Consider the following 137,002-nt stretch of genomic DNA (forward strand, 5'->3'; position numbering starts at 1 on the left):
TAGGACTAGGTAAAATTGCATCCGGGTGTATTGTCAGCCCCACGAAGTCGACCAGACCAGGAAATCAGCTCCACAGGAAGGCGAAAACTATTTGTTATTGAGATGGGCTATAATGACAGAACCTTGCAAGTCTGGTTGTGCTGAGCCTTTTCCTCCTTCTTATACTCCAATGAATCAGGGGGGTGTCTGCCTGAGCCACTTCCTAATATTATCTCATTTCTCAGGACTTAAAAAATGTTTCAGCCCCCTTTGTCTAGGTAATGGTTCCTGCATATCTCCATCAAAGTCATCTTCCTCATTCTCTATAGGTACTGAAGGAGCTATCTGATGGTCTGTCTCACCTTTGAGAAATCCTGGATAATATTTGAAGTGCCAGATGAATGGAGGAGAGCACCTGTCTGGATCTTCAGAAAAGGGAAGAAGTGGGATATAAGGATCTACAGAGCTATCTGACATTGATAACTAAGAAGACTCTAGGGAAATCACAAATAAATCTGCCTGTAAGCAACCTGAAAGCAAGAGGGCAATTACCAGACATCTCCATGAGTTTATCATCAAAGACTCCTCTTGACAGAACAACTCTATCTCATCCTTTCATTAAGCAACTTCCTAAGTAGATTGTGGGAATGCTGTATGCATAATATATCTTGATTTCAGCAAAGCATTTGACAAAATACCCCATGGCATTCTGATTAGCTAGTTAATTAAATGTGGGCTGGAAGACCTAACGATTAAATGACTACATAACTGACTTGAAAGTTGTACTGAAAGAGTGCTTAGTAATGGTTTTTCATCAAACTGGAATGAAGTGTTGAGTAGGAGCCATCATGTTCAATCCTGGGTCCTCTGCCCATCAACATTTTTGTTATTTATTTGGATGAAGAAGTGGATGGATGCTTATCAAATCTATGATGACATAGAAGTGAGACAGTTAATACCTAGGAGACAGAAATAAAATCCAAACTTATCTTTAATAATAATTTAATAAATTATCCTCATCTTCTTGAATAGTGAGAGGAATGTGCTGAAAATGAATTTAACAAAGACAAAGGCAAAATTCTTCACATAGGAAACCATTATCAAATATACAAGTATAGGATGAAGGGTATTTTGCTTGGTAACAATATCTGTGAAAAAGATTTGGAGATTACAGTGGACTACAAGCTGAATGTATCGCCCATGTGATGTGGCACTAAAACCGCAGGAGCAATTTTAAGCCGCATCAACAGAAATGAAGCTTTCAAATCACGGAACGTAATCTTCCCATTTTGTTCTACATGGGTCAGACCCCACCATGAGTCCCCAGATGTGGGCCTCAGACGTTAAGAAGGATTCAGAGAAATGGAAAGAGGTTCAGAGAAGAGCAATGAGGACGATCAGGGCCTGGAAACCAAGTTCTTTGTAGAGGCGCTGAAGGAGCTGGAGATGTTCAGCCTTGGAAGAGAAGGTGGAGAAGAGATTTGGACACTCTCCTCAAACAGAAGGCCACGGAGAAGATCAACACTTGGTATTTCTCACTCCAAACCTGAAGATGCAGAATAATGGGTGGAAGTTACTGGAACACAGATTCCCGCTGAATGTTTAGGAAACATTTTCTAACAATAAGGATAATATGACAGCGCAACCAATTATTCTGAGAACTGTGGATGTGCTCAAGCAGAGCTAGACATTTGTCTGTCTGCTGGAAAGACTTTAATTTGGATTCTTGCAGTGAATGGATGTTAGCCTCATTAGCCTCATTATCTTACTATGATTCTGTGATTCATTCTCTATGAATAGCTGACACTGTCCATGAGAATGTGATCTACACCTTTCTGTACCATTTTTGAGATGTGTTTATGTCCCTTGAAACAACAGTCCTTTCAAGTTAATTGGTCAACTGACTAAAAGTCACAGAATTAATCTACAATATGCACTCAGATTTCAGCTGAGTAATCATCTGAATTTCAGCTCCACTTATTATTTATTTGTATATTTATTTATGTTTCAAATTTAGTCACCACCCATCTCGCTCAGAGCGCGACTCTGGGCGGTTGACAATAAAACAAGAATAAAATACCAGTTAAACTACAGTAAAACAATAAAACAATGCAATAAAAACAATCATTTCCATAGTGATGCTGTTTCCATAGTGGCGCTGCGGGTTAAACCGTTGAGCTGCTGAGCTTGCCGATCGGAAGGTCGGCGGTTCGAATCCAGGTGACGGGGTGAGCTCCCGTTGCTAGTCCCAGCTCCTGCCAACCTAGCAGTTCAAAAACATGCCAATGTGAGTAGATTAATAGGTACCGCTTCGGCGGGCAGGTAACGGCATTCCATGTAGTCATGCCGGCCACATGACCACGGAAGTGTCTACGGACAAACGCCGGCTCTTCGGCTTTGAAACCGAGATGAGCACCGCCCCCTAGAGTCGGACACGACTGGACTTAATGTCAAGGGAAACCTTTACCTTTATCTTTATGGTGTCCTCTGACTGCCAGTTGGTGTTCGTGGATGCGCTCTGCTGGTCTTCTGCCTGCCTGTCCTACATAGTGGCTGTTACAGTCTTTGCACTGTATGTTGTAAATAACTCCTGTTTTTTCTTCTTGGGCTATTGGGTCTTTTGGGTTAATATATTTTGAAGAGTTTTAGTTGGTTTATGTGCTACAGTGACGCTGTGCGGTTGTGACAGTCTGTAGGTGGTTTCTGAGATGTTTCTGATGGGTGGCAGTGTTATCCTTCTCATGGCTGGTGTTGGTTGGGTTGTAGTGGGTTGGGTGGTGAGGCACTTTGTGATGCAATCTTATTGTATAAAGAAGCTCCCCCGACTTAGTACCCCTCCCGGAAGAGCAGAGATCAATGGAAGTTATACTGTTTCACAACCTCAGCAAGTTTAGGATGTGTGGGTTTCAACTCCCAGAATGTTATTATTGAGTGCAGTTCTCTTGGTTAGTAATATTTTTCATTTCTGATTTATTTATTTATTCAAATATTTGCCACCGCCCATCTCCCCCCAGAAGAGGGACTCTGGGTGATTTACAATAAAAATTCATTTCTGATACTCTGAATACTAACGTTATTATTAATAATAATCTCTTCCTCCTGTGATTTTTGTAATTAATTTCCATTTCACTCCTGTTTCGTAAAAAGGGGGACAGGCCTACATCTTAGTAACATAATTTCTCTTTTTCTTTTTTTTTAAACCATGGTTCTTTCCATACATAAATGTATTCTGATATAAACTGAACTATCAGTTTAAGATTTCTTCCATTGTTAGTCATGACGTTTGCTAATATTTCACATCTTGTTTAAGTTTGCTGTTGTTTCCTCTTCACTTTGTTATCTTACCTTGAGCCAAGAAAACAGAAATTAGCTATCATTCATGGACCCCCACAGTTGGTCAAAAAAGTCAAGATGGCAGCTGGAATGGTGCAGCATAAAGCCATGCAAGTTAAAAGGGGGTGGGGCTTTGTGCAGTTCTGACTACCATCTTGACTTTTTTGACCTTGCAGATGCCCCAGTTACAATTCTTCATCCTTTGTCTTGACTTTACTGTGCAAGCTGGTTAACATACAGGTAGTCCTCACTTAATGACCACAAATGGGACCAGAATTTTGGTTGCCTAGCAAAGCGGTCATTAAAAGAATCTGACCTGGTTTTATGACCTCTTTGTGGTGGTTGTTAAGTGAATCACCCTGGTTGTTAAGCAAACCACATGGTTCCCTGTTGGTTTTGCTTGCCAGAAGCTGTCCTGGAAGGTTGAAAATGGTGATCAGGTGACTGCAGGGAACACTGGGAAGGTTGTAAATGTGAGGACCGGTTGTAAGTTGTTTTTTTCAGCACTGTCCTAAGTCTGAACCATCACTAAACAAATGGTTGTTAAGCAAGGACTACCGGTACTTCTGTTTGACATTAAGCCACATTTTTCACTTTTGCTTTGGACTTTCCCAGTGAGCTTTTATTCCAATGGGTCTTCACTTTGGGCTCAGAAAGTGAAGTTTTCTGCCCAGTCCGATCGCGTCTTCTAACCTTGCCACTTTTACGATGTATTTGCGCTGTAAGTGAAATCAGTCTCTGCCCTTGGGTTTCGCAGCATTCCTTCCCCGCTGTTCAGACTAATCACTTAATACGAAATGTCAGGCAAGGGAGGCTCCCACGGTGGGAACTCCAGCCATCATCACCGTCAGAGTAACAACGCCTTAAACTTTTCCCCAGCCGGCCTTTTGGCTGCCCGGCGACCCGGCGTCGCCCCTTCCCCTCCTCGCTCGCCTCCCGCCCCTCCCCTGCGGGGGGGCAGAGAGCCCCCCGCCTCCCGTGCAAAATGCATATTTAAAGGAGGGGGCGGGGAAGCCATGCAGGACGTGCCCGGCAGCCAATGGGAGAGGCGGGGCGAGTGGCCGAGGAGGCGGGCCCTGCCGCGGTGCTCGGGTGGGCATAGGTAAGAGCCCGCCGGCCCGCCGCTCTCTCCCTCGCTGCCGTCTCGCCCGACCGGCGGCTGTTGCGACCGGAGGGGCGCGCGCCCGCCCGCCCGCGGGAGCGGAGGACGGCGCCGGGCTGGCCGGTTCGCTGCGCGCGGGGACGGCGGGCTCGGAGGAGGAAGACGGAGCTGAGCCGGAGCCGGTGAGTCGCGGGCGCGCCGCGTGGTGGTGCCCGGTTCGCCCGCCCGCCCGCTGCCCTCCGCCGCGGAGTTTCGGGCGAGGGGCGGGCGGGACCGGCCGGGCGGTCGCTCCGTCCCGCGGCGAAGGGGAGAGCCGGCTGCTCGCGCCCCGCCAGGTCGAGATGCTCGGCGGCCGCCGCCTCGCCCAGCCGCGCGGGGGGCGCGCCTGCCTGCCTGCCTTCCTTCCTTCCTTTCGCGGGCAGCGCCGCAGCCGCGATCCTCCGAGGAGGCGGACCCGTCCCCGTCCCCCTTCGCGCTCCATCCCGCGGAACAATGCGCGCCGCCCGCCCCGATCGGCGCGCCGGGTCGTCCCTGCCCTGCCCTGCCCTGCCCTGCCGCGCCGGGTCCGTCCATTCATTCGGCGACCCGCTAACAAAGGCGCTCCGCCGGCCCCGCCGCCGCCGCCGCCCTGCCCAGCCCGAGGCGAGGCTTATCGGCTTGGGGGCTGGGCAGGAAAGCTCGGAGCCTCGGCCCTCGTGCCCTGCCTGCCCTGCCCCCCGTTGGGCAGCTGCCTCTTGAAGGCCCACCCGAAAGAAGCTCAGGGAGGCTCCAGGCGTTTTAGCTCTACAACAACCCTGTTAGGTAGGTTGGACCCAGAGAAAGAGAGAGAGCGCCTGGCCCAAAGTCACCCAGTGAGTTCTCTGCTGGGGTGTGTGTGTGACTTTCCTCTCCCCAGCCCAGCGATCACTTCCACCGACTCCATTCACACGACCCATTTAACCAGCTCAGTTAGAAGCCCAGGGGCTGCACTAACAAAGCACAAGGAGCTCCGTTCGTTTAACCATGGTTCATATTTGTGGTTGGCCTGGGCTTTTCCCTAAACCCAGCCTGCTTGGCTAGCCTATGCAGCAAAAGATTGTGTAATCCCCCCAGGTGGAAAAAAAGCTGCCCTAAAATCTTAATTTCCTTGTCTTTGGCTGCATTGAGTTGTGTTGCAAAGCAGAAAGATAGATAAAACTTTTATTGTCATTTCACTATACACCAAGTGTACATTAAAATGAAATTTCGTTGCATTGGCTCAAGCAATAAAATAAGAATATTATAATTGCTACAATATGTAATACCCATTCTTTACCCATTCCACTCCTTTAATCTTTATCCCTAATAAATATCAGTCCTACACCCAGCATGTGCACCCATGGAGTGAGAAGGGATTATTAGGAGTTCAGGAGTCTAATAGCCCAGGGGACAAAACTAATCTAGCCGTTCTACATCGGATGCAGCAGAACTTTTTCCCAGAGGGCAACAAGGAAAACAAGCCATAATGGGGGTGGAAGGGGTCACTAACAATATTTTGGGCTCTGGACAGACAGCGTGTATGCGCTGTGTCCTGAATGAGAAGAAGTGAGATCCCAATAATCTTCTCTGCTGCCCTCAACCACCCACTGCACAGAATTCTTACCCGAGGCACTGCAGCCTCCAAACCAGACAGAAGTACAGCTGGTCAATACACTCCCTATTGCAGGTGTGTCCAGCCCACGGGCCGCACGCGGCCCTGAACAGCTAGTAATGCGGCCCCAGGGATGAAGCGCTCGAAGAGTAAAATTAGAATTAAAATTTCTGACTGAGAACTCACTGAGAATTGCAACCACTTTCATGGATGCACTAGTTTCACAAAAACAAGGTCAAATATCCCACTAGTTTTATGTTGCCCTCTTTTTAAAAATTTCATAATAAAAATATAAAAAAAATAAATGAAGTTTTATTACTTATATGCTTTAACTATATTATATATTTTATGTGTGGCCCGAGGCAATTCTTCTTCGCTCAGTGTGGCCCAGGGAAGCCAAAAGGTTGGACACCCATGCTCTATTGGGTTCAAAAAAAAAGGGTTGTGAGTTTTGGGTTGGGGTTAAAGCTTTTTTGTACTGTGAGGACCAGAATGAGACAAAAAGTTCTTCAGGTAAGCCCATCTGGTCATCAGCCATAATAAAGGCATTGATTAGTTGATTGCTTGATTGCTAAGTTTTCTCTGCGTGCGTGTGGCTGGGATTGTACATCATAGTAATCTGGTTTGATAAATCATGGCTTAGGGTTAGACTGAGCCACCTGCAAGGCATTCACCACAAAATTCACCAGGGTTTACAAGCCACAGTGCTGAATTTAATAGTACCCCCCCCCCAATAATCTCTCTAAGAGTTTTGCCTGGTGTGTAAAATAGTGTATTTCTTGAGCTAATCCTGATTCTGAAGAACTGCATTCCATAAATGCAGCTTTGTGCTTTTCTAACACTTTGTTTTTGTTTGGGGAATTTAAATTTATATTCAGAATGCTGTAGCGGGAGCTGATGATGGCTAAACAGTCCTTTAACCATTCAGTTGAAGGTTGGATTGTAGTGGGTTGGGTGGTGAGGCACTTTGTGATGCAATCTTATTGTATAAAGAAGGTCCCCCGACTTAGTACCCCTCCCAGAAGAGCAGAGATCAATGGAAGTTATTGTATTTCTCAACTTCAGTAAGTTTAAGATGTGTGGACTTCAACTCCCAGAATTCCCCAGCCAACATGGCTGGGAGGGAGGGCGGGGAATTAATAATGGTTGGAAAGAGAAACAGTAGAAGGATCAGCTGTGGGACAGTAATCTTTCTACCAACTCGGGCATGGATGGAGGGCTCTTCCCGAGGGTGTGTGTCCAAAAAATCAAGATGGCAGCCACAATTGTGAGGTCGTGGCTACCATTTTGAATTCTTCAGCCCCAACCCCCAGAGATGCCTCTCTCTGTTCCTGCCTCCTGTGGTGGGCTGTGAGAATAACCTTGAGGAATGGGAGGAAGAGCGACAACTGGTCAGATAAATGAAACTTGAGTCCAAAGCAGAAATGTAATTGGAGAATGCGTCTCCAATTAGACCCTCCCTAGTTCTCAGGAACCTAAAGGCAGGGGAGGAGGGTGGTGCATTCAGATACTTGCAAGCTTCTGTTACTCTAACTCTGCAGTAAAGGTGGTGTTAGTATTCATAACTTTGGCTTCCTTGTCTGGCCTACCTCGAAGGGCTGACACCGCCCAGGGATGTACCACTTTATGGGGACCAAATTATCGAAATAGCACAGGGTGTAATTAAAGGCGAGTGAGGCAGGCAGAAGAAGCGAGGAACTGGGAAAGGTTGGCATTTCCACCGGGGCAAAGGGGATGTGGATCGTGGATCGCCTTCTCTAAGGTGTGACCCATTGAGGGGCATGTGTCAATTGTAGGCGGGGTTAAGCAAAGTAGTAGGTGGGGACAGCCAAAGACCAATCTGCCCACCCTTCCTCTTTCTGGCACCCTTTTTTCTCTTCCCCCGTCCCTGTGCAACAGGTGAGCACAGATGTCCCTTGACCCTGAGCCGCTTCCTAGTGCAGAACATCTGAGTTAAACTGAGGGCTGGATGTGGCCCAAGGGCTGCCAGTTGCCCACTGTGACCAGAGAAGAAGTCACATGACCACGTGGGAGAATCTTGACTTTTTATATAGGATGTTAATTGTGCAGTCCCAGATGCCTTCTGATAGAAGAATCCACTTAATTCGGGAAAGGCTTCCATAAGGTAGATTCCAGATCTTTCTAGACAGTAGCTCCCATCAGCCACGGCCAGCCTGGGAATTCTGACAGGCGACAGGTTCTGCCCGCAGAAGATGGCTGCTTTGCAACGCAAACCCCACTTTGTGTGCGTCTGTGCTGATGTTGGACACACGTAATGCATGGGGTTGCCTCGTTTGATCCCTTTGCCACCACTCCTGACATCAGTGCCATGTCTGGATCCAAGACTCTGACCATGTGTGATTTCCCAGAGCCCTCGGTGGGAGCGCAGGAAACGAATTCATCGTGGTTAGTGGCCTCCCCTGTGAGCCGGGCATAGGATCCACAGGCTGGGTAATCCTTGGGCAAGGTGACAAGGGGGATTGTTTTAAAAAAGCAGAGCTCAGCTTTTTTTTAATGCTTAGTTGAAGAAAGCCTTTTTGGACCAGCATTTGTTTTTCTCCCCGTTTAAGTCCTAGAAGTAACGTGGGTGGCTTGCAATCATAAGTTGGCAGCAGTGTCTCCCATCTTCCAGATGTGTGGACTTCAACTCCCAGAATTCTTGGCAGCCTCCGTGCTGTTTCTGTGGGAAGATGGTGGCGTGAATTGCTGAGATGTGGTTTGCCACTGCCTGTTTTTAGGCTTCTTTCCCAGGCTAGCCTTCGGTCTGGATTTCCTGGTGGTCTCCCATCCAAATACCAACCAAGACTGGCCCTGCTTAGCTTTAATCAAATCAGCCAAAGTCAGCTAGGTAGTGCCAAAACCCTTTCCTCCAAATTTCTCTGCAAATCCAAGGAAGATCTAGCAAATCTCATCCACTGAGAAGTTTCCCTACTCAAAACATTGTTTATAATTCACTGAGATTTATTTGTTGGATTGATACGAAAAAGCCCTCCAAATCTTTTCCATCAGTATGGTTTCATATACCTCAACAGTGTGGAAGATGGTTTGGAGTTTGGAAGGTACGCTCGCAGGTTCACACAACACACCAATCCTGGGTTAACAAAAGATAATTGCTTTGCTTACATATTATGATGCTCAAACAAATACAGGTAGTCCTCGACTTATGACTATTCATTTAGTGACCGTTCAGAGTTATGATGGCACTGAAAAAAGTGATGTATGACCGGTCCTCGCACTTAACGCCTGTCGCATCATCCCTGCAGTCACGTGATCAAGTCAGGTGCTTGGCCACCGGCTCGCACTTAACGACGGTTGCAGCATTTCGGGGTTGTGTGATCGCCACTTGCAACCTTCCCAGCCGGCTTCCAACAAGCAAAGTCAGTTGGTGAAGTCGGATTTGCTTAATGGCCACAGTGATTTGCTTATCAACTGTGATGATTTGTTTATCAACCATGGCGAAAAGGTTCATAAAATTGGGCATGGTTCACTTAACAACCAGTCCCAATTGTGGTTGTAAGTTGAGGACTGCCTGTAATCTATGTTATGGCATAATTTGATGGCCTGGTTCTCACTGCATGCTGAATTGCAAACTACGTAACGCATCTGGGCTGAGTTCAGCTGGCTGAGTTAATCCACCCAGTCAGCGGAGGGCGCTTGCTTTCAGATCTTGCCAATGTTTTGCGTGGAGCGATGTCCGTGGGAAATTTACCCACTTCTTTGAAGTCTTCCAGCCTTGTGGACATTGGTACGTCTTCTGGTGTTCAAATCTCGCATTCCCTCCAGAGGTTTTCTGGCTCTCAACCTTGCAACAATTTTCTGAATGAATTGTGGCGTTCTTGCCGCAATTTGGAAGCTCCGTCGATCTTGGTGGGTGGCTGGTGGCTCTGTGGGATGCAGAGATCCTGGCAGGCGATGCTCTGGGTTTCCATTGAAGCTTCTTAACAAGAGCCATGTGTGATCTTCCAAGCAAGCAAGCAAGCTGCGCCCGTTCCTTTCTCTTCCCCTCTGCTCCCCTCCCCACTTCCTGCACAGGCCTCCCTGCCCATTTCCACAAACCGGTTTTTCCATCGAAGGAGGACCGGAATGCTGAAATTTTGGATTTCGTGCTCGTGAGCCAAGAAGCAGCTAACCAGTTGCTTGAATTTTATTAATAAGCCCCCTCTCAGGCCTTTGGAATACGTTTCCTGAAACTGTGCTGATCAAGACTTCTGGTTGGTGTGTGTTTTCACCCAGGGAGCAGCGCTCTGCATATGAACAGGAACCCACTTTATGGGGGCTCCATCCTGAAAGAGGTGCATGTTGGGGTCAGTGCCTGCTCTCCCCTCTCTGCATGCAGATATATTGAACATGCCAAGACTGGGAATGTTTCTGTAAGTGCTGGGAAGTAGAAATTTGGAAAAAAAACCCCAAACTCTATACGTATTCATGTTTTTAATTGTTTTAAGGTAGTGTTATATTTTGTAAGCTGCCCAGAGTCCACTGGAGCGGGTGGCTAGATTTCATAATAATAATAATAATAATTTAAAAACACCTTCAACCAATTGCTTTTAAAGCTGAAGCAAGGTGGAAAATAGGGGCCCAGCTCTGGAGTGAGATGTGTGAAGCTCCTGGAGGAAAAAGGGGGCAGATTTCTTGTAGCTTCCTCTGCACTGTGTGCTTGTCCCTTACGATTCTGTTGCAAAAGATGATTGCTCAAAGTGTGCGAATTGCTGCCGCCGTCCTGGCTGCAAGGCAAGCTTGGTGCTTCACACAATTGTTGCTGTTTGTAACTTTCCTTTTCATCACTGTGTAGCACAGTGTTTCTCAATCTTGGCAGCTTTTAAGATGTGTAGACTTCAGCTCCCAGAATCCCCCAGCCATAAAATGTGTGGACTTCAACTCCTAGAATTCCCCCATGTTGGCTGGGGAATTCTGGGAGTTGAAGTCCACACATTTTAAAGTTGCCAAGGTTGAGAAACTCTGGTGAAGCACCGCCTTCTCCAGTTTTTGCCCAACGGTAGGGCCAGCCCTATTATGGGAATGCACCCCTTAAGTTTATAATGGGGCTGGCCCTACTGTTGTGTGAGGTGCAGGTAACAGGCTAAGCTGCTGAAATAAATAAGAAGGAATAACTAAGGTGAACGAGGTGTTTGCTTGGGAGGCAAATCCAATCGGGGTATCTTTCACTGAGCCATGAAGTCTGTAGCGTGAACGCAGCCAGCCAGCCTTGACCCTTATTCCCTGGTTCCTCAGCTCCAAAGCCTCACAGGGTAAAGTTTTGCTTCACTGGGATGAATTTTCCAGCATCTGCTTGCCCATTTCTGTAATCTTTGGGGTCTCCTTGGCAGGGGAGGAAACAGAACCGTTTTCAAGACATAAAAATCTGTCTCCCTGAAAGAGGATTGGGAGATGAGGGTGGGTGCAATTTTATACACAAAGAGTCATCAAGCTTTTAAAATCTTTGCTAAAACAGATTCATCCCAAGGTGCATATGAAATTCTCTTTTTAGCAGAGCAGTCCTGGTCATCTCTTGATTGGGAGGTTTTTTTCCTTCCTTCCTTCCCTCCCTCCCTCCCTTTCAGAAGGAAATAATTTTACATATTATATGATCTGGAAAACGATACGACAAGGCTGTCTTTGTGGGTGGAAATGCTTGTTTCCTTTCCAGACCAGGACACAGTTTTAATTCTTGGGGGCTGTTTGAATTTCCTGCCGCTCGCGGTATCCCCCATAATGAACCGCTGACGCCAAGCGGGTTTAGGTTGGCAGGTCTGTTAAACCATGTGGCTTGCTGAGCTGAGTTCGTTTTCCTAGTTTACTAATTTAATGTCATGGATCAAAGTCAACACAATCCAGGAGCAGGAGAAAGAAAGTAGGAAGGAAGGAAGGACTCGCTCTTCTTTTTTGCACTAAAAAGGAGCTAAAATAATTGCTTCAGAAATGCTGCGCTAGCAGTTCAGACAATAAGGGGCCCATTGATGGAAAGCTGGATTTTCTTCTTTCTCATCCCCTCTGTTAATTAATTTTCTGCTTATTTGAGAATGCAACCATGATATTAGGTTGAATCTAGCAACTTGGGGCAGCTGGCATTAGATGGGTTCAAGCAGAAGGGAGAGAACCATGTGTCTGGGATGCTTTCATTTGCATTCCGGCACTGAGAAGGGGGCTGGACTGGATGGCCTCAAGGGATATTGATTCTATTATGGTTGACCCCGTTGCAAGGATCCCGCAGCCAGCAAATGCCTTGAAAACTTATCTAGACATGGGCTAGTGGCTTGACTGGTGAACTGCAGTCTTATTTTTGCCTACTTCTACTCTGGCACTAAGAAAATGATTTGTTTGGGAATTTTATAAAAATTTATACAGGCAATACACTGCATGAGCAATGCACTGTATTGCCTGTATAAATTTAGGCTGACTGATTTTGTGTGTGTGTGTGGTTTAAAAAAATATGCAGTGCTTTTGCATTTCAAGAACTACGTCAGCTTTAGAAAAAGAAGTCGAGGGAGGAGGCAAAAGAAGGAAGACTTGTCTGTACTGGTCACCGTATACTTGGAGTGACCCGATCGTGGGCATCTGCAGGGTGTGTGTGCAAGGGGGTGAGTGATGTCACCCAGGCATGACATGGTCTGCATACTTCGTAATTATGCAGTTGCATTGGTCAAAGCTTGCTGCAAAGAAGAGACAAACCAGTGTTTGTAAAAAGTCCTGCATTTGGAAATAGCTATTCCAGCTGTAAAGGCAGAACTATTTCTATCCTATGTGAGATACCAGGATCCCTTTGCCAGGGGAAAACCAGGCAAATAAACCAGACCACCATTGCATAAATAAAGCTGGATATAATTAGAACTGTTGGTCTGTTTCCCCTTTCTCCTGTTTAATAAGGAAGTGTGTTTCTATATTACTGTTTTTGGATTTGCACACCATATTAAGTCAAAATGTGGTTTTGAAAATCATTGCTCATGGCTTACTGTGATACATGACCCTGGGCGGGGGAAGTATGTGGCTAGATCCAGGTTAGCGAAACGCAACTTCCTGTGCCCAAGAAAATGAACAATATTTTAGCTTAATGTGAATTCTGGTTCACACATGCAGTGCATTGCTCATGAAAATATTTGGTTGAGGAAATATGGCACATTTGTTGGATGGAAACTCAACTGAGTTCAGTGAAACCTCCTTTTATGTTGAGGATCAGCTGATTTACTGCCTATCCTGTTTCTAATGAGCCCCAGGGTAGAGTTAATTCCAAAAATGCAGTTGAATTAGCAAGTAGAAAAGACTAACACTTGATAATGCTCGAAGTCGCCTGTATCTGGTAATTCCCCATCAGGGGAAAAAAAGCTAGCTAAAAGCTAGGTTAAAACAGATTTCCCTGATCACCTAGATCTCTACTTGGCAGGATCTTTTACACAAGAGAATATCCAAAAGTAATTTTCCTCTCCTTTAGCCAGAAATGGCAAATACCACTCAACTATTATCCAGCATTCAATATTTGTTACTGTATTCTCTTATCTCAATAACAGTCACAGAAATAAAATGGAGCAACTGCAGAGATGCTTCCCTGAATATCTAAGATAGGTGACAAGACAGGATAAATAAACTACAATTGGCAACGATGATTCAAAAGTTATAAATGAAAAGAAATCACAATCAAGTCATCTAGATATAATTTAGCCCTGAGTCAGGACTTTAAAAATAGCATCAGGGCTGAGGTTCTATGCCAACTGTGTAACAGCTCATTGTGTTCATTAAATCTGAATCTTCGAATATTTATCTATCTATCTATCTATCTATCTATCTATCTATCTATCTATCTATCTATCTATCTATCTATTTCACAGCAACAAACACTGAGCTGCAGCCTTGCCCCAAAACTTTTGTAGAATCATGGAATTTTTGAAAGTTGAGAGGAACTCAGCTGAATGGGGGCAATCGCAGCCTGGCAAAATTTATATTGCTACTGTATTAAGAAGTTTCTCCAACCTTTAGGGTTTGGAAAGTCTTCTGATATTTAGAGAAAACTTTGTTTAGTCAAAACCTTCTTCCCTGTAGTTCTGACCCACAGATCCCCATTGGAGCATCAGTGAGGAGATTAATTTTTCTTTTTTTGCTAGAGAGAATTTCAGAAGGCCGAAGACAGCTATCATGTCTTCTCTTTAATCTTCTCAAGATTAAATCTACTCAGCTCTGCCAGTTGGAAATGTACCCCCTTGGCCTAGGTCCGCACAACTCATCAGCCTAAGCCAGTGTTTCTCAACCCTGGCCACTTTAAGATGGGTGGACTTCAACTCCCAGAATTCCCCAGCCAGCCATGCTGGCTGGGGAATTCTGGGAGGCGAAGTCCACTCATCTTATAAAGTTGCCAAGTTTGAAAAACACTGATTTAGAGCAAACAGCTGTTTATTTGTTACTGTTTTACTTATTTAATGCATTCCTGTCCTCATTCTCCAGGCTCCGGATGCTTTATAGTCTGTAAAACCAGACAGAAAAACAAGCACAATTAATCTCCTTATGCAAGATTCTAATTAAAAAAAGCAAAACTATAGGTAATAAAAACGGTTAACAGTTTAAAAAATGCACCAAACGTCAAGCAAAAGGCAGCCCAGTGCAACAAACACCCGCTTAAGCCTGCAATTTTTGGCAAAAGAAATCCATCTTCACCCCTTTCTTAAAAGGATGAAAAAGTCCTTTGTGAGTGTCTGGGGATCAGTTGTTCTGTAATGATGGGGTACTGCTGAGAAGGCCTTTGCTCTCATCTTTTGGGGGGACCCAAAGCCCCCTCTTGTGTATTGAATGTCTGGAATGGGCCAATTCTGCTTGGACCACAGAATCTGCAGAGCAGTAGAAAACCAATCCAGGCTCCGTCAAGTTAAAATCAGCAGTTTGCTTTATATTTGGAATCGGTCGAGATTTGAGCTAAGTTCAGATCTCACTTTAGCCGTGCAGTAAACCTGGGTAACCTCTTCCACCGGCCCTTCACCCTAGGCGTCATCACATGTGATGAAACACATATTTGTGTTGCGAATGCCAGCCCTTCGTGCATGAGCGTGGTGCAAGTATGAAAGGGCAGGCCCTGGACTGTGACGTCACTGCACCAGTTTCGCCACCTTGGCATCCTTGTGGACACCTGTGCCCACTGTGCACCAACCAGAACATCTTGGAGGAAAGGCAGAGAAAGACACATTAAAAATGAAAACAAAAAACAAAAAACACCACTACCCGGCCCTTTTAGTAATTGAGTGCAGGTGATGACACTGAAGTTCTAAATATATAATTGGAATAAAGTTTTGCAGTGCTGTGGGTGGTGAAGTTGGTGCTGGGTCGGTTTTGAAGAAGATTAGCCTTTAATTCAACGCTTGGTGGTGAATAAAACTCGTCCAATGTGCCCGTTTAATTGACCTCTGGGTGGGCAGAATTGGGGATGTTAGGCTCTAAATTGTCGGATCAATGCTGTGTTTTCATCTCCCCCATTCAGTTCTTGCACTCTTTTTTTTAGGGTTGAGCTTCATGGTGTATTGGTTTTAAGCCCTGCCATGCTGATAGGTTATATGTGTAATGTTTGCACTTAAGCTTGGGTTTATTATAAACGCCGGGGGGAACTTCCAGATGCCTGATCTGCAGGGAGGATGTTTCAGCTGGCAGAACTGAATCTCTGCACAATCAAAGTTGCTTTTCCTTCTGTTTTTTTTTTTTGCTGGTTTGATTAATCCATCCGTTATGAACCACATAACTCTCTTCAAAAACAGCCGAGGAAAAGGGAGGCTGTGCTGTTTATCTGCAACAGGCTGGCAAGTTATTCTGGAATCTCTCCTGGGGCTGAGCAAGCTTGATCCTTGAACTTGAGTACCCTGAAATTTCCTGTTGTGATCAACCTGTTAAATAAGCCAATACAGTATAATAAATAAATAATAAATAAACAAGGTGGGATAGAAAATAAACAAATAACAAACAAATAAATAAATAATAAAATACATGCAAAACCATTACTTAAATGGTTATCTGACTTCCATGGAGTCAACTCAACCAATAGATGGCAGCAGAGAGTTAGTTTGAGGTGTTGTCTCTTTGCTGCCATCTTATGGTCAACCTCAGTTCTCGCAGCTCTTATATGGCAACCGGAACTATGGTGGACGTTGCCTTTCTTGGCTGTCTCAATTCATTGCCCTCAGCCATACTCTGGCTTATTTGATTCTGGTTTAGCCTGTTTTATGAACTCAGCCATTCTGGTTCTTAAACCATGGTTTATGATTTAGTGCCCTGTGCATTGAGTGTCACTGCTGATAATTACATGGACACATCCCAGCACCATAATGTGGTAGTGGTTCACCATTCCAGAATTTTTTCTTTTTTCCTTTTTTTGGCTTCCAGTCTAGGTTCCAGCATTGGGATTTCCTTGTGGTCTCCCATCCAAGTATTTCCCAAGTCTGGTTTTGCTTAACTTTTTTTTTAGATCAGATCAGATAATGCAGGTGCTGCAACTAATTTAAGAAGAATTATGGGTTGGGGGTTGTATTAATCCCACCCTTATGTTGATTATTCAGCTACTGTGCAGAAAATGTTGCCTTTTTCCTGAGGCTTGTGAGGAAATACCTGAACTAAAGCAAAAATCTGTTGGTATCTGCAAGTTAGTATTTACTCTGATGATCAGATAATTTTCGAAGAGTCTAACATAAGTTCTTTCCGATATTTAAATTATATTTAAATTGTCAACTAAATTCTATTAAACATGGCAAGGAACCCCTCTCCCCACCCCTACCCTTATTTAATTTGCCCACAGGATTATTCTTAAATTATTAATTGCTTATCTCTGTTTCATTGTTTTTTCCAAGCAGCATTTTTTCAGCTGCAGAACTTGTGAAACACGTGAAGAGTGAAGAAGCTATTTTCCAGTCCTCTGTTTAAAAATTCATACTGTTTAAAAGCAAATGTGCCTTAAAGGGAGGCAAGTGATGTGACGCACATCATGGTGTCATTGTGCACATGACACAAATCACCTAATGCACACAGGCGTCCTGCAGAACCCCAATGATGTCATGCATACTATGACATCTTCCTGCAGTGCAGTGACGTCATGGCATGTGTGATGACATCGTAGCTTCTCCCAGACACCCGTGAGACTTTGGCTAACTGTTGCACCTTTGGTTCAGCCCCATCTGTCTTCTTAGATTGAAACGTTCAGCCATCACCAAGGACATCCCGGCTGCATTCACGTAATCTGATTAACCTCGTTATTGAAAGGAGCCGTTTCTGGATTCGTGCAATACATTCAGCCATAAACTAAATAGACAGGATGGGTTTGTATCACTGGCTAAGCCAGCAGAACTGGGCCAAACCAACTAACCAAGTTTAAAACTAACCCGGCTTAAGTTATACAACCTCTCACTCTTAACAGATCTGGCAATGCCGATTGTGTGGACACGTAGAGAAGGGATTCCACGTGACATGTTTGTCTGAAAAAATGAAGCTTTTAAAAAGATTGCGATGAAAAGGCATTCTTCCCATTTACTTGGAGCACTTTCGACTTGATTAAAATCTTACCTTTCTAGATCTCGAGGGACAGAGATGTGATTCCAGGCTTCAAAACAAGCTAAAACGTTCAGGATTGTTTTCTGATCTAGTTTTCATATGGGACAGTTTTATTTTTTAAATGGGCTCGTGTGGTTTTCCTTCACCAACCTTCAACACAGCTGTAATATTAGAAGGCTTGGCTTAGGGCTGTGCTTTTATTTATACAGTGACCTGATAGCTCTTAAAAATAGCCTTGAATAAAGTATCCTGTCCTTATTGGGATGGCCAATTTCCTGATTTTAAAACCCCCCACTCCCCAAAATATTATTGGTACTCAAAAGTAAGAAACTGAATTTTGATAGGGGAGGTCTAAGAAGATAGGAGTCTGTAAATGGATAAAAAGGGATCTGTGGTGCCTGATTTTTGCTATGGCATTGGAGGATATTCTGGAGAACCTGCTGTAATATTTATTACAGGAGGTTTCCTTGAGGTCAGCTGCTGACATTAAACTGGAAGGTTGGGTCAATATTGCTCCCCAGGGTCGTCATCTATGAATTGAAGTCGATCTAAAGTTATCTTGATGGCCATCCCAAAGCAAAGATTTATTGGCCGGGTATTATTGGAAACATCCCTTAATTGCACCAAAAAAAAAAAAAAATCCATGGGGCTGGCAGTTTAGAAATTGCCTAGTCAGCCCAAAGGAAATGGAGATAGCACATTTTCCCCAATAGATAACTCATAACATTTTTTTGGGGGGGGGGTTGAATCTGCAACTTTTAGCCCCTTTCTCCTGGCCTGTGTCTCACCCTTGCTGAAAAGTAGCAATGCAACTGCACCATTTTAAGGGGGGAGTATGCAGAAGTATGTAGTGTATAAGCATAAAAATTGGTGGTACATTTTAAAAAAATAAGAGCTAAACTTTCCAAGGAAAACAAAGAAACTTAGTTTCAGCACTGGGTCCTATCAATTTCCTTTCCTTCTTTCCCCTCACAGGTCCCAAAAATACTGCCTCTCATCTCACCTGTGCTTGAGAGGGGAGGCTAATCTGGCCTTTCAAATTATTATTATTATTATTATTATTATTATTATTATTATTCCTTCAAAATTATTTGTTATTGGAGCTGGGATCTGTGAACAGAAGCGCCTGATGTATGCCCCGGCCTTGTAAAATCTCCGTGGTGCTTTCCAGCTCCTTGGCCTATTTGCTGAGCTGTAAGCAGGGACGTCTGCAGGAGAGGTCAAAAAAGTCAAAGGCTTGCTTCTAAGCCAAGCTTGTAAAAGAAGGGGCGGGGCTTCAACCACGGGGGTATCCACCATCTTGACTTTTTTGACCCCCCTGTTCAGTGCCTTGGCTGTGAAACTGGGCTAACATCTGGAATCTCCTTCAATGAGGACCAGATGTATGGCAAAATCAGCTCCCCGCTGGACTAATACTTGCAAAAAGTTTTTTAATGCAATCGCCCCACTCCACCACGAAGCAGGTAATATTTGGGGTTGAGACCAATCATGGGAGTTTGCTTTGGGCCAACCTTTGGGCTCTGTGTGCAGAATGATACAGTATGTTTACTTTTAAGAATGATTTATTTGAACAAGCTAGGATCAGTCAACATGCTAAGTCCAGTTTTTTTTTTTAATTTGAATCTCGGCTTTATCTTTCTGGCTTAAAAGGTATAATGGGAATCCAGTGGTGGCTATTTGTATACCATGGCTTAGGTTTTGCTTTATGAATGAAGTCAATTCCTGTTTATTCAATAATCCTGGCTTAGCATGCAGTTGCTTTGTGCATTGTTGAATGTAGGGAGAACCTAGTTTGTTTAGCTTGGCTTACTGAACTACGTGACTCAGCTTGTGAAAGCAAACCTGTCTTTTAGTGTGATGTATGATCCCATGCAGTGTTTCTCAACTTTGGCAGCTTTAAGCTGTGTGGACTTCAACTCCCAGAATTCTGGGAGTTGAAGTCCACACAGCTTAAAGTTGCCAAGGTTGAGAAACACTGATCCCGTGGTTTGTCCAATAAACTACAGTGAAAACACAGCATCACTGAGCATGTGTGCAGTCCCAACTTTTTGTTTGTGTAAATATCTTTAGGATTAAATGTATGGTTTCCAGCATCTGATTAGTCTCAGTCCTGTGTGTTTAAAGGCAACCTGGGACCAGTTGAAACTCAGCGATCCAGATTCTGCCAAATTTCCCAACACTCATGAATTATGCAAGGTAACTCATTCTGCAGAGGTCGACTTATTTTGCATAATTGATTGTGTTTCTGCTATTGGCAAGGAAGACCACTTTATTAAATATCTGAGTGTTTTTCTTCACAGAAATCCTGATCGCTCCACCTTTTGTGTCCAGGTCAGCAAAGATTTTTTTCTCTTTCAAGGGAACTTGGTAGTCATGAGAACTAGAATCTTGGGCTTTTAAAATTGGGACTGGGTGCCTTAGAGCACTAGGGTCCTGGCTGATGCCAAAATCATTACTTGAGGAGTAGCGTCTGAAGTCTTTGGTTATGCCATGACTGTACATAGAACATAAAGTGTCTTTCTTTCTTCCTTCCTTCCTTCCTTCCTTCCTTCCTTCCTTCCTTCCTTCCTTCCTTCCTTCCTTCCTTTCTTTCTTTCTTTCTTTCTTTCTTTCTTTCAAATTTTGTCACCGCCCATCTCGCACGAAGCGAGATAAACAGAAAAAGTAGATGTAAGCCTTATCTTGAGACTTCAAGTCCCAGAATTCCCCGGAGGTTGTGGGTTCTCCATTTTTGGAAGTTTGTAAGAAGAGGTTGGACAGCTATCTCCAAGGTTGCCTTAATGCTTGAGAAACATTGCATTCATTCCCCGTGCTGGCTGGGGAATTCTGGGAGTTGAAGTCCATGCGTCTTAAAGTTGCCAAGGTTGAGAAACAGTGCATTAATTAGTTTTACTGCACACTCAGAGGAATGGACCGGACCAGGGGTTTGCAAACTATGTGAGATCTTGATGGGGTTCCATGTGAAACTAAAGGCCAAAAAAAAAAAAAGTTCACTCAAATGCAGCTAATTTTCTACCACTAGAACTGTGGATCAGGAGTTCCAGAATTTTTTTTTTAAGTAACAGGTTCTGCGTCCTGAAAATTTTTGAAAAGTATTGCTGTAGCAGAGCCCTTTCAACTGTACCGCAGTGGTTTAATTGGATGTATTTTGCACCAGCGGTGACTTTCCACCTCCTTTTTCTTTTAATCCCTGGAGATGTGGAATTGCTGGCAGCTACTGCTACCCTCCAGTCACTTTGGCTGGCATTGTCCAAAGGCATTCAAGCATATCTTTGTGGTGGGAGGGGCTAGAAACTTGATTTTCTGCTGAATGGGTGATTTTGGGGAGGCAAGGTGGAGGAAAAAAGGGGGTAGATTTTCTGCCCAGCTCCACATTCTTTCTGTGCTCTTTGGAATATTGGCACATGCCTGCTTCCAACCAGTTGGAACCATAGCGGGAATGAGAGAAATTCAGATACTGCAAATAAATCTTTGAAACAGCAAAAAGGATGGCGACTGGAAAACATGGCAAGAGCACAATACTGATCTTTTAGTTTACATGTTTGTATTTTGTTGATTAGTTTAGCCTAATAATAACAACCATTTTTATTGCTGTTTTAAAAAATAGTGGGAGAATCACTTACCATGCCAATTCGGACAAGGAGCTTTATTAGATGTGTAAATTAAATTCCAGTAATGGAAAACCTCCTAACTTTTTCTTCAAATACACTGTAAGTCCTACCCAGCAGAGAATGGTCACGTAGCAGCTTCCTTCTGTGCTGTAAATCTTATTTTTAATATCTTAGATTGTGGAGTTCTTGGTGAGCTCTGAGCTTGGTTGTTGACTTGCAAACGTTTCGTTAGCCAACTAGGTAGCATCATCAGTACACAGTTACCTAATTGGGTGATGAAATGTCTGCAAGCCAACAGGCAGGCTCAGAGAGCACCAAGGACCCTACAGTTCAGCCCTGAGCTACAGAGATTCTCTTCTCTTGGATATCTTGTTATAGATGTATGGATTTTTAAAGATTTCTCTTCCATTGATTTTTTTTGATGGCAGACAAGGGAATATGCTATATCGTAGTTGAGATTTGGCTCTGCAAAAGAGCTATCCCGCATGGTAGCTCTGCATTTGTCAGTGAGTCTGCTTATTTGTATGATTTAAAAAAAAAATCTGTTTCTCCTCTGATTTTTTTAAATAGCTCTTGCTGGGGCACTTTTAACCCAGCCTGGCAGGATATTGATAGTGAAAATATTTCTTTGGTATAAATGTTGTCTCCAGGCAAAAATGGGTATGATCAAAAACAAAGATGGCAAGGACCTAACAGAAGAAGAAGAGATCAAGAAGAGGTGGCAAGAATATACAGAAGACCTGTATACGACGGATAACAATATCGGGGATAACTTTGATGGTGTGGTCAGTGAGCTAGAGCCAGACATCCTGAAGAGTGAGGTTGAATGGACCTTAAGAAGCATTGCTAATAACAAGGCAGCAGGAGATGACGGCATCCCAGCTGAACTGTTCAAAATCTTGCGAGATGATGCTGTCAAGGTAATGCGTGGTATATGCCAGCAAATTTGGAAAACACAAGAATGGCCATCAGATTGGAAAAAATCAACTTATATCCCCATACCAAAAAAGGGAAACACTAAAGAATGTTCAAACTATCGAACAGTGGCACTCATTTCACATGCCAGTAAGGCAATGCTCAAGATCCTGCAAGGTAGACTTCAGCAATTCATGGAGCGAGAATTGCCAGATGGACAAGCTGGGTTTAGAAAAGGCAGAAGAACTAGGGACCAAATTGCCAATATCTGCTGGATAATGGAAAAAGCCAGGGAGTTTCAGAAAAACATCTATTTCTGTTTTATTGACTATTCTAAAGCCTTTGACTGTGTGGACCATAACAAATTGTGGCAAGTTCTTAGTGGTATGGGGATACCAAGTCATCTTGTCTGCCTCCTGAAGAATCTGTATAACGACCAAGTAGCAACAGTAAGAACAGACCACGGAACAACAGACTGGTTTAAGATTGGTAAAGGAGTACGGCAAGGCTGTATACTCTCACCCTACCTATTCAACTTGTACGCAGAACACATCATGCGACATGCTGGGCTTGAGGAATCCAAGGCTGGAGTTAAAATCGCTGGAAGAAACATTAACAATCTCAGATATGCAGATGATACCACTTTGATGGCTGAAAGCAAAGAGGAACTGAGGAGCCTTATGATGAAGGTGAAAGAAGAAAGTGCAAAAGCTGGCTTGCAGCTAAACCTCAAAAAAACCAAGATTATGGCAACCAGCTTGATTGATAACTGGCAAATAGAGGGAGAAAATGTAGAAGCAGTGAAAGACTTTGTATTTCTAGGCGCGAAGATTACTGCAGATGCTGACTGCAGTCAGGAAATCAGAAGACACTTAATCCTTGGGAGAAGAGCAATGACAAATCTCGATAAAATAGTTAGGAGCAGAGACCTCACACTGACAACAAAGGTCCGCATAGTTAAAGCAATGGTGTTCCCCATAGTAACATATGGCTGCGAGAGCTGGACCATAAGGAAGGCTGAGAGAAGGAAGATCGATGCTTTTGAACTGTGGTGTTGGAGGAAAATCCTGAGAGTGCCTTGGACTGCAAGAAGGTCAAACCAGTCCCTACTCCAGGAAATAAAGCCAGACTGCTCACTTGAGGGAATGATATGAAAGGCAAAACTGAAATACTTTGGCCACATAATGAGAAGACAGGACACCCTGGAGAAGATGCTGATGCTGGGGAGAGCGGAGGGCAAAAGGAAGAGGGGCCGACCAAGGGCAAGGTGGATGGATGACATTCTAGAGGTGACGGACTCATTCCTGGGGGAGCTGGGGGTGTTGATGACCGACAGGAAGCTCTGGAGTGGGCAGGTCCATGAAGTCATGAAGAGTCGGAAGCGACTAAACGAATAAACAACAAATAAATGTTGTCAAATGGGAATTTGGCAATTCCCTCCCTCCCTTTTTTTGGGGTGGTGGTAGGCTCCATCATTTTACAACATAGCTTCTTGGGGCACTGACTCAACTGGATCCTTTCTGGATTCCCCCAAATTTTCAGCATTTCTGACCTTTCATTGTCTCTCCCTTCCCCTCCTGTTAGAGATTGTTATGGAAAGATGTGTCCCTTAGAATAGACTTGGGGTTCCTCTATAATGCCTGTAAGTATCAATGGGTCTGCAGACCCATCTCTTAGTGCCCAGTAGTTTATACCCCTGGGATTTCCTGGTGGTCTCCCATCCAAATATTAACTAGTTCCAATCCTGTGTAGCTTTTTCTGCAGTCAACCAAGGTCAGCTAGATTCGGATACCCGATACCGGTGATTTTTTTTAGCCAAAGCAGCCACTCCTGCCACATTTTGCCTCAGAGGATGAGATCCTCTGGTGGATCCCTTTCCTCTCCCTCTGAAATTTAGTAATAATCGCTATTTACATGGAAAGGGCCTCCCCTTGAAATCTTAAACTTCAATTATTTGTTTGAAAGATCTCAGAGATAAGGACACTTGTGTAGCCTCCTAAGATTAGCATCAGGATGGAGTGGTTAAATGTGCAGTTTCCCCTCTTTCCTATTTCGGTTTGGATCAGGGGTGCAAGTGTGTTAACTCCCAAATCTTCAGAGGACTGCCAAAGGTGATATTGGTCTGGAACCAGATGTGTGGCCATCTCTGGAGGGCTTCATACAGGTAGTCCTTGCTTAACACCCATTCGTTTAGTGACAGTTCAGACTAACAACGGTGCTGGGAAAAATGACTTGCAACTAGTCCTCACACTTACGACCGTCACAGCATCCCTGTAGTCATGTGATCCTGATTTGGGTGCTTGGCAGCTGGTTTGAGTTTATGACTGTCGCAGCATCCCATTGTTACAGGACTGCCATTTTCGACCTTCCCAGCTGGCTTCTGGCAAGCGAAATCAGTGGGGAGCCACGTGATTTGTTTAATGACCACATGGCTTGCTTAAAGCCTGTGGTGATTTGCTTAACAACTGCCACAAAAAACGTTGTAAAATTGGGTTGGATTTGCTTAATGACCCCTTTGCTTAGCAACCAAAATTCCGGCCCCAGTTGTGGTTGTTAAGCGAGGACTACCTGTACTGAGGAAGAGGGTTGTAAGATCCAGGATTCCCGAGATGTAATTCAGTGTTTCTCAAACTTGGCCACTTCTAAGATGTGTGGATTTCAACTGGGAGTTCTGGGAGTTGAAGTCCACATATCTCAAAGTGACCAAGTTTGAGAAACAATGGAGTAGAGGCTCAGCTGCCACCTGCCCTCGCTCCTAACTGGCTTAATCCCTATTCACAGTTCCTTCCAGCCAGCTACCGATCCCAAATCTCAGTTTTTCTATTTCCTTTTTTCAGCAGCTACTTTACATTCTGCTGGCTGGGAATTCTGGCAGTTGAAGTCCACACATCTTGAAGTGGCCAAGATTGAGAAACATTGATGTAATCAAAGCCACCGTTTCAAAGACCCTCTTCCATTTAGGAATCCACATTAAGGCATTGCCAAAAAACACAGGTTGCAGTGGGCAGCTGGGTCTGTGTGAACAAAATCCCACCTTTTTTATGTGCAGTGCATGGACCTGGCTGCCATCTTGACTTTTTTGACCCCCATTAGTGCCTGTGAAGAAATATAACAACTCATACTGGTATTATAGTAGGTGCAAAATCTTGTCCCTAATTCACTTGTTGTTCTGCTGTTTTGTTTGTGTATGTATTTATTTCATCCTGGAGAAGGTCTATTTATGTGGTTGCTAAGAATTGATACCAACCTGATATAATCCATTTTTTTTATTAGTGAAGTGTAACAAGTAAACAGTAAATCACTGAAACCACAGCAAAAGAATGTGTACATCAGTGCAGTTAAAATAATCTCAAGCTTGAAGGAAAAAAAAACAAAGGATCTATCTAATATTCATATCAAATCCATTCAGTTCCTAAATTTATTATTAAATCTAGATTGTATAGAAATGCGTTGCTTCAGCCTCTCATTTTGAGCCTAGTAAGACCTTCCAAAAATTGATGAAGAATGAGTATTGTGCACCCGTTCTTTAACACCAGGAGTTTAAATGTCTTTCCATCTACATAATATTTTGCTCTTTGCTTGAATGTTTTGATGTTGTAAGTCACCCAGGCCTTTTGGAGTGGGTGGCTGTAATTTTTTAAAAAATAATTAATTAATTAATTTTCTATCCCACCTTTATTAGTTTCATAAATAACTCAAGGCAGCGAACACACCTATTACTCCTTCCTCCTCCTCTTTTCCCCAGAACAACAACCCTGTGAGGTGGGTTGGGCTGAGAGAGAGGGACTGGCCCAAGATCACCCAGCTGGCTTTCGTGCCTCAGGTGGGACTCGAACTCACAGCCTCCTGGTTTCTAGGCCGTTGCCTTAGCCACTAGACCAAACTGGCTCTCTTAATTAATGTAATAATAATAATTTAATAAAAGAGTAGATCAGAATTGTCATCAGGTCGGTTGGAATAGGCTTGTCTGAAACACAGATAAAAGGAAATATGGGATTGTCTGTTAATTGATCAACTGGCAGGTGGGATCTAAGTTATGGAAAAAAACCAAGTATATATAAATAGATGATGCGTTATTTGCTGCTGTCAGACATTGCAATAAAAATAGTTGATTACGATTTGGGAAAGCGGCCATCGTTGGCCTTTCCAGTATCAGTGGAATATGCATTTTAGAATGAGCCTTAATGAGCTTAGTGTAGATCATAGTTTTTGACACTTGGCAACTTTAAGATGCGTGGACTTCAACACCCAGAATTCCCCAGCCAGCATGCGTTGGGGGATGAAGTCCACGCATCTTAAAGTTGCCAAGTTTCAAAAACACTGGTATAGATTAATTCTTTAACTTTCATGCCTGCTTCTAATTAAGTGCCCTGGAGGTTGCAGAATATAATGAAGAAAAAGCATTGTGTGTTCACTGCTGAACATATCCAAAAGGTAACAAAAACAACCACTATACAGGTGGTCCTTGCTTAACAACCACAATTGGGACTGGGATTTTGGTTGCTAAGCAAAGTGGTCATTAAGGGAATCTGACCCAATTTTGCGACCTTTTTTGTGGCGGTCGTTAAGCGAAACACTGGGTGTTAAGCAAACCACGTGGTTGTTAAGCGAATCACACGGTTCCCCATTGATTTTGCTTACCAGAAGCCGGCCAGAAAGGTCGAAAATGGCAATCAGCGTGACCACAAGATGCTGTGACGGTCATAAATGGGAACCAGTTGCCAAGCGCCCAAATTGTGATCACGTGACCATGGTGACAGTTGTAAGTGTGAGTTCTGCTCATAAGTCAGTTTTTTTCAGCATGATTGTAAGTCTGAACCATCACTAAACAAATGGTTGTTAAGTGAGGACTACCTGTACTTTGGTGTTGCAAACCAATACTGAACCGGGTTACATACAGTAATATTGTAAAGCCGCATCACTCCCCTAAAATGCAACTTTTCATGGTGAGTGAAGATCAAAAGTGGAAGGAGGGATTCCATAGAGAACCAGTCTGGTCTGGTGGTGAAAGCATAGGACTGAAAGTGGGGAGTCCCTGGTTCTGGTCCCCCCCTAGCCATGAAGCTCCCCCTGGGGAGACTTTGGGAGGAGGGAGGGCTGAAAGAAAGGTGAGATATAAATTTAAGAAATAAGAAACCCGGTGGGGTATAGTGGTGAAGGTGTTGGACTAGGAGTGTCAGGACCCAGGTTCTAGTCCTACCCTTACCTAGAAGTTGAAATATGTAACTTTGGGCCCTTCTCTGTCTCTCAGCCTACCTTGCAGGGCTGTTGTTCTATACCTGGTAGGTAAAGGTAAAGGTTTCCCTTGACGTAAAGTCCAGTCGAGTCCGACTCTAGGGGGCGGTGCTCATCTCCGTTTCTAAGCCTTGGAGCCGGCGTTGTCCATAGGACACTTCCGGGTCATGTGGCCAGCATGACTCACGGAACGCCGTTACCTTCCCGCCGAAGCGGTACCAATTAATCTACTCACATTTGCATGTTTTCGAACTGCTAGGTAAGCAGGAGCTGGGATTAACAACGGGAGCTCACCCCGCCGCGCGGTTTCGAACTGCTGACCTTCCGATCGACAGCTCAGCGGTTTAACCCGCAGCGCCACCGCGTCCCTTGCCTATACCTGGTACTCTGCCTCAAATTCCTGAATTTATGTAAATCTAATAAAGAAGCAAGAGAGCCAGTTTGGTGTTGTGGTTAAGGTATCAGGCTAGAAACCAGGAGACCATGAGTTCTAGTCCTGCCTTGGGCACCAAGCCAGCTGGGTGACCTTGGGCCTGTCACTGCTTCTCAGCCCTAGGAAGGAGGCAATGGCAAACCAATTCTGAAAAACCTTGCCAAGAAAACTGCAGGGCAGGCAGTCTCTGAGAATCAGACACGATTGAATGGATAAGAAGAAAATAAATTGAGCTGTTCTTAGGGGCTAGATGCTTGATGTTTTAAAGATCGACAATGGTGAAGGGGAAGGGCGTTGTCAAGTTTGAACTCTGCAGCTGGTGCTGGTCTGACGGGGAGGGTGTGCACAGTCTGGGTAATGACTTCGTGTGTCTGAATATGTAAAACAAACACAAAGGACGCAAAATGGACCATCTTTTTGCCGTTCTTTAATTTTTAATCACAGGCGATGCATTGCCGCTTCCCGTAAACATTTTAATATGCCTGGCAAAAGTGATCTAATAGAACTTTTCATAATGGGGGGTCCATTTGCTGGGACACCCATTATTTTATCTTTGCTGCAAGGCAGCTAATGAACTGCCTTTTAAATCGCATAAATGCATCCTGGATAATGCTGTCCCAACAGCTGGATGGGAGGCACTTTAGTCTATTTCTGCATCTCCTGCAAAAAAATTGTTAAACTGGATGCAAGCTGGGTTTCATTCAGTTCGTGAATAAAACCTTATTCTGCATTAAAAAGATGCTGCTGTGGTTTTTGTGTTTTGTTTTAGTGACAAATCTGGCCTCTGTCATCTGGGCAGCTTCCAGATGGGTGGACTTCAAATCCCAGAATGCCCCAGCAGTGAATTGTAGTTTTGGAACATCTTCATTTCTTTTCTTCAGCTTATATTCAAGTCTAGAAGAACCTTTTGTATTTCTGGAGAAATTGCAGTGCTTTTTGATCAACTCAAAGGAGAATCACTTAAAATCAGAAGCTGCCCCATTCTGCCTTTTTGGATTTATTTTTGCCTATTCTGTTTCCCAGTTTGGGGAAAAATAGGCAAAGATGACAATCCTAAAGTGGCCTATTCAGTACAGGTAGTCCTTGCTTAATGACCACAATTGGGACTAGAATTTCAGTTGCTAAGCGAAGTGGTTATTAAGCGAATCACACGGTTCCCCATTGATTTTGCTTGCCAGAATCTGGCCAGGAAGGTTGAAAATGATGATCACGTGACCCTGTGATGGTCATAAATGCAAATCGGTTGCCAAGTGCCCAAATCGTGCTCATGTGACCATGGGGATGTGAGGATGGTCGTAAGTGTGAGAACCAGTCGTAAGTTGGTTTTTTTTCCAGTACCGTTTTAAGTCCAAACCATCACTAAATGAATGGTTGTTAAGCGAGGACTACCTGTGATTCCAACATGAAAGGAACTATTACTCGGTTTAATTTTAAGTAATTTTGTAATCTGCCCAGAGTTCTTCACTTATTGGGCAGATTAAAAGTTTGATAAATAACAATAATTATTGTCCCCTTTTGACCTCCTGCTCTGAAATGCCCAGATTCCTCAAAATGAATCGGCACAGGATAATCATGGGTTTGGGAAGTTACCATCCAGAAACCTGAATACAGTAATCACTTTTATTGTATTATTATTATATTGTGTTGGTTTTTTCCCACTCTGGTTGTTAGAGTTGTCAGAGAAGAAGAATGAGCCATAAATGTTTAAATAAATAAATAGACAGATACATAGATAAATAAAGTTTCTATAAATAAATAAGGTGCTGCTTTGTAGGCAGATGATTTACTGGATCAAGATTCTGTGGCAAAAGGATGGATGGACAATTGTTTCAGGGTTTGGAAATACAGAATGTTTTAGTTTTGATAGGTGATGAGGGGGGTCCCTGTTTTCTAAATGAGCTGAGCTGTGGAAAATAATAGGAATATCATCATCATCCAGGTAGTCCTTACTTAACAACCATTCATTTAGCAATGGTTCGGACTTATAACAGTGCTGGAAAAACTGGCTTACAACCAGTCCTTGCACTTATGACCGTCACAGCCTCCCCATGGCCATGTAGTCACGATTCGGGTACTTGGCAACCAGTTCGCATTTACGACCATCGCAGTGTCCTGTGGTTACCTGATCACCATTTTCAACCTTCCTAGCTGGCTTCCGGCAGGCAAAATCAATGGGGAACAATGCAATCCGCCTCATGGCTGCCTGGTTCTCTTAATGACTGCAGTGGTCCGCTTAAGGACTGCCGCAAAAGAGGTCATGAAATCAGGTCGGATTTGTTTAATGGCCGCTTTGCTTAGCAACTGAAATTCTGGTCCCAATTGTGGTCATTAAGCAAGGACTACCTATATATAGTCAACTCAAGGTGGTGAACTTGTTAATAAATAAAATAAAGAAAATCTAAACAGGAAAGAGTTTTTTGTTTGAAGCAGGATTTTTATAGCCCTTTTTATTGCATGAAGCAAAACCATTGCCTCTTCGAAGATCAAAAGGCAGTGTGGATGTTAAAGGGGCTCTAACAATTAAGGAAATTAGTTCATTAATTTGTCAGCCATTAGAAAAAGCATACTCCAAGCCAACTGACATTGTTAGCTTCCCCTGGAGTATCTATTGAACAGTTTGTTTTTTCCCCCTCTTTATCTTAATGAAAAAGCCAAAGTGAAATTGTCCGGCTGTTGGGTCATCTCCATCCTGCTTTGCGAAATATATCCTAACATAGCAAAGATTGTGTGGTGGTGCATTAAATTACACGTCAAAAGAGAGGTGTAAACAGGGCAGCAGCTGGGAAAGGTTGTTGTGGGGCTTGGAATTGGACGATTGGGCCTGGTTGGTGTTTTGATGGGAGACCACCAGGAGATCCCAGGGCTGGGCACTAGACTGGAAGCTGAGATAATATCCTTGGAAGAAGGCACTGATGAACTTCTTCCGTACTGTTGCCAAGACGACTGCATGGAGTTGTGCTTGACTTCAAGGAAGGCTACCTTTTTAAAATTCCCACGCTGGCTGGGGAATTCTGGGAGTTGAAGTCCATACATCTTAAAGTGGCCAAGGTTGAAAAGCACTGGTTTAGAGTGAAAAATAAGGCCAGTTGCTTGGACATTTGGATCTCTCTCAGGCTCAGAGAGATTGGGGTCCTTCGCCAGACAATTGTGTGTGGGAGGGGGAACTCCCAGTTTCTGAGCTGGGAATGCAAGAAGGGAAAGGAACTGATTCCTGCCCCCCCTCAATAAAATGGCAAGAACCACTTAGCTAATCTCCAGAGCATCTGCCCAGAGGAGGGTCAGCAAAGTCTAGATGGCAGCTGCCCCGGCATGACAACCCCCCCTCCCCTTTTTTACATGCAGTGCAGCGGCTGACATCTTGTAGATGCCCCGACTCCTTTCTTACCAGCATCATCCTCCTTTTCCCCCATGTGAAATTTATACTGGCTAATCCTGCAAAGATCTGCTTCCAAGCTTGCATGAATAATAAATGTTTGGCTTTTACGAGCTCTTCTGGGTAATGCTGATAATTGGAAGGCAGTGGCTGGTCCTTAGTGCTTGCCAAAGCATTTCTTTCCTACCTTGTTCAGTTTCACGAAAGCCCGTCTGCTTTTATGGTTTTTTCCCCCGCCAAAGGAAAAGGAGAATTTTGGTGAAATTTTTATGGGTGGAGCGTGTAGCGTTATTGCCCCCCCTTTTTTTTAGTAACGAACATGGTGTGTGCATTTGTGTGAGTGTGAGAAAGTCCTGCATTTTAGTACCAGCAATCTGCAGCCTCTCTGGTTACTCTTTATTTTCTTAACTCCAAGGGAAATTGGAGGTAATTTGAAGAAAAAAGAATAGAGCAGTTCAAGGGAGTTCCAAAAAGTATGTGTGATTGATTGATTAAAAAAAAACCCAGCATCATCAACTTTCCTTATTAATTTGTTAAATTCTTATCCCCATCTTTTGTTCAGGAAATCCAGGTGATTGAAGTCTGTAGCATCCCATCTTCTCTTTTTCCCCAGAACAACAATCCTGTAAGGTAGGCTGGGCTGAGAGAGAGCGGCTGGCTTGAAGTGCCCCAGGGAGCTTCCGTGGCTGAGGGGGAACTCGAACCCGGGTCTCCCTGGTGCCAGCTCAATACCTTCCCCGCTCTACTGTGTTAATAGTAGGAACCGTGGATGATGGGAAGCTTTTCTTTTTTAAATTACTTTTTAATCCACCCACAAAATGGCAGTAACTAAAAATACAGATTTTTTTTTAACAATATATGATATCAAGGGAAAACGAGAAACTTGGGTGTCTGGATAAGGGCAATTTTTAAAATAAACCAACAAAACAGAGCCATGACTAAAAATAGATAGCTGAAAAGAGAAAAGAAAAGAAAGGAAGAAAGAGAAGTGAAAACAGCAAAGGAAAAGAAATTTAGAAGTACGTAGGACAGTTTGGTATTTCTATTGCAAAAGGCTTTTGCAGAGAAAATCAGTTAGGAGAGATTTCGTAAATATAGTGACGAAATGCTGACCGCAATTGAATAAAGCCACCCAGAGCCCCCCCGTTGGGGAGAGATGGGCGGTGAATAAAGTTATTAAATAAATAAAAATAAATAAATAAAATAAACCTATCCTTAATGGTAGAGTTCTCCTTTATTCTTGCAGTAAAGTTTCAAACAGGCCATGAGAACTTTTAAGATGGACAGAGAATTTGTAACCATGAGCAAAGAGGACAAAGCTACTGGATATTCCTAATGCCGCTAATCTACATAATTGTTTTTGAGTCTTCGAGGGATGTCTTATGAGTGATCTGAGCAGAAATTGCAAAGGCTCTTCAAAACACTCCATTATTGGTGGCATTTTCTTGTCTCTGTTGATGACATCGATTCCTGAACTTTTCACTTCCAAGGCTGCTTTTGAAAAATGCAGTTCTGCAAAAATGTTGGAATTGACACCCGTTTTCCAAAAGGCCTGTCCTTTGGGAATGTCTGATGCAAGACTGGGTGCTGAAACTTAAGTGTAACATCTTCAGGTCTCTGGAAAAAACCAGTCCTAATTTCCAACGAAAAAGGAACTTACTCAGCATCTCTTCTTAGTGGCATGTACATAGACTCTTCCCCTCTGCCACTGAAAGGCAGGGTGGAAAAAAAGAAGAAAAAAACTTAGAATTTTGCTTTGATTTATGCAGTTAAGGCCAGTCAAGATAACATGGTTTGTTGCATGTCACCTCCCAAAATTCAACATTTTGCCAGTAGTTCTGGGTGCAAACTAAATTGAAATAGATGAACTACTGGTAGTCCTCGCTTAATGACCACAATTGGGACCGGAATTTTGGTTGCTAAGCAAGGCAGTCAGTAAGCAAATCCGTTCCAATTTTATGACATCTTTTGCAGCAGTTGTTAAGCAAATCACTTTGGGCATTAAGCAAACTATGGGGTTGTTAAGTGAATCATGCGGTTCCCCATTGAGTTTGCTTGCCAGAAGCCAGCTAGGAAGGTCAAAAATGGCAATCATGTGACTCCAGGATGCTGCGATGGTCATAAATGTGAACCGGTTGTCAAGCACCCAAATCAGGATCATGTGACCGCGGGGACGCTGCGATGGTCCTAAGTGTGAGAACCAGTTGTAAGTCATTTTTTCAACACCGTTGTAAGTATGAACATCACTAAACGAGTAGTTGTTAAGTGAGGACTACCTGTAAAAGGCACTGGCAACTGAGAGCAGGGTTAAGTGAACACCTGCTACCTGCGGTTGCTTTTGAACTGTGGTGTTGGAGGAAAATCCTGAGAGTGCCTTGGACTGCAAGAAGATCAAACCAGTCCATCCTCCAGGAAATCAAGCCAGACTGCTCACTTGAGGGAATGATATTAAAGGCCAAACTGAAATACTTTGGCCACATAATGAGAAGACAGGACACCCTGGAGAAGATGCTGATGCTGGGGAGAGTGGAGGGCAAAAGGAAGAGGGGCCGACCAAGGGCAAGATGGATGGATGATATTCTAGAGGTGACGGACTTGTCCCTGGGGGAGCTGGGGGTGTTGACGACCAACAGGAAGCTCTGGCGTGGGCTGGTCCATGAAGCCACAAAGAGTCGGAAGCGACTGAACGAATAAACAACAAACTACCTGCGGTGGCATTTTGTACTTGGAGATCATATTGTGGGCACCTTCATAAAATGGCCGCCAAGATAGATGGGCCAGTCACAAAGCTCCTACTTATATCAAAAGACAGTCTTGTAAGGTTGACCCTGTGACTCCTTGGGCCCCAAACAACAACAGCCTGCTTTCAACTCCCCGGCGTTTTAGGATACAGCCAAAGAGAGATCCTGAGGAACTTGATATGGCTCTTGCATTTCTTTTTTGCACCGCAAGTTCCGTTTCCCTCCGTGCTGGCATTTCACAACTAACTGCAGTGTATTTTGTGAAGCGATTTCATCCTGTCATCCCAAAGGCCTGTGGCTTTTTCTGCAATCTCCCCAACCATCAGGGTTTCCCCTCCAAACCTATAATATTAATGGGGAATGTCTGAAGAAGATCAAGGGCTGGGGAATGAATTAAAGTCAGTGCTAGAAACATTCCACATCTCCAGACAAAATTTTGTCCAGATTTTGAAAATGGCTCCTCCTAATGTGAATTGTCGTCCCAATTTCCTGTGTGGTAAGAATCAATTGCAGTGCCACTTACTGGAATGCCTTCTGACTGTGCTGGTGGAATCACTAATGATGCCATGTGCGCCATGACATCATCAAAAAAACGATGCGGTCTGCACAGTGACATCGTGACTTGCATGTCATCACTTCTCCCCCGTGTCTTGCCCTCTCTGGCAGACAAAAAGGAAATGCAGAATGGAAGGAATCTCGATGCTCTGCTCTCATTTTTTAATTTAAAAAAATGCTTCTGGTCCTTAAAATTGCTAATGTGATGTGCTCTTTAAGGGTGGTGAACTAGGATCCAAATTCAAGTTCCTGGTTGCAGTCTGCTAGCTTGGCTTTCCTTGCAGGGTCATTGTGCAGATAACATGGGAGGAAGGGAATGTGGTGGTCCGCCCCAGTTCTTTGAAAGAATTGAAATGTGAACCAGTAGACCAGTATTTCTCAACCTTGGCAACTTTCAGATGTGTGGACTTCAACTCCCAGAATTCCCCAGCCAGCATGGCTAGACAGCTATCTCTTGAGGGCGCTTTGATTAGGAACTCTGCACTGGGCAAGATTTTGCAGAGGAATTAATTAAAGCATTTCTTTCCTACTAATTTCCATCAAATGGGAGCACCTGCTATGCAGGTTTGCTGAATAATGTTATATCCCATAAGACACGTAAACACAACAGTTCAGATCCCTTTAGTAAAGCTAGATTGACTAGCAGTAAAACATGCGCTGTGATCCTATGTGCTCAGCTTGACCATGATAATAAATAGGAATGTGTAGTGCTTCTGTTCCAAAGCTGAAAAGATGCTTTGAGGGGCATGGATGCGCCTGTTGGCACCTACTTAAGAAAGGCGCTTCTTTTCCTGGACTTGTACAGCACCCGTGTGTTCTCAAGAAATTACAATTAGTCCTCGCTTAACGACCACAATTGGGACTGACATTTTGGTTGCTAAGCAAAGCGGTCATTAAGCGAATCCAACCCGATTTTATGACCTTTTTAATGTTGGTTGTTAAGTGAATCACTGTGGGTGAATAAATTATTCACACGGTCGTTAAGCAAATCACATGGTTCCCCATTGATTTTGCTTGCCAGAAGCTGGCTGGGAAGGTAGAAAATGGTGATCGCACAATCATGGGATGCTGTGATGGTCATAAATGCCAACTGGTTGCCAAGTGCCCAGATTGTGACCAGGGGGACATGGTGACAGTTGTAAATGTGAGGACTGATTGTAAGTTGGGTTTTCAGCGCCGTCATAGGTCTGAACCATCACTAAACAAATGGTTGTTAAGTGAGGATTACCTGTAAGCTTTTGAGTTAAGGAAATGTGCACAGCACTCTAATGGCACTGTTGGGGCTTCCTTAACTGAAATGTGTTTTTTTCTGGGCTCATGCTTTGCACCCAAAGTAGGTCCCATTTCCTTTCTCTTTCTTTCCTCCCTCCCTCCCTCCCTCCCTCCCTCCCTCGGAAAGCCTTTGTATGGTTGCCCAAGTCAAACAATATGACTCTGAGCAGCATAAACCAATAAGCAAAGATGTCAAAAACAGAATAAATAATAGCATACAAAAAACAGACGTAAACCACCAGCAATCCATTTGTTCCTCTGCTACAAATAGCCTCAACCAGGGATGGATGTATTAGCCGGATAATGCCTGCATCACCTCCTTCAGATCAGGGGAGACAAATCCTGATTGAGTCTTAAAGAGGCGCTTATATAGTCAAGAAAAGCCCATCCAAAATCCATTGACTGGACAATGTGCTTTCAGAGAACATGCTGGTAAAGGTATTTCTGCACAGGGTCCCTTTCCCTTGGTCACACGGGTCCATGTGGAGCAATGCTTCGGGGCACTTCTAAAAATAATCACAGTTACGTTTAGCATGGAATGTACCTAAGAAAAATAATAGCTTTTTCTGGTGAACAGGGTCTTTGAAACAGCATCTTCCACAAAAACATAGGGATGTGGGCTCCGAGGGCCGGGCGTGTTAAGGTCTGTGCCTCTTCCCTATCAGGTCTGTGGGCAGCCAACCTTAAGGTCCGCCTGAAACTGAACTTTTCCAGAGCCCTAAATTTAAACCAAAATACCCCAAGGGGAACAGAGAAAAGGGATGTAGGTAAAATCAGAAAGAATGAAAGGCCACAGCCTTGAACAGGATGCGAGGGAAGGAACCAATCACCATGACAGTAAAAGAGAAACTGAGGCACAGGGGCACCTAATGGCCCTGGCAGGGCAAGCATTGCAAACAGCAGCCAGATACGAAACAGGGCTGTGGGGCTGATCTTCACCTGGAGAGGCTGAAATCAAAGCAGGTAAACCGAGACAGTGATGCTTATCGGAAATCTTGCAGCTCTGCCAGCCAACCATGCGTAATGTTGGCACATGGGCAAGGATGGCATCGCACCAATGCCACTACCATTAATAGTTGCATTCAGAGCTGGATTTAGACATGGGGAGGCCCTAAGCCAAGGAAATAAATACAGGAGGGCTTAATTTATGGAGACTTCCATATATGGCATTATCATAAAACTATAACGAATGAAAACAAATCTGAAATTGTGGACTGTTTGCTTGGCTTATGCCTAAATCTGGCTCTCTCTGCATCTTGGTATCTGATGCAAATATGCAAATGGGGGCATTGCTTGATGATGTGACCATGCTTGTGGCTTCATTGTCCCCCCCCCCCGGCCCCCGCTTCCTGGGAGGTGCATGTGTAAATCTCATTCCTACATCAGGGGATTCAAAGATTCTGTTGTTTTTCCCAGCAGGTGTTTTTCAAAGGCAACAGGAGCCTGGCGGTGATTAGGTTTCCACCAGAGCTGTCTGCCTGGGGGTCTGAAAAGTCAAAATGGCAGCCACAACCATGCCATCAAAGCTTCACCCCCTTCAATGTGCAATGTACCTAATGCAATGCAATGCACGCAAAAAAAGGGGGAGGCTTGAATCACATGGTTCTGGCTGCCATCTTGATCTTTTTTTACCCTTTTCTGGTGGACACTCCTGTGAGAAAACCATAATGCAACTTGTTGTAAATGTTACCTGGGCCCTGCAATGGGTGGGAGAGTATCCTGTTCTCTTGTATCTGTTGGGATAAAAAATGAGCAGCTGAAACCACTGGAAAGAAACTAGCAAAAATGTAACCTGTTTCTTTTTATGCGGCAGGGGGTCTCTTGCTTTCTGAGTTGCTGATCAGTGAAAATTAGGCAGCAGATTTTTTTTCCTATCATTACTAGACTTGAGAAAGCTTTAAATTATAGATTACCCCTGCCTGTGGATTTCCTGGATCCTGCTTAGCTTTTTGAGATCAGCTAAACCGCTGAGCTGCTGAGCTTGCCGATTGGAAGGTCGGCGGTTCGAATCTGCATGATGGGGTGAGTTCCCATTGCTAGTCCCAGCTCCTGCCAACCTAGCAGTTCAAAAACATGCAAATGTGAGTAGATTAATAGGTACCGCTTCGGCGGGCAGGTAACAGCGTTCCGTTCAGTCATGCCGGCCACATGACCACAGAGGAAGTGTCTACGGACAAACGCCGGCTCTTCGGCTTTGAAACGGAGATGAGCACCACCCCTTAGAGTTGGACATGACTGGACTTAATGTCAAGGGAAACCTTTACCTTTACCTAAGGTCAGCTAATAGAGCCACCTTGGTGTTGTGATGAAGGCACCAGCTAGAAACCAGGAGACTGTGAGTTCTAGTCCCACCTTAGGCACAAAGCCAGCTGCGTGACCTTGGGCCAGTCCCTCCCTCTCAGCCCTAGGAAGGAGGCAATGGCAAACCACTTCTGAAAAACCTGGCCAAGAAAACTGCAGGGACTTGTCCAGGCAGTCTCTGAGAATCAGACACGATTGAATGGATTAAAAAAAAAATACAGGAGTGCACCAAGATTTGGGTCCCCCCAAGGGAAATGATGGAACTGGGGCTATGCTTTAAAAAGGGATATCCTTTCCCTTGATACGAGATAGGTGCCCTCACCAAGTTGGGGAAAGAGGCATTCAAATATTTTTTAAAAATACATCGCTGTTTGTAGGGTGCGAGAGTGGCTGATATATCCTCAAACTTGCCTGATTTCTCTGTGGGTTGGAAGCCCAGTGGTTGCCTGGCTCTGTCCTGATTTTGTGCCCATTCTCCTCTCCTTGGTCCTAGCTGTAGCTGCTGCTGAAGATGTCCAACAGTGGCCACGATCCAGAAGATAAGCCCCCTGCGCCTCCAATGCGGAATACGAGCACCATGATTTGTTCCGGCAGCAAAGATGCGGGGACGCTCAACCACGGCTCGAAACCCCTGCCCCCTAATCCAGAAGAAAAGAAAAGAAGAGATCGTTTTTATCGCTCCATCCTGCCAGGAGACAAAAGTAATGTGATTTCTTTGTTTTTTAAATTTCTTTTTACAGCAGACATTTGTTGGGCTAGATCAGTGTTTCTCAATCTCGGTGACTTTAAGACCTGTGGATTTCAACTCCCAGAATTCCCCAGCCAGCCATAGCTGGCTGGGGAATTCTGGGAGTTGAAATCCACAGGTCTTAAAGTCACCGAGATTGAGAAACACTGGGCTAGACCTTCGAAGGATCTTTCATTGGAAGGCATTGTAGATGAGGGTGTCAGGACTGTACCGCTTGAAGGCTGAAATTGTACAGACTTCCCATCTCTCAGAGACAAGGAGGTCATTATTATTTGGTGGTAGAGTCAGCTGGGAATGTAGGAATTTCAAAATTCAATCCCCAGTTTTTCCAGTTCAAAACCTCACTGGTTGCAAGGATGAAAAGATTTTCTGGGCTAAATGAGATGAATGAACTATGCTAGGACAAGCAGTTTCCAGAATTCCTATTTGGGATGATTTAACCTATCTTTACCCTGACATGCTAGTTTCTATATGCAGGATTCCCCCCGCCTTTTTTTTTTAAATAAAGAAACATCTGAATATATGGATTGATTTGAAAGCAAGATGAAATCAACTCAGAGCAGTTTGTTAGAGTTTTCTATAAAGGAGTGTTTTTATATCCTGCTCCTAGCTACCAGTCTTAAAAATACCATCAACAGTTTCTCAGCCCCTTTGTCCAGAGTCAAAGTTCAGCTCTCTTCCTCTTCATGGGCAGCACAAAAATTATTTCTGTTTTTGGTTGTGCAACCTGAAAAGGGAACTGCCATGTCCAGATTGCATCAGATTGTTGAGCAATCACTGGAGTGGGGGTTTAACTTTTTCAGCTGGGGCTGGGAAATGCTTTACCTGCTAAATGGCTGCCTGCGCTGATGCCCTTGTGAAGGCAGGCCTGCCCATCTGACTTTTGCCCGTTAAGTGGGGCAGGCATCTCCTTACTTTCAGTAGAAGGAGAAAGATCTCCGATCCAATGTATTGCAAGTTTTGCATTCTAATAAGGGCCACCTGACTGAACTGCATACATCCAGACAGTAACTAGAAAGCAGCAAAGTGTTAGGAGGTTTTGTGTCTCTCTGATGCCATCTAGCGGTTCTCTGCATCTTTGCAGCCCAGATCATTTAACATTAATATATACCAGAGTTACTTGTGCTTTACAGTTACGTGTCCTCAGCAAACATTGTTGGGTCCCAATCTTATTACAGATAACAAGTTTACATCTGAGCAAATATATTTTGAACCAGAGATTTATTCAGGAGCAGGGAATAATTTTGAGAAACTTGGCAGCCCAGGATTAGTTTCTAAATCTGAGTTTAAAAAGATGCACCAATTTTCAGAAAAATTGAATCCAGTTAGCCATTTATTTTAGGATTTACTTAAACCCTATTTCCCCTCTTAAGCCCAACATGTTCCTAGTGCAGCAGTAAATTGAAGACATTCAGGTAGTCCTCGCTTAACAACCACAGTTGGGATCAGAATTTTGGTTGCTAAGTGAAGCGGTCATTAAGTGAATCCAACCCAATGTTATGACCTTTTTGTGGCAGTAATTAAGTGAATCACCACAGTCGTTAAGCAAACCACATGGTCATTAAATGAATCACATGGTTCTCCATTGATTTTGCTTGCCAGTAGCTGGCCAGGAAAGTCAAAAATGGCAGTCACAGGACACTGTGATGGTCACAAATGTGAACTAGTTGCCAAGTGCCCAAATTGTGATCACGTGACTGCAAGGATGCTGTGACAGTCGTAAGTGTGAGGACAGGCCGCAAGCCGTTTTTTTTCAGCACTGTCATAAGTCTGAACTGTCACTAAATGAATGGTCATTAAATGGGGACTAGCTGTATTGTAAAAGGTAAGGGAAAAGGGGGGAGATGAATAAAAGCAATCTCAGTTGTACCAGACCTTCAGAATACAGTGGGCTAATAACACTTTTCGCATATAATGAAAGTATATGCTCTGCTGAAATTTAAAAAAGAATCCTAAGGAAAAATATTTTCCTCTTAAATTGGAGCTGTGTCTGCTAGCTCACTGCATTGCATTTCCTTCTCCCCATTCGCACCAGTCTGAATTTTCAGGTCCCTAAAAATAATTTTTAAAAAGAACCAAACTACTGTGAAACGGTCATGTCTTGAGACCTGGCAACAAACTTGCCCCTGAGGTCACACAGGTTCTCACGTGAGTGCTGAAATCCCAGCATTTCAGTGTTCTTCTCTGACTTCAGCTGTCTCTTGCAAGAACACTGACATTTTGCAAAACGGGGGGTTCTTGTGAGACTCCTTTTTTTGATATAATGTTTATTGAAGAGATTTTTAACAAGATAAAAACAAGACAAATATTAGAAAAGAAACAAAGAAAATAAGGAAGAATGGTGAATAAGTAAGAAAGAAAATGGAAAAAGAAAAGAAGAAAAGAAAAAAGATGATAAAGAAGCAGCTTCTGATCTTTTTGACAGCAATTATATATGGATTTATATTTTACTCACTCTCTCTCAAAGGATACAAGACTTCACCCATTTTTAATTAAAAATAATTATGTTCATATTTTAGTGTGTTGACAGCCCCTTTTGTTCCCGTAGGAATGTGCACGTACGGTTCTTGCCAGTTAATGTCTGTTATGGGGAAGCTGCTGCAAAGCTATAAATGGAGGTGCTGAGAGAGCTTGGGAATAGAGAGGGATTGATAGGGTGGAGAACTTACAACCATTGTGAGTGGATTTCTTGTTTAAGATAGTTGTAGATTTGGCCCTTTCTGATACAGATAGTCCTCCATTTGACCATTTGTTCAGCGACGGTTCAGACTTACGATGGCGCTAAAACCCAACTTACAACTGGTCCTTGCATTTATGACCATTGCAGTGTCCCTGGGGTCATGTAATCATGCTTCGGATGCTTGGCAACCAGTTCGCATTTATGACTGTTGCAGCGTCCCACAGTCAAGTGATCACCGTTTTCAACCTTCTCAGCCGGCTTCTGGCAAGCAAAATCAATGGGGAACCGCGTGATTTGCTTAATGACCGTGTGATTCTCTTAATGACTGCTGCAAAAATGGTTGTAAAATAGTGTCAGATTCGCTTAACGGCCACACTGCTTAGTGACCAAAATTCCTGTCCCAATTGGGGTTGTTAAGTGAGATTACCTGTACTCTGAAATAAGCCATTGATCTAGGAAGTGATCTCCTGTCCAATTTCTCCTTCTGAGATCCAGAGGTTCACACTTGGTGGGTGACATCTAGCTTTAGAAAGCCAGAATGGGCCAGGAGTTCACGAGCAACTGGCTGTGTGTGTATGTCAGTTTTTAAAAGTATTGGGGTCTTTAGTGCAATGGGAATAGATGTTGCTTTGTATTTCTGCAAAGTATAACACCTGCATTGGTTGATTATGGTGATAAATTATTATCGGATATTGGCAATGCGCTGTCACTGAGCATTGATAGTTGGGATGGGCTACTGCTGGAAATATCTCTGTGCCTCCAGTGTGGTGTGTAATTATTGCATGCATCTTCTTCTGAACATCCCTCAAAGTGTTTGTGTTCACTAAGTTCAGCATTTTTATCCTTTTTATTTCATCAAGGTTTTATCATTGTTTGATTTGATCTTAAGATTTCATTCGAAAAAGGAAATGGCGTTGTTATTCTTTCAACAACCCAGTCCCCAGTGAAATAATTCATTTTCTTCTTGGTGAGGAGAGTCACACAAACTTCAGGCTCCCGGGATTGCAGAGTTTGAGAACTTTGGGTTCATTTCGGGCTGGGAAGACACGAGTTCAAATCCTCACTTGGCTGTCACATGTTGGATGAATCTGGGGAACTTGTTCTCTCTTGGCCTAGCCTACATTTCGCAAGATTATCCATGTGCAGTTACCTATTCTTAGGCGAGGAAGGGTGAAATAAATATAGAACAAAATCTGCAATTTATGAACTCTTCCCCAAGCCTCTAGCCCAGTGTTTCTCAACCGTGGCAACTTTAAGATGTGTGGACTTCAACTCCCAGAATTCCCCAGCCAGCAGTGAGAAACACTGCTCTAACATGATGCAAAAGGGCTATTGTTTAAAAAATCTGATCTATTTTGTGTCCCATGAATGACTGTGCTGAAATATCCACAGAGAACAGATTATATTGGGAATAAGTTAAGAATTCTAGGGGCCAAAATACACCACCAAAATTGGGTTGGGCTTATCCGCGAGTATATAAGGTAATACTTTTTCAAAGTACCCACATGTCCTGTCTATACTTGCAGATAAGCCCATCCGTGGATAAGCAGATTTTTAACCAAAATACCATGAAAAATGCATCACCCGCAGATAAGCCAATGTGAAAACTAAAGCACACGAAAATTTCGAGGGCCCGCTTATCTGCGGATGGGCTTATCTACGGGTATATACGGTAACATCTAGTTCAGCAGACAAGGAGATCACTAATTCTTATAAATGCTGCAAGATACGTTGTTTTGAGCAGGAGGAAGGGATGAGAACGGTTAATATTCTAATATGTTCAGGCTCAGCCCTTGTTCAGAGTAACCCATTTGCTTCTTCTGCACTTTTATAACCCTTCCTAAGCTAGGAATTTAAATGTCAGTTTACTTAATAGATTTGCAAGCCAATTAATTAAATTCTTAATCCTCACTGCCGTGTGCATTTTTAAGCTGCTTATTATCAGATACAGAAAACAGCTTCCAGAGACGGCTCGGCTTTCCTTAAGTTGGTGACCTCTCAATGTGTAGGGATCTGCATCCCTCTGCATCCTTAAAGGAATAATATTGCATATACTATAACAAAGATTTACTTGCTTTTTTAAAAAAAACTTTTCCTTGAGTTTAAAAGACGCAGTAATCAAAGCCAGATGTAAAATGTTGAGGAGCAGATTATCTTTAAAATTAAGGAGCAGAAACAGGATTGATATCTAACTTTCCCCAGGTGGCAATTGCAGGATCCATCCATTGCTCTAAACTGTGTTTCTCAACTGTGGCAACTTGGAGATGTGTGGACTTCAGCTCCCAGAATTCCCTGGGAGGAAGTGGCTAGTCAGTTCTGGGAGTTGAAGTCCATACATCTTCAAGTTGCCACAGTTGAGAAACACTGCTCTAAGCTGTGATGTGATTTATTTGTAAAGCATGGGTTATGTTAATCATGGATTATAGCTTAGTCTGTTGCTGGAAGCCAGCCAATTATGATCTGTTTAATAAACTATGGTTGAGCAAGCAGTGGCTTAGTCCCATATTCAGATCAAGCCTGTGTCAAGCTCTTGCTGATCCAGTAGGAGTCAACCCAAGATGTCCTAGTAGATCCTGGAATTTTCTGCCACCCCTGCATCAACCAATGGGAAATCAGGGTGGGACTTTCAGTGGATAAAGGTGGATTCTGTGGCTGTAATTTGTACAGGTAGTCCTCCCTTAACAACCATTCATTTAGTTATAGTTTGGACTTACAGCGGTGCTGAAAAAACTGACTTATGACCAGTCCTCACACTTACAGCAGTCACATCATCCTCATGATCTGGGCGCTTGGCAACTGGTTCGCATTTATGACCTTCGCAACATCCCATGGTCACATAATCGACATTTTTTACCTTCCCGGCCGGCTCCTGGCAAGCAAAATAAATGGGGAACTGTGGGATTTGCTTAACAACCATGTGGTTCGCTTAACACTTGCAGTGATTTGCTTAATGACCGCCACAGAAAAGTTCATAAAATTGGGTCAGATTTGCTTAATGACTGCTTTGCTTAGCAACTGAAGTGCCAGTCCCAATTGTGGTCATTAAGCGAGGATGACCTGTACCTGCATATTTTGCAGTAGGGACTGCCTAAATTCCTACAACCTTAAAACTGGTAACACGGAGCATCCTTGTGCTTTGCACGGTCCTTGGATAGTAAGACCCTTGGAGATGGAGGCCTCGTATTTGTTGTAAATACTACAACAGCTGAAGAGTTGCTGGGAGTCAGGTGGTATATAAATATTATAATAATTAAAATAATAATTCTCCTGATTTTTTAATGTTTAATTTGGTTTCCTTTTCACAACAGCCAACAAGAAGAAGGAAAAAGAACGGCCTGAGATCTCCCTTCCATCAGACTTTGAACACACGATCCATGTTGGATTTGATGCGGTCACGGGAGAATTTACAGTAAGAACAGGGAAGGCGGGAGAAGCATCTATTATGGGCCATGATGGTGCCAGCTGCATAATGACCTTGTGGTGCAGATCACACCACTTACATGATCTGTGTCAGTCCCGCGACATCACTTGATTCTCCTCAGTAGTTTAAAGAGAAATTCAGCTAAAAAAAAAAAAAGATTGGTCTTCAAGGATCTCATGGTGCGTAGCTGGTGACCTTGCGACATCACTGGAATGGATGGGGCCGCACAAAAAATTACAGATGTGATTGCAATAAAGATATGTAGCCTGCCCCTGAATCAGCCTAAATATAAATGCCATGGATCCCAGGGTTGACTTCGCAAGTGCCAGAAAGGGACTCGGGTCAAATGCAGGCTGCAAGGTTTCCTCCCCAGGGTGCACCAATCTAGTGCTCTCCATAACTCCCAGGATTCACCCTTGATGAGAATTATGGGAGTTGGAGTTCTAACACGTCTGGCGATAGGTATCCATGGTCTTGCTCCCTCCCATGAGCCTGGACTGACAGATTTCCATGGAGAATGGAGAATATTCCATTCTTTGGCCTCCTCCTCTTCTTCTGGACCAGAAACCACCATATGATACTTAGATACATCCAGGTCTGAGCCACAAAGCCTTAAACCATTTGAAAAAATTCCATTTTTTTCTGAAGTTTTCTCCCCACCCCCGAAAAATGGGCAAAAATTGAAAACGAAGGCAACGTGACATTTCCTTTCACTTAAAATGATTCATCGAAGGACTAACATGCAGTGGAGGCCGATGCGTGTTTAGAAATAATCTCCCCAGATCAAGAAAGACACGCGGAACCTGTTTCCATTCAGGGAAGTCCTCGGCTTTCAAAACTGCACGGAAATGATAAAATATATGAGATCCAATTCTTGTAGTGGAGAATGTAACTAGCCATCTTCTCCTGTGTTTTCCCACATCCCAGACCTTATGCTGTTTGTTGCCTTGCCAGATGGATCCAAGCACAGGGGAATATCACCTGGGCTTAGAAATGTACTACTGAGCAACCTTGTTGTTGTTTATTCGTTTAGTTGCTTCTGACTCTTCGTGGCTTCATGGACCTGCCCACTCCAGAGCTTCCTGTCGGTCATCAACACCCCCAGCTCCCCCAGGGACGAGTCCGTCACCTCTAGAATATCATCCATCCACCTTGCCCTTGGTCGGCCCCTCTTCCTTTTGCCCTCCACTCTCCCCAGCATCAGCATCTTCTCCAGGGTGTCCTGTCTTCTCATTGTGTGGCCAAAGTATTTCAGTTTTGACTGAGCAACCTAGTTGCATCCAAAACACTCAGTCATATCTGCTCACCTGGAAGATGGTACCAGCTGCTCCTGACACATTGGCTGTTAGCCAAGGACAAGTTGAGTTTCACTCAGCAGTGTGATGTAGTTGCAGAAAAGGCTCCCTTAGCAGAGTGATTATTTCTGAATTACAGGAAATAAAAGTAACGTCATGCAGAAGAGGCCAGATGCTTCTCTGCTGTGGTTTGGATGTGAGGGCTGCCTGGTTGCAACATCTACCACCCCATTGATCGCCAGGTTTGTTCTGGCTGATCTGGCTGGCTCGATGGGTCTGCGTCCCTCCTGAAGCTGCACACTTGGTGGACGAGGATGATCACCCCAGATGGGAGAGTGCAGATCTTTGGTCAAGGGTGTACAATAGCTGTGCTCCCCTGCTAGAACAAGTTGTGTTGTTTCTTAAGTAGAGAAATAGCTTGACAATAGAACTGATTGCCAGGAAAGTTTTGGGAATCTTCCTTGGTGGAGGTCTTGTACAGCGATCTCTTGACATGCTGGCTGGGGAATTCTGGGAGTTGAAGTCCACGAATCTTAAAATTGCCAAGTTTGAGAAACACTACTCTAGATCTAGGAAGTTTTTCCTTATTTAGGAGGTGTGAAGGATGCAGACTCCTTCACTGTTGCCCCGATGCCTGTGGCAGTTGAACACTGTTGGGTGAAACTCTTGCCTTACGCAGGAGCATTGCTTCTGGAAAATGTTCATTTGGATAACAGGCAATGCTAATCACTCTTCCTTAAAACAAATTATTCGCTCCAGGGCATGCCGGAGCAATGGGCCCGCTTGCTACAGACGTCCAACATCACCAAATTAGAGCAAAAGAAGAATCCCCAAGCAGTGCTGGATGTCCTAGAGTTCTACAATTCCAAAAAGACCTCGAACAGCCAGAAATACATGAGTTTCACAGGTAGGTAACCTTGTTTAGACAAGATCAAGAAGTCTGTTCTTGTGGAGGTGGTAGGTTGGACTTGATAGGCTTTGCATGTTCTTCACTTGGGACCTCAGGAGAATTTGTGGTGATCGTGGCCAATGCCCCATGACCTCCAAGGTGTGGTAAGGATCAAATGTGTACAGTTGTATGGAAGTGTAATGTCTGTGCATGGGAGTCACATGGGGAGTGGAAGTGATGTCCCATGCAGCATGAGGTCATTGCAGAAATAATGCAAGTTGGTAACCTGTGTGATAACGACTTGGTGCATGTGATTTCATGGTGGCCTGCGTTGGACAACCTTGGGTGTGTACGTTTCGTAGATGTGCTGCGCTGGTTTGTTGTATATGCATGCATTTATTCTTAGAGTTCCATTGTAGGACATTTAGACGGTTAGTGTTAGGGAGCCCTTCGGCTATCCAGAGTAGCAGCAGAACCTGGGAATAGGACATGATGAAGGTAGAATGTCTTATGTTCCTGCTTTGTACAAGATGCATCATGACTTCCAATAAAAATTACAGGACCTGCAATGGGAGATGTCTGTTTATTCAGAGTGCAAAATGCGGCTAGATTTCCTTAAAGGTAAAGGTAAAGGTTTCCCTTGACGTAAAGTCCAGTCGTGTCCGACTCTAGGGGGCGGTGCTCATCTCCGTTTCAAAGCCTTGGAGCCGGCGTTGTCATAGACACTTCCGGGTCATGTGGCCAGCATGACTCACGGAACGCCGTTACCTTCCCGCCGAAGCGGTACCAATTAATCTACTCACATTTGCATGTTTTCGAACTGCTTGGTGTGCAGAAGCTGGGACGAGCAACGGGAGCTCACCCCGCTGCGCGGTTTCGAACCGCCGACCTTCCGATCGGCAGCTCAGCGGTTTAACCCGCAGCGCCACCGCGTCCCTTACGGATTTCCTTACGGATGCTTAATTGGAGCTTTTCTGACATCGCATCCTTTTCTGAGTTTGACCGTTTCACATGAAGTATCGGGAAAAATGTCTCATGTTCTAGAATAAATTCCTTCATCTTAGGAACAGTAGTGAACGCTGTGTCCATTTTTAATGGCATTGTAACCCAGGATTCTAGGTGACTTGTGACTTATGGTCTCTGCCTCCTGTGTGATTGTTCCTGAAATCAGGATGCTAAAAAAAACTGTCACCCTTCTAGTATTGTGGGCAGACTTGCAACAATGGCTTGTTTCTACTCTGATAAATTGAATTCTTAAAACAGCAATAAACGGTGGCTTATGCTTTGCAAGGATACGTATGTCACACCCAGTCCAAAGTAATTATCGTTGTCTGTGGCTTTGGTGTTTAATTTTGGCGTAACCTAACTTATAATTCCTCCCACTCTTTCTCAGGATGGTACACCCTCCATCTGGTGCAGTGCCTGTACTTCATGAGATCTGCTCCCAAAATAAACTGTGGATAGTTGATGTAACCAACACAGCTATCCTTCTAGAAATTAGGACAACATCAGAACTGATGTAATGTTTGTACAGTCAAGCATCAGCAAATGAAACTAAAAGGTTGAAGGACTGAATTCAAAATACCGGGATAAAAATACTTGGTATTATATAAAGGACAGTATCTTGGATGCAGATAGATAAATCAGAGAGGACTTTCCACAACCGTGCATCTTCCTAGGATTAGGGTAACGATGGTCTTAATTAATGAGATGACATGCCTACTTATCTAAAGAGATTCTCTTTTTCTTCCAGATAAATCTGCAGAAGACTATAACTCCTTGAATACCCTGGTAAGTCATCTTTTGATGCCTCAGATATCCAAATATGAAACTCTGTGTAGAATACGATGTGCATAAACCCACTGTGAATCGTTACATCAACTGCCAACGGTCTTCACATCACACCGGTCTTGAGGTTATGGAATCTCCATGTAAATACATTGATTTCCAAGGAATTGTCAAGATATCTGCAGCATTCCCAAATAGTGGTGTGTTAAGGAGGTGATGATTTGAGAACAAGAAGATCTGCTGAACAGAGGAGATCGTTCCTTGGTCATGTTGGATAGAAAGAAAGGACTTCTTCTAATGTCAGCAAGACATGAGTGCTCCAACTTCTATAGAAATCTACAGATCTGAATGTTACTGGGTTTTCTCTGGGCTTCCCGTAAAAGGGGACAGAGAATTTAATTGACTTAGTGGCTGGAATGTCTCTTGATGTTTGTACATTAAAAATGCTAGATAGGAAGAGAGCCTCCTCAGATGATCGTACCCCAACGGTATGGTTGTGGGAATGGGCCCAATCAAGCTTATGGTTTTAGGGTCAGAATCTGAGGCAGGTTGGTTAAAAGTCTGGCCCAGAGGCCAAACGTTTCCCATTCCTGCTGTAAAAGTGTTGTTAATGGTATTTGAAATTCCTCTGTTTCTCTGAGCAGTAAATGTGTTGCAGCTGCCCACATGCAGAGTCTTACTTTTTGAAACATGACAATAAGCTATATTTGTTCTGCCTTTCGGTTTATTGGCTGATAGATGCTGTGTTGCGCCTTGCAGTAACCCGCCCGTATGTTTCTGACAAAGTTAAATTAGTATCTCAGGAGTGTAAACATATTCTTCTTATTCAGATATCTGTAATAATTTGATTACCTCTCTTGATGAATTTCTGGGTAAATCGGGTGCATTTTATTGCTGTCAGAACACGGTTAGCTGATGACCAAAACAGTAGTAAAATTCACGTCTCCTGGTGTCTGTATTCATCAAAAGAAATTTGATCACTTTGCATTGAGCAGTTTAGATTTTTCTGCCCTCTTTCTTGCCTTTATTAAAATGCATCGTCTTTAATGGTATTGGTCAATAGCCGTAATAGTAAATTTAGCTATTTAGTACCATGTAATAATGACAATGTGCATCTGGAAGATACTTTTAGATTGATTATGCTTAATGGATAGCCATTATCCAATTTTGCTGATCAGGTTATGACAGTATATTTGCAGGCAGCAGTATATTATGGGGTGTGTGTGGGTGCAAGGGAAGCAAAAGTTAAAAGCAGCATCATGCTGTCCTGATGCAAGCCTTCCATGCGTGCCTTGTGATGTCTCATGCCTGCACAGAAGGTGTAGCTTGTGCTGCAGCAATGTGACGCTGCTCTCATCATTTTGATGTAAATGTCCGATTTTGTAGGAGGCTCTGCTTGATACCCATTAGCATGTTAGGCCAACCCAAGCAGGCTCTTTTGGTGACTGAGTGAGAGAGTGAGATTTGACAGGGATTTTAGCAGCATGCATTGAAGTACAAAAGTACTCTGCGGGCCTGTCCCAAATATGTTTGAGTTGAGTGGGTCCTTCTTCAATTTTTGCCTGTTCCAAATACAGGTAGTCCTCACTTAACAACCATTTGTTTCATGACAGTTCAGACTTAAGGCAGTGCTGGAAAAAACGAGTTATGACCGGTCCTCACACTTACAACAGTCACAACGTCCCCACCATCACATGATCACAGTTTGGGTGCTTGGCAACCAGTTCTCATTTATGATCATTGCAGCGTCCTGTGGTCACGTGATCGCCATTTTCGACCTTTCTGGCCAGCTTCCGGCAAGCAAAATCAATGGGGAACCACGTAATTTGCTTAACAACCTTGCCCACTTCAGATCTGCACTGCTGCATCAGAAAGGTTAACTGCTGTGCCTTCACCCAGTCTTAACATCTGGCTGTGCTGGCTGGTAATTCTGGAATCTCTAGTCCCATCAAGTTCACACAGGATGTTGCATCAAACTCTGAACAGCTTCCAGATGCATATAATGGTCAGGGGAAATGGGGAACCAAGGGGTAGGTTTGAGGAGTAATTACCAAATAATGAGTACCTCATACGGTGGTGACATCATGACTACTTTATCAGCTTGGGAAGAGGATAGTCCAGCCTCCATCTCTCCCTTCAGGCCATGGTAGATGTATAAGGAAGTTGGTGGCCTCTCTGATTAAGATGCCTTCACTGCTGATTGCCAATGGTGGGTCTTAAAGTACCTGTACTGGATGGAGTCTAGTCAGCTGCAGTTAGTTAAGATGGTGGGTCATCACCTGGTTGGCAGAGCACCACTTTTGATTGTAGAAGGTCTCCGGTTTGATCCATGGAGTCTTCAGTTTCCTGTTCCTTAAGTGGTGAAGAGAAAGGCTTCCTTCTGACTGAATCCTTGCTGAATAGGCCTTGCTGTGGGTATTTTGAGAGTGGAAGCCCCAACCCATTTGGAGGTTGCCAGGATGAAGAAGGGTTGGCTAGATGGATACATGGGATGGTCCCAACCAACCAGCTTGACCTGGTTGCTGAATTAATCCATTGGATCCTAAACCCACCAAACAGGCTGGGTTTGCTCAACCTGCTAAACCATAAAAACTAGCCAGGGTTGCAATTAATCCAACTTAGAATGCTGTATGAATGCAACCATAGAGGGATCTGGGATAAGGTAGCTGTTGTGAACTTCACAAGTCTATTGAGCATTGAATTTAATCTTCGCAGCCCTACTAGGAACATTGACACACTTCTAACAAATTGGCAGTTCATCATTGTGGTAATGTTATTTTGATGCCTTTCTTATCTCGTTCTTCCTAGACCAGTATTTCCTAAACCTTGGCAATATCCAGATGGGTGGCCTTCAATCCCCAGGATTCCCCATCCACCATCTCCCCTTTGCTGTGAATTTTGGGAGTTGAAGTCCTCACATCTAAATCTTACCAAAGATTGGGATGCATGTCCTAGACCTTTTAGATTATCACCTTCAAGGTCTTACGAACTTTTTTCCCCCTCTGGTTGCATTCACCCAAGACACTTATGGTAACTGAAGTCACCCATTTGGAGTGGAGGGGAATCACTTGAATATACAGCAACATCAGCAAACCCAAAGGACAGGATTTGTGTACCAGAAATCCTAACCAAAGTTAATATTCAGCGTTCTTAGTACATTATATGAATGCAACTGTTAGGATTTTATCTAACTTGGTTTAGTTGGCTGTGTGAAAGTAGCCATTAAATGCCAGTGCTTTCTATACCTGAATGGTGGACTGAAATCCCAAAGGTAAAGTTTTGGCAGCCCTAGGAAAGTGCTTCGTCTGTTCCACGTATGGTTGTTAATTGAAATGGTTCACGTCTGCTTTCCTTTAAAAGGGTGTATGGGTGGAGAAGAGGGGAAATAAGCGAAAAGAGTTGGCAGGACTAAAAATAATACCGCAGATCTGAGCTTATTTTTCTGATGCAGGTATTACATTCTTATTTTTAAAAAAGCACCCTGTATCTTAAACTCCTAACAAGCATGTGCATGAAAGGCACTATTTTTAAAATCCAGCCTTTTCCAGATAACAGGTAAAAGTTGGCATCTGTATTTAACACATGCAGATTAATCTGATTCTCTCACCTCGAAGCAATGCCGTTTATTTTTAAACGAGCTCGTTTTTCTGGGTGGCTGTTTTTGCACATAGAGGGAAAAAGTGTCCAGCTTAAGCAGGACGGTTTGGCCTCAGTCCTTAGGCTTGTAGAATGTGTGAACACCCTACCCCCACATCTAAACCGGCAGGATTAGTTTCAGGCTGCTTCATCTGAACTTCTTGCTGTGGAGCAAACCAACTCTTTTCTGTTCCAAGAGGCAGACAAAGTGTAACAGAAGGTAAAGGTAAAGGTTTCCCTTGACGTAAAGTCCAGTCGAATCCGACTCTAGGGGGCGGTGCTCATCTCCGTTTCTAAGCCTTGGAGCCGACGTTGTCATAGACACTTCCGGGTCATGTGGCCAGCATGACGACTCGGAACGCCGTTACCTTCCCGCCGAAGCGGTACCTATTGATCTACTCACATTTGCATGTTTTCGAACTGCTAGGTGAGCAGGAGCTGGGACGAGCAACGGGAGCTCACCCCGCCGCGCGGTTTTGAACCGCCGACCTTCCGATCGACAGCTCAGCGGTTTAACCCGCAGCGCCACCGCGTCCCTCAAAATAATATTTCTCTGGTTAGCTCAGTTTCTGCTGTTTTAATGTTTATCCCCCTTCCTGTAGCCACGGGGTTGTGGGATGGGGGAAGGAAGAGTAAGAAGGGCGTCTGTTGTATTACACAAACACAGCCCAAATCTTCTGCTGACACCGAGTTCCTGAGTTTTTCAGATTGGCCTCCTTACTTGCTTCGAACCTAAGCTAAGGTTCTAACCCTCATGTTTTTGGAGTCGTTGGCTGCACCGGGCTGGGGAATTCTGGGAGTTGAAGTCCACATGTCTTAAAGTTGCTAAGGTTGCGAAACACTGCCCTAGAGATATCTGGTTGGTCCCAGCGAGAAACAAATCGCTGCACCAAGATGGACCTTAGCCTCATTCTTCTATTCCTAAAATGCAGTGATAACCACTAACTTGGATGGCTTTCAAAGGGGATTGGCTAAATCTGTGGAGGACAAGACTATGAAGGGTTATTGATGTTGAATACTCTATGTTAGCTCCAAGTTGGAGTCAGATTGCTTCCCGATTCCATTTACAGAGAACAACGGTGAGAGGGGACATGTCTTCATCTCCTGTTTGTGAGCACTCCAGAATTGTCTGGTTGATTATTGAGAAGAGCAGAATGCCAGACTAAGATGCACAGCTTGATCCAGCAGGACAATTTATATGATTTTAACCAAGTTGTATGAATATATCTAAAATGTTACAAGACTTAAGGGCTCTGAACCACTTTATTCTTCTTCCTTATGAGTAGGATACAAGGGTCTTCGATGCATTTCCAACTCAAAAGTGTATGAACATTCTGAACTGTGGCCTTTTGTTGATAAAAGCATTTCTAATGGATCTTCAGCAGGTTAATTGAACAGAACCAGGCAGTAACCCAGTTCCTTCTTCCAACACTGTAAAGTTTTCAGTGGGGCATCTTTCCTGAATGATATTCTTAGCAGGATCATCAGGGTTCTGACTTCTTGTAACCCCTTCAGATGTAGGGCTACCCATAGCTCCTTCCCCTTAGCGATCTTATTCAAGAAAAAGATGAAGCACAACATCATGACCTTTTGTGTCTGTAGCACTTGCTGCCACCCAGAAATTAGACATTTTCCTCTTTTGTTTTCCTGTTGTTCTGGGGAAAAAAATAGCTGAAGACTGGAGAACATCTCTCTTTTGGAAGGGAGACTTTGCAGAATCTACCTTCGAGGGCATAGTCAGCATTTTTAGTTGGTGCAACCAGCATCTGCTGCAACCTTGGAGACGTTCCTTTTTTTTTTGCACTTTATTTCAACACTGGATTGACTATAAGAAATGGGGAAGGCAAAAGAGCATGCTGCTTCAGCTGTTGAGAAGATGGCACCCTTTAAAGGAAGAGACAGGGTTGAGTCCTGCTTCTGTGGACTGCTGTTGATTTTTTTCCAGCATCCTTCCTTTTTTCCATGGTAGAACCAGATCATTTTAAGAACCAGCAAGAAGATCAAGGAAATCAAGCTGAAGAGAAGCTGCTGCTTCTCAGAGACAAAAGTGAAGAAACTTTTGAAGTTGCGTCATTGATTATGTGCCATCAGGTCATTGTCAGCTCTTAGTGACCACATAGATAGATTTTCTCCATGACAATCTGTCTCCAATCTGGTCCTTCAGGTCTGAATGGTTCACTCATCTCCACTATAACTGAGTCCATCCACCTTGTGCTGGTTGTCCTCTTCTCTTTCCTTCCACCTTTCCCAGAATTAGAGCCTTCTCCAGGGAGCTGGATCTTCACATAAAGGGTCTAAAATAGAATAATTTGAGCCTGATCATTTGTGCCTTGAGTGAGAACTCTGGGTTGATGTGGTTGATGATCCATTTGCTTATTTTCTTGGCTGTCCATAATATTCTCAGGAATCTCTTCCCACACCAAAATTCACAAGTGTCAGTGCTTCATTGAGGTTGGAAGAATGACAAACTTTGGGAAAAGTTGAGTTTCTTGAGGGAATCTTGAATAGCTCAAGAGCAATGGAAGCCTTCTCCATGTTGGACTGCAACTTCCCCAGTGCTCTTCAGCATGGCTTTGGGGGTGTGTGCAGAAGGCAACATTGATTTGTTTGTTTATTTAGAACATTTATATGGCCGTCCAAATTACATACATAACTAATACGTACATAACATGGGATCCAGGATCATCAGAAGAGATCCTATTTCTCTCATTTTTAAACTAGATCCTTAAAATTCTGGAAGAGAACTGGGGTAGAAGGAAGGAAATGGAAAGAGATTTTGTCCCAAAAGACATTATGCCAGTGTTTCTCAATCTCAGCAACTTTAAGATGTGTGGACTTCAACTCCCAGAATTCCCCAACCAGCATGCTGGCTGGGGAATTCTGGGAGTTGAAGTCCACACATCTTAAAGTTGCTGAGTTTGAGAAACACTGCATTATGCTCTTGGTTCCCATTGGAAAACTTTGGAATTTTAATCAAAACAACTTTCAGCAGCTTGCTTTTCTTCATCTATGACCTTCCTAAGTTTCGCGTTCATTGGCAAAATGTGACAAGAATATCCACTCAGACCTTTTTTTGATTTTTAGGTTTTTCCTTCTTGAGTGGGAGATGCTTCATGGTTTGCCAAAAGGAAGGCAGCACTCTGACTAATTAAAAAAAAAATCTGAACGGCATTTGAATTTTATTGAGCAAATTTTTGTTTCCTCTACTTTGCTCGTAAAAGACTTGGTTGCTGGTGATTCTTTTTCCCTCTTACCATCTGCCCATCCTCAGCCTTAATCCAAATTAGTGTCTTTGAGTTCTCTAATTTTTCCCCATCCATCTCTTCATCAGGACCCACAACCCCTTTGTCTTTCCCACTTAAGAGCCCCCATGGACCTCCTCTGGGTTATCATAAACAATTAAATACAGAGCAGACTGCTTTTGCCTTAATTTTGGCTAGTCTTTCTTTATTAGAATGCTGCAAATGGGTTTCATTGTATTGTTAGAAAATCAAAGTGGGACTGGCTGCCTGGGGTGGTGGGCTGGGATATTAGCAAGCATCTAAGGTTGCTATAGGAGATACTGAAAAACCAGCTTGCATTCTCATGAAAGAAGCACTGTGTCTTCTACCAAAATATTCCCAGTTGAGTGAGGGCGTGCACCATAGGCTTTCAGGTTCAAATGCACCTCCTGCCCCCAGAACAAGGTTGCCTCCCCCTACTCTTAGGTAGTATACAAACCATCCAGGATTAACCAGGGAGTTTCACACCTTGCAGAAATCTACTTCCATTTTCTGATTTGATAAGACCTGGAGATATTGCCAGTTCTTTCTTTTACATATGAAGCTGCAGTTTTACCATGATGGCCTGTCGGTCTTTTTTTTTATTTTTTTAAATGCATTTTCAATTGTTTTATACCTTCTATCTGTATTTTATACTAGCTCCCCAATGTGCAAAACTTATCCCCCAAAGAAACTCTAGCAGTTTCAAATTCTTTTTTTAGCCCTTGGCGAAAACTGTTATCTAGAAATGAAGGGTGGCTATTCAGCCTTTTAAGGAAGTTAAAATTTCATAGTGGCACTGAAATGCCTTTCTTCTCTTGAAATTCCTGCAATAAATGATTCTTTTTCTAACCTGCCTGCCTGTAATGATGGAGATTTTATTGGTTGGTTATAAAACGACCATGACATTTTCATTACTCAGCGGGTGAAGAGATGCACATCTTGAACAAAGGAATATTTTTTTAAAAAAAAGTGCTCAGCAAGTGTTTTAATAAGCAGCAATAAATATTGTTGGCCTGGCTGCTAGTCAAGGCACCCTTTGTTAGTTTGGCAGAATGAATTTGTCATGCTGGTGGAATGTCCTTGATGTTGTCTAATGACTTTTCCTGTTCCTAAAGAAGAAAAAATCTGCAAAAAACATTTTGCCACAATCCATAACCATACTTAGCTTGCTCATTCCGCTTTCCCCAATAATCATTCTAAGTTATAATGCAACATGAAATTGCATATATATTAAGAAACAGGCAAGTATCATCTTTTCAAAAACACCACTCTGTTTCTAAATAACTATTTACAGTATTCTATCTACCTATCAGTAGTCCTCGCTTAACGACCAGAATGGGGACCAAAATTTTGGTTGCTAAGTGATGCACTCATTAAGCGAATCCAACCCGACTTTATGACCTTTTTTGGCAGCAGTCATTAAGCAAATCACCATGGTAATTAAGCAAATCACATGGTCGTTAAGCAAACCACGTGGTTATTAAGCAAATCACCCAGTCCTCCATTGATTTTGCTTGCCGGAAACCAGCTGGGAAAGTCAATGACCATGGGATGCTGAAACAGTTGTAAATGTGAACTGGTTTCCATGTGCCTGAATCATGACCATGTGAGCACAGGGACACTGAGACGGTCGTAAGTATGAGGACCAGTCATAAGTCGTTTTTGTTTTCAGTGCCGTCGTAAGTCTAAACCATTGCAAAATGAATGGTTGGACTACCTGTATATACAGTGTTTATGTCCTGCCTCAGGAACATAAACATACAATATCAAAGAAAACAACTTTAATAACTAAATCCAAATGAGGATCAAAACCAAAATAATAGTTATAAGGAATAACAAAGATAAAACTTAAAAGTTAAGATAAGCGCCCACAGTCAGGACAGGACAAATTGGTGCCAGTTTCCTAAAATAATTGCATGAAACTTTGTTAGTTTCTTTGAATCTTGAAAAGGTCCAGTTTGATCTTTCTGTGCAAACTTAAGAAACTTTTTAAAGCAATACCTTTGTCAAGTGGACGAATTCTGGCTCTTGTAAAACAGAAAGTTACAAATCTGAACATCTTTCTCTGCTTTGTCTTGTGAATAGCATCCCATTTGAAAGAGTTAATCGCATCTTTATATTTGGATCCACATCAGCCATCCAGTGACATAATTAGTACCATGGATTCTAAGCCGGGAACATTGCTCAGTACAAGGTTTATTGCCTGAGTTTGTCCTGTTCTGTCTTTCCATCTGAGCATTAGTATAATCCTGACTTCCGTATCCTTATTTGTTCCTTTCTTTTTCTATTGCTTTTTAATTAATAACAAAAACAAAACAAAACACAATGATAATACAGATGGAGACACATTCATTGCCATAAAGAGGGGAAAAAATAAAAAGTGCTTTACAAAAATGTAGAAAAAAGTGCAACAAGAAAAGAAAAAAACATCGTATATTATGTCATTATAGCAATAACCAGTTACAATTCTATATATATTTATCTAACAGAAATATTATTCAAGAATGTGTGTATTTCTAATACATTCGTGTAACAGTTTTGGGTTTCTGACCTACTGCAGTTTGCATAAATGAGTCCCATATTTCCTTATCCTTTCATTTCTAAATCTCTGGGCTGGGGATGATAGAAGTTGGAGTCCAACACATTTGGACAGCCTCAGGCTTTGTAAGGCCAAGTGTATATGACTCTTATGAGTCACATTGTTTTTTTTAGACGGATCTTTTTCCATCGAAGGAACATATTTGCCTGCTGAGGCTGGACAAAGCTTACCATATGGGGTGGTGAGAATTTTGATCAGAAGCCAAGAATTGGATCCAGGAACTAAAAACTAAAAACTGAGTTTTCCCCTCAGATTTATCTGCACTTTGCTTGGTGTTATAGCTGTATCTCTCTCTCTCTCTCACCTTAATGTAACAAGCTGTGTTCAAAAAAATAAACCATCAGTGCTTCTCAAACTGGCTGGGGAATTCTGGGAGCTGAAGTCCACATGCCTTAAAGTTGCCAAGTTTGAGAAGCACTGTTACACATTAACAGAATGGCCAAGTTCACACAACTATGTTCAGGGTTTGCAATAGCCACGGACTAGTCAAGTCTGTTTTTTCCTTGTCTTGATTATATTTTAAATCTAAGAAACTGGATTTTTTTTTCAGCTGCAGCTCACATGATTGTGAATGCGTAGAGTAAATAAAATAGCTTTTTCCCCAAAACTGTTAGAAATGAAATGTTGCCTATATTCAGAGTTGTGTTAATCCTGCAGTTATTGTTGAGTTTTAACCAAGAAGGTCATTTAGTGTTTAAAACATTTAGTATCCTGTATATTTGGATTTCAATTCAACCCTCACGTTTGGCTTCTAGTCCTCAACGTATGCGAATATGAGCTAGTCATGGGTTCCCCCTATTGAATTTTTGGGTTGATGCTATAGGATTTCAGTTCAGATGCCCTTGGGCTGCCTGATTTTAGAAGAAGCAAATTACCTCCAAAACATCTTAAGTAAACCAAAAGACCCAGTAGCCCAAGGAGAAAAAACAGGAGTCCTCTACAACATGCAGTGTAAGGACTGTGACAGCCGCTGTGTAGGACAGGCAGGCAGAAGACCAGCAGAGCGCATCCACAAACACCAACTGGCAGTCAGAAGACACGATGAAAACTCCCTAATCTCACCACACATGGACAGACTCAGCCACAGTTTCAGCTGGGAAATGGTGAGCATCCTGGACCAAGCTAAATCCAAAAACGCCAGGGAATTCCTGGAAGCCTGGCACTCAGACACAGCAGCCATCAACAGACACATAGAGGTAAACCACATTGACACGCCATTCAGAAGAGACAATAAAAAAAGCTAAGAAGGAAACAAAAAGACCAGAACGCGTCCCCTCCAGCATCTAACACCCAGACAAGCAGGGATTAGCACCAGACAAACAAGCAAGCAGAATACAATACCCCAATCAAGGAACCACCAAGGAGGAAACCTCACCCCGGCAACACTGGCAGGGCAAGCTGCTGGATATAAACAGGGAGCAAACCGCACACTCCCTCGCTCTGATGACATTCCCTAGTTGGGTCATGAGATGTCTGCAAGCCAACAGCCAAGCTCAGAGAGCATCAAGGACTCCAGAAGCAAATTACCATGCAGATTTTGTTTTCAATGTATAGCACATTATTTTTTCTGCAGAGGGTGCCAGTCTGGTCTAGGGGTGAAGTTGCTGGACTAGGAGTATTCAGCCATTCAAGCTTGTTGTGGGGGTGGGGGGCCTTTGAGCCAGTTTGGAGAAAAATGTGCACTCCTAAGCAAAAGATGGGATCTAAAAGTCTAACCAGTAAATAAATGGGTATTATTTCCATGCAGAATGTGAAGGCAGTGTCAGAAACCCCTGCTGTCCCCCCTGTTTCAGAAGATGAAGATGATGACAACGATGCTCTCCCTCCACCTGTGATTGCCCCTCGGCCCGAACACACCAAGTCTGTGAGTAGTTGGGCTCCTCCGGAGCAAGCCCTGGGGAAAATGGCTTTTAAAATGGGCTTATTATGTTTTATATTGTATTATGTTTTATTGTGTGGAGCTAGGAACCTGAATTGTGTAATCTTATCAGTGGGACCCAAATGGGTCACATTAACCATTTTGTACAAGTTGGCATACTTATCCAGGTTGGTTGGAAAGCCAGCTGCTGCATATTTGGGCTTAATTTTAAGCTTTGGGTAACCTTTTTTTGTTAAATGGGGTTAGTTTTAAGTTGTGGGAATCCAGCCCATTAGGTTAGATCAGTGTTTTTCAAACTTGGCCACTTTAAGATGTGTGGACTTCAGCTCCCAGAATTCCCCAGCCAGCAAGGCTGGCTGGGGAATTCTGGGCGTTGAAGTCCACACATCTTAAAGTGGCCAAGTTTGAAAAACACTGGACTAGATTATGAGATGGTGGGTTGTGTGAACCATAAAAAGGGGTTCATTTGGCACATTCTATAACTGGGATGTGAACACAGTCCGAGGCCAGACAAGATACCATAACACCTACTTGGATTCTGAGATTTCAGCAGACATTATTCATGTGCCAATCTGTCTCAGTAACCTTAAGGCCTAAAGGTTCCTTTAAGGATAAACAGGTAGCTGGAATTCTGCCCTCTTTATTTCATTTGGGATTCTTCTAAAATGTTGATATCTATACACCGGCAGAGCTTTAGCAAAAACCTTCCTTTCTTGCTGTTGATGACCAGCCCCAGCTGCTGAAGGTAGACTGCTACTGTTGCTTGAAGCTCCATTTGGTGCTGGTGAAGAACCACTGCTGATAGTTCCTTTTTTACCATCTGTTTGTTGTTTGCTAAGCAGGCTCTGCTTTTAAACAGCCGTTTGCCATCGCTTGTGGCAATGGATTCCAGCAAACTTTCTGCTGTCCTTCTTTCATTTTTATGCCTGTTTCTCCCTCTCTGTCCCCAAAATGTAGATCTACACCCGCTCTGTGATTGAACCTCTTCCGCCAGCCCCCACCAGAGATGTGACCACTTCTCCCATCCCCTCCCCTTCTGAAAACAGCACCACGCCCCCAGATACGCTGGCAAGAAATGCCGAAAAGCAGAAGAAGAAGCCTAAAATGACTGATGAAGAGATCCTGGAAAAGTTAAGTAAGTGCACTGGCAGGTGGGAATGACCCTGGGAGACGGGGCGAAGAGATGCTGCCAAGGGAATGATCAGATAAGAGAGGACATATCCCACAGCTGAGTAATGGGTGGGGCAAGAGGCTCAGAAAGCTCAACCCTAGTTTCTCGGGCTGTAAAGGAGACGGTGGGAGATTTGTATTGTCAGACTTGCAAGATAAGAATTAGCTTATCTGGTTGTGTTTCCTGTCTCGCCTACCTGGTAAGGCTGACAGTAAGTTCTTTGAAGTGGAACTTTGAGAGTAGGGGCTTGCGGGGGGAGAGGGAAAATATTGCACTGGCGTTGCGATCTTTTCATTGTGATGGAAGACAAAAATACTTCTTGTCTAAGCTTGTGCTCCTGTTTTGTGTTAAGTCATCGCCTGGTGCTAAGGTGCAAACTTTAGCACTGTCAGTGTTGAAAGCCTTTCGGAACCTTCCCCCAGCGATGTCAGTGGTGTGACATGTGATGCTTTACTTCTCTAAATAGTTGGAATGTGTTAGGTGGGACTGTCAAGGCTAGAAGCTACTTGGAGACTCACGACGGTAGTGTTGGCAAAGTGGGGTTCTGGATGTGATGGAACATGGCAGATGGACCGAGCCTTGCGGGAGCAAGCAAAAGAGTCAACTGCTCTGGCATCCTCTTTTCCCCCACCACATACATCTGGGAAGCCCACTTTTAGGAGACAAGGACCACAATTAATATGTCCGGAGCACTTTTAACCAGCCGAACAGTTTCTGGCAGAAGAAGATTGCATGCACTGTAGGCAGAAAGGGAACAGGAGTACAGGTGGTCCTTACTTAACAACCATTCCTTTAGTGATGGTTTGGACTTACGACGTTGCTGAAAAAACTGACTTACAACCGATACTCACACTTACGACTGTCACAGCGTCCCCATGGTCACGTTATCACAATTTGGATGCTTGGCAACCAGTTCACGTTTATGACCGTCACAGCATCCCGTGGTCACGTGATCGCCATTTTCATCTTTCCCGGACGGTTTCTGGCAAGCAAAATCAGTGGGGAACTGTGTGATTTGCTCAATGACCACGTGGTTCACTTAACGACCACCACAAAAAAGGTCATAAAATCATGTCAGATTCACTTAATGACCACTTTGCTTAGCAACTGAAATTTCAGTCTCAACTGTGGTAGTTAAATGAGGACTACCTGTAGGATAATAATAATAACACCACCACCAAAAGTGTTTTTCGGCAATTTGGGATTCACAGGATGTGGAATAATGGTAAAGGCATAGGATAGGAAGACAAATTTGGCTTGAATATGAAGAAAACCTCCAAAGGGTAAGAGCATTTAGATAGAGGTACCAATGAAGTATCGGGCTTCTCTTCACTGAATGTATTTAAGACTGGTCAGCTGTCTTTTGTGGATACCTTAATTTAGATTCCTGCACTGAGCAGGATCTTGGACTTGATGGCTCTCTCCATATTTAGGATCTCTTCAAGTCTGGACTACAGATTTGGGAGGGAATAGTTAAATTTTTCCAGCTTCTAGGCAACCAGTGGCTAAAGGCATCCGGATTGTAATTAAAAATGATACTCAGATATACTTCATGACTGACCAAAGATGCAGTCCATACTGTCTGATATATTCACTTAGCATGGATTGAGGCCAAGTCTTGTCAGACTGATTTTTTAACTTATTTTTTGATCAGGTAATTTTCTAGTAGATTGTGGGAATGCCATGGATGTAATATATCTTAATGTCAGCATTTGCCAAAGTACCACACGATACTCTGATGAATAAGCATGTTAAGTATAAACTCAGTGGCATGTCCAATTCACAGCTGACTTGGAAATTCTATTTGGGGAGTACTCATTAACAGCTCCCCATTTAAATTTCCTTTACCTCCTCATCCCAGATGTTAAAGGAAAGGTTGAAGAGTACTGGGGCTAAGATTGAATGATGCCTCACTCCATTTTAATGTACTCTTCAAAATTTCCATTAATGTCTGGGATGAGGAGGTGAAGGGAATTCTTAGGAAAATTTTAGATCAGTGTTTCTCAACCTTGGCAACTTTAAAATGCATGGACTTCAACTCCCAGAATTCCTCAGCCAGCATGTTTTAGATGAAACAAAACTGGATGAGATACTAATATTCTTCTCATCTGTTGAGTGGCAAAGCTTTGAACAGAGATCATCTTTTGTTCTTTTACCTAAGACATCTGCCTGGACATTTCCCATCCATAGGTAAAGGTAAAGGTTTCCCTTGACATTAAGTCCAGTGGTGTCCGACTCTAGGGGGCGGCGCTCATCTCCATTTCAAAGCCGAAGAGCCGGCGTTTGTCCGTAGACACTTCCGTGGTCATGTGGCCGGCATGACTACACGGAACGCCGTTACCTGCCCGCCGAAGCGGTACCTATTAATCTAGTCACATTTGCATGTTTTTGAACTGCTAGGTTGGCAGGAGCTGGGACTAGCAACGGGAGCTCACCCCGTCATGTGGATTCGAACCACCGACCTTCCGATCGGCAAGCTCAGCAGCTCAGCGGTTTAACCTGCAGCGCCACCGCGTCCCATCCATACTCATGCAATATTATTATGCTGTGTTTAAACTGAAGGAAACTGATAGATGCATAATTTATTACTCACCCAGTGAGTTCCCATGTTGATCAAGTCTTTGTCCCATTGTGTAAACTTTGGATTTTTTCCTTCAAAATTTTTCTCACAGTTAAGTGGTTTCTCTCAAAACTTTAGAAAACTACAGGTAGTCCTCGACTTATGACCACAATTGGGACTGGAATGTCTGTCACTAAGCAATGCAGTTGTTAAGTGAGTCGCACCCGATTTTACGAGCTTTTTTGCCACAGCCGTTAAGCGAATCCAGCTTTGCCCATTAATGTTGCTTGTCAGAAACCCCCTGGGAAGGTTGCAAATGGTGATCACATGACCCCAGGACACTGCAACCATCGTAAATACATGCTGATGGTCAAGTGCCCAAATACATCACGCGACCACAGGGATGCTTCAACGGCCGTAAGTGCGAGGACTGGTCACACGTCACCTTTCCCAGCACCGTCGTAACTTTGAATGGCCATTAAGTGAATGGTTGTAAGTTGAGGACTACTTGTAACTGCATTTTCAAGGAACTAATGTCTACAAGCATCTAAAAAGCTTAAACTGCAAAGTTAAAATCTGAATTCAGTGTTTTGCTTGTTTTGAAAGGAGGCATCGTAAGCATTGGTGATCCGAAGAAGAAATATACAAGCTTTGAGAAGATTGGACAAGGGTAAGTGTTGAGTTGTGAATGTCTGCCTCTTCCTTGCTTAAAGACTGAGATAGCATTGTCAGAAGTGCTCTTCCTTGTTCGGTAGATTAGCTGTTGTAATTCCTTTGGTTACTCATAACTCAAATCCACTTTTCATTGCTCCAAAACTGATGACTGAATACCAGATTACGGTTGTGCCTTATTTTGTGACTTCTGTGGGAAATTGTGCACCCGGAAATTACTGCCACGCGTGGTCATTGAAATGACTCTGCATCCGTCTTGTCCTTCTAACCGCCTGTGAAGTGCGCAAAAGACCATGTGCACAACGTGGCGGGCAGAGGTTGGTTTATTTTGGTAAATGACTCGGATTAGAGAGAAGAACCCCGTGCCTCCCATGCTTTATTGAAAAACAAAGAGTTCTGACTCCAAGGAATTAAACTCTAGTTGAATTACATTATTTTGTTAATAGCGTATTCGCCCAATAGGAAGGCTCAAAGTGCAGGTGGCTTGGAAGATCAGCTGTTGCTTGGGAGGCGGTTTGCCTGGTGGATTTAACCCTTTTGTAACCCCAGAGAGGGTCTTCCCCTTGTTCCTTGCCTTTGCTGTCCAGTTAGCCCTTCCCTTTGCCTCACTCCAATTAACTCGGTTTCCCTTTTCTGTTTCTTTTCCTTCCTCACCCCGTTTTCCATTCCTTTACTCCATTTCATTCTTTTTATTTCTTTGCTGTTTCTATCGGAAGGAGGAGTGTGTAAGCATTATAGAGCTGTCTATTTCCATGCAAGAGAGTGGGTTCTATCCTAGGGAGGGAGAAGGATTGGTACATGCAAACGGGGCTCAATTACAGGTAGTCCTCGACTTACGACCAAATTGGGACTGGAACTTCCATCACTAAGCAAGGTAGTTGTTAATCATGACTGATTTTATGACCTTTTTTGCTGCAGTCGTTAAGCGAATCACCGTGGTCGTTAAGTGAACCATATGGTTGTTAAGCAAGTCCGGCTTCCCCCATTGACTTTGCTTGTCAGAAGCTGGCTGGGAAGGTCGCAAATGGCAATCACGTGACCCCAGGACTCTCCAACCATGATAAATACATCCTGGTTGCCAAGTGCCCAAATTTTGATCATGTGATTGCAGGGATGCTGTGATGGTCCTAAGTGTGAGGGTGTCATGATCACCGTTGCGATGCTTGTGACATTGCAATGGCTCGCATGACAATGCAGGGAAAGGGGTACCGGGCGGATTAAGGGAAAAGGCAACTAGCTAACAAAAGAGAGCAACGGGTGCTGGCCACAAAGTATCAACTTGAGGCACGGAAGAGAGAGATACAATGTTGCAAAGAAGGTAATTGACAAGACCAGACCACGAGGCGCGCCCGAGCTGTCAGAGATTACGAACCTGATCGCCCGGCAATGAACCATCACCGGCCAGGGGAGCAATCAAGGAAATGCCCAGAGCACAGGAGGGGCTCCACGACCCCTCACCTACCGGCAACGGAACCGACGGGGCTCGGGGAGCACCCGGAGTAAGAAGGGGTGGAGCGCTGACCGCGCGAGCTATTTAAATCCCGTTCCGGTGCGCTCCCCTCACTCTCAGCTTTTCTAAAAGGCATGCACTCTGTTCTATCAATAAAGCCAGAACCTAAGCCCACGCTAGCGCCTGTGTCTTTACTGGTTAGCAGGCAGAGCCTGACAGAGGGCCAGTCATAAGTTACTTTTTTCCGCACCATCAGAGCTTCGAACAGTCGCTAAACGAATGGTTGTAAGTTGAGGACTACCTGTAGTTTTGTAAATAGGAATTCTTACTTTAGAGGTAGTTTATGTATTAGTTATTCTGTTTTTAAAAATCTGAGTCCTGCTCTTTTTTCCTTTTTTTTAAAAATACGACTTTTTGCAGGAGATACAGAAAAGTAAATACTTTCTAAGTGCGTATTGAGACGTGCATCCATTCACTGGGGAGGGGGATGCTTTCAAAATAAGGTCCAGCTGGAGTTGGTTACTCTTGGATGATAAGATGGGGGAATCTCAGCCCCGCCTATCATTTTAGTAATTTTTCGTTAATAATCAAATTTGGGTTTTTCAATTTTTCCCCATTTATTCTTGGAGATGGGGGGCGGGGGTGACTTAAAAATGGTTGTCTTCCTTTCAGATACATAAAATGGATTTCCACAGATAAATCTTACTCATTTGATAACTTTGAGAGTAAGCCACATTCTCCACAATCTGACATGCATAGCCCAGTCACGCTTCGAAATGTAATGCCCCAATTAGGATGATTTTATGAGCAAGTCAGGGAAGAAATAATGCATTTCATGCACATAGAGTATCAAAAGAACAGGTAGCAGGTACTTTAACAAAATTTTTCTTTTTCCAAATTTTTCTTTTTTCTTTTTTCCCTTGGAGTGGTGAGAAGAACCAGAAACAAAAAAATTTTCCTCGCTTCCCCAAATGTGGACATTTTTAACCATGACGCACTCCCCATGCTTTTCCTGTAGAAATTTGCCGTCCTCTGGACTGGAGTGAAGCCGTGGGAGTTTTCTTCAAAAAGTTTTTTATTTGTTCCTTGTTGCAGTTTCTGTGGGATTTGGGAGCTGGTCTTTGGTATTTGCACATAATTGTGCTCATATCAGTTTCAGGGGCTTTCAGCTTGCCGAGGACCAATTTGCATGGGTGAGCAGACAGTTAGATCACTGAGACAAAAGCATCCTGCAGGTGGGAATCTGTTTTTGTCACCTTGCCAGTTTTATTGTCCGTTGTTGTCACACAGCCACACCAGGTTCTCATAAATGCTGCCGATACCTGCAAATAAACTTACAGGGGTTGGTGAGGAAGGAAATTAATGTGAGAAGAGCTGAAATGGAAGAAATTAGGGTTCACCTTTGTCTCAACTGCAGTGAACTCATTTGGATTCTACAGACCGTTGAACAGATTGCCCCCCGTTTAAAAAAACAAGGACGAGAAAGGAGTTAATGGAATAAAGATAAGGGATAAGCTTAGGAAGTCAAAACAATATCTGGAAGAACAAGTTTCCGTATTCTTGCCCCCCACAAACAGCGATGCCCAGGTAGTCGTCAGCAGATGACTCAAGGCAGACTTTAGATTTTAATTAATTCATTATTGTACTTTTACATTCAATTCAATGTCATATTTGTTTTGGGCCAGCTGGTTTGTTGGCCTTGAACCTCTTTCCTTTTTGGGGTGCATACTTTGTAGCATGCCAGTGAAAAATGGAAGCAGGTGAAAAAGTTTCAAAGCCCTGTTTTGGGGCCGTAACGGAATAGGATGCTTATGATAACCTTTGCAAATAAGTTCCTCTATACATTTGCGAATAAGATGAGAATTTTAGGTACCAAAATACACCCCCAAAATTGGGATCGGCTTATCCGTGAGTGTATACGGTTATACTTTTTAAAGGTACCTGTATATCCCGTATATACTTTAGTATAAGCCCATCTGTGGATAAGTTGACTCCTGAATGTTTATCCATTTTTCATGCTATTTTAGTTAATCTGTGGATTACCCACAGATAAGCCAATTGTGAAAATCCAAACATATGAAAAATTTGAGGGTCGGCTTATCTGCAGGTGGCACATTTTTCGCAGTATTTTGGTTAAAAATTCGAGGGTTGGCTTATCCACGGATGGGCTTCTTCATGATTATATATGGTACTTGAGGCTCTTTTGAACAGATTGTCCTCCCCCTCTTGTGTTCCAGGGCTTCGGGTACTGTTTACACAGCGATGGACGTAGCAACAGCACAAGAGGTAAAACTTATGGCAGGAGAGAGATGAGATGCAGGCAGGGGGTTGACTCAGAAAATCTTTTTCAATCGCAAAGAGGTTCTTTGGGGACTCTCTGGAATCCCCCGTAGTGAGCATCTTTTAAGATTTGACATAAACGTGTTGCATTGTTTCTCCCATTCAAAACAAGGCACTGATCCAAATAATTTGGCTGAGTCATCTTTCCTTCCTTCCTTCCCTCCTTCCTTCCTTCCTTGTTTCCATCTCGCCTTTCCTCCCTCCCTCCCTCCCTCCCTCCCTCCCTCCCTCCTTGTTTCCATCACTACTTCCCTCCCTCCTTCCTTCCTTCCTTCCTTGTTTCCTTGTTTCCATCCCTCTTTCCCTCCCTCACTCCTTCCTTCCTTCCTTGTTTCCATCTCGCCTTTCCTCCCTCCCTCCCTCCTTGTTTCCATCACTCCTTCCCTCCCTCCTTCCTTCCTTCCTTCCTTCCTTCCTTGTTTCCATCCCTCTTTCCCTCCCTCCCTCCTTCCTTCCTTCCTTGTTTCCATCCCTCTTTCCCTCCCTCCCTCCTTCCTTGTTTCCTTGTTTCCATCTCGGCTTTCCTCCCTCCCTCCCTCCCTCCCTCCCTGTTTCCATCCCTCCCTCCCTCCCTCCTTCCTTGTTTCCTTGTTTCCATCCCTCCCTCCCTCCTTGTTTCCATCCCTCCCTCCCTCCCTCCTTCCTTGTTTCCATCTCACCTTTCCTCCCTCCCTCCCTTCCTTCCTCTCTCACTTTGCATATATCAATCCTGTTCTGGAAATATCTTAAATCCCAAAGTATAAAAGAACATGGGAAAATAATCTTGGGTGAGTGGGCAATCCTTTGTTGCTCGGGGCTGTGTTTATCACGGGAGGGGGCATAGTTGATAACACACAATGCGGGGGGGGGCAACAATGCAAAGTAGCTGGAGCCTCACTTCCATTTTTTGAAGTGAGGGTTGCGGAGTTTCCTGGGTTTGGTTGAAACTGATAAGCATATTTTAGGATATGTGCTGCAGTGTTTGAGCATTTCCTGCCTCAGAATGGCCCTTGCTTTTTAGCATGCACACCACCAAATTTGGTGTGCAATTGGAGTGGCTATAGGAGTGACAAAAATGGGAGTTTGGAGATTGCATAGAACCTGCCTAGCCCTGGGGAAGGCAGATGTGTTCAAGATAACTCCTGAGGTCTAGTGACTTGATCTTTTTGACTTTTTGATTTCTCATTTTTAATATTCTGTAAGGCAAGGAGAGATACGAATTCAAGATAACAGCACAGAACAATATACTGCATGTCAACGTTCAGTCATAGGTTATGTATAACACTCCATTTAGAAGAGTTGTTGTTATTATTATTAACTAACTTAAGTAATCTTTCCAGATCCAATAAAAAGTGTGAATCAATCCCTTTGGGAAGTCGGTATCAGTCACTTCTTCCATCAGTGCAGTTGACCCTACTTTGCACACCAGTTATTCAATTCAAAATTCAATTATTCAATTAAAAAAGATACTGACTTCCCAGAGGGATCAATTCACATTTTTTATTGGATCTGGAAATGTCACACAAGGTATGTTAATAATAATAACAACTCTTTTATTGATGAATGGAGTGTTATATATAACCTATGATTATCTAGAAATTTCCCGTTTTGAGCAATTCTCAATTTGCAGCCAGGAGCAAGCATACAAAAAGCTCCTTTCATCCTTTTGCAATTGGATCCCTGCCTAGAATTTAACCCCATGAATCCATTTCATGAACTGTGGGATATTTTAATGCTCGCTTGATGCTAACTTACTTCTAGTATCTTCTGCCACCATTAAATCACGACTCTCGCAATCAGATTTATGGATTGACCCTTTCCTTTCTCCTCCTTCAAAATTCAGGTTGCAATCAAACAGATGAATTTGCAGCAGCAGCCGAAGAAAGAGCTAATCATCAATGAAATTCTCGTCATGAGGGAAAACAAGAATCCCAACATTGTCAACTATCTAGACAGGTACTTGCCATTAGATTCAGCAGGCAGCCTTGTTTTATGCAGCCGCTTTTACAGAAAGAGATGTTGTTTTTTCGCTACCCCAAAGTTCACTGGGAGTGTGGGGTGAGAGGGCTGAAATGCTTGCCCCTTGTTCTCCCTTAAAAATCAGTAAATAAAACAGGTGATCTAAGCTGACGTGGTGGTGGGAGAGGAGAATTTCAGGAGATCCCCAGAAATGGAGCTGGTCCCGGTCTATGACGTTTCCACACTGCTGGTGTTGATCTGAATTGAGTAGAATGGTTTATAATTTAATAGAATGGATTATTTCAAATGCACAGAGGCCTTGTTATAATTGGGAGGGGTGGCAAGATTGATTGATTGATACCCAACTCCAAAATGACAAAGGTCTTCACCCATAAGTCTACCAACCCTCTACCTCAAGGTCTGGGGAAGCAGCCAAGCTTTTTAAAGACTTCCAGATCATCATCAGGGTGGGTGCCACACAAATTTCTGGGTTTTAAAACCTCTTTGGCATGCACTGTATTTCCAAGGCTTCTTTGGGGAAAAGTATTTCCAAAAAGCTGCCACAGATTGGGCTGAACTACCTGGCATCTGCTCAGTCTGTGCTTTTAGGAAGATGTTAACCTTTTGGCTAAGACTTCTCACTCAGATCAGTGTTTCTCAACCTTGGCCGCTTGAAGATGGGTGGACTTCAACTCCCAGAATTCCCCAGCCAGCCATGCTGGCTGGGGAATTCTGGGAGTTGAAGTCCACCCATCTTCAAGCGGCCAAGGTTGAGAAACACTGATCTTGATGGAGGAAGCTGTTTTAGATCTGCTTACTCAAAGCTCAGATGCGAGAACTGAACAAACCAGAGGCCGGTCCCAGAACACAACAGATAGTCATGCAGTTTTGCATGTGGGCAAGGTCTTATGGAGAAATTCCCTTCTAAAACCCATGAACCCAAATCTCTAGTTATATAAATGTGTTTACTAGGAAAAGAGGAATATAAACAAAATGGGCAACGATCAGGCACACAGAATTCTGAGTAAAGGCATAAAAACCGCCAGCTAAAGAAGTTACTTGCTTTTGACTTGCCTAGACACTTGAACTTCAGTGCTCATTCAGCGTTCATCACAGATTGATGATTGGAAGAACATCATCTGGGTCTTCTGCTAGGATGTTATTAGGCAGGTCCTACTTGACGACCCTCTGCTGCTACATCTTCTCCATCTCCTTCTCTTCCTTCTCCTACCAAGAACTATCTTTACTGCATTCCCTTGATCCAAAACTTCCTTTAATTCCATGCACCTCCTTTTGTACAGCTTTGGCACTCCAATAATCCCTTGCTAGCGCTGTGTCCTTTGTCCATACTGAATCCATCACCCCTTGCCATTTGCCACAGAATTCCTCGGTGTCTTCTACCATTGTGCCTGTGGCAGGGACCTACTTTTGTATAACACTGATGTTCACTAGATATTCACTAATTCTACGATGCTAATCATTAACAGGGTTAAAGCCAAGCAGATACTTGCCTATGTCCTTTTTGAATATTGTTTCCACTCTGTTCCTTCCCATGGTCTTATGCTTTGAATGGGCTATTTCATAACCATCTGATTTAGTGGCCTACTCTGGTCCACCTAAGTTCATGTTCATATTCCTAACACATCTTATTTAGTACACTTCATTTCCACTTTGACAATTTCAGATTTTTCTTGGTTCCTGCTTCTTAATCAAAGCTTGACCACATTGAATTTGAACGGGTTTTCCATGAGATTGATTAGAAGGTAGGTTTTCCATTCAGGCTTTTAAAATCAGATATAATATTTTTCCAGCCAAGCAAAACAATATTTTTAGCTGCTGCCTACATAAATCCACGTCATACTTCAGTAAATCCCACCTTTCCAGATATATTTCAACCTCTAACTCTTATTATGCTCTCAACCCTCTCTTTGGAAATTTATGTATATCAAACCCAAACAATCAGAGTATCCTAACCAGATCAGAAAGCCTCGGGACCCTTAAGAGAAAATGTATTATAAATATTTAGCAAAAGGATATAAATCTGGAGGTAAATTTTCCCCTGACGAACTGGTTGTGAGAGTTACACACCACTGCCTTAAGGCTTCCAAGTTGATTCTTGAAGTCCTGGTATCTAGTACGTTCAGTTTTAAAAAAAAACAAAACGCATATTCTCAGCTCTGCTTCAATGTTCATCTTTGTGCCTTCATTAAAAAAAAAAACTGTTAAAAATACCGTCACTAAAGACTTGGAGAAGATGCTGGCCAGGTTTTATCTATATGATGCTCTCTTGTCTTGGCTCTCTTATGGATGTGCTGCTCTTGGCATTTCCCCATCTTCAGTGCGGAATGGTCCATGCTGATCCAAATCTGCTACAATTTGCTGGGACAGGAAAAAGTAACGGCTGATTCAACTGCGCAAGTGGTAGGAGGAAAAGATGTGTTCAGATGCTCAGGATTAAAATATTTCCCCTTTGACTGTTCCTTCTCTCTGTTTGTTCTTCTCCTTGCTCTTGAGTTTATTTGTGGACTTTAGTCTTTTTTTAAAAAGTCCTTTATTAAAACTGAGCCTTGCAAGGGGCTTGGGGTGCATTGTCTGTTGCCAGGGCGTCATACGCAACAACCAGAGCCTCTCCCATAGAGCTGTAATTCTTAATTATGAAATAACATGGGGAGTAATTTTATATGTTGGATTTAATTAATTTAAATCTATCCATCTATCAATCAACCAATCAATAAAACACATTTCTAGGACTGCCCAACTCCAGAAAAACTCTGGACAGCCACAGCTACAAATTGAAAAGGGAGAAAAATCAAAATATGAAAAAAAAATTATAGTTCGGGGTTTTTTTTGTTTATTCGTTCAGTCGCTTCCGACTCTTCGTGACTTCATGGACCAGCCCACGCCAGAGCTTCCTGTCGGTCGTCAACACCCCCAGCTCCCCCAGGGACGAGTCCGTCACCTCTAGAATGTCATCCATCTACCTTGCCCTTGGTCGGCCCCTCTTCCTTCTGCCCTCCACTCTCCCCAGCATCAGCATCTTCTCATTATGTGGCCAAAGTATTTCGGTTTTGCCTTTAATATCATTCCCTCAAGTGAGCAGTCTGCCTTTATTTCCTGGAGGATGGACTGGTTTGATCTTCTTGCAGTCCAAGGCACTCTCAGAATTTTCCTCCCACACCACAGTTCAAAAGCATCGATCTTCCTTCGCTCAGCCTTCCTTATGGTCCAGCTCTCGCAGCCATATGTTACTACGGGGAACACCATTGCTTTAACTATGCGGGCCTTTGTTGTCAGTGTGATGTCTCTGCTCTTAACCATTTTATCGAGATTTGTCATTGCTCTTCTCCCAAGGATTAAGCGTCTTCTGATTTCCTGAATGCAGTCAGCATCTGCAGTAATCTTTGCACCTAGAAATACAAAGTCTTTCACTGCTTCTACATTTTCTCCCTCTATTTGCCAGTTATCAATCCAGCTGGTTGCCATAATCTTGGTTTTTTTGAGGTTTAGCTGCAAACCAGCTTTTGCACTTTCTTCTTTCACCTTCATCATAAGGCTCCTCAGTTCCTCTTTGCTTTCAGCCATCCAAGTGGTATCATCTGCATATCTGAGATTGTTAATGTTTCTTCCAGCGATTTTAACTCCAGCCTTGGATTCCTCAAGGCCAGCTTGTCGCATGATGTGTTCTGCGTACAAGTTGAATAGGTAGGGTGAGAGTATGCAGCCCTGCCGTACTCCTTTCCCAATCTTAAACCAGTCCGTTGTTCCGTGGTCTGTTCTTACTTGGTCGTTATACAGATTCTTCAGGAGGCAGACAAGATGACTTGGTATCCCCATACCGCTAAGAACTTGCCACAACTTGTTCTGGTCCACATAGTCAAAGGCTTTAGAATAGTCAAGAAAACAGAAATAGGTGTTTTTCTGAAGCTCCCTGGCTTTTTCCAGCAGATATTGGCAATTTGGTCCCTAGTTCCTCTGCCTTTTCTAAACCCAGCTTGTACATCTGGCAATTCTCGCTCCATGAACTGCTGAAGTCTACCTTGCAGGATCTTGAGCATTACCTTACTGGCATGTGAAATGAGTGCCACTGTTCGATAGTTTGAACATTCTTTAGTGTTTCCCTTTTTTGGTATGGGGATATAAGTTGATTTTTTCCAGTCTGATGGCCATTCTTGTGTTTTCCAAATTTGCTGGCATATAGCATGCATTACCTTGACAGCATCATCTCGCAAGATTTTGAACAGTTCAGCTGGGATGCCGTCATCTCCTGCTGTGTTGTTATTAGCAATGCTTCTTAAGGCCCATTCAACCTCACTCTTCAGGATGTCTGGCTCTAGCTCACCGACCACACCGTCAAAGCTATCCCCGATATTGTTATCCTTCCTATACAGGTCTTCTGTATATTCTTGCCACCTTTTCTTGATCTCTTCTTCTTCTGTTAGGTCCTTGCCATCTTTGTTTTTGACCATACCCATTTTTGCCTGGAATTTACCTCCAATGTTTCTAATTTTCTGGAAGAGGTCTCTTGTCCTTCCTATTCTATTGTCTTCTTCCACTTCCGCGCATTGCTTGTTTAAAAATAATTCCTTCTCTCTTCTGGCTAACCTCTGGAATTTTGCATTTAATTGGGCATATCTCCCCCTATCACTGTTGCCTTCTGCTTTCCTTCTTTCTTGGGCTACTTCTAGTGTCTCAGCAGACAGCCATTTTGCCTTCTTGGTTTTCTGTTTCTTTGGGATGTATTTCGTTGCCGCCTCCTGAACAATGCTGCGAACTTCTGTCCATAGTTCTTCCGGGACCCTATCTACTAAGTCCAGTCCCTTAAATCGATTCTTCACCTCCACTGCATATTCCTTAGGAATATTAGTGAGCTCATATCTAGCTGATCTGTGGGTCTTCCCTAATCTCCTTAGTCTGATCCTAAATTGTGCAAGAAGTTCGTGATCTGAACTACAGTCAGCTCCAGGTCTTGTTTTTACCGACTGTATAGATGTCCGCCACCTTTGGCTGCAAAGGATGTAGTCAATCTGGTTTCGGTGTTGTCCATCTGGTGAAGTCCATGTATAAAGCCGTCTCTTAGGTTGTTGGAAGAGAGTGTTTGTTATGCAGAGTGAGTTGTCTTGGCAAAATTCTATCAGCCTATGTCCTGCTTCGTTTTGTTCTCCCAGGCCATGCTTACCTGTAATTCCAGGTGTCATTTGACTGCCCACCTTAGCATTCCAGTCTCCTGTGATGAAAATAACATCTCTTTTAGGCATGTCGTCCAGTAGGTGCTGCAGATCCTCATAGAACTGCTCTACTTCAGCTTCTTCAGCATCTGTGGTTGGGGCGTAGATTTGGATCACTGTGATGTTAGATGGGTTGCCCTGAATTCGAATTGAGATCATTCTATCGTTTTTTGGATTGTATCCAAGCACTGCTTTAGCCACTTGACTATTAATTATGAAGGCTACTCCATTTCTTCTGTGGTCCTCTTGTCCACAGTAGTAGATCTGGTGGTCATTTGATGTGAAGTGGCCCATTCCAGTCCATTGAAGTTCACTGACGCCCAAAATGTCTATCTTTAATCTTGACATCTCACCAATAACCCCATCCAATTTGCCCTGGCTCATAGATCTTACATTCCAGGTTCCAATGGTGTGTTGATCCTTAGAACATCGGATTCGCCGTTCACCACCAGCACCGTCGGCCGCTAGCCGTCCTTTCGGCTTTGAGCTAGCTGCGTCATCACGTCTGGGGCTAGTTGAGCTCATCCTCTGTTCCTCCCCAGTAGCATTTTGACCATCTTCCGACCTGGGGGTCTCCTCTTCCGATGGTATACCGACATATCTCTGGTTGCACTGGTCCATTTAGTTTTCACGGCAAGAATACTGGGGTGGGTTGCCATTACCTTCCCCAGGGATCGCATTTAGTCTGACCTCTCTGTCATGACCTTCCCGTCTTGGGTGGCCCTTCACGGTTTAGCTCATGGCATCATTGAGGTGCTCGAGCTCCAGCACCACGACAAGGGAACGATCCTTTGCTGAAGATAGTTGTTTGTAGTAGACAGTAAAAGTCCTCTTTCCCATGCAGTACCCAACTGGTAGAGGTCCAGCAGGGCCCGGGGGAACAGGTTGACTTGCTTGAAGACAGGTAGGATTGGGGCAGTTATCTGGGGGGGATGCTGTTCCAGAGGGCAGGTGTTACAACAGAGACGGCTTCCTGGATCCCTTCAGATGGCAAGGCTTGATGACATCGAACCCAGTTCTTGCCCACTCTGGTTGTACAGGCTGGGTAGAAACCATGGGAAAGAAGCATTCCCTCAGATAACTGGGCCCAAGGCCACTGAGGGCTTCATAGATGATAACCAGCATCTTGAATTGCACCCAGAAGCTTACTGGGAGCCACTGCAGCTCACACAGCAGTGCTGTTACATGGGTGCACCGTGACGCACCCATACTCTACATGCTGCTGCATTCTGGACACATCAAGCTTCTGAATGGTCTTCAAGGGCAGCCCCATGGAGAGCACATTGCAATACAGGTAGTCCTCACTTAACAGTGGTAATTGGGACCGGCAGCTCCATGGGTAAGCGACGCAGTCATAAAGCGTGACGTCATGTGACCACGCCGACTTAAAACGGCAATTGTGGCAGTCCCAGTGGCCGTTGTTAGGTGAATCCCACGTGGTTGCAGCGTCCCTTGGTCACACGATTGCCCTTTGTGACCTCCTGCCGGCTTCCCCATTGACTGTGCTTGTTGGAAGCCGGCAATGAAGGTCGCAAATGGCGAGCACGTGACTGTGGGACGCTGTGACGACGTAATTGCGAGCCAATGGCCAAGCGCCCAGAGTGTGATCATGTGGGACAGCTTGCCCTCCTGGAGCTGTGAGTGCTCCATCGCTGGAAGGTTTCAAGAAAAGATTGGACAACCACTTGTTCGATATGGTATGAGGACTCCTGCCTTGGGCAGGGGGCTGGACTTGAAGACCTCCACGGTCCCTTCCAGCCCTATGATTCTGTGATTCTGTCCACCTTATTCTCGTATAGTAAATGGCCAGCCTCAGTAACTGTCATTGCCCCTCAAATGGGATCTGGGGGTAGAACGCTTGAGACTCCCTGGTCTTGGTGGTATTTGGCTAGGAGGTTTCTCCTGTTCGCCACCAGGAATCTTTGTAGCTGGCTGATTTCACACAAAAGAGCTACTGTGTCACAGTATCCCTTGGGATTACAGATGGTCCTCGATTTACGACCACAATCGGGACTGGAACTGCTGCTGCTAAGTGAGGTGGTCATTAAATGAGTCACACCTGATTTTACGACCTTTTTGCCATGGCCGTTAAGTGAATCATGTGGTCACTGAGCAAATCTGGCTTCCCCAGATGAACTTTGCTTGTTGGAAGCTGGCTGGGAAGGTCGCAAATGGCGATCACATGATCCCGGGACTCTGCAACCATCGTAAATACATGCTGGCTGCCAAGCACCTGAGATTTGATAATGTGACCACAGGGATGCTGCAGTGGTCATAATTGCGAGGACTGGTCGCAAGTCACTTTTCCCAGCGCCGTCATAACTTTGAACGGTCACTAAACAAATGGTCATAAGTCGAGGACTACCTATATCCCGGTATCTTTGAGACAGCCTCTCCAAATTCTCTCATCCATGGGTACCTTCTATTCTGCTCACGCAGTTCCCACTCAAACCAGTACATTTTCTAGGAAGATATTGGCCAACTGTATTTCCCAACCTATGTTAGGGGACAGGTTTTAAGAGACGGGGCAGGCAAGGAGATCATTTTGGCTCCTGAATTTTCTGCCAGGGTGGGGCCTCTCTCCCCAAGGTGCTCTACAAAAGCTACGCAGGGGAGTGTCTCCAACTCTGTGGGGGCCAGAGCAGAGAGTTTAGGGTCTTCGGAAAGTGTGATCTCTAACCAGGAGTTGGAACCTAGATTTGTTCCCCTCCCCTCCCCTCCCCCAAATTCATTTGTTTTGTATTTGCGACATGGTTCTGTGGCTTTACCCTGATGGCCTGCAGTACTAGCTTGCTGTTTTTACACATTGTGCCATATGTAGGATTGGCAGTAGGTGGGTCTGTTTGGCTGAAGAATGTGACTCCTGTGATTTCTTGGGTTTACTACAGTTACTTGGTGGGGGATGAACTGTGGGTTGTCATGGAGTATTTGGCTGGCGGCTCGTTGACGGACGTCGTGACAGAGACCTGCATGGATGAAGGACAGATAGCTGCAGTGTGCCGAGAGGTAAGAATTTTAATGACTAGGTCTGCATTCCCCGCCAGAGACATAATCCTGCTTTGAGAAGCCCATCAACAGAGTTCATCTGAGGCTATCAGGGCTGGGGGGCTTTGCTGATCTATGACAAACCACCAAGCATCCACTTACAAATCTCAACCAGCCTTCTGCCTGATCGTGGATTTAAAGAATACGGGGACCTTCTGCCAAGGTTTCTCTGCTTATGTGCAGTGGGAGGGGTTTTGTGCAATTTGTAGCCCTTTCGTACCTGTCAGCCTTACCAGGTGGACCAGTAATTCTACTTTGTTGTAAGGCTGCATTAACAGAATCTTGCAAGTCTGAAAGTGCTTCTCTCCCCCTCTGCCCTACAGCCCAAAAACTAGGGAGGGTCCCTTCTGAGCCTCTTGCCCTGCCCACATTCCTGCTGCGGGACAGCTGCCTCTTATCTGACCGTTCCCTTGGTTGTGTCTCTTTGCCTGCTCTCCCAGAGTCATTCCCACACACCATTACAGGTGGTCCTCGACTTACAACCACAATTGGGACCAGAACTTTAAATTGCTAAGTGATGAGGTCGATAAGTGAGTTGCACCCGGTTTTATGACCGTTTTTGCCACAGTTGTAAAGTGAATTGTGCAGTTCCCCACTGATTTTACTAGTTGGGAGCCTGCTGGGAAGGTCGCACATGGTGATCATGTGACCCTGGGATGCTGCAACCGTTGTAAATACATGCTGGTTGTCAAGCGCCCGAATTTTGATGACATGACCACGGGGATGCTGCGACGGTCATAAGTGCGAGGACCGGTCGTAAGTCACTTTTTTCAGCACCGTTGTAAATGAATGGTCATAAGTTGAGGACTACCTGTACATCACCCCTGTCTTTCTGATAACTGCATCATTGAGTGTGTTGGTTGCTGGGAAGTGCATAGATACACCTACAGACGCATGTACACCTACATCTGTATTTGCTGTTCCTCCGTAGTGCCTTCAAGCTTTGGAATTCCTTCACTCCAACCAGGTCATCCATCGAGACATCAAAAGTGACAACATCTTGCTTGGAATGGACGGGTCGGTCAAACTAAGTACGTGGCTTGGAAGATTGGCGGCAATTGCAGGCCTGAGGGATGATTTGCGTTGTCTTCTAATGAAGTAATAGGGGCATAAAAATTAAGGCTTCAGTTTTAATGAGAGCCCTAGACCAAGGGGCCACAGTCCCTGAAGTGTTTGAGGGTAGCCCCAACCAGCGGTGTCCGTAGGATCTGGCACTGTGGTCAAAATGACGAAAAGAGTGTCGTTTGTTCGTAATGCAAGCTTTATGATTTGCAGCAACACAGTATGTAAGTGTTTCTCAACCTTAGCAACTTTAAGATGTCAGGACTTCAACTCCCAGAATTCCCCAGCCAGCCTTGCTGGCTGGGGAATTCTGGGAGTTGAAGTCCAGACATCTTAAAGTTGCTGAGGTTGAGAAACACTGCAGTATTTGTATAAAAGGAGCAGAGCTTGCATTGTACCGTTGCTTTAGTCGTTTGGCCTCCCTTCTCTCACGCACGTACAAACACGCACACATGCACACACCACTGTCTGCAGATGCCTCTGATCCCAACCTTGCAATCTAATCTTAATTTTCAGTGGGCAGAAGATGAAAAGGTATTCTTCCATGCATAGAGAGCCATTGTCTTAATCTCATTTTGTTTGCACCTGGCCTGTTTGCCTGCTCTTTGGATGGTTAGCCTTTCCGACGTGGCCCTGAGCGTGAGAAGAGGGGTACATTTTTTTGCCTTCTCCAAGGGAAGAGAGGAGGAGCCCGTGGTGGCTCGAAGTCCTGGGAGTTGCTTTGCCATCGTGGGGGGCACCAGGTTGGGGAATGCTGGAGTGGACCAAGCTTAGTGCAAACCTTTTTCACTCATTCCTGTTTGTTTCCTTTGTTCTCCCCCCTCCTTCTTCCCCAGCTGATTTTGGCTTCTGCGCCCAAATCACTCCTGAGCAGAGTAAGCGGAGCACCATGGTGGGGACGCCATATTGGATGGCTCCCGAAGTGGTAACAAGGAAAGCCTACGGCCCCAAGGTGGACATCTGGTCTCTGGGCATCATGGCCATTGAAATGATTGAGGGGGAACCCCCGTACCTCAACGAGAACCCCCTGCGGGTAAGCTCTGGACTTCATTGGAGTTTGTCCTCTCCTCTAACAGAGAGTTCATCGTGTTTTCAGATTGTATATGGACTATGTGATTCAGAAGAGTACAATCCCGATGGCTCGGACCCCCTCCTCTGACGTTGTCTGTACAATGATGTGACTTTTGCTTTTGCTTTTTGCAACATGAGCCTTTGCGTCAAGTCTCCCTCTGAGACTTGGGCCTAAAATACAGGTAGTCCTCACTTAGCAGTCACAGCTGGGACCAGAATTTTGGTTGCTAAGTGAAGCGGTCATTAAGCAAATCCGATCCAATTTTACGACCCTTTTGCAGCGATCGTTAAGCGAATTACCACAGCTGTTAAGTGAACCATGTGGTTGTTAAGCGAATCACATGGTTCCCCATTGATTTTGCTTGCTGGAAGCTGGCTGGGAAGATTGAAAATGGCGATCAAGTGGCTGTGGGAGGCTGTGATGGTCGTAAATGTGAACCAGTTGTGAAGCACCTGAATTGTGATCATGGGACCGTGGGGATGCTGCAATGGTTATAAGTGTGAGGACCAGTTACAAGTCTTTTTTTTCAGCACCGTCGTAAGTTTGAACCATTGCTAAACAAATGGTCATTAAGTGAGAACTACCTGTAAGATCAGCAATTCAAGCTTTTGTTATGGTTATTCTTTCTTTCTTTTTTTAAATTTCAGGCTTTGTATCTCATTGCTACCAACGGGACCCCAGAGCTGCAAAATCCAGAGAAGCTGTCACCCATCTTTAGAGACTTCCTTAATCGCTGCCTCGAAATGGATGTGGAGAAGAGAGGTTCTGCTAAAGAGCTTCTCCAGGTGACTCTGCGATTCAGAGAATGAGAGACAGAATTTAATTTATTAATGATATTTATTTTTATACAATTTGCATAGCCCCCCATTTCACACTACAGTGACTCCAGGTGATGGACAATGAGAAGACCTTACAGTGACAACACAAAACAACAACGGAAGCCTAAACATAGGCACAGGGTCTAAAAATAGGACTAGAACCAAGCAGATCGGCCAGCAGGGCCCATTTAACCTCCTGGCCCCAAACTCTGAAGGACCCACAAAGTCTCTAATGGCTTAACAAAAGGCTAACAGAGTTGGGGCCATCTGGATCCTTGGTGGGATGCTGCTCCATGGGGCAGGATGTCCAACATTTATGGTTCTTTGTGTGTTTCTGTGATTCAGCTTGGGTCATGCAGTGACCCTCCTAGGCAGCCTTTCTTCACTGGAGTCTCTCCGGCGTCTTTTGTTGGCGAAGATCAGCTGTTGGGGGCACGGCTGTCCATCCTTGCCCATCCTCCCCCCTTACCCAGTTACAATCTCAGAGGGGTGAGATTAAGGCAAAATTCTTGCCCTTGACACAGAGAAGAACTAGGTCATCATTCCCCAGCGTCTTGGATGGACATTGCCAGGAACTGAATCTCTGTTGGAATGACGGCCCAGTGCGGTCGAGCGTGAGAGTCCCTGAGGTGGCGGGGAGAGATTGTACAGCATTTATAGCTAGTCATCTCTCAAATCCTGGATGCCCTTTTATGGCGGTGCCCCTTCTGAAGTGAAGTCTTTGGTTCCCCTTTCTCATCCTCCTTCATCCTTCATCCTAAATGGTGTACAGATTATTTGTTTTAGAAAAAGGCCTAATAAACACATTTCAATGAAAAATATGGAGTCCTTGGTGCTCTCTGAGCCTGGTTGTGTTCTTGCAGATGTGTCACTGCCCAACTAGGCAACATCTTCAGTGCTAGAAGGGAGTGGGCCTTGCTCTCCGTTTATATACCGTGGCTTGCCCTGCCAGTGTTGTGGTGTGGTTCTCTCCTTGGTAGTTCCTGGATTAGACTGTTGTTGTCTGTTTGATTGCTTGTCTGAGTTGGTACTTCCTTGATCAGGGTATTGTTTACTGCTTGATTGTTCGCCTGGTGTTAATCCTGGCGTTAATCTTTGCTTCCCTGGCTGTTGATTGCTGGCGAGGAGGAGAGAGCGAACCCCGCTCCAGAAGGAAACACATTCTGTATCCAAGATTCCATAACCTAATTTACCTGCAGTAAACTTGACTAAGGAGACTTGGCAAGATTCACCTTCTTGATTGTGAAGGGCTCTTAGGTGGCCTTTGGTTTCATATCAGTGATTACAATCTTCATTATTTCAGGGATTCCAGAGAATAAGAAGCTGGTTAGGTCCATAGGGATCTATAGTGATTGTGAAAGCCATGGTGGTGGAGAAGGGGCTGGACCAGGAATGGGGAGCCCCGGGTTCTGGTCCCCACTCATCCATGGAAGCTCCCTGGGGGACTTTGGGCCAGTCCCTGCCTCTCAGCCCAAGAGCCAGTGTGGAGTAGTGTGGAAGGTGCTGGACTAGGAGTGAGGAACCTAGATGGCTATTTACCCTCAACCATCATGGCAGCTCATGGTTGGTCCCTCTCATTCAAACCAGCCTATCTCACAAGGTGGCTCTTGTGGGAAAGAAAGAGGAGGAGGGAACACTATATATGCCACCTTGAGTTCCTAAGTAAGGTGGAAATCAAATAAATAATAAACTAACCAACTAACCCCAGAGTGTGTTGTTTTACTGTCTCTATAGTTTTGTTGAATATCAGAGATGCTAACCCAGTGTTTTTCAAACTTGGCCACTTCAAGATGTGTGGACTTCAACTCCCAGAATGCTGGGAGTTGAAGTCCACACATCTTAAAGTGGCCAAGTTTGAAAAACACCGGGTTAGATGAACCAGTCTTTTCCAGTGCTCACAGTTCTGCCTTTCTCTCCATCTTTTCCAGCACCAATTCCTGAAAATTGCCAAGCCCCTGTCCAGCCTCACTCCTCTGATCATTGCAGCAAAAGAGGCCACAAAGAACAACCACTGAACCCCACCAGCTGATCAGAATCCTTTTCCTAACTTTTTTTGTTTTTTTTCTTTCTTTCTTTCTGTTGTTTTTAAGAGACAATTTTAAAACGTTCATCTCTCAGGAGTTCTGCCCTGGGCAGGAGTCTTTTAACCTTTTGTGGCTGGGATCACGATGGAAGCAATTTGGATGGAGGATTCAGACGTACGGCGTGGAGTGACTCTGAACTCTGCCTTGGAGTGGAAGCGACCAAGAACTCTAGAAAAGGGGTCAACCATTGTGTTCCTGAACAAAGAGGGTTCTTTATCTTTTAATGTATTGATTTCAAAATGAAAGAGAAGAATATGACGCAGAAACTTTTTAGATGATGTTTTTCCTAAGCAAGTTACAATTCTCATTGTCTAGGCATCCTTTTTACCTTTGTGAGAGCCTGGTTCTTAAACTACTGAAAGATTGAATTACTTGAAAACAGGGGCAGGCAAAGAGAAGTTTGGACTGTTTTTATAATCTCAAGGGAAAGGTTTTGTTTTTTCCCCTCTGAATCACTGGATGTTTGGACCCAAGTCTGCATGCGTCAAAGAAGATGTTGAAGTAGTTAGGATGAACACCACCCGCACCCATTTTTGGAAGATTTATTAATCATTGATCATCATGCAATGTGTTTGGGGTTTTGTGTGTGTGTGTGTGTGTGTCGATATGCCTATGTGTGTGTGTGAGAAACAAATTGTCCTCTGATTAAATTCCTATGCTATTTCCCATCCTAATTTGCAGTCATCAGTGCCTGTTTGATTCATAGATAAGAACAGTACTTTCCAGATGTGTTGGAACTTCAATTCCCAGCATGACTCTTGGCCAGAGGGATTATGGGAGTTGAAGTCCAGGACAGCTGGAGGGCACTGGATTGGGAAAAGCTGCTGCAAGTGATCTTGGTTTCTATGATCTCGAATTAAACAATACAGAAACTTGCTGTTTTGGCCCTTGCTCAGTGCTGTGAAAACCCTGAGATGGCAGTGAAGAAAAGGTTATCGTTTGTATTTCTTTGCTGCCCTCTAGCCCTAAGAAGGAATATAATTTCCTCACATTTCAAAATTTGCAGAATCAGTAATTCTGCTTTGTATCAGGAGTCGTCTATCTGGTTCCGTGAGCAACTGAGAATTCAGTCTTTACAGACCGAGATACAGCTGAGTGTCAGCACACTAGGGCCATCTGTAACTTGGTATAGAAAAAAAAACCCTTAATTTGTGCGATATGAAAATGATGGATGCAAATTCAGCAAGTTTGAATAAACTAGATCACAGATGTTTTGCACTGATTGGTTTGTAAAGGCAAGAGCATTAGGAAGCAAAGCATGTAAATGCATGGAAAACAAAATGACACAACAATGTAAAAAGCATCAAGAAATCCACGGACCAAGCTGTTGCAGTTTGGATTTTCATGAAATGCCCTTCTGCAAGTGCTGAAAATAGGGTAGCCATCTGTGGGCAGTTGTGACGGGAATGAGTATTCCAAAGCATGAGCAGAGAATTCTCTCTCCTGTACCTTGACAGGAGATATTTATTTACATTTCCTGCCCTTGTATCATGATGAGGACTCAAGGTGGTTAACAGCATTCAAAAACCAGCAACGTATAAAAGTTAAAGCCATAAATTAGTATGAGAGCCAATTTGGTGTCGTGGTTAAGACACTGGGCTAGAAACTGGGAGACGGTGAGTTGTAGTCCCTCCCTCTCAGCCCTAGGAAGGAGGCAGTGGCAAAACCACTTCTGAAAAACCTGGCCAAGAAAACTGCAGGGACTTGTCCAGGCAGTCTCTGAGAACTGGAAATGATTGAACGGATTAAAAAAAAAACTTAACATAGCAACAAAACACACTAACATCTAAAAGGTAAAGGTAAAGGTTTCCCTTGACGTAAAGTCCAGTCGTGTCCGACTCTAGGGGGCGGTGCTCATCTCCGTTTCAAAGCCTTGGAGCCGGCGTTGTCATAGACACTTCCGGGTCATGTGGCCAGCATGACGACTCGGAACACCGTTACCTTCCCGCCGAAGCGGTACCAATTAATCTACTCACATTTGCATGTTTTCGAACTGCTTGGTGTGCAGGAGCTGGGACGAGCAACGGGAGCTCACCCCGCCGCGCGGTTTCGAACCGCCGACCTTCCGATCGACAGCTCAGCGGTTTAACCCGCAGTGCCACCGCGTCCATACTAACATCTAGGGGTGTGCAAAATGTTCGGTGCATGGAACAGCAGGTTTGGGTGGTCTGTGCCCCTGCCAAAATACAAATTCCACCTGGATGTGGAACATGTGTGAGATCCAGGCACAACTCCTGAATACACATGTTTCAGGCACCGATGTTCTGGGGTGGGAGTCACGGGGACAGAGGTGAAACCAGCGGTGATAGACCAGGGAAGCCATTAGGAAGACGGGAGAAAGGGTAGACTGCTTGTGTTGCGCTGTGCTGGAGTCCGAGGGCTGCAGTGGGCCCAGTGTGGGGAGGACATGGAGGGGAGAAGGGGGCGGCCCCCCCGGACGTGCTCTGCTCATTCCACACGACTGCCTGGAACTTCTCTTGGGCGCCACTTGGGAAAAGCATGACGCTGCAGGGTTGGGCTCCTCTGGATTGGAACCTCCTGGAGCTGGTCCAGCTGAACCTCTGAAGCATGGTGAAAAGAACATGAGAAGGAGACACGGTTCAGGGGAGACCTGAGGGCAGTCCCAGGGAAGGGGGTGTGGATTTATTCTCTCTGGACCCTGAAGGTAGGACAGGAACCAACGGGTGGAAGCAAACTCAAAACGAAATAATAAAAATATCCAAACTCAGAATAAAGGGGAATCTTGTGACCACAAGAGCTGTGAAGCAGGGGACCATCCAGCTCGCGGAGGTTGGGGGTGGGGGGATCGCCTTCACTGGAGGTACTCAAGGCTGGACAGTCATTTTTCTGAGGATTTGGACTAGAAGGCATCTCAGGTCCCTTTCAACCCTGTGATTCTAGATCAGTGTTTCTCAAACTTGGCCACTTTTAAGACAGGTGGAGTTCAACTCCCAGGATTTCCCAGCCAGTGTGCTGGCTGGGGAATTCTGGGAGTTGAACTCCACCTGTCTTAAAGTGGCCAACGCTGAGAAACACTGATCTGGATGAACCCTCAAGCCACAATGTATGTGTTCCATGCACAGAACAAAACACGCTTTCCATCAGATGCACAACTCTGTCAAAACCATCTCTGTGTGAAAAGTCTGGAGAAAGATGCAGCTTGGCAGATTTCCTAATGGGTGGGGGAGCAAAGGTCCCTTCTCGGGGTGGTTCTGAGTCTGAACGCTGCTGCATGATGATGTGGACCCTGGTGACCTCTGCCTTCGATCTTCGGATCTTAAAACCGTTGGGACTTGGAAGGTCAACAGTAACGTTTACCTGTTTTTCTCAAGAAGCAGTTGGTTACTGGTGCTGATCCAGGGACGACTGGATGGCTGTCAGACGTTTTTCAATCATGCATCTTGTGCCACTGGGAAGAAAGGACTTCCCCCATCCCGAATGTTAAATCTCCAGCACGTTTTGGCTGTTTCCAAAAACCTCTCGATGAGAATATTCTGATTGGGTGTCAAAATGGGGTTTCAGAAAAATTCCTTCTTTTGCACCACACCAGATTACCTTCTGAAAAGATGGATCCATGATAGATCTGCCTGCCTGCCTGTTTCCCTCTGGCTGTAGCTGATCTGAATCTCGTGAATGATTCTTATTTCCACACATCTGCTTCCTTTATGTTTTGACTGCTGTAGCTCACTGCTACAGTTGGAATGAGGTTGCAGAAGTCTGAGTTTCACAAAAATGAGATACCCCTTGATTATACAGAAAATTCCAGGTTTGAGCAAAGCCAAAGAGTGGATCTATCTGGGACCTCACTCCCTGTGTCATTTGTCCATCAGCCTCTCATTCAAATTATAAATGGCTCATGGGGAAATTCTTACTTTAAACCTTAAAAAAAAAACAGGCCAGACATAGCTTAACCGCTTCCCATCTAGACTTCAGATGTGGGATTTTCTGGTGGTCTCTCATCCAACTACTAATCAACAACAGAGATTGACATGGTTTAGGTGCTGCCATTCTGCTGGGGGGAAAGGTTCCCTTGAGTCAAGCGCAAACCTTGATACTACATAGAATGGTTTTGGTTTTTTGGCAGCCTAACCCAGAGGCCAGGTATTTCCTGGTGGTCTCCCATCCTAGAACGAACCAGGCCAATCCTGGTTTCACTTCTGAGCCCAGACAAGATCATCCAGATGCTGACACCTGCCTGAAAGTTAACCTCCTAACGTTGCATCCCTTTCCACTTTTGGCTCCTCTTGATGCTGGAAAAACTCCAGACTGAAAGAATGCCACCAAACTAGGAAAGATGGACAGAAGAGGCTACAGATTTGCATCCAATCCACGCAGGTTATTCTGTGTGTCTAGCTGCGTGTTTAGTTATAATCGTTTGAAATGGAATAGAACTAGAAAAATTTCAGTGCGTTGGACGTAGGGTTGAAGGTTTCCCTGTTGGACGGTGGGGCTTGAACAAAGGAGCCTGTGGAGGTCAGACCCGCGTTCACCTAGTCCAGTGTTTCTCCACCTCAGCGGCTTGAAGATATATGGACTTCAACTCCCAGAATTCCTCAGGCAGCATGGCTGGCTGGAGTATGCTGGGAGTTGAAGTCCACAGATCTTAAAAGTCACCGAAGTTGGCTCTAGAGCATCCTTAACAGATAGTTTTGCAGCAAATGTGTTGCCGCCTGACTCTCAACAGCTCTGGGCATTCAGTCCATATTTACAAATGAGTCCTGCTGTCTAGTCGTTCCCCCAGCCATGTTGTGGGGCACCAGGTCTGTAAAAAGTGCTCACATCTCTGCCCTATTTTTCTGCAAGCTAAATTTAAGCCTTCTTATTAACCTTTTCCAAGGGAGCTGCTTTCCACAGATCATCTATGACTTACATAAATCCTTTTCAAGATATTTGGATGCGCTAAACCCAGACCAGTGGAACCATTACTTCCCATGACTTGGAAACCTGTTTTTTATTAAAAGGGTATAAAATCACATTTCCCTTTGTTGCAGCAGCATCACTTGGCTAACATTGTTGAGCTTCTCCAGTCAGAAAACCGGAGCTGTGTGGGGCCAGTCAAGCATTCTTGGCATGCTTTTTGAAAGCTCTGTTTTTTCAACTATCCCATCGTTTAGTCAGATGCTGGGGAATTTGGGGAGTCCAAATGAAGCAACTCTCTAAAAAGTCAAATTTTGAGCCTAAGTCACTCCTGATGACTTCATGGACGAGGAAATGTCATTTGTCTTGACGTTGCTACAGAAATAGTTCGCATGTTTATCTGTGAGTTCTAGTCCCGCCTTAGGCCCAAAAGCCGGCTGGGTGCCCTTGGGCCAGTCCCTCTCTCTCAGCCCAAGAGCCAGTCAGGCGCAGTAGGAGAGTTCTAGTCCTGCCTTAGGCCCAAAAGCCGGCTGGGTGACCTTGGGCCAGTCCCTCTCTCTCAGCCCAAGAGCCAGTCAGGCGCAGTAGGAGAGTTCTAGTCCCGCCTTAGGCCCAAAAGCCGGCTGGGTGACCTTGGGCCAGTCCCTCTCTCTCAGCCCAAGAGCCAGTCAGGCGCAGTAGGAGAGTTCTAGTCCCGCCTTAGGCCCAAAAGCCGGCTGGGTGACCTTGGGCCAGTCCCTCTCTCTCAGCCCAAGAGCCAGTCAGGCGCAGTAGGAGAGTTCTAGTCCCGCCTTAGGCCCAAAAGCCGGCTGGGTGACCTTGGGCCAGTCCCTCTCTCTCAGCCCAAGAGCCAATCAGGCGTGGTAGGAGAGTTCTAGTCCCGCCTTAGGCATGAAAGCCAGCTGGGTGACCTTGGGCCAGTCCCTCCCTCTCAGCCCAAGAGCCAATCAGGCGTGGTAGGAGAGTTCTAGTCCCGCCTTAGGCCCAAAAGCCGGCTGGGTGACCTTGGGCCAGTCCCTCCCTCTCAGCCCAACTCGGTGCAGTGTAGACCAGCCTCCTCGTGGTTCACCCCGGGCAACGTGACTCATCACGGCTAAATAGTCTACACATCTGGCTGCTGGAGCTCACAAGGATTTCCCAGCAAGAAAAAGCAGCATGAAAGCAGCATAGCACCAAACTGCTATGTCATATGATTTTAAAAAAAAGAAGTTCAATTAGTTGCATAAGTCACCTTCTAGGATATTTTTCAACCTTCCAGCCTAAGATTTCCTGGTGGCCTCTCATCCAAGGACTAACGCAGTCGAAACCTGTTTGGCATTATACATCTATAAGAGCCAAGGTCAGCTAGATTTCCTCCATGAATTTAGCTGCCTCTTAAAAAATTCATCTCAACTAGTAACCATTCTGTGGCTAAGATGGGTGTTGAGCGTTTTATTATACTATGTTTTCTGGAGTGCGTGGTCCGTGTTTTTTTTGCTCAGTTTTATGGATTTCCCCCTTCTATTGTTAATCATAAGCCAGCCTTTAAAGGGAGGCCTCTAAATTCCAATCCGTTATCCATCAATCCCTGCAGAGTCTTCGGCGTGTGACTGTTGATAAGGACAGACTTTGCGCTGAAATGCTGCTGCCAGGAATGTGAGTGTGACTGTGTGTCGATAAATACATCTGGGACGGACGCGATCGATAAAACGTAGTGATTGGCTCAAGAAACCAAGTCCTTCGTTTGGCCCTTCATTTCTCCAAGAATGTTCAACGATTATGACATCAGCTGCAAGGCAGGTTTCAACAGCTGGACTCAGACTCTGCTCTGGTTCATGCCAGGCTGTTTGGGAGATGTAGTTTAACCCACAGTAATTGAAGATCCTTGGGTGAGTAGGCAAAATGGTGGTTTCTCTAAGCCAGGGTTTTTCCACCAGGGTTCCGTGGCACCCTCGGGTTCCGCGAGGGGTCACCAGGGGTTCCCTGGGAGATCACGATTCATTTAAAAAATGATTTCCAATTCGGGCACCTTCACCTTAAAGAGGAAAGTTTCATTCTTTATTTTTAGTTTAAGAACCCTGTTCATGCATCTAGACAGGCCTACCCGTGAAACGAATAGGATAATTTTGTACCTTCTGGCCAGTATCTGAGCCGGAACATGCAGGGGTTCCCCAAGGCCTGAAAAATATTTCAAGGGCTCTTCCAGGGTCAAAAGGTTGAGAAAGTGCTCTGATCCAAACAATAAACAAGCATCTCATCTGGAACCCTGGATGATGCTGTGACCCAATTAGGATTCTGAATAATTTTTTTTATCGGCATTTTCTAAGGGTTAGCACCCAATGGCATCCTGGGGTTATAGTTCAAAAGGAGCTGGAGATCTGGAAACGTTTGGTGGTGGGTGGTCTTTCATTAATTGCTTCTGCAGGCTAAGCCACTGCTGTCTACTCTGCAGCTCTTCCCCCTGTCTCCCAAGGTCATTCCGGCATACCACCACGCATTCCTTGGCAGCAGTGCAGACGTGGTCTTCCTTTATCTTCCTCTGCTGGGATGATCCTTTCTTCTTAGTGGTCTCCCATCCCATTTCCTAGTGGTCTCCTGTCCAAGTACTGACCCAATCTGGGAGATCCGCTCAGTTGGGCCAGGCGGCTGTCACCAGCCCTGACTGTCCGTATGAAAACATCCAACAACAGATGGCGGATGCTGAGAACGTGATCATTCACACGGGCTTTCTCTCCCTTTGGCTGTTCCTCCGCACAGAACTCACAGGGGCAGTGCTAAAACCAACGCCATGGAGAAATCTGCAGTGTGTCTCCTGACGGGCACCAAGGAAAACTTAAAGAATGAGATCGGGGACCTCAGAGAGACAGCAGCCAACCTTGACGCTGAAAAGCAGGAGATCCTCGAGGAGAATAAGAGCGTGAAGGAGCAGAACAGGAGCCTGGAAGCCAAAATTGAGTGTTTCAAAGCCATGGAGGAAGACTTGGAAAAGGAGAAGGAAGAACTGCAGAACATATTCCGACAGCTCGAAGATGCTGTGGCAGCCCTGGAGTCCCACAACCAGACCCTGAGAGAGGCCAACAAGGTCCTCCGCTCCGAAATCCAGAAGGTCTCCAACTACGTCGACATGTTTCAGGATTACAAGGCCACTCAGGACCAGGATATCTTGCGCATGAAGCAGGTGATGGAGCAAATTGTGGGGTACTTCAAGCAGTTGGAGGTGAAGATTGAAACGGCTGAGCAGCGGTACAAGGACGAGAGGGACCAGTCTGCCGAGCTGAAGCACACGATGGAGGAGTTGGAGCAGATCCATGAGGGGCAGGAGAGCGAGATCCTGTGTCTGCAGGAGCAGCTGGAACAGGCCTCCCTGCTCAGGTCGGAGACCGAGCCCGGCCTGGAGGGCCCCTCCCTGCTGCAGGAGATGGTGCAGGCCAAGCTGGCACAAGATTCCCTGGCAATGCAAAACAGCCTCTTCTTCCTCTTATCCAAAGGGATGGTGCTGCTGCTGGTGGCTATGATCATCGCCCTGGCATTTTCAAATGTGTTGATCTTCCTCTTCAGCCAAGTCTTCGAGCCTGGAAACCAACTGCGGATGTTTGCCGACTGCCTCGGGGAGGTGTCCAACGTCCTGACCCTGTATCACACCTGGAAGCCCAGCGGCTTGAGGATATTTTGAGCAGGGGTCCTGAGCATTGCCAAGCCGCTCGCAGGGCCTTGCTGAAAACTTCTATTAAAATTGGTGCGCTTCAGAAGCCTCACATTAAACCAAAAACTGCCAACCGAAATTATCACCAGATTTCTTCTTTTTTTTAAAATCAGGCTAAGTGTCTTAAGAATTATGCACTTGTTTCTTTCCAGACCTTTGCTAGGAGATGTAGCTTGACTGCCCCTTCAAAGTTATTAATCAGTGCCGGGATTCTGAGTCTGTACCCTTTGACGCTGCAGGTGAGGATAACCAACATTTCAATATTTCTTCCCATGTTAAAAAGAGAGAAATGCGGGGGAAAACCTTAGCCGGTAGAGAGCTAGTAAATGAGGAAAAAAGGTGCTCCCTTTCTACCTGCAGGAAATTAAATGTAGGACTGTCATTCCAATAAAGAATTTCCTACCTAAAATCTTTAGGTAGGACCTGCATCGCATGCGATTTACCAGCACGTATAGGTTGATCCTTACACTTTCACAAGCATTTATCACTTAGCACATGCCACTTGATAGATGCTGCAATTGCCAATTTTGTTAGCTTGCGAAATTCGTTAAGGAAGGACGCACCACGGGATTGCTGCCATAGATAAGTTGGTTGTGTGCGCACAACATGTTCAGGGAAAGATCAAGCTGCTGCCTTCACACAACATGCTAAGTCTGGTTAGGGATTTTTTTTTTTTGCTCTGTGTGTGTGTGTCTTTGTTATTGCACTTGTGGGACTGATGTCATCTGATTTGGCTGCTCGTTCAAGAATTGGGTGCATTTGGGGCTTAGTGGCCCAAATTTGCCCTTCTGCTCTTGTGCTTCCCGGTCCATGCTACTATGACCAGAATCATGTGTTTTAATTGATTAGGTCTCTCTCTTGTCCTTTCTGCTTTATCTTGCTTTACTTCCAGAATGTGACCTGCCAGGACATCGTCTGGGAAGTGAATAGAATAGCCATATTTTTAAATGAATGAATAGTGGGTGCATATCCAACCAGCTTGGCTCATTTATGATTTAATGTCTTGTGTGATCCCAGAAAATGAGTAAATTTGGTTGTTATTATTATCAGTAGTAGTAGTATTTATCCTGCCTTTTTAATATATGTATCTCTATATTTTTATTTATATTTAGCCGTGGTGGGTGCAGAAACCCGCTTTTTAAAAAATCCATGGGGGTGGCCTATCTCTGCAATGGAAGGAGGGGCAGAGCCCCCAAAACTCCCCCTCCACACTTTCTCTCACTGCCCCACCCCCTTTAAACGCTGAAGGTACACTAGAAACTGGGGAGATTTTAATGGGTGTGTCTGAACAAGGACCCAGGAATTGGGATTAATCGTCCGGGGCTTCTTAGGCTACTCCGCCCTCTGGAGACTGTCTTGTTCAAAAGATATACAGGAGGTCCTATCGGAAGAGAAGGAGGAGGAGACTTGTATAAGTTAACTAATATTACTCAGTATTATTCAGCCTTCTATTCCTGACTATTATGAAGAGGAGGAAGAAGAAGAGGAGGAGGAGGAGGAAGAGGGGAGGAGGGGGAGGGGAGGAAGAAGGAGAGGAGAATGGGGGAGGGGGAGGGGAATAAGAAGAAGAAGAAGGGGAGGGGGAGGGGGAGGGGAGGAAGAAGATGAAGAGGAGGAGGAGGGGGAGGAGGAAGGAAAGGAGAATGGGGGAGGAAGAAGATGAAGAAGAGGAGGAGGGGGAGGGGAGGAGGAGGAGGGGGAGGAAGAAGAAGTAGAAGAGGAAAAGGAGGGGAGGGGAGGGGAGGGGAGGAGGGGAGGAGGAGAAGAAGAAGAGGGGGGAGGAGGAGGGGAAGAAGGAGGAGGAGGGAGGGGGAGGGGAGGGGAGGGGGAAGAAGAAGAAGAAGGGGAGGAGGGAGGGGGAGGGGGAGGAAGAAGAAGAGGGGGAGGAGGAGGAGGGAGGGGGAGGGGGAAGAAGTAGAAGAGGAAAAGGAAGGGAGGAGGAGGAAGAAGAAGAGGGGGAGGAGGAGGAGGGAGGGGGAGGGGAAGAAGAAGAGGAAGAGGAAAAGGAGGGGAGGGAAGAAGATGAAGAGGAGGACGAAGAGGGAGGAGGGGGAGGGGCAGGAGGAGGGGGAGGAGAAGAAGTAGAAGAGGAAAAGAAGGGGAGGGGAGGGGAGGAGGGGAGGAGGAGGAGAAGAAGAAGAAGAGGGGGGAGGAGGAGGGGAAGAAGGAGGAGGATGGAGGGGGAGGGGAGGGGAGGGGAGGGGGAAGAAGAAGAAGAAGAGGGAGGGGGGGAGGGGGGAGAAGAAGGAGGAGGAGTGGAGGGGAAGGAGGAGGAGGAGGGAGGGGAAGGGGGAAGAAGTAGAAGAAAGGAAGGGGAGGAGGAGGAAGAAGAGAGGGAGGAGGAGGAGGGAGGAGGAGGGGGAAGAAGAAGAAGAGGAAAAGGAGGGGAGGGAAGAGATGAAGAGGAGGAGGAAGAGGGGAGGAGGGGGAGGGGCAGGAGGAGGGGGAGGCAGGGGAAGAAGAAGAGGGGGTGGGGAGGAGGAGGAAGGGGAGGAAGAAGAAGAGGGGGAGGAGGAAGGGGAGGAAAAGAAGAGGGGGAGGAGGAAGGGAAGAAGGAGGAGGAGGAAGGAGGGGGAGGGGGAAGAGAGAAGGGGGGGAGGAGGAGGGGAAGAAGGAGGAGGAGGAGGAGGGAGGGGGAGAGGGGGGAGGGGGAGATGATATGCTGATGGATGTTACTTAAAACTTCCTGGTTCATTTTCTTGAACCAAGGTCCCCCTCCAGATTTTATTATTTGTTTGCTTGTTTTTTTTATATAGATTTATATAGCCACCATCTCACAAATGCAGCTCTGGGGGCAAACATAGGGTTCACCCCCCCTCCCCAAGAGAGGCAAGCAATAATTGATAACATGATGAGAACCTGAGGATAATCTAGCTCCAACCACCAAAAGACATTGATGGGCCCACCCATCGCTAGACCCTGTTCCTGGGCGAACACGCAGCTGTGGGGGGACGCAGCTCCCTGCAGACAAGGCTGGTTGGAATTTTGGAAGGGCAGTCCCAACACACGGAGGTGCCACATCTGGACCAGCTGCCTCTGGCCTACTTTGAAAAGAAAGGAGAGGAATTAGCAAAGGTATGCTTGAGTTGTTCCATAAATGAGAGACAGGAGGAAGTCCGTGGTCGCTTCTTAAAACTGCGACCCCCAAGAGGAGAACCCGTGATCTACCCAGGGAGATGTTTCCAGTGTTGTACAGATCTGGGTATCCAGAAGATGTTCCTTGAATCTAAGGAAAATCTTGGTATCTGCAGGTTATATCCATTATTTCTGTGGCCATGGAAAGGAGCACTTGCGCATTTTTCCTGGAGCTTCCTTTATGTGCCTGATCACAGTGATCACATCTCCCTGAGCCTTCTTTAGACTGAACGTGCCCAGGGTTGTTCAATCCAGGGTTTCTCAACCAGGGTTGTCTAGCACCCTAAGGATCCACGAGAGGACACTAGGGGTTCCCTGGGAGATCACGATTTATTTTTAAAAAATATTTCAAATTTGGGCAACTTCCCATGAAAGAGGTAAGTTTCATTCTTTATTTTCAGTTTAAGAACACTGTGAATGCATCTAAACAGGCCTACCCATGAAATGAACAGAATAATTTGGTAACTTCTGGCCTACACTTGAGCCTGAATGTGCAGGGGTTCCCTGAGGCCCGAAAAATATTTCAAGGGTCCCTGCAGGGTCGAAAGGTTGAGAAAGGCTGCTTCAATCTGTCTGGGAAGGGTATCCCCTCCAGTTCTTGGATCATCTTCATTGTCCTTCTCTGGCCTGTTCTCACCTGTCCATATTCTTTGGGAAGTGTGGTGCTAGAATCTTGCACAGCACTCCAGGTATAGGTGTAAAGGCAGAATGGGCAATGGGTGCTGTTACCAGTAGGCAATGTCCCCAAATCAACAAAGGCCCTTCTGGTTGCAATCACACAACCTTTCCCATCATTGGGAGACCCCAATGAGGTGTCCCCTTTCTTTCATTTTCTCATTAGGATCCAAAAGCAGAAATGAAAGGGGAGCCTGCAACTTCCACTGATTTCACATACTGTGGAGGACAAAAAGCATCACGAACAAGATGGAATGTTGTGAAACTCCGCAAGGCGAAGAGATGCTCTAAGCCAATGTTTCTCAACCTCGGCTACTTTCAGAGGTGTGGACTTCAACTCCCAGAATTCCCCAGCCAGCATGGGTGCCATTCCAAAAAGCCTTGGATGGCACTTAGAAAATCTGCACACTGACAAAATTTCCATCTGTCAATTACAAAAGGCCACCCTGCTTGGATCCACACATGTACTACGCCAACACATTACGGCATCTGAGGTTCTTGCGAAGAACTTGATGCAAATGAAGGCCAACACCAGCTAAAGAACTGGCAGCTGTGATTTCATGTTGTTGTGTAAATAATATAATAATAATAAAATAATAATAATAATAATGCAACAAGGGTGGACATTCCAAGCTGATTGGGTTTCTTGAAAGTCTTTTGCTATCAAAGGATGAACAACACAGCTTTTTCATCACTCACTGGTTATGACAAAATTCATGTCCCAGAAAGGGTTTGGATGGTGAGACACCAGCAGACAGACTTCCTTTTGTCTTTCTACCCCTTCTTTTTCCTCTACTGCCTCTCCTTTGTTCTAACATGCAGTTTCTTAGTTCAATTTCCATTTTTAGAATTGCACAACATGCCTGTGGTTCCATGTCATCCATCAGGAGGAAATATTTAAAAACAGGATCCTGCACAAAGCTGTCCCACAGGTTGAAGTCTCTGGAACAGCGGACAGGAAGGTACTTAAAAAAAAAGTTTATCTCGTGTTTTAATAGAACAAAATTAAAAATGAGAAAAAATAAGAATCAAGTCTTACTGAAAGCTCCAGCAAGGAAATGTCTGGTTGCATTTGTTGTGCTCCAGTTTGCTTATACAGCATTTTTAAAGGCGAGGAGTTGAGAAACTCTGCCACTAGCTTTTTAAAACAAAATTCTTGATGCTTCAAGAGGGCATGGATATGCTAAGAACTTAATCAAATAACCTTTCCCTTCTCTTTCCATTTGTTTTTCCACAATGTAAGGCAACCAGCTTTGTGTATCTGTATTCCATTTCCATATTCTTCATCTGTAATACGTTTTCAATATTTCAAATATTTTCCCCAAAGCTCAAATATATGTGTATTTTTAAATCTCAGAAATGAGCATACTCTTGGTAACTCTTAAATTATCTTTTATATTTGGGGGATTTGAGTTGAAATTCTGCTGAGTTCTGGGATCGCAACCGAAGCAAAGTGCTGAGTGGGAAAACTTTTCAAAACCAACTTGATGACAATTTGGAGAAAAGAAAATGGGGTGAGTGAAATCCCCCACAGGGCAGCAGGATGTGACCAGCTTGTAAGATTCCTTGCCACAAATCAGTTTTGAAGCTGATGTGTGAAATTTTGCTCTACAAAGCTCCCCTACCCCCGGAGAATCTGGGATGTGAGCTGAATGTTAATAAAGTGACCCTTTGCTTTTGGAAAACGCACAAAGTAAGAAAACTTTTCCTCAGCTGAGAAAGGGATTGTTCTCCACAGCTATGGGGGGAAAAAAACATGGCTTGGCGATGATGCAGAGAGAAGAATGTTATTAAGAAGTCTGTAACTCAACGGTTGAAGGAACAGGCAGGCAGATTTTTTTGGGATGTAAAAAAAGCAAATTTTGCTGTTGCCTTGGGATTTGTGAATACAAGCTTGTGATGATGACGGGTGTCGTGTTTTCTGCTGGAGCGAGGCGTGAGAGAATTAACCCTGGAGAGTTTGCAGATATCAAGGAAGGGCCCTAGTGAATGAGGCTGTCGATGGTGAGCTAAGTAATCTGGGATCTTTATATCTGGGGATACACCTGGGATATCTTATCACCTGGAATCGAGTGATGTTACAGAAGTGAATAACCTGGAAAAGCCCATCTGCAGTTGGAGATCACTCACAAATCACTGCTCTCTTTTTAACAGTATGCATATTTAAAAAAAAGATTGAGGTTGATTTCGCTAAAAATCTCAAAGGTAATGTTAGGAGGTGAATGATCCAGGAAGGAAGGAAGGAAGGAAGGAAGGAAGGAAGGAAGGAAGGAAGGAAGGAAGGAAGGAAGGAAGGAAGGAAGGAAGGAAGGAAGGAAGGAAGGAAGGAAGGAAGGAAGGAAGGAAGGAAGGAAGGAAGGAAGGAAGGAAGGAAGGAAGGAAGGAAGGAAGGAAGGAAGGAAGGAAGGAAGGAAGGAAGGAAGGAAGGAAGGAAGGAAGGAAGGAAGGAAGGAAGGAAGGAAGGAAGGAAGGAAGGATCATATCTTAAAGCTGGATTTAGTTTTAGGAACTTGGTTGAAATTATTAGTGGTTCTGAGCATTTTATCAAATGCTACTTGGGGACATATGTATGTATGTAAAAGAATTTACATTATTTAAGGAGATGCATAGAGTGGAAAAGGAGATGATTGTAATATAAGCAGATTTTTCAGTCTTCCAGTGTGACAAATTCCTTTCCCCAACAGTATGAAATGCTAGTTTTGGTGCATTAGGGTTATAGTGTGGGTAAGTCCACCCTTGGTCAACAACCACTTGAACTGGACAAGAATGTCTGATCAGGGCTTGTTTATTATAAACTAAAGAAGGAGTTTGGTAATTTGGATGTTTTTGGAGACTGTATTGTTTGCAGAATGCGGAAGGTGCTCATGGCCTTGGATACGACTCAGCCTCTTCTCCATGATCTTCCACTTCTGTACCTCGCTGTGAGTGGAAAGAAATGGTGGAGAGATTTGGTGTGGTTTTCAAGTTACAGCTTCCCAGAGGCCACAGCAAGGGCTGTATGGTTTGATCTAACCATGTCTGTATCTATTCCGCTTTTTCTTCCACTCTGTTCTGAAAATTAAAAAGAAATTAAAATCTGCACATGAATCCTTATGTACGTTTCCCAACGGCTTACGGTTCGCCCATATTTGAGCTGAGAATAACCAATAGATTACTGTACCGCTACTTGGGTTGCAATGGGATCTGCACTGATGGATTGCAGAGTTTGGCCTTAAAAGAAAATGCAAAAGCTGAGGGGCAGATTTCAATTTGGTAAACAAAATGAGCCAGCTGCTTCAAGCAGCAGATTGTGCCCAGTTGGTTTCTACGTGTCGGTCAGCTTTCAGGAAAGGGCAGAAGGAGTGTGTGTATGTGTGTTATTTCTAGGCCGTAACTTGGCAAGGGACTTGTTGCAAAAGTAACAGTTTTGTAATTTGCATGGCTGGATGAATGGTGACATAAATTGAAGGAATAAAATACCCAAATCCATTCATTCATTCCTGTTTCCAAAGTGTGAAGAAGTAGAAGAAATGGATTGGACTCAGCTCTGTCTTCTGAAAAGAAATGAAATTAGCAGGGTTAGGATGAAGGTGTCATGTTCACTGTTCCAATGTTGCCGGTACATCGTAATGTTTCGCATGTCATTTGGCTGATGCGTGTTTTGTCTGGGAGGGGAGGAGGATCCTATCTCATGGGATTGTTGTATGTTAGTAGCTGGATTGGAATGTGTTCGGGTTATCTTGTGTGTTCAAGGTTTCTTTCCCAGGACATCAGCAGAAACAGTTACCGGGGGGGGGGGGGGGGGAGTTTGCAACGGCAGGGTGAGGGGAGGGATTACGTTTGAGCCGAGGGTTTTTAGTTTGTATTTGGTGCGCTTTTGCTCATTCTCAGCTTTCTCTGTATTTGCATACTATTCTTTAATAAATCAGATATCATTAAGTTCCTGCTTGTGAGTCTGAGTCTATTAGAGTATGCAATCATTACATAATTTCACCCATTTCACGGGCATGGTGGCGTTGCAAATGGGCAGCCACCGTGAGGGGCTGCCGTTTGTGGTAGCGCCTGTGGGGGGTCCCTTAGTCATTCTGGGGATTCCTTGGTTGGTCCAACAAAACCCATATATAAATTGGGTGCACAGGACTTTGACTTTTGGGGATGGTTTCTATCAAGCCCCTGGGGAGGACGACACTCTGGAGGCTGCAGTGGGGAGGGTGGCGGCAGCAACCCCGCATTTCGCTGTCACCCCACTGGAGGGCTTGCCGGAGCAATACCAAAGCTTTGCGGATGTGTTTGGTGAGAAGGAAGCGGACCAACTTCCACCCCATCGAAAAACTGACTGTGCGATAGAGTTGGTCCCCGACGCTCAACTGCCCAAACCAAAAATCTATGCCATGACGCAAGAGGAACTGGCGGCGTTGAGGGAGTTTGTGGACAAAAACTTGGCCAGGGGTTTTATTGAACCAGCAAATTCGCCAGTGGGCGCCCCTGTCTTGTTTCGAGCGAAGAAAGATGGAACATTGAGACTTTGTACAGATTACCGTGGATTAAATGCGGTCCCGATATTAAACAAATATCCCCTGCCATTAATAAAAGACATGTTAGCACATCTGGCTAAGGGGAAAATCTTCTCTAAGCTGGATTTGCGGGAAGCCTATTTCCGTATCTGCATACGGGAGGGGGATGAATGGAAGACTGCTTTCAATTGTCCTCTGGGTTCTTTTCAGTACAAAGTTTTGCCTTTTGGGTTGGCGGGGGCACCAGGGGTGTTCATGCAATTGATCAATGAAGTGTTACATGAACATTTGTTCAAGGGTGTACTGGTCTGTTTGGATGATGTTTTGATTTATACTGAAACGGAGGAGGAACATGAGCGCTTGGTGAAACAGGTGCTTAGCACACTGAGAAAGGCTGAGCTTTATGCTAAACTTTCTAAGTGTGAATTTCTTCAGACTCAGCTTGACTACCTGGGGTACAGGATCTCTGACAAGGGCATTGAAATGGATCCTGTGAAGATTCAAGCTATTTTGGGGTGGGAGCGCCCGCGTACCCGCAGGCAGCTCCAAAGTTTTCTTGGATTTTCCAACTATTACCGCCAATTCATCCAGGGGTTTGCAGAAATTGCGTTGCGTCTCACTGACTTGTTACATATGAAGGGGTTGGGGGACACACGCAAGGTGAAGAACCCAGGGACATTGCTCAATTGGACACCTGACTGCCAGGTGGCTTTCGACAAACTCAAAAGCCTGTTCACTGCTGAACCCATTCTTCAACACCCTGATCCCGCTAAACCCTTTGTGGTTCAAGTGGATGCTTCCGATTTCTCAATTGGAGCGCTCTTGCTGCAAGCGGATGCTGATGACCGCCTGAAGCCCTGTGCGTATCTGTCCCGGAAATTTTCCAAGACGGAAAGGCGATGGCATGTTTGGGAGAAAGAAGCTTTTGCAGTCAAGGCTGCTTTGGAGGCATGGCGCCACCTTTTAGAAGGGGCTAAATGTCCTTTTGAGGTTTGGACTGACCATAAAAATTTGGAAGCGCCCAGCACGCCCCGTAAGCTCAGTCCTAAGCAGATCCGCTGGGCGCAATTTTTCAGTCGCTTTGACTTTAAGTTGAAGTTCATTCTGGGCAAGAAAAACTTCCTGGCTGATGCACTTTCCCGCCTGCCCCAGGATTCGGTCCAGGCACCTGACGTTGTGGGTGCAGTGTGGACAGCACCCCAATTGGGGTTGCAAGCTGTCACACACAGTCAGACTCGTGCACAGCTGCCCCCAGCTTCGGTTTCACTGGCTGGGGGAAGGACGCCAATTCCCTCGCAATTGCAACAACAGTTTCTGCTAGAGCTGAAATCTGACACTTGGTTGCAGGTGAATAGAGACAATGTTACATTTGACAGAGGCTTCGCTTGGAAGCAAAACCGGCTCTATGTCCCTGACAGTTTGCGAAGGGAAATTTTGATTAGGTCTCATGATGATAAAGTGGCTGGTCATTTTGGGTTTGTCAAAACCTTGCATCTGGTGCGCCGCCAATTTTGGTGGCCCACATTGAGACGTGATGTAAAGAGTTATGTTGCTTCTTGTCCTGTCTGTGCCATGTCAAAACGGAAGGGGGGCAAACCGCAAGGGCTACTGCAGCCGGTGGCCAGCCCCTCCCGTCCTTGGGAGGAGGTTTCCATGGATTTCATCGTGAATTTACCTCCTAGTCAGAGAAAGACTGTGATTTGGGTGGTAAAGGACTACTTTTCTAAGCAAGCCCATCTCATTCCATGTGCTTCCATTCCGTCTGCGCAGCAATTGGCCCGCCTTTTTTTAATCCACATCTACCGGATTCACGGGAGCCCCTCCGCTTGATCACGGACCATGGGACACGGTTCACTTCCCAATTTTGGAGGGCATTTTTAAAACTGGTGGGTACCAAGCAGGCGTTGTCCACTGTGTCGCATCCGGAGACTGACGGATCTACGGAGGCTCTTAATTTGACCCTGGAGCAATTTTTGCGGGCATTTGTCAACTATCAGCAGGACAATTGGGTTGATCTGCTGCCTTTTGCTGAGGTGGCTTATAACAACGCCGTCCATCAGAGCACGGGGCACACCCCTTTCCATACTGTGTTTGGCCGGGACTTTGTTCCTGTTCCTGAGTTGCCTCAACCTCCACGCAGCCCTGCTCTGCTTCTGATTGGGCTGCTCAACTGGCAGATTCGTGGCCAGTAATTCAGCAGGCCTTGGCTGATGCCCAATCTGCCTATAAACTGCACGCCGATAAGCGACGAGCCCTTCAACCTGCTTTTAAAGTTGGGGATCAGGTCTACCTTTCCACCAAGTTCATAAAGTCCCCTCAGCCCTCGAAGAAGTTGGCTCCTAAGTTTGTTGGACCTTTTCCCATTGTGGGAGTTGTTAACCCTGTCACGTTTAGACTGGATTTGCTACACAATCTGAAACGTTTACATCCTGTTTTTCATTGCAGCTTGCTCAAGCCTGTCAACCACTCAGATCACTGGCATCCACAACCCCCACCTCCTGCTCCGATCATGATTGACGGGCAACAACATTTTGAGGTGAAGGAGGTTCTTGATTCTCGCAGGCTACATGGCACTCTTCAGTACCTCATTCGATGGAAGCACTTTCCCCATCACTCTGCCCGTGATGTCCAATCTCCTCTTTTGGTTTGCCGCTTTCATCTAGCTTCTCCTCTCAAACCTGCTCCTTAATGTTTTTTTTGGGGGGTGGTATGTCATGTTCACCGTTCCAATGTTGCCGGTACATCGTAACATTTCGCATGTCATTTGGCTGATGCGTGTTTCGTCTGGGAGGGGAGGAGGATTCCATCTCGTGGGATTGTTATAAGTTGGCAGCTGGATTGGAATGTGTTTGGGTTATCTCGTGTGTTCAAGGTTCCTTTCCCAGGACATCAGCAGAAATGGTTACCAGCACCTGGGGGGGGGGGGGTTGCAACGGCAGGGCGAGGGGAGGGATTACGTTTGAGCCGAGGGTTTTTAGTTTGTATTTGGCGCACTTTTGCTCATTCTCAGCTTTCTCTGTATTTGCATACTATTCTTTAATAAATCAGATATCATTAAGTTCCTGCTTGTGAGTCTGAGTCTATTAGAGTAGGCAATCATTACAGAAGGTGAGAGTTAAATTCCATCCAGAATTCATTTAGCATCACATCGATCCTAATACACTTTGGGCACCCCTGATACAAGACTCTCTACTAGACCTAGAGTTTATGGGTTTTTCAAAGCTATGACTCAAGATAGATAGAAGCTAGATAGCAGCACTGCTGTTCTCTTCTTCCAGAACGTTTTTTGATTTTGCAGTCCAGCAGGGATTTTCTGGTGGTCTCCCATCCAAACATTAACCTGTTCCAGTCCAGTTCCTAGCTTTCCAATATCAGCCAAGATGACTATGTGGAGCCAGCAGCTGTCATGTTGTTAGCCTAGAACAGGGTTTCTGAACCTTGGCAGCTTTAAGGTGCGTGGACTTCAACTCCCAGAATTCCCCAGCCAGAATGCTTAAAGCTGCCAAGGTTTAGAAACATTGGCCTTGAAGATTGTAAGCTAAACAGGAAAATAATTGTCTTCTCCCACAGTCCCCTCCTTGCAGGTGATACAAAAAAGATGCCATAAAACATTTCCTTTGCATCAAACAATGAGGTTCTGCTGACCTCATGCCAATTTCTGTGCCATTTTCTTAGCTGTTGACTGGTCTCTGAGGGATAAAATCCATCACAACTCTGCTGCAGTCAAGGTCAGCTGGTCTTTTCCTCAGAACCAATCAGATTAATTCGCATACATTTCAAAAATGTGCCGTTTGATGCATTCGTGCAAAGCAGAGGTCAGATGGAAAGTGAGTGGATCCATCCTCCAACTTTAATCCAAAATCCAGGAGAAAGAGATCAGGGAGATATGCCTGGCAACTGATAAGTGAAGAAGGCCAATATACAGGTTGTTGTTTATTCGTTTAGTCGCTTCCAACTCTTCGTGACTTCATGGACCAGCCCACGCCAGAGCTTCCTGTCGGTTGTCAACACCCCCAGCTCCCCCAGGGACGAGTCCGTCACCTCTAGAATGTCATCCATCCACCTTGCCCTTGGTCGGTCCCTCTTCCTTTTGCCTTCCACTCTCCCTAGCATCAGCACCTTCTCCAGGGTGTCCTGTCTTCTCATTATGTGGCCAAAGTATTTCAGTTTTGCCTTTCATATCATTCCCTCCAGTGAGCAGTCTGGCTTTATTTCCTGGAGGATGGACTGGTTTGACCTTCTTGCAGTCCAAGGCACTCTCAGGATTTTCCTCCAACATCACAGTTCAAAAGCATCGATCTTCCTTCTCTCAGCCTTCCTTATGGTCCAGCTCTCGCAGCCATATGTTACTATGGGGAACACCATTGCTTTAACTATGCGGACCTTTGTTGTCAGTGTGATGTCTCTGCTCTTAACTATTTTATCGAGATTTGTCATTGCTCTTCTCCCAATGATGAAGCACCTTCTGATTTCCAGACTGCAGTCAGCATCTGCAGTAATCTTTGCACCTAGGAATACAAAGTCTTTCACTGCTTCTACATTTTCTCCCTCTATTTGCCGGTTATCAATCAAGCTGGTTGCCATCATCTTGGTTTTTTTGAGGTTTAGCTGCAAGCCAGCTTTTGCACTTTCTTCTTTCACCTTCATGATAAGGCTCCTCAGTTCCTCTTCGCTTTCAGCCATCAAAGTGGTATCATCTGCATATCTGAGATGGTTAATGTTTCTTCCAGCGATTTTAACTCCAGCCTTGGATTCCTCAAGCCCAGCATGTCGCATGATGTGTTCTGCGTACAAGTTGAATAGGTAGGGCGAGAGTATACAGCCCTGCCGTACTCCTTTCCCAATCTTAAGCCAGTCCGTTGTTCCGTGGTCTGTTCTTACTGTTGCTACTTGGTTGTTATACAGATTCTTCAGGAAGCATACAAGATGACTTGGTATCCCCATACCACTAAGAACTTGCCACAATTTGTTCTGGTCCACACAGTCAAAGGCTTTAGAATAGTCAATAAAACAGAAATAGATGTTTTTCTGAAACTCCCTGGCCTTTTCCATTATCCAGCGGATATTGGCAGTTTGGTCTCTAGTTCCTCTGCCTTTTCTAAACCCAGCTTGTACATCTGGCAATTCTCGCTCCATGAATTGCTGAAGTCTACCTTGCAGGATCTTGAGCATCACCTTACAGATAGTCCTTGCTTAACAACCACAATTGGGACTGGAATTTCGGTTGCTAAGCAAAGCGGTCATTAAGTGAATCTGACCCTATTTACAACCTTTTTTGCAGGGGTTGTTAAGCAAACCACATGGTTATTAAGTGAACCGTGGGGTTCCCCATTGATTTTGCTTGCCAGAAGCCAGCCGGGAAGGTAAAAAATGGCGATCACATGACCAGCGTCATAAATGTGAACTGGTTGCCAAGCATCCAAATCATGATCATGTGACCATGGGAACGCTGCGATGGTCGTAAGTGTGAGTACCAGTTGTAAGCCAGTTTTTTCAGCACTATTGTAAGTCTGAACCATCACTAACTGAATGGTTGTTAAGTGAGGACTACCTGTGTGTAACTGGTTTACTACATTAACCCTTTTTTTTTTAGTTCATGTAAAATACTGGATTATTCAGCAAATGATCGTTCCCTTGTCGTGGTGCTGGAGCTCGAGCACCTCAATGATGCCATGAGCTAAACTGTGAAGGGCCACCCAAGACGGGAAGGTCATGACAGAGAGGTCAGACTAAATGCGATTCCTGGGGAAGGTAATGGCAACCCAGCCCAGTATTCTTGCCGTGAAAACTCAATGGATCAGTACAACCAGAGATATGCCGGTATACCATCGGAAGAGGAGACCCCCAGGTCGGAAGATGGTCAAAATGCTACTGGGAAGGAACAGAGGATGAGCTCAACTAGCCCCAGACGTGATGACGCAGCTAGCTCAAAGCCGAAAGGACGGCTAGCGGCCGACGGTGCTGGCGGTGAACGGCGAATCCGATGTTCTAAGGATCAACACACCATTGGAACCTGGAATGTAAGATCTATGAGCCAGGGCAAATTGGATGTGGTTATTGGTGAGATGTCAAGATTAAAGATAGACATTCTGGGCGTCAGTGAACTGAAATGGACTGGGATGGGCCACTTCACATCAAATGACCACCAGATCTACTACTGTGGACAAGAGGACCACAGAAGAAATGGAGTAGCCTTCATAATTAATAGTCAAGTGGCTAAAGCAGTGCTTGGATACAATCCAAAAAATGACAGAATGATCTCAATTCGAATTCAGGGCAAGCCATCTAACATCACAGTGATCCAAATATACGCCCCAACCACAGATGCTGAAGAAGCTGAAGTAGAGCAGTTCTATGAGGATCTGCAGCACCTACTGGACAACACGCCTAAAAGAGATGTTATTTTCATCATGGGAGACTGGAATGCTAAGGTGGGCAGTCAAATGACACCTGGAATTACAGGTAAGTATGGCCTGGGAGAACAAAATGAAGCAGGACGCAGGCTGATAGAATTTTGCCAAGACAACTTGATGTGCATAACAAACACCCTCTTCCAGCAACCTAAGAGACGGCTTTATACATGGACTTCACCAGATGGAGAACACCGAAATCAGATTGACTACATCCTTTGCAGCCAAAGGTGGCGGACATCTATACAGTCGGTAAAAACAAGACCTGGAGCTGACTGTAGTTCAGATCACGAACTTCTTCTTGCACAATTTAGGATCAGACTAAGGAGATTAGGGAAGACCCACAGATCAGCTAGATATGAGCTCACTAATATTCCTAAGGAATATGCAGTGGAGGTGAAGAATCGATTTAAGGGACTGGACTTAGTAGATAGGGTCCCGGAAGAACTCTGGACAGAAGTTGGCAGCATTGTTCAGGAGGCGGCAACAAAATACATCCCAAAGAAAGAGAAAACCAAGAAGGCAAAATGGCTGTCTGCTGAGACACTAGAAGTAGCCCAAGAAAGAAGGAAAGCAAAAGGCAACAGTAATAGGGGGAGATATGCCCAATTAAATGCAAAATTCCAGAGGTTAGCCAGAAGAGATAAGGAATTATTTTTAAACAAGGAATGTGCGGAAGTGGAAGAAGACAATAGAATAGGAAGGACAAGAGACCTCTTCCAGAAAATTAGGAACATTGGAGGGAAATTCCAGGTCAAAATGGGTATGATCAAAAACAAAGATGGCAAGGACCTAACAGAAGAAGAAGAGATCAAGAAAAGGTGGCAAGAATATACGGAAGACCTGTATAGGAAGGATAACAATATCAGGGATAACTTTGACGGTGTGGTCAGTGAGCTAGAGCCAGACATCCTGAGGTTGAAGAGTGAGGTTGAATGGGCCTTAAGAAGCATTGCTAATAACAAGGCAGCAGGAGACGACGGCATCCCAGCTGAACTGTTCAAAATCTTGCGAGATGATGCGGTCAAGGTAATGCATGCTATATGCCAGCAAATTTGGAAAACACAAGAATGGCCATCAGACTGGAAAAAATCAACTTATTTCCCCATACCAAAAAAGGGAAACACTAAAGAATGTTCAAACTATCGAACAGTGGCACTCATTTCACATGCCAGTAAGGTAATGCTCAAGATCCTGCAAGGTAGACTTCAGCAATTCATGGAGCAAGAATTGCCAGATGGACAAGCTGGGTTTAGAAAAGGCAGAGGAACTAGGGACCAAATTGCCAATATCTGCTGGATAATGGAAAAAGCCAGGGAGCTTCAGAAAAACACCTATTTCTGTTTTATTGACTATTCTAAAGCCTTTGACTGTGTGGACCATAACAAATTGTGGCAAGTTCTTAGTGGTATGGGGATACCAAGTCATCTTGTCTGCCTCCTGAAGAATCTGTATAACGACCAAGTAGCAACAGTAAGAACAGACCACGGAACAACAGACTGGTTTAAGATTGGGAAAGGAGTACGGCAGGGCTGTATACTCTCACCCTACCTATTCAACTTGTATGCAGAACACATCATGCGACAAGCTGGCCTTGAGGAATCCAAGGCTGGAGTTAAAATCGCTGGAAGAAACATTAACAATCTCAGATATGCAGATGATACCACTTGGATGGCTGAAAGCAAAGAGGAACTGAGGAGCCTTATGATGAAAGTGAAAGAGGAAAGTGCAGAAGCTGGCTTGCAGCTAAACCTCAAAAAAAACCAAGATTATGGCAACCAGCTTGATTGATAACTGGCAAATAGAGGGAGAAAATGTAGAAGCAGTGAAAGACTTTGTATTTCTAGGTGCGAAGATTACTGCAGATGCTGACTGCAGTCAGGAAATCAGAAGACGCTTAATCCTTGGGAGAAGAGCAATGACAAATCTCGATAAAATAGTTAAGAGCAGGGACATCACACTGACAACAAAGGCCCGCATAGTTAAAGCAATGGTGTTCCCTGTAGTAACATATGGCTGCGAGAGCTGGACCATAAGGAAGGCTGAGCGAAGGAAGATCGATGCTTTTGAACTGTGGTGTTGGAGGAAAATCCTGAGAGTGCCTTGGACTGCAAGAAGATCAAACCAGTCCATCCTCCAGGAAATAAAGCCAGACTGCTCACTTGAGGGAATGATATTAAAGGCCAAACTGAAATACTTTGGCCACATAAGGAGAAGACAGGACACCCTGGAGAAGATGCTGATGCTAGGGAGAGTGGAGGGCAAAAGGAAGAGGGGCCGACCAAGGGCAAGGTGGACGGATGATATTCTAGAGGTGACGGACTCATCCCTGGGGGAGCTGGGGGAGTTGATGACCAACAGGAAGCTCTGGCGTGGGCTGGTCCATGAAGTCACGAAGAGTTGGAAGCGACTAAATGAATAAACAACAACAACAAAATACTGGATGATAAAGTGACCAAATGGCTTTGTGTAAGACATTGAGCCATACACCCACACACAAAAACCTTACCCAAATTTAGCATGTCATGTGAAGCTAAGATTTTAATACTGCTGGAGGTGGAGTTGTGCAAGAGCTAAGGCTTTACTAGAGCCACAGGTGCAGCTGACTGGAGTGTCCGCAACGTGTGGTCAAAAGAGTCAAGATGGTGGCCACAATGGTGCATTCAAAACCCTGCTTGTTTTTTACAGTAAGTGTGCTACATTATAAGAACCAGGCAAAGCTCCAGTTGCACTGTTGCAGTTGGTGATTTGGAATCAGAGAGATTTGACCTGGAAATTGGAATGTCAATAAAGAAAAGTGGCAGAAAGAAGGCTGCCCCGGAGAAAGTTCTATGGCAGTTAAGGTTTAGCCAGTACCCTCTGAAGTTCGGCTTTGAACAGGAGTATGAAGTGAGGTAGAGTTCAGAACTGGGCCCCGGTTGGGCTCGGGCAGAAGAAAAAAATGGAACCAGCTTCTAAGAAGGGAATTTAGATCAAATGAAAATATTTTATTCTGGATTAAGAGGTAATGTTTTGAGCTGAGCTGGACTCCTGGTGACTCCATAAATCAATCTGTGTGCCTCCTTGGTAGCCATTTTCCATTACCTTCTTCCAGAATGATTTTAGATGTCCCGATCTACTCTACAGCCTGTGGATTTCCTGGTGGTCTCCCATCCTAGTCAGCCCTGCTTAGCCATTTGAGATCAGTCAAGATCAGCTAGGTGTCTTATTTTAGAGTAAGACATACGGGGTTGGAAAAATCCTAATGCTTTGCTTCTTCTGAAAATAAAAAGGCAAAAATATTTGGCTGCTCAAACATGTTACTTTATTCAATGTAGATGGTGCTTGTAGCTGATGACCCTGATGCAATTTTTAGGCTGACTAAAATCAGAATAAAATGACAAAGAGTTAATAAAAAAGGGTCATGGAACCAGCACAAGCGGCTACCATTGAAATCAGTCAATCAATTAATTAATTGATCAATTGATCAGCTTTGCATATTGTCCCATCATGGGTTTTTCTCATTGTAATGAGTTTGATTATTCCAAATAATGAAAGCAGAGTCAAATAAGTCAAGATGGAGGCTGTGCATCAAAGCCCCTCCCCAGTTATGTGCATCATGTGCAATGCTTGTGGGAAAGGGGTGGGAGTTTGATCATGTAGCCCTCTAACTTGAATTTTTTAACCCCCCTGGATACCCCTGAATGAAAGTCCATATACAGGTAGTCCTCGCTTAACAACCACAACTGGGACTGGAATTTTGGTTGCTAAGCAAAGCAGTCACTAAGCAAATCTGACCCAATTTTACGACTTTTTTTGTGGCAGTTGTTAAGCAAATCATTGTGAGCGTTAAGTGAACCACATGGTTGTTAAGCAAGCCATGTGGTTCCCTATTGATTTTGCTTGTCAAAAGTCAGCCAGTAAGGTCGAAAACGGCGATCACATGACCATGGGACGCTGCGATGGTCATAAATGTGAACCGGTTGCTAAGAACCCAAATCATGGTCATGTGACCATGGGGATGCTACGAGGGTCCTAAGCGTGAGGACCAGTCGTAAGTCATTTTTTTCAACACCATTGTAAGTCTGAACCATTGCTAAACAAATGGGTGTTAAGTGAGGACTACCTGTAATTAAAAACAACAACAACCAGAATTACATTTGCACATCTCATTTTTATCATGTTTTACCAGCTTTAACAGATGGTTGTTCTCACTGCCCATCTTCCTTGTCTCGTTTGACAATCGGACTGTTTATTTTAGACTGAGAAAAACAAGGATTTTCCCCCCAATGATCTCTCTCATTACTTAAAGTTTTCTATTTTACAGATTTATGATGCTGCTCCTTTCTACCCCTCAAGGCCCCCGTGTATAATACAATACACCTAAGTTCAAACTCTACAGCTAAAACACAAGAGACAAAAATTTAGTAAAATCAAAGAGCAGCCTACAAACTCCTAAACCACACTATAAAAACCTGCTGGCTTACCGCAGGGTTGGTGCCACGGTTCAAGAAGCAATTCCATATTTTCAACAAGAATGTTGCATTTCTTTTCAAATTAATAAAGATCTTGCTCCCCTGAGACCTTGATGCTGCTTCTCAGTGCCTAAAGCTTTAATTAAACCTGCAGGTATTTCAGACATTCACCTTACCCTGTTCCCGTGTTTCCAAGGGAAATTCCAGCTTTTGAAAGGGAGATTGTGAATTCTTTGGCTCTTGAGAAACTTTGTGGAAATCAATGAGACAGCTGGTAGAGTGTGTGTGTGTGTGCGTGTGTGTGTGTGTGCGTGTGTGCATGCGTGCGCACATGCGCCTAGGGAGGATGCTAACTGAAGCCCCATTCAGTTCCATGGGATTCTGCTCTGGCTAATTGAATAAAACTTGTGAATTCTAGAAAACGGTTCGTCTAGCAAAGGAGCATGCAAACAATTAATGAACGCAATCGGATACCTTGCAGTGTATGCTTCAGAAATTTGACTGCAGATATAATTTGTTTTAATAAGCCTAGGAATATAGGTGAGTTTTTTTGACACCCCCCCCAACAATAACAAAGATAGCTCCACCCTAATCACCCTAGAGTTTCTTTCTTTTTTATTCCTTTATATATGTTAGTAAAGGTAAAGGTTTCCCTTGACATTAAGTCCAGTCGTGTCCGACTCTAGGGGGCGGCGCTCATCTCCATTTCAAAGCCAAAGAGCTGGCGTTTGTCTGAAGACACTTCCGTGGTCATGTGGCCGGCATGACAGTCACAGAACGCCATTACCTGCCCGCCGAAGTGGTACCTATTAATCTACTCACATTTGCATATTTTCGAACGCTAGGTTGGCAGGATCTGGGACTAGCAACAGGAGCTCACCCCGTCACACAGATTCGAACCGCCGACCTTCCGATCGGCAAGCTCAGCAGCTCAGCGGTTTAACCTGCAGCGCCACATATGTTATTTATACATAAATGCAGGTATATATAAATTGGGGTTGCAGAGATCTAAATTCACAGGGATGCTGTTCTGGTTTCTTCTGTACATGGCAAGTAATGGATTCAGCTTGATTTCAGAGTCTTTAGCACCAACTTTACCCATATACAGGTAGTCCTCACTTAACAACCATTTGTTTAGTGATGGTTCAGACTTACGACGGTGCTGAAAAAAACGACTCACGACCATCCTCACACTTTCAACCATCACAGTGTCCCCGCGGTCACAGGGTCATCATTTTTGACCTTCCCAGCTGGCTTCTGGCAAGCAAATCAGTGGGGACCCTCATGATTTGCTCAACAACCACTTGGTTTGTTTAACATCTGAGGTGATTTGCTTAACAACTGCCTCAAAAAAGGTCGTAAAATTGGGTTGGATTTGCCTAATGACCACTTTGCTTAGCAACTGAAATTCCAGTCCCAACTGTGGTCGTTAAGCAAGGACTACCTGTAATGACCTAAAACTGAGTTTTTATTTTCCAGGCAAACAGGAAATAATAGACTGCACAAGGCATCCCACACTGCATCTGTGATTGTCTGAGGAGATCTGTTTTCTCCACAATTTCCTTTTGAAGTATTAAAAGCAAAATGCCGATCACTCTCGTGGTAAACTTAATGTTAAACTTAAAGTTTACCATGCCGGCTTTGACATCATCCGATCTTTTCAGAAGGAAGATGCGATAGAAGTTTCCCAATGGATGTCGGCCACGTCTCTGTCACTAATGTCAAGCTGTGGAGTCAGAAAAGTCATCGCCGGTATCCACCCCGGATCCCTGAACATCAGTCCTTCATCATCTGCCTGACCGGCTTCTACAGCTGTCGGTGGGCTTGGCAACAGCACAGAACAGTGAAGCCCGGCCACTGGTGTTGCGAGAAGGTAAGATTGAAGATTGAAGGCTGTCAGTCATAGCAAGAAGGTGCCGGGTTGCTGGATATCAGCAATTTCTCTAAAGTGTGCGGTTTCCAACTTTGTCATAGAGTCATAGAACCATAGAGTGGAAAGGGATCTCAGAGGTCATCTAGGTCAACCCCAGTCTCTGTTTGAAGATACCAATATATTATCAAAAACTGATAATGCCTTTGCACTAAAAGTATAGGGAGTCCTCGCTTATCGACTGCCTCGTTTAGCGACCGTTCAAAGTTATGATGGTGTAAACAACCCAGCTTTATGACCAATCCTCGCGTTTATGGCTGTCGCAGCATCCTGTGATCATATGGTCGCCGTTTGGGCGCTTTGCAGCTGGCTTGGGACAAGCAGAATTAAATTGAGAAGGCTGAGGTAAAATTGTAAGTCATGGTCACTTGATTTTTCACTCAATGACCACGGCACTTCACTTAATGACAGAACACAAAATGAGGCTGTAAGCCAGTCGTGGTTGTGCTTAGCGACTGTGGTGCTTAGCGATGAAGTTGCCAGTCCCAACTGTGGTCACTAAGTGAGAACTACTTGTAAATGCAGTTTTTTTGGCAGCCGTATGGAATTTTTTGCAACTGCCTTCTTCTGGGATGTTTTTTCCAACATCCCTGTGATTTCCTGGTGGTCTCCTATCTGATTTCCAAATGAGCATGACTTGACTTACCTTCCAAGCTAGATAAGCTCCATCATGCCATTTAGCCTGGGTGCAAAGAAAGGAAACATAATTAAACCACAGCACATCTCCTCGTGCGGACTTTTCACACCACAAAGACTCCTTTGAGTTGGATCCCACACTTGGTGACTATCATTTCATTGGCAGTGATCTGAAACGGCATCGTCGTCACCTTAATTCCATGTCCTCTCCTCTGATCCTTTTTTTTCCTCTAGAGGGAGTGCAGTTTTTTTGCAACCTTGATGCTGGCGTTGAGCTTCTGGTTCATCTTTCTGTCTCTCTGGGGAGGAACAAAGAACGACTACCACAACTTTGATGTGTAAGTGTCCTTGTTGCTTGAAGCAAGCGCTTAAATTCGATCACAATAGGAGTGGGGTTGGAAGTCCTGGCAAATCCAGCATGCCTTATTAGCATGTGAATTAGCATGTAAATTGAGTTGTCCCACAATGCAACTTTTTACTTTGCATTGAAAGGGATTGAGAAGCAGCACTCAGAGCTCACGGGCCAGGGGCATCCATGGGGGGGCCAAAAGTTGATATGGCAGATGCAACCCACCAATCGCAGGCCCTCCCCCTTTTTATACTTAGGTAAAAAGGAGGGGCTTCGATCGGTTGCGATCACTATATTTTTTTCATTAAAAAACCCTTTATCTAAAAATGATACACTACAGACATATAGACAAAGATAGATAGATAGAGCAATATATATTCATTTTCCTCTTTTAGGAAGTACATCAACAGTACTCTGTTTTATTATTATTATTATTATTATTATTATTATTATTATTGTTTAGTCTTGTTCTAATCCTTTTACATATTTCAAAAATGGTATTATCTATGGATAAGCAGTTCGTTATTGAGGTTGTGCCATTATTACTCAATATGACATTAGAAAAGGTTCGAAGCAGAGTATATTATTTTTATGATACCAGAAAGGAGTACTGTATATATCTTGAATGCCAAAATCTCGACTATGTTGTTGTTTATAAGTGTTAAAGAAAAAGAAGAAAAAAGGGGGGAAAAACCCTAAAAATGATATAGGTAAATATTTAATTTCTGACTTCCCCCTTCTTTGTACTCTAACTGATCTGCAGGGCCTGTTGGTGTAAGCTTTAAAAACCATACTCTAAATGTTTGTATTGCTCTTGATGCGTAAAATGTAATGTATATGGAAGCCATTCTTGGTTAAGTTTGGGACCACCGTCTTGACTTTTTTGATTCCGTCCCAACAGATGCCCCTGAGCACAGCATCTCTCGGCTATGCCTTAAAACAGACTCATCTGGAGCTTGGAACAGGAAGCAGCTGCTTTAATGAGTCAGTCTCATTAATCACATGGCTGCTTTAATGAGTCAAAATCACTCATCAAAGTTAAAGTAATTCTTAAAGGAGGGGAACATTTCTTTCAGGCTCACGCAGAAACAGGGTCAAGGCTTGTTCATAGTCACTTGCCACCCCAAATTGGCTAGGGAGTAACTCACTGCCAAATTTCAGAGGCCTTGTACAACCTCTGCATTCACACAATCTATTTCACTGGGTAGTTCCTGGAGCTCCAACAGCAGATGACCAAGGAAAGTTCTCTGTGTGATGATCAATTGAGGATCAGAGCTACTACAGGTAGTCCTTGCTTAACGACCAGAATTGGGATCACAATTTCGGTTGCTAAGCGAATCCAATCCAATTTTATGACCTTTCTTGTGGTCGTTAAGTGAACTGCATGGTAATTAAGCGAACCTCATGGTCGTTAAGCAAATCACATGGTTCCCCATTGATTTTGCTTGCCAGAAGCCATCTGGGGAGGTCAAAAATGGCAATCACATAACCGTGGGACACTGCAATGGTCATAAATGCGAACCAATTGCTAAGCGCCCGAATCATGATCATGTGACTGCGGGGACATTGCAATGGTCATAAGTGTGAGGACTGCTCGTAAGTCTTTTTTTAGCACTGTTGTAAGTCCAAACTGTTGCTAAATTAATGGTCGTTAAGTGAGGACTACCTGTATGGTGGAATTGACACCTAGCCTTCCCACCCTCTCTGCACCCCCATGTCATCCAGGAATAACTAGTGACAGGAGACCCACCAAAAGATCAAGATGGTGGGCACAACTGTGCAACTGAGGCTCCGCCCCTTTTCATGTGTGTTGCATGTAACCAAGGGGCATGGCTTCCGCCATGCAGTTGTGGCTGCCATCTTGACTTTTTTGACACTCCCTGCAGATGCTTCTGGTATCATACCAAGAGGGAAGAAAAGACAAGCCCAAGAATGTTCTACCTGCCCATTGGGTTATGTTCCTCAGCCAATCACATTAATGTTCCATTTTTAGGTACAGCTACGCAAATACAGGATACTGGTTCCATTGGTCGATTTTCTTCCTGGTTTTAGCTGTGTTCGCATTCTCCTATGTCTTGTTTTTATTGGTAAGTGCATTTCTTTTCAGCGAAAGATCCTCCAAGGCAGGGGTGTCTGCAGGGAGGGGGTCAAAGATCAAGATGGCAGCCACAGCCTTGTGATCCAAGCCCCACCTCTTTTTGACATGCGGGTAAAAAAGGGAGGGGCTTTGATTGCATCATTGTGTCAACCATCTTGACTTTTTTGACCCCCTGCAGATGCCCCAATTCCAAGATTAAGATTAAGATGACAACCATAGTGTAATTGCAACATAACGTTAGTGATCTCTGCTTGGATGGACAATCTTACCAGCTGCCTGTAGTCTCTGTCCATTCTTCGTGGCTGGGACATGCCTGTCCCCTGCATTGTGTTGCTAAAATTTGGAGGCATCAGTTACAGCATTAGGGTTCACAAGCTTCCTTGGCTTTATAAAAATGGCCCCACCCCCAAAGTATGAAAATTTCAGCCCTGCCATCACAATTATGTCCCTTGTTGCTTTTGATAGATGGATTATGTACCCTCAAGTCATTTCAAGTCTTAGTGACCACACAGACAGATTTTCTCCATGACCATCTGTCCCTAACCTGGTCCTTCAGATCTTCCAATGCCTTTGGGGTCTGGAATAAATAGCAAAAAGGATGGCCTCAGGTTCAGAAGCTGACATGATTCTGTCCTAAAATGTCAGCATGAAAACATTTGCAGAGATTAGACATCTGGACTCCAGCTTAGTGACTGGATACGAGGTGCTGGCATTAATGGCAAGGGCTCTGACTCATATGGTTTGGTCATGTCCTTCCCACGAGGAAGGAAAGGGAAGACAGGGTGGTTATGCAGCTTAAATTCTCAGCCTCCCCCATTTCTCTCCTGCCTTAGAATCTGATTTTCCGAACTCCTTTTTCTACACGTTTCCCTTGGCGAGAGTCCCATTTCACTGTAGTTTATGGCCCAAGGTGGAAATTACTGGGGAATCCCAAGGTTCTCATTGTCTGAGCTGCTGTGATGTCACACACAGTTATTATTATTTATTATTCTAAGAAGTGGTATGAGAAAAGGGGTAGTTTGACAAAACTCTACTGAGTTTTACTGTATTTCTTACTGATTTCCAAATTGTTTTACGGCATAACTAATGATTTTCGTAGATCTTAGCAGTGTGTCTCCTGTGTGAGAATCAACAGCTGTACCTGCACTGGTGTCACAAGGTAAAGACAATTCATCTACTAACTCTCCTTTAAAAAATTATTATCTCCTAGGAAGAGGTTTTGTTTCAGTTCTGGAAGCCAAGCATCCAGGATCAGAGATGTTTTAATATCTACTGAACCAAAGGTGGACACTTCGGACCTCTGAATCTTTGGAGGGGGTCATTTTGAGGTGGGACAACACAAAATCCTGCCACAGAACGTGCACCCCAAATTACGATCCATGTCCTAAAGTAGTTCCTAGATCAGTGTTTCTCAATCTCAGCAACTTTAAGTTGTGTGGGCTTCAACTCCTGGCTGTGCTCACAGAATATCTCTGTCTTGCGTATTGAAATAACCTGTTTTCTTGGTTCACACAGCCAAGGCTTAGCAAGTTAGGCAAATGCATAAGCTAGTTCTTTACTGAAACCAGTTAAACAAGCCAAACTTCCCTGTTTCTTGCCCATTGTGATCACCCTAACACAAACTATGTCAAGCATGCTACTGTCAGATCATGAGTGAAAGAGATTTATATATTTGATAGGCCTGGCATTCTGTAGCAGGTTTTGAACACCATCTTTACAAGGCATTAAGAACTGGGTAGGGGAGACAGAAGAAGGAGGATTGGTTCCACTTTCTCAACAATGGCAGAATTATGGTCCAAAATATTCCAGAAACTTCCTCTTCTTTCCTTAGACTTTCTCAGATTCAAAGATGTTCTTCTTTCCTTCACCCCACAAAATCAGGAATGTTTTGAACCGTCTTGCTCACTCAGAGATCAAACAGTTGATGCCCTGAAGTTGTCTTAAAAAATTGTGGCATATTTGACGATGTTCCTTCTTTGTGTTGGTCCATCACCAGTGGCTCAGTCCAGACTTCACCTGGGAGGAATTACATGACCCATCCTCATGGGGGTCGTAAGCTTAGGAGCCTAGAGGGAGCAGAGCCCTCTTAACCCAAATCTAGATGAAGATGTGAAGGCCACAGGCTCTTCTGGTATTGAGCTGGAGAAGATAGAATGATCTCTTAAGAGTGAAGAAATGAAACAAACTCGAAAATTGGGCTGGGAGGTGGAATGATTCTTTGCTGAACCTGTTCAACGTTTGTGAATAATCTGTAACATTTGATCCTTTAGACGATGACGATTGTTGTCCTGTTTCTCTCCATTATTGGCCTAATCTTCGTATCGCTGTTTTGGAAAGGACAGTGGTACACATTCTACCTGTCATTTCAGGTAAGGAAACCGAAAGGCTATTTCATGAAGAATATTTGCCCCTCATATCTGGAAGATGTAATCATCTCTAGATTCTTTCGTTGTTGGATCAAAGCATTTTGGGTGCATTCCTAGATATAACTAAATAAGTAAATAAAGTGTGAATGGATTGATCTTGAACTGTTAAACATGTAATTCATTTCAATTTAATTTTAATCAGCTGTAAGGTTTTTAATGAAGCTGTTTGGTCTCCCTAGTAGATCTCAGCTCCATTTCTCCACATGGCTGCCATCTTGACCATGATCCTTCTAGCTTGGCCCGTGACGATGCATTTCTTCCTGATGAAAAACAGAGGTAAAGCTAGGATCACTCTATCCTCCACCATAAATTCTGCAGTTCTGAAAAACAGTGTGTGATGTCATTTAAGAAAGATGAAGATGAGATGCACAAGCTGGGTTTCAGGGGCATCTGTAGAAGGGGTTAAAAAGGCAAGACGTTGGCCATATTTGTGCATTCAAAGCCTTGTCCCCTCTGCCAGAGCTTGGTTAGATGAAAGCTTAGCTGGATCAAAACTAATCAAATCTAACATCTTTTGCATACAATAATTCACCTTTTGGAAAATCAACAATGGTTGTTCAGCTAGTGGAGATGGGAAGGATGTTGGTCCTTGAAGCTGCAAGAAGCAAGTTCTTCAGGAGCTGGAGTTTTTTAAAAGGCACTGAAATGGACTCCTTGATGTTCTTCAGTTCTACAGATTCTAATCTTTGGTCCTTACCTGCTTGTCCTGCTCTTTCTTCTCTTCATTCCCCTGGGGATGTACTCACCCTGCATCCGGGAGAAGGGGACTCTGGGTCCCAAGCCAGGCCTGATAGGTCACAGAGGAGCACCAATGGTAGGTTGAGCAGAAAGTAACTTCAGCAGCCAAAGCAGAGGTCTTCCCAAAGCAGGTTCCCTCCAGATTTACTGAAACTAGAACTCTGGTAATGACTGAGCCCTTGGACATGGGGGCAGTTTTTGTATGAGCTGGCCCATACCTGAGTGAAGAAGGCCATTGGGCTAGGAGACAAGACAGGCTCCCCCCTAAGGCTAGGATTGGACCTTCCATGGGTTCGTGGTGGAAACCATCCTCAAGCCAAGAAGTTCACGTTCTGGAGCTCAGGCATCCAGCAAAGTGGCCGTTTGTCAGAGATGTTGTGGTCTCAGCACAGGGCAGGGGGCTGAACCGGAGCGTCTCCAAAGTCCTTCCCGAGCCTTACATTCGGTGATTCAGTGACCACATAGCTAGATGTAGATAGAGGGTCTTCCCCATCAGTTCCCTGTTTTAAGAAAGGCAGGTCTGTAAGTCAGAGGGAAAAAAAAGCCTGAACTTCAGACAACTTATAAGGGAAATATTTGATTGCATGGGATTGGTCTGAATTGTGTTTTAAATTCCAGTTGCAGAGGGGCCTGGTCAAATCTGGGCCATGGATCTGCAGAAAAGGCATCAGTATTTCTTGCGGGGGAAAGATTTTTGTTTTAAATCCAGAAGCAGGGGAAGACAGGACTAGGACTCTCTTCCCATCTTCTCCCTTTGCACCTCCCTGCAATGCACAATTGGGAGATGCTACTTCAGATGGTTAAAAACTGCTCCATGTAGTCATGGTGAGATGCATCTGCTAACTTAGCCCCAATGCCACTGACTCTTGCCAAACCCTGGTGTTTTATTCTTATCCTAGCTGGCTCCTGAAAATACCGAGATGTCGTTTGTTAAAACTATTGATTACGGTGCTGTCGGTTTGGAGACAGATGTCACCATTAGGTAAGAGCATTCTAGAGAATGGCCACAATAACCTTGTAAAAATGAGATAAGCATGAACGCAAAAAAGGGAGATTATTGTACGTATGTTGGTTTAGAAAAAGCATATGAAGTGAATGGAACATTTTACGGAAATATGGAATTGAAAGTTGATCGCTGAATGGAATTAAGAGAGGTGTATGATGGAAAACCTGTTTTTTGCCCCAGTCATTGGGGGTGGAGTGTTGAGCTAGCATGGAGCTAGCATTGTGTGGTTGATTATCAGAACATCAATGCTGTTTTCCATTTAATTTTTTTAAAAATAATTACATTGTGTTTTTATTCTTGTTCACTGCCCAGAGTTCCTTCTGGTAGATGGTGGCCATATACATTTGTTAAACAAATGAACAAACAAACAAACAAAGTAAAATATATGTGACAAAAAATGGAAGGCTTAGTGAATGGTTCAGCAATGAACAGGGATATGCAATTTTCCCTTGGTTGTTAATGTATTTATGGATAAATGTAAATGAAGTACTTTTGCTGGAGCTAAAGATATTTCAAAGGAAGATGTGAATATATGGGTACTTTTGTGTAAAATGCCGAAAATGTGTTAGGTGAGATATGAATAACTTGCAGTGAAGTTTAGATCTATTATATGATGCAGTGAGGTGTATGGGCTCAAAATTCATGTACAGGTAGACCTCGCTTACTGACTGCCTCATTTAGTGACCTTTCAAAGTTATGACGGTGCTGAAAAAGTAACTTTACGACAGGTCCCCAAATTTATGACCATCGCAATGTGTCCACAGTCAACTATCACCATTTGTGCACTTCACAACTGGCTTCTGACAAGCAGAGTCAATGGAGAAGCTGGCAGTGAAATCGCAAGTCGTGGTCACATGATGACATGCTTAACAACCGCCGGTGATTTGCTTAACGACCACGGCAGAAGTGACATTGTAAGTCCATCACAGTCACATGATTTTTCGCTTAGCGACCACATAATTTAATGACAGAGTGTCACGTTCATCGTTTCAATGTGGTTGCACATCGTAACGGTTCGCGTGCCAGAGCGCTGACGCGCGTTCCTGGCTGGGAGGGAACTGCTGATAAACCTTGTACCGAAAGCTGTATCTCACTCTGCCAAGCAGGAATGTGTTTGGGTTATCTTTTTAATGTCAAGGTCTTTTTGCCCGTTGATCAGCAGAACTCGTTAGGAGCACCTGGGAATGTGGATTTGTAATGATTGAAGGGGGGGTGGGACTCTGTTTGTAACGGGGCTATTTAGTTTGACTTTAAATGTGCTTTTCTCATTCTCAGCTTTCTTTCCGTTTGCACTTTGTTCTTAATAAAATCAGAACTTAAACTTTGATTTCGAGTCTGAGTACTTTATTGAGAAAAGGCATTCATTACACAGAGTTGCCAGTCCCAACTGTGGCCACTAAGCGAGGATTACCTGTACTGAATTCCAAGTATTTGGGAGAATGAACAATTGCAAGCTAGAATATTACTAAAAGTAGAAAAATGGATGGAGAAATGTTAAGATATACAGATACTGATAGAAAAGCACTGGAAAGTATGTGGTCTGTTTTTCAGAACCAGATATTTGTTAAAAGAAGTGAAATTGGCCACATACAACAGTGTGTTTCTGCTCACTGTATTATATGGAAGGGAGAATTGGGTATGTCAAGAGAAACAAAGATCAGTTCAATATAGTAGGAATGGGGTAATGAGCAAGTGGTAAAACAAGAAGAGATGGGGTCGAGAATGAATGGGTCCTTAATGATTTCAGTACAAAAGTGAGCAATCAGGATGAAAAAAGTACACCGGATGGTTGGTACATATAGAGGAAAAGTGAATGAGGATCAAACTGCCGAAAAAATATTTGATGGAAGAGTGATTGGGTCAAGAGGAAAGGAAAGACTGAGAAGATCTGGATGGAGTTGATGAGATCCTGAGAACGAAAGAGGGGAGGATTGTAAAGAACAAAACGAGGTCTAGGAAGTGGTTTATGGACGTTGGGGAAGCAAGGCTGCCTTGCCGAGATAGGAAGGGGTAGAGGGCACGGCAGCCGGCATTCAGCCCTGCCCTCCTGCTGTCTCTCCACGCCTCCCTGCAGAAGTCCAAGCAGATGATTGAGCTTGCTGGCTGATTAGAGAAGCCGAGAGCAGGAGCCAATGCCATAAAAAAAAGTAGTAGTGTCTGAAATTACCAGAGGAATTCTGGGAAGGAGAACGGGAGGGAGCAGGACCGGAAGGGTAATGTGTGTCATGGCCGGATGGATCCAGATAGGGCTGTGCTGATGAAGATTTGTTACTGCTGGTTTGGGTGAATGCAATGGTAGCTCGAAAACCCAGAACAGACAGGCAGGGTTTACACTCCTGAAGTTCCTGGGATGATGGAGGGCATCTGAAGCAGACGGGACCGCGATCCAGTCTGGGGAAAAAAACAGGAAGAATTCCTTCATAATGCCTTTTCTTGGGATTTAGTAAGAGTGTGAAATCAGAGAGGCTGAAGACTGCAGAGGAGTGGATGAAATGACGAATGACTGGCTGTCAACAGACATATCTTTGGCTATCTTGTCACTCAGCGACAGTTTTCCTGAAATTCTCATCTGAAATAACTTTTGAAAGCAAATTCTCTTTCACCAAATGGAGGGAAGGCTGCTAGGGAAAAAAAATATGCAGAGTTTTTTTTTCTGCCCAGGTCTAACACAAAATAAATCGAATTGTTGGTTTCTACAGATATTTAAAATAAAGATATCAGGGTACAGATAGTCCTTGACTTAGACCATTTGTTTAGTGACCATTCAAAGTTATGATGATGCTGAAAAAAGTGACTTGCGACTGGTCCTCACGCTTACGACCATCACAATGTCCCTGTGGTCACATGATCAAAATTCAGGCACTTGGCAACTGGCATGTATTTACAATGGTTGCAGTGTCCTGGGGTCATGTGGTCAGCATTTGCAACCTTCCCAGCCAGCTTCTGACAAGCAAACTCAATGGGGGAAGCCAGATTCGCTTAACAACCATGTGATTCACTTAATGACCACAGCAAAAAAGGTCATAAAATCAGATGTGACTCACTTAACGACTGCTTGCTTAGCAACAGAAGTTCCAGTCCCAATTGTGGTTGTAAATCGAGGACTGCCTGTAGTTAAACTGAGGTTATTAATCTAGCACACAGGAAGCTAAATCCTTGTATGGGGAAAGTTGTCCCTTAATCAGGAGCAACCAGGGAAAAAAGCCTGGAATGGCATGGAAAAAGAACAAATACTTTTATTAAGTCCTTTTTATGTGTATATTTGTGTATTTAAAAAATGGGGTTGGAGGCAAAGACCACATAAGACTGTAATTTCTACTCTCTCCCTGAACAAGAACTAAGCCCCATTGCAAATGATCTACGTGAAATTCTAAGCTAGAGATAAGATGTCACTTTTTTTCTGGGCAGTTTTGATGGTGTTCCCTTCCTTATGCATGACCAGACTCTAAAAAGGACCACAAACATTGGAACTCTGTTTCCTAAAATCAGGAACAAAAAAGCATCCTTTTTTTCCTGGCCAGCTTTGCAGCTGCTGAACGCTGGACAGTGGTTCTTCAAGGTAAGGTTGTTTGTAACTGGAATCAAGAAGTTCCTTGTCTTTCTCTGCCTCTTTTTCTGAAGAGAATCTGTGAAGCTCAGGGTTGAACTGTGGAGTTTGCTGAGCATGGTTGTTTGCTTGCAGACACCAGGTAGTCCTCAACTTACGACCATTCGTTTAACAATGATCCGAAGTTACAATGGCCTTGGAAGGGGTCTCTCTCTTCTGAGTGTCTCAAAACATCACATCCCACCCTGCTGTCACATGATCAGATTTTGAGCGCTTGGCAACCAGCTTGCATTTATGTCTGGTCGCAGCATCCTGTGGTCAAGTGATTGCGTTTTGCAATGTTTTTTGCCATTTTCTGGCAACCCCCCCCCACACACCCATTGGGGAAGCTGGATCGCTTAACGACTGCCTTAAAAATGATTGTAAAGGGTCCGGTCATGTGGTGATCCGACTTATGACTGCAACAACTTATGATGGAAATTCCGGTCCCAACTGTGGTCGTAAGTCAAGGACTACCTGCATTTCATTACCCAGCTAGGTAACATCATCAGCGCAAGCTTTTAAACAAGCTGGAACGGATTCCTTACAGCAGCTTTGCAAATGTTTTTACAACAAAGGCTCGGTTTTGTCAACCGAGTCCAGTTGCAAGCTTCATAAAGATTTGGGTCCTCTTCTGCGCTGAGTCAGGGACTTGGGATTGCTTAAACTGATTGATTGGGTTGTGGTTGGGGTAGAGGGAAGAAATGCAGTATGGATTTAGAATGATTTTTCAAACAATTACCAGATTGGTAAATAAGCATGACTCTCCAGGGCATACTTTCTCCCCCAGAGGTGTGCTCTCTGGTTGAAGTTGTTATCTTTTTCATTTCCATAGGATATTCCAAGCCAATTTTTAACTGAAACAGCAGCAGCAGCAACAACCGAATTCCTTCCTGATTCCTCTGCATTTTATTTTTTAGAGAAGGCCATTCCCTAACATGCCCATGCTCTCAGAGGCAGAGAAAAAATGGGCAAAGAATCAGAAAATTTACAAGTTCAGTGATTTCTTGACTCTTGCTGACAAGGCGAACAAAGTGGTAATCTTTGATCTTTACCGCCCACCTCTGAACCATCCTTACAGGGACACATTTCTCAACCGGACTTTGGACGTCCTCAGAAATGAATCTGGGATTAAAGCTAATTTGGTAAGAGTCTTTTCTTATGATGAGAAAGATTGGGATCTTCAGCTTCCTTCTTCACCCTCTTATATCACTTTTTCTTTCCACACACTTCGATAGTGATCTTATTATGGGTGACAATCACAAATTCATCCATTTTTGGATGCATTCAGTCTAGCCCAGTGTTTCTCAACCTTGGCAACTTTAAGGAGTGTGGACTTCAGCTCCCAGAATTCCCCAGCCAGCATGGCTGGCTGGGGAATTCTGGGAGTTGAAGTCCACACACCTTAAAGTTGCCGAGGATGAGAAATACTGCAGCAGAGTGGTGTGCTTGCAATCTCAGGTTACATAAATATGATGGTAGTTTCAGAGTATGGGAAGTGATGGGTCCATTTTATTTGGCTCGGATCAGATTCATCTTTTCTACTGTGCCTAGTTCTAGAAATTACATTTTAAGAAGGATTCAGAAAACTGGTTTAGAGAAGGGTAACCAGGCTAGTGTCAGCCCCTTTAGGTAGACCAGGCCGGGAAATCATGTCTGATGGAAAGCTAAAACTACATTTAACAGAATCTCCAAGTCTCGTTGTGCTGGACCTCCTCCTCCTCTTGATACTCCAGTGAATTCGGGAGGTGTCTGCCTGAGCCACTTCTGAAAGTTGTCTGGATGTTCTGGACTTCAAAAATGCTTCAGCCCCCTTTTGCCTATGCAATAGTTTCTGCATATCTCCAGCAAGCTCATTTCCCTTGCTCTGCACACTTGATCATATGACTCAGTGGTCTTACAATGAAAGATTTATGGAATGGAATATGTCTAGCCTTGAGGGAGGACTGAGAGGGGATTTGTTAGCACACACTTCAAATGCCTGTGTGTCACACAGTAGAAGGCCAAATCCTCTCTTCTGTCATCTCAAAGATCAGGGCATAGAGTAATGGTTTTAGATCGCAGGAGGACAGATTCTGTTTCAATGTTAGGAGAAGAGTAAGAGTAATTTGAAATTAGGACCAATGACCTGGAGATGTTGGACTCTCTTTTATTTATTTATTTATTTATTTATTTATCCGTTCATTCATTCAATTTATATTGCCGCCCATCTCAGACTTGTGACTCTGGGCGGCTAATAATAATAATTTTGCTAGATATGATCAGATTGGATGCCTGGGTTGGACTTCATAGATAATACTCCATGGAAAAATTGTTTGGGTGTGTAATAAAGTTCCATTTGTGGTGCGTGGCTCCTTATGGCCACCTAGAAAATGCTTGATAGAAAGGTGAGAGGCAATATTTTAAGTCTAGGATTGTTCTTCTGCAAATCGCAGGTCCTATGGCTGATGGATTCAGGTAGAACTTATGTTCAGTCCATAGCTCCCGGCTTCCAACACGCCACATCTTCCCTAGAATCGGTTGAGGACCTCCAAAAACGGAATATTGTGAAACTCAACTTGGACTACAGAAAGATGGCTACTGTAGATATTCGGTAGGTTGTCATGGCAAAGTTGACTTTCCTTCCCCAGCAAAAGGGAGAACAAGGAATCTTGAGTCCAATGCCACATCTGAGTATCAGTTTCCACGTGATGTTGTAAGTCATCTAAGAGGATCTCATGATGCTTTCTTGAAAGGAAATATGCAGAAGCCAACATCACCACCAACCTCTGGGTGGTCAGCGAGCCGTGGCTCTACTCCTTGGCCTGGTGCTACGGAGCTCAATCGGTAACTACCAACGCTGTGCACACTTTGGGCAACATTAGTCAGCCTTTCTTCTTCTTGGTAAGTAGAGGAAACATCTCTTACCACATGGAGGTGCTCCCGCTTCCAGCCATGGACATAAGTGGCTGCCCATTCCTGCTTTGGGAGGGCAACCTGCGCATTACTTGGAGCTCAAGGCAGCTGCCAGTTGAGCAGTGAGAATGAGATCAGCTCAGCCTGAGAGCTTTGAGGGAGCTGAAGGCTCTCCTTGGCCTTGTGTCTAGATAAGTCCTGGTCTCAGTAGGGGTTTAGCAGTCCTCTTCATTTGCTGCTCTTATGGTCCGGGTTCCAGAGCACCATGTTTCCTGGGATCTGGAGTCCAAGGAAAAAACGAGTGGTACCAAGAAGGAAAGGAAACAGGGGTGTAAATGGAGGCATAACAGTAGTTCTCCGACCCGCAGGTCCTTGTTAGCAATTAAAGGTAAAGTCTTCCTTAAGACAAACTCAATTGCTGGGGACCAATTTTTAAAAACTACGAATATTTTAGGGGCAGAGAATGGCTGGGGAAGGACAACCTAAAAGAGAAGGTTTTGAAGAGAACCCTAAAACACACCACTGCTGGGTTAGGACATCTCCCAACAGATTAGGTTACTGGCAGGGTGATAAAAATGGAGAATTCCATAAGGAAACTGGCCTCAAAGTATATTGATAAAATCTCCTTTGAGCCCAACTCTGCTCCTGGTGCCCTCACAGATACATTCCTGTAGTTTTCTTAAGTTTTCTTAACAGCAATATGGAAGTGGCTTGCTACTTTTCTAGAATTTATTTTCGACTTCCCAATTTACAGGTAGTCCTTGACTTACGACCATTCGTTTAGCGACTGTTTGAAGTTTCAACAATACTGGGAAAAGTGACCTTCCCAGCTGGCTTCCGACAAGCAAAGTCAATGGGGGAAGCCGGATTCACTTAACAGCTGTGGCAAAAAAGGTAAAATTGGGTATGACTCAATGACTGCCTTACTTAGTGATGGATATTCCCATCCCAGTTGTGGTTGTAAGTTGAGGAGTACCTGTAATCTACATCTGTGGATTTTCTTGGTAGTTTCCCATCCAAGTACAAACCAATTCCCATCCCGTTTAGCTTTTTTCTGAGGTCAGGCAATGTCAGCTAGGAGCTGTTGCTATATTTTGCGTGTGTTAGTTTGAGCACTGAGTACCACTAATACTGAGGTCTTATGTTAGTGAATTTGATTAGACAAACTTGCCAAACAGCTGGAAAGCAGAACCAGGGACATCTGCAGGAGGTTGAAAAAGGGCAAGATGGGGGCTGCAGCCACATGATCAAACCCTCTCCCTTCCCTCGTGTGTTGCTGCAAGTAAAAAATGGATGGGGCTTTGCTGGTGTGGTCACAGCTGCCATTTTGACTTTTTTGACCTCTCCCTGCTCAGTTGTTCCACAAAGATACTATGAGGTTTGCAAGTCTGGGTCAGAATTGCCTGCAGCTCCCTGGATGAGAGAGAGAGAGAGAGAGATCTGCCTGCAAGCTGTTCCTTCCGTCTCATTCCTCCAATAGCAAGAGTCAAATATATTTTTTCTCTCTCTCTCAAAAAAAAATAATAATTGTGTATTTACAAGTATTTGTATGATGGCCAGCTTCATGAGAGTCCTGGCAGTTTACGAAAAGATCAGTGCAAAATCCAAGAAAGGCATTACTAAATGACCTAAAGTTGGTTGCCACAACAGCCACCTAACTGCGGGATGTCCAATTCATTCATTCATTCATTCATTCATTCATTCATTCATTCATTCATTCATTCATTCATGCTTTTAAAATAATAACAGAAAATGGGAAAAAAGGAACAAAATACAAAGATGCATACATTATCAAAAACAAACAAACAAACAAATAAAAACTACATAGCAAGTGCTTAAAAAATAGGTGAAAAAATATGACAGAGAAAAGAAAAAAAATATAAAAAATAATATATAAATATGTCATTACAATTATTTGGGGAAAATATCCCTACTGCCGAGGTGGTAAACATGGAGTGTGGTTTATGCAAATAATGATTGCAGCTGACTGCCTTAATCCAGCCTTTTTAATCCTGGATTGATTTGTTCTGCTTTCACCCTGGGGATAAATAATTCCAGTTGATCTGCTTTTCCGTTACAGACACCCAAGGAATACAGGACGATGTGGATTGTAACTGACTCTCTGGCACTTCTCTTCATATTTCTTATCTTTCGTTTTCACTGGTAAAGTCCAACACATCTAAAGATTTGTTCTTTAGACATGGTGGGGTATGAGATGTAATGGTATGTGGGAAGGACCTTGGGAGACAGGGTGAAGAGAGATGTTGCCTAGGGAATACTCTGATAAGAGAGAGCAGATCCCCAGAGCTGCATAATGGGTGGAGAAGGAAACTCAGAAAGGAACTCAGGCGTGTTTGTACCATGATGATGTGCAAGATGTCATGGTATGTGGGAATGGCCTTTGAAGATGGGGCGGGGGGGAGAGACGCTGCCTAGGGAACAGTCAGATAAGAGACAGCATAGCCTAGAGCTGGACAGTGGGTGGGGCAAGAGGCTCAGAAGGGACTCTCCCTAGTTCATCGGGCTGTGAAGGAGACAGTGGGAGACTTGTACCTTCAGAGTCACAAGATTCTGTCAATGCAGCCTTACAATAAAGTGGAATCAGCTCACCTGGTCATGTTTTCAGTCTGGTCTGCCTGGTAAGGCTGACATCAATCTTGCAAATCTGAAAGTCTAAATCATCCTCCCTTCTCCTTTGCAGCCTGAGAAACTAGGGAGTGTCCCTTCTGAGCCTCTTGCCCCACCCACTGTCCAGCTGCCAGCTATGCTGCCTCTTATCTGAAGCCATTTAGTGCACTAAATGGAGCAGAGCTTAACACAGCTTAGAAGCTATCCACAGAAAAAGAATATTATCTTAAAATAGCTTTAATGAGCATGCCAGAGAAATACAGGTTATTGATCTTCCACATTCAGCCCTCCCAAGCATAAAGAATCACACGCTTAGACATATTAGGTTAAGAAGTAAAAAGAATCTTACTGACTTTATTGTTGCTTCTGTTACATCCATCTTGGTGAAAAAGATGAAGTTCCTTTGTTCTTCTTTTCTTTCTAAATACTTAGTTTGCCCTAAACCCTCAGCCCTATTTGCTGCCAAGGGCTGTGTGGAAGAAAGGGGCAGAATTCTTCATCAAGGCCCAAGCACATGGCCCTGATGAATGGAGAGCAGAGCAGCATGCTTGGTTCTCCCTGGGTGGAAGAAGGAGAGAAGAGAGAGAGAGAGAGAGGAAGTGGGAGTGGCAACAAACAGCTTCCTCAGAGTTGCATTGTGGGACAAGTCAATTTACATGCTAGTTCACATGCGAATGAGGCATGCTAGATTTGCCAGGACTTCCAACATTATCTGACCATTCCCTTGGCAGTGTGTCTTCGCCCCGTCTCCCAAGGACTTTCCCACATACCATTACACAGGGTTGTCAGGGGTGGGTGGGTCAAAAAGATCAAGATGCCAGCTGCAACAGCACAATCAAACCCCTGTCAGTTTTTTACATACTGTATGTCACATGTATGATCCACATTAAAAAGGGGCATGGTTTGATTGTGGGGCCATGATGATCCTCTTGACTTTTCTGATCCTCTGCAGATGTCCTTGAGATGTTGGTTTCAGAGACTGTTGGTTTCTAAAGGAGAGAGCTAGCCAATCCCCTTCCAACCTTCAGGCTTAGATCCCTCCACAGCCAGCTGTGCTCATCCAGGGTTAGAGGCCGAAGTGAGCCACAGATATGCCCAACATGTGCTTTGACCCAAAGGACTTCATCACAGTCCAAGAAATCCCCAGTTCAAATCTTGCTTTGCTGCTTTTTGGAAGGGTTGATCGCAGTAGGGTTGCCCAAGTATTATATTGACAACAGCAGCATTTTGCAGGTCTTGGCAAATCCACTGTCACTTCTGTTTTCCTGCATGATTCTTATGGTAAGAAGAAGTTAAGTATGGTTCCAGCAGCTGTTATAAAATATGATTGGCTAAGGAAGGGAAGGATATACTGTACATTTACAGACCACACCATGTATTATGTATGTCCAACCACAAGGAAAGCTGTAGGGTAATATGAGCCATGAAGAAGGGTGCTCCTAAATCTCTCTTTTCCCCATTTCATCCATTCCAGTGGGCACTTAGCTGTAGCTTCTGAGCCCCTTGTTCATATTCATCCCTCACCGAGCTCCATGTGAATGGGCCGCCTTCTCAACGTTCAAAAGAAATTCAACTCAGAGTTCACCAGAACTTTGTCCCCCGTGCTGCACCTGGGTTCTAACTGCATTGACGTCCCAACACCCAACTACCTTGAGAACAAAGTTTCATGGCTTTGGGGATCCCTTTCCAGGCCTTCCAAGCATATCATCTTTGGGAAGATGAGATGGGCCTGTGCAGTTATCCCCGCTGCAGGGAGAAAACCACCAAAAATAGGGCAGAGACTGCCAGATTGATGGATTATTTTGAAAACGCAGGGCCTCTCTTTGTTCTTAGGTGGAGGGAAGTGAATTACTTCTGCAATGCTGATCGTGACACGTCTGTCACGGCTAGCCCATCCAACCGTTTAGCTGTGGGTGAGTTATCCTTTGGCTGGGGTGATGACGCTGAGCACTGGTACCCAGGGAAGAACTTTGTAGAAGTCAGGCCAATTGGCTGGCTGGGTAAGTCTGGGAGTTGAAGTCCACACACCTCAAGGCTGCCAAGGTTGAGAAACCCTGCTCTGTCTCTTTGCCAAGACCTTTGTTATCTTGGTCTGAATGTGACACACCGCTTTTTAATCCTTGTGTGTTTTTAGATCTGAACAAGATGCCATCTGTGGCCTAAACAAAAGATGCACCCTTCTGTTTCGCCTAGACAGAAGCTCCTTTCCCATCTGTGAAATTAATCTCCAGGAAACCAAACAGGACTGTGCACTTGGTGCCCCTGCCGTCGATACTAGTTGCCGCTTCGTTTGTGTGGTTATTTTGAACAGACGGTCAAAGAATCTCCATTGTTATCCTTTCTTCTCTAATTATGGCACCTCTTTTCTTTTCAACGGTAGAGGAAGAAACCCCCCGTGGATTTTATCCAGGAAGTTCTTTCACCAGTAGAACTGAGATCCTCTTGAAAGAAGTCCTTTCTGTTTCCACCTCTTAACAGGGATTTTTTGCGGGGGGTGGCAATCAGCTATTTCGGAAGAACATGCCAGTGCCTTTAGAAACCATTTGAAACAAAAGCTGGGATTCAACCAGAGGACGTTGGAGAAAGTGGCTACGTTTGACCAACTAGTTCTGGAAGTTGCCAGAGGGGAAGAATGATGCAGCAGAGGACATACTTGGTTGAATGTGATCTGCAAAAGATCCTGTTCCTTGTTTTGGGTTCTCTTGTGCAACCTCAGATTTTTTTTTAAAACCAGCTGCATTTAACGATGACTTTGCCATACTGGGGATTTTTCGAACGATGTGTTTAAACACTGGAACATTTTGTCTGTATGAAATAAAACAGATATGTAAGTATTGCAATGTCAGAAGTGCCTTACTGGGCTGTGGGCAGCTGTCCAGAGATACCTGGAAGCTGAGGACTCTAACCGGTGCATTGAAATTAAGAATTTTCAGGCCAGAAAACAGAGGAAGGGGAGACCACTGCTTAGAATAGGGGACCAAACCTTTAGGGTCTGGGATCACATCTGGAATTTTGAGAACATGTGGAAGGTAATGAAGAGGTTGGATGGGGATTGGGCAGATTTATGGAAACTCACTGGAGGACTTAAGGCCAGCCTACTTCACAGAGCTGTTTTTGAGATTAAATGGAGATCCCCTGCCTCCGCCCGCCCCCCGTAATCTCCCTGTTGCACCTGGAGGTAAGAAAGTAGGAGAAAATTCACTGCCTGCTGGTGGGCATCTCAAGGGCTTTCCATGGTTTCAGTGGGGTGAGCAGAAGGCTACAGTGGATCTTGAATCTAATCCAGTGGGATTCCGACATGCTGATACTAAGAAGGCAGGATCTCTCCTGGGTCCTGTAAAATGACACTGCTTAATTGGTGGGATCCGGCGTCTGTCAACCCTGGCAGATCTTGTCAGAGCAGAAGAGATTACGGGAAGCAGGTGGTCCCACAAATAGCTAGATCCTTTGTCATGAACTTCATTTCTGTTTGCAAGCATCTCACACACTCTTCGTTGTCAGCATCCTTGTCATATTATCTTTTTATTTCTCAAAATAAAACCTAATCCCTTTAACCCAGAGGGCTCCCTCGAAGATCTACAGGTAGTCCTCACTTAATGACCATTTGTTTAGTGATGGTTCAGACTTACAACACTGCTGAAAAAATCAACTTACAACTGATGCTCACACAACTGTTGCAGCATCCCCACCGTCACATGATCACAATTTGGGCGCTTGGCAACCAGTTTGCATTTATGACTGTCGCAGTGTCCGGTGGTCACATGATCGCCATTTTCGACCTTCCTGGCGGGTTTCTGGCAACCAAAATCAGTGGGGAACCATGTGATTCACTTAACAACCATGTGGTTCGCTTAATGCCTGTGGTGATTCGCTTGATGACTGCCTCAGAAAAGGTTGTAAAATTGGGTTGGATTTGCTTAATGAGCACTTCGCTTAGCAACCAAAATTCCGGTCTCAATTGTGGTCATTAAGCGAGGACTACTTGTATTGGCTTTGTTGTCACGCACACCCCTCCTCCCCCAATCCTTTCCTGGTTTGGAAATTCTTTAGTTTATCTCCTCCAATTTTAAAAAAATCTGTATCAGAGGTAAGGTGACATTTATTTATTTTATTTATTATTCACATTTCTATCACCGCCCATCTCCCCCAAAAGGGGGACATGGTGGCATGGGGAAGATATAGAAAAGCACCATCATGTTGTAAATATTTAAACAAAGAATCAAATTAATTTTTATTAAATATTTGAAAATGGGTTGCAGATGGATTCCTTAACGTTACAACATATCTAGAAGCGGTCATTGAATAATAAATGCTGGAAATGCTGCGAAACAGAAGGAGTGTTTTATCAGTGTGGTGGACATGTTAAAACAAAAACCAAAACCAAATACTGGAAAGACATACATAGCAGAAGGCAGAAACTTTTGCAATTAAATTTGAAACGAAACTACATGTTTTTGAACAAGGTATAATCTCAGAAAAAAAATCACAAGAAACCTCGTAATTTAATTATATATAAGTTTACAGTGTTGCCTTCAAAACTCAGGCACCAAGTTTTGTGTGGAGCTGGTAACTCAGTCCCTGGATTTGAGCGAGACTAACTTTGCACTGTGGCTTTTCTGCCCACCGGAAAGTACGAATCACCAAGTAATTCAGGCAAGCAAGAAGCGTTTATTACGGGAGGGGCACAGAAACAAATGATGCATGCATTCAATATGTGATAATCAGAAAGCAAGAAAACAAGACACTGATTAGGTGTGAGAACTGACCAATAGAAAACATTGATTACAGATGACATTGCACAAGTGGCAAGTTTAGGGGTTACATCACTCTCTTTCCCAGACAGGTTTGTATCTTTAAAACTTGCAAGTGTATTCAAGGACTTTTCAGAATACACTGTCTATTGTTTAGCTGCAAATTCTCACAAACCAAAAGAAATGGCCTTGTCCCAGAAGAAAAACATGCTTTCTTAAGGTTTGAAAAGAGGCTTAGCTTGTCATGCTAAAAATGCTAATATCTCCTTTTTAAAAATGTGAATAATGAAGCCTAAAAGTCCAGGTAACAGCAGCAGCGAGAATAAATTTTGCTCAACGTTGGAAGAAAGACCCAATTCCGACAATACCCGACTGGGAGCTTAAACCTGGAGCGCATGCAGCAATGGCAAAACTAACAGGATATAACCCTGGCTTTCTCTGATGCTCAATATATTATTTCTAAAAGTGTCAATCAGACATTTTCCTGGATTTGGACCCCAGGTTTCCCTCAGATCCTATTTCCATCCACCCCAAAAATCTCTCTCATCCCAGTCTTCCCCGCGCTTCCTGAATACAAACTGTATTACCAGGTTTTAAGTGATGGTTCCAATACCCCATCTCCAGTACATGCTGCTTTGCAAAATACAAGCAGGGTTGGTTCATATTAAAATGTAAAGGGAATTAATTTCCCCCCTTCCCTAAATTGAAGTTCCGAAGGAAGAGCAAGGAAATAATGAGACAAAAGGGTAAATTGGTCAGAAAAAAAAAATCAGAGTGATGTGTTTCATGTAGGCAGAAAAGAGATTCCGTGGTCATTACAGGAGATGGAAGTTGGGATTTGACTTGGAAATTAAAAAAAACAACCCAGCAATGGAAAGAATATTGGACCAAGGAAGGTTCCGTGGCAGTTAAATTTATCCAGAAAGTCCGTGGAAGCAGAAAACCTGAATTTGTGGCAAGGAGATAAGCTGAGCAGAAGAGGGAGATCTTGGTTGCACAGGAAATGGAAGCAGATTTCCCAAGGTACATTTATTAGATCAAATGTTTTTATTCTGGATTAAAAAATACCCAGGATTCTGCTTCCATCTGTGCATGTGTGTGTGTGTGTAAGTAAAAGACAAATTATGGCTCAGAATTGCCAAAACCCTTTCATTTCATTTCATTGTCTGTTTTTATTTTTGTTTGCATGTTTTTTTTAATTTCAAGCTGTATATCCATATTGTTGCCCAGTAAAACTCAGGCACCCGAGTTGGCATGGAGCTGGAAAGAACCTAGTCCCTGGATTTGAGCACAATGCCTTTGCAAAGTGGCTTTTTGCCCCCCCTCCCCCACAGTAGGACCAATAAGAACTTCAGGGGAAAAAATGGCAAAATGGCAAAAGAAGCAAAAGTCCAACAGAAGGATGGTTGCTTAAAAGTATTAAGTCCACGAAGAATTTTTTTTAAAAATTCAAAGGTTTCACCTGACAAGAATTAAAAGTTCCCCATTCTAGCCAATTTTGTTTACCAAAGCTTTCCAAAAATCTCTGCCAGTTTCTGTTTAAAAAAAAAAAGTTTGTTTCCTATCCATTCCAAGTTGAACTGGGAGCTTTCTCCCATCCTGAAGGAATTTTTCTTTAAGTGAGCTTGTCTGAGAGGGAACAGTTCAGCTGCTCCTGCGGTGGTGTTGGCCATTTTCAGTTGTGTTAACTTTTCATGTGGTTTTTGTGATTCCATTGTCTGCAGTCTAGTCGATTTATTTGCAAAGCGGGTAGCCTGAGGCTTCCCCCCCATGCCCATTCACTCCCTCTGGAATACCTGGTCTGCTCCGTCAGAGCTTGTAATAGCTCTTTCTCCATCAGGTGGAGGGTCTACAGGCACAAGCCCACTCTACTCCACCATGGCTCCTCCTCAGAGGACACAAGATTGGAGTCAGGTCATCCTCATCCCTTCGGAAGGAGGACAGGGGTGGCAGCCCAAGGGAAGGGGCGGAGGGCATAATCTTTTGAACCATCATCTGGGCAACTCATCGCTCAGCCACATCAGCCCACAGGACGGAAAAGTCCATCTGGCAGGGATGGTTCTGCCCAATTTGTGCTTGGACTGCCCCCAGTAGTCACAAATCAAAGGAACCCCACTTCAACCACCTCTCCTCCATGAAAGGTGTCCAGTCTATTTGCCCACTTCCCTGTGCACAGTCTGACCATTCTCCTTTTGGCCATCCCCTGCTGGGCCGACAGGTTTCCCTGGTCCCACAACTGGACCGTGAGCCCCCCGGGCTCCCCAGGGGTGCGCTCCTCCCCTGTCCCATTTTCTTACCTTGCCTTCTCTCCCAAGGGATCACCAGCTGGTACTTGTCCCCTCCTTGGTTGTCACAAGACTTACACGCACCGGAATGAATGGTGGATGCCCTCAAGGTAGTTTTCAGAAGGTTAAAATTATAACAAAACAAGTAAATAAAAAGGGCCCCGATAGACAGTGTGCAGAAATGCCATTAGGAGATCCAGGCTTACAAAATCTTCAGGTAATAACAGTTCCCAAAGCGTCAAACTTAGTTAGCCCATTCACAGTTTTCCCTTGTGGTTTTGCTCAATTTTTTAAACATGGACAGCTATGAAAAATAGCAGTAATCTACTTAGAATGCAGAATTTAGAACGTGTGTCTAATGTGTTTTCA

At 44.3% G+C, this 137,002-nt stretch overlaps 2 protein-coding genes across 2 annotated transcripts; both read left to right on the plus strand.

Moving 5' to 3' along the window:
* The first annotated feature begins 4,467 nt into the window (after window positions 1–4,467).
* On the plus strand, window positions 4,468–84,804 carry PAK1 (p21 (RAC1) activated kinase 1). The gene is made up of 15 exons (XM_063305951.1): window positions 4,468–4,596; window positions 38,458–38,665; window positions 44,701–44,801; window positions 46,868–47,015; window positions 48,751–48,788; window positions 60,031–60,147; window positions 61,120–61,297; window positions 64,500–64,563; window positions 68,253–68,301; window positions 70,178–70,290; window positions 78,407–78,524; window positions 79,495–79,594; window positions 80,462–80,658; window positions 81,345–81,482; window positions 83,444–84,804. The coding sequence occupies exons 2-15, from the start codon at window positions 38,476–38,478 to the stop codon at window positions 83,528–83,530; spliced, it is 1,638 nt and encodes a 545-aa protein (XP_063162021.1). The 5' UTR covers window positions 4,468–4,596; window positions 38,458–38,475; the 3' UTR covers window positions 83,531–84,804.
* A 28,191-nt stretch (window positions 84,805–112,995) lies between these two features.
* LOC134498592 (glycerophosphodiester phosphodiesterase domain-containing protein 4-like) lies at window positions 112,996–131,760 on the plus strand. The gene is made up of 15 exons (XM_063304749.1): window positions 112,996–113,178; window positions 114,106–114,209; window positions 116,214–116,307; window positions 117,418–117,477; window positions 118,589–118,687; window positions 118,927–119,020; window positions 119,413–119,558; window positions 120,382–120,464; window positions 123,897–124,047; window positions 124,995–125,219; window positions 126,510–126,667; window positions 126,810–126,957; window positions 129,050–129,132; window positions 131,431–131,597; window positions 131,732–131,760. Exons 1-15 carry the CDS (start codon window positions 112,996–112,998, stop codon window positions 131,758–131,760), a joined length of 1,824 nt encoding a protein of 607 aa, XP_063160819.1.
* Window positions 131,761–137,002: the final 5,242 nt, after the last annotated feature.

This window comes from Candoia aspera, chromosome 5, assembly GCF_035149785.1.
Source record: "Candoia aspera isolate rCanAsp1 chromosome 5, rCanAsp1.hap2, whole genome shotgun sequence".
NCBI classification, from domain to species: domain Eukaryota; kingdom Metazoa; phylum Chordata; class Lepidosauria; order Squamata; family Boidae; genus Candoia; species Candoia aspera.

Bases quoted from the DNA above. Each gene is read 5' to 3' on its own strand.
- PAK1 (XM_063305951.1), top strand. From the start codon at position 38,476: ATGTCCAACAGTGGCCACGATCCAGAAGATAAGCCCCCTGCGCCTCCA. The intron at 64,564-68,252 runs GTAAGTGTTGAG...CTTGTGTTCCAG, and splicing joins TTTGAGAAGATTGGACAAGG to GGCTTCGGGTACTGTTTACA. The intron at 68,302-70,177 runs GTAAAACTTATG...TTCAAAATTCAG, and splicing joins ACGTAGCAACAGCACAAGAG to GTTGCAATCAAACAGATGAA.
- LOC134498592 (XM_063304749.1), top strand. From the start codon at position 112,996: ATGGATGTCGGCCACGTCTCTGTCACTAATGTCAAGCTGTGGAGTCAG. The intron at 114,210-116,213 runs GTAAGTGTCCTT...TTCCATTTTTAG, and splicing joins GACTACCACAACTTTGATGT to GTACAGCTACGCAAATACAG. The intron at 119,021-119,412 runs GTAAAGCTAGGA...GATGTTCTTCAG, and splicing joins CTTCCTGATGAAAAACAGAG to TTCTACAGATTCTAATCTTT.